The following is a 144,179-nucleotide window of genomic DNA, read 5'->3' as shown; positions in this document are numbered from 1 at the left end:
AATGAGGGTACTGAGTCTTGAAATGGATAGCTCTCCTGTCTGATATGCTGGCATGGCTGAGATATCAGCCCCAAAGCCACTGATAAGGAAATTTCTAATGATAACAACAGCCTTGACATTGATGAAGCCTCCCCATCTGGTGTGGTTAGGAGAGCACTCATGGATAAAGGGTTGTGAAATGTGTTCTGGCTCCTGGCCACCACCATGTTGTGCTAAGCTTTCACTCCTTTTTATACTGCTCTGCCCTCCCCTCACTCCCCTCAGTAAGCCTTGAAATTCCAATCTGCCTCCATGAGCCATAGTGTCTTCTTAAGTAAACTGGACTGCTTTATTAGACAGGGGAAAACACCTTCCCTTTGGATGTGTTCAGGAAGTTGTTATACCGAAAAGAGAGTTTCATAAGCAGTCTCTGTCACATTAATGTCCCCTCAGAGGCCAATGCAGTGTCTAATGGAGTTTCTCAGTACATTTTAAAAGTCAGCAACATTCTTAAATGACTGTGAATGCTCCTTCCGTGGTGCATTAGACATTTTCCTTTATTTCCATTTGTATGCCCTAAATGGGGGTTGGCACACTTAGGCACCCGGGTTGATCTAATAGACTCCATGTACTTCCAAATGTCTTGCTTTTTCAGGGAAATGATTTGCAGATCCAGTGTCCCATTGCCCTGAGAAAGGTACACACCCATTCTGCCATACATATAATTACATTTGAATTGCATTATAAATACATTATAATACCATAATACACTAATTAACTTCCTGGGCACAAATTATGAACTGATATTAAACATGATGGAGAAAAATGCTTTTCATGTCCTCTGGAAGAGGAGGAAATTGAAATGCCCTGGACTCATGTACAGCACTCTTCTTGGTACTAAACATAAGCATAGATTTATCAACAATATAAATGAAAATTTACGGTAGAACTTGCTTACTATCTACATAATGTACACTAAAATATTATCACGAAATTTTAAAGTTGAAGGGAATTGACTGATAAATGAGAAATAATATTTTGGCTAAGGACATAAAAAACCTAATGAAAAGCTTTAAAACCGAGGCCAAAGAGTCTTTATTTCTAATTTGTTTTTATCTAATACAGTATCCTAAATTATTTGTCCATAGAGAAAATTATCATCTTATTTATTTTTATTATGATCAGCAGTACTAGAAATGTTATGCAGACCGACTGAACCTCCAAAAAGTTTTAAAACTTTTCTAAACCAATTATACCTTAAGTATTAATCATCACCACAATATCTGATTTCTTCTGTCACATGATCTAAATTTCTAAATTTTGTTAAAATAGTTTGTGATATGGTGTGTGTGTGTGTGTGTGTGTGTGTGTGTGTGTGTGTGTGTGTACACCCAGAACCAGAGTGATGGACATGTCATTCTGTAAATGTGTCTGTCTTATTGGTTGATAAATAAAACACTGTTGGCCGATAGAGAAGCAAGATAGGTGTGACTAGGAGATAAGGAGGATTCTGGAAAATGCAGTAGGAAGTTGTGATGTGATCCCAGGAGGAAAGAACACATGAGTCTAGCATTCTTGGTAAGATAAGACCTTGTGGAAATATATGTATTAGTAGTTATGGGTTAATACTTAAGACAGAGCTAGCTAATAAGAAGCCCTACCAAGCACTTGGTCTTGACATCTTCACAATAAATATAAACACATGTAAAATGACATAATTATACTTTTATATGTTATAAGTTTCTACATGCCGCACAGTGATCAGAATTAATCACTGATAATTTGTTTTTCCAGATTGATAACCAAAAAAACTGTATGTCTTTTTACTCTCTGTTTTTTGTGTTTAAAACCAATGACCAAAAGCAGCTTACAGAGGAAAAGCTTCATTCCATCTTGTAACTCCAAATCACAGTCTGCCATTGAGGAAGGCCAAGGCAAGAACTCAAGGTAGGAACCTGGAGACAGGAACTAAAGCAGAAACCATAGAGAAATCCTGCCTAGTGATTTGCTTTCCTTGGTTTTCTCAGTTTGCTTTCTTAAAGAACTCATGATCAGGTAGGCGGTACAAGTGGGAAGTGATGGGTAGATATGATCAAGTTATACTGTATACATGCATTCAATTTTCAAAGAATAACATAAAGAAAAAAGGGAATAATATAAAAAGAATCTAGAACTAACTTCCTAGGACTGACACTACCCATAGTGGCTTGCATCAGCCAACATCAATCATTAATCAAGAAAATGCTCCAAAGATTTGTCTACAAGCCAATCAGATGAAGGAATTTTTTTAACTGAGGTTCCCTGGAATGGGATGACATAAACTGTGTCAAGTTGACAAAAACTTACGAGCATGTACAAAGCAGATAGACAACTTTTTATTAACATAATTGCAAGGAGAATATATTTGTACCTACATGTCCTGTCTTCATTAGTAATATAACTTCTACTCATAAAAGATAAGATGTGGTACATGTTTAACTTCAACTTTCCCCTGCCTCTGGGTCACTGATCAAATTGTTTCTTGTCAATAACAATGGAAAAAGATGAGATAGTCCATGCTGGATGTACTGCTACAGGGTTTTGTGGGAGCATCTGCCATTGACTGCACACACATGATCAACAGGTTTCTTCTTTGTGAACACTCAAAACTAGATTCTATGCTTCAACTAGTTCTGACAAACCTAAAATCTGGTTTCAGTGGAGGGAGAGATGGATTAGTGCTTAAGAGCATGTGATGGGTAGAATTCGGATCCTAGCACCCATGTAAAATAGCTGGAGGTGGTTCATGAACCAACCAACTCTAATAGTTGGTGTTGATTAAGACATTACATCTGAGACCTCACAAATAATGTAGTAATGTAATGTCCAATTAAATCCTTATAATGTAACAGACTTACTGTAATGGTTTGAGTATGAATTTTCACCAACAGACTCAAGTGTTGAAAAGTGAACTTAACTGGTGCCATTGTTTTGGGAGATTACAGAACCTTTGGGCACATGGGCATAGGTGGAGAAAGTGGGTTTCTGGGATTGGGTTTATGTCCCTGTCTCATGTCCTGTCTTCTCAGTGCTTCTGCTCATCATCTTTCTGATTGATCGTATCTGAGCAATCAGCTTTACTCTCCTGGTACAGAGCCTCAAGCTACTTGTTCTCCTGTGCCTTCCCCAACATGATGAACTCAAACTATGAGAAAAAATAAAGCTTTTATCCAATGATAAAAGTCACCAATTTGCTACTTATAAAACTTTCTGTTGTTTAATAAGTTGAATACAAGAAATCCATGTGGGTGCCCTTGGCCACCACTGAGTCTGAGTATTGGGCAAAAGCCTGGAGATTTGGATGAACGACAAGACACCTGGTCCTTTTTCTGAGAGAATGTCTCCCACCTTTATTGTGGAGCAACCTTATATACAAACTTACCAAAAAAAAAAAAAAAAAACCAGGTGAAGGGTTCACAACAGGATATTGGTACTAGTGGAATGAGTTCAGGAAAACAGGAGGTACCTGTGGTTATGCTGGAAAATGACTCTTAGAGACCCCTTGGGGGCTGGGTCCCAACAAGTCCATCACTTTTTGCATCCATATCAGATTCCTCCTGACAAGGCTTGCACAATTCCAATGGCAGACTTTGAAATATCAAGAGCATCTTTTTTTATACAGTACCTAAAATTACTGTTTAGGATATTCCTGCATTCTTGCTGTTGCTGTATATGATTAAGTTGACAATGAAGTTAATCACAACCCTTTCTTTTTCTACTTAAAATGAGGCATATTATACTCACATTTTTTCTTAAATTGAGAACAAAATTAATTAGAAAAAAATCTCTTTGTAGAGACTATTCATATCCACTAAGATGATGGGATGTTGCTGAGGGATAATACCATTGCATTGCTAACAAATGAAAGTGTGGTGGGCACAGAGAGTATCTTTGCACCTTTGTTCTGAACATTGCTGGGTTGTTTTGTTTCAGTCAAGTGAAACTGTCTTGTGTGTGCTGCAGTCCTTCATGCACCTGTATAAGGCGAGCCTTGCTGTACCAGTGAGCTTTCTACACATTAAATGACTATAGGTTTATTGTTTCTAGTCCACTTTCTTTTGATACTTCCAATTGAGAACCGTTGCTGTTTTAAAATCTGGCGGATAGTTTTATAAGACAACTTCGTTAATCAGAAGCAGGCTTGTTCACAGTGCATTCCCCCTTCAAAGAGCATCCATCCTTGCCTATGTGGCAAAGTGCTTTCTGTATGATAAATTGGATGGCAATCTACACCCATTTGATTTTTACTTTTATTCTAGTTTTCACTCACTTTTGTTTTTGATGCTCTTATTTCCCTACAGATCTCAAGTGATGTGTCTGCTCAACAGTCACTGTTTCTTCATTTCCTACTGCTGTTCTTTGCACTTACATTTGGCTATAAATCTTTTAGGGCTGTTGTGCAGAAGCCTGTTAGATCCTTTACTATACAATCTATCTTCTCAAAGGCATTCATTCATCTGAGCTTTTACATAGCATACCCATAAAGAGAATCCTTTAGACTCAGAGTCAAGCACATTTTCCCCTAAAACACCATAATCTCTAGTTTTCTTTGTTCACAGATTTAAAATGTATGGTCTTTGTAATACAAAGAATCACAAGTTCCTCTTTCACTGTGTTCATTTAAGTAGCTCATGTTTTCTAATGTCAACTGATTTTTCTTTTCTGGGAGAAAATAATAACTATCTTTTATGAAAACACCAGAGTTACTTATATTATACTAAAGATCTTTTTATTCCATTTTCTGGTAATGGATTGCTGCTGTTTTTTCTGACAAATTGCTATAGCTGGCAATTTATATCAACAAGCCTGCTTTATTGCTGTTGTATTGCATGTATATTTTTTAATTTTTAGAATACCAATCTTTCATGTTTATTTTATTTATTTTTGTATGTTTATGAATCTGTGTGTGTGTGTGTGTGTGTGTGTCCATGTATGTATTTATGTGTGTTCACATGGCTATAAAGGCCAGAAGCAAATCTCAGATATCTTTCCTCACAAATTTACTACCTGTTCTTTTGAGGGAGGGTCTCTCACTGGTATGCAACTCACCAAGTAGGCTAAGATAGCTGATCCAAAAGCCTCAGAAATCTGCCTGTCCTCACCTTCCCCAAAGTGGGATTACAAGTGCACACCATGACACCAATATTTTTACCTGGGATTTGGGGATTAAATACAGGGCACTATGTCTGCAAGTCAAGCACTTTGCCAACTGAGCTATCTCCTTAGGCAAAGCTTTCTCATATACCACATGATTTATGGTAAGTTCCTAATAATTTGCTAAAATAGAAAGAAATAAAAGTAAAGAAAATATTAACCATACAAGTTCTCAATACAACATTGCACCATCAAATAAAAAGAAATAATAATAACACCAGACACTCAAAACATATTTCTGGGATCAGAGTCTTGGAAACTGCACAGTTTTCTGATGTTACCCAAATGTCTACATCTCTCTACAGTGAAATAAAGGCTTATCTAGAAGACTAGACACAGAAATCCTTCTAAACAGAGATGTCTTGTTAAGTTTTTCTTTGTTGCATGACTTCTTACTAATTCAGTGTAGCAAGATACAGAAAGGGTTCGAAATGTCAACAAGCTAAGTCTTAAAGATCAATAAATTTGTGTTTATCCCAAATCATGAAAAAGAGAGCATTTATAGTGGTCTGTCCATTTGGTTGTCCACACATAAGTTCTACTGTCTTCATAGTGATGTATTGAACATCCAGCTTGTACTAGACAACACATATGACTAAAATCCATGCTAACTCTAAATGAGCATTAGTTTATTCTGTCAAATCTCAGAAAGGGTGAGAAATGTGCTCACAGGTTATAGATGGGGGGAAAGGTCAATACTGAATCACTCTAAGATTGTGAACTACTGTTATGAATTCTACTCTAAACTACCTTGTCTACTTAAATCTAAACATTTAGTCTCATGACATGCATAAGCAAGTATTATATGATAGATTTTCCTCCAACATCGTATAATCATTCCAGGACCACCTTGAAATTGAGAAAAATATTGGCTTACTAGCATGGCAATAAAATAAAATTAATTAGACAATGTAATTTAAGTCTCTAGAAAGGATAATGTAATTATCACCACTCCATAATAGAAGGAAAGGGAGAGGTGAGTTGCATACATCTTCTGTGGGATTTCTGCTTCCTCCTTCCTGCCCTTCCCAGATATAAGTGATCTTGGAAAGGCTGAGGTACATAAGAGGTAAGATTAAGTAAAAGTTGGAACCCATGACAGGTCTTCCATGAACTTGTATCATGCTGGTACTTAGTGGTGATACAGGTGTTTTATGGTCAGCCACACTCCTATAATTAACCCCTCTCCCATGTCCCCTTAAGCAAAACCATTAAACTTGTTGGTCCACTGAGCTAGATGAGGGTGGGACCTTTATTTCTGTCTATCATCAGTGTCCTACCTTGGATGAACAGATAGATATTTATTTATTCACATCCACAGGAAAAGTCTCATGACAACAGGACCTGCCTCTTTTCTTCATTGGGGCATTTTCTTTTTTCTGTGCTACTAAAAACACAAATTTGCAGACTTCTCTGTGCCAGTCTTTCTTTACAAATTCTTTGAAAGGTCCTTGAGGTTTTCTGTGAATATAGATGATGTCTAATGATTTACTTTTTAGTGTCAGAAGGAGAGCAGGCATTTTATGCTCTGTGAAGTCAGATTTATCATATGCTGTTGTCCAGGGACCAGCCTTCTTAGCAGTTGGGGGGAAGGGGTTGCCTATAATCAGTCATGTAGTGTGTGGGTGCTCAGCATCCTTTTCGCTGTTGGGTTTGGCCATATTTCCCACAGTTGGATATATATTCATGTCGGCCCAAACCCCGGCAGCAGGCAGTTTGTCTCTTTGATATGTTGCTTGCCTCTAGAAGTCTGACAGTTTTCACTGTGCAGTTTTAATACATACTGATGAGTTTCCTGAGCTACTATGCACTCTCAAAAACCCTTATGTTTCCCAAAGGTGTTTCACCTTATTTACAAGTTATCAGTATGGTGGTCCCTAGGCCACTAGAGACTCTTCAGGATACCAGAAGGGTTTGCAGGACCCCCATCCAAATTCACAAGGCTTCATAGGGAAAACTTTACTTTTGTAGATATGAAAAGGTTAAGATCATGTTAAGCCATTGTAATAATTTGATTGATTCATTAATGATTGGTGAAATCACTAGCTAAGAAGTGTAACATTGATTACTAGATTTAAAAAAATCTCATTAAATTATGGCTACATAAAAGTCATTTATTGATAAAGTTATAAATCTTAGAGGCTGGCAGGAAAATCTGAATGACAGTAGGCAAGTGTGTTCCTTGCAGCTAAGTGGATTCAGTCTCACTGTAAGAGACTAGCAACAGCACATCATGTAGCTGGCTGTTTGGGAAAACCTATTCTAAATCACGTAATTTAGTACAGAGATATCTTGAAAACTTGGAATACATACAAAATAGATTGCTTTCTCCTTATGAATAGGGAACAGAAATTAAAAAATAATACTAACTTGAAATTTCAATCCTAGTCACAGCCTTGTTCTATAGAATATATTATAGGACTCCATCCTAAAAAGAAGCAATTATCTAGGTGTAGAAATTGAACAAGTTCATCCTAGGAAATTATCCACTTTCTGAGTTTTCTAATTAACATAGCTTAATGCTAGAGTTTTCCACTCTTGTGATAAAGTAGGTCAGACAATTGTTTTCCCATCAACTGTTCTGGGTAAACATGAAGCACATCTGGTGTGAATAAGCTATGATTTGCTCTATATGGATACAGATGCTTTCCCACTTGTTATCACATTGAAGTAATAAGACATGTCGAGGACCCATCTTCCATAAAACAGTGTGGAAATGTAGTCATATCTTCAATGACCTAGCAAGGCCCTGACAGTGAGGTCAAGCACCATAACATGACTGTGGCTAGAAGATTGATGGAACCTTATGTTCCCAATGTACAGAGAGTGTGTATCTACTGGCCAAACTTTTATACTTTGGCTTGCCCATTAAGTATGAACCAGACAGGGTGTGTGTCTAAAATCTCTTTTCAGTCTATCCTTCTGAGTATCTGTGCAGATGCTTTTGTTGTTATTGTTGTTGTTCTAAATCTCACTTCCCTGTGGTCTCTCAACCTTTGAAGTGTATTTTTTAGGGATATTATTTTAAACTTATTTACTAAATACATTATGTTACTGACAAATTTCCAGTGGCTGGTCCATTTTCCTAAAGACTTTAGAATTCCAGAGAATTTATCCTCTATTTTTTGTAATTTCTCTGTATTTGTTTAGTAACCAGATTGCTTTTATACCAAACCCCAAGTTTTTAATCCTCTCCTAATTAGATCATCAAATAATTCCTTGTCTATAAGTTCAGGATTGTTGATATTTATGTGAAAGAGCCCAGGGATTACAGATGAATTTCACATTGAGTGGACAGCAAAGAGTTTATCAGGTGAGCAATAGCCCCTTTATTTATATTTCTTATAATTAGATTTTCCATCTTGTGTTTTGTGAAAACAGTTCAAAGAAAATGAGAAAAACAACGGTCAAGATGGTGGAACAGTGTTTCCTAGACATCACTGTGAAATATGGCAACCTGGATGGCACTTCTGAACTTCCCATTACTCCACATCACAGAGTTGCCTCTGGAAGTCTTCAGTGGAACACCAGGATTGTGCTGGATATGAGCCAGCATTCCACATCCGTACCTTTAGCTACCCATCAGCATAACTTAAATTCATACAACACAGATGATGAGACAGGATCATAGGGATGTAATCAAGAAACCAAGTCATTCTACATGCTGAAAGCTTTTTTAGTGAAAAAAGAAATAGTTCATCAGACCTGGATGGGAAGGAAGAACAAACAACATTTATCTCAGTAACATCCATTCATAAAACGGCTGACACGGTGGAAAACACAAGGCAGACCAAATCACATCCATCTCTGAGTTTCTGGGAAACTCTGAGCCATGCCTCTCATGCTTTGGCATGAAGGATATAGCTAAGAAAATGACTTGTTGCCAGCAATGAAGCTTTCCATTTGGAGAAATTATTCTGTTAGACGATAAGACAATGAATGGCTTACTCATCAGGCAGGAAAGATACATTCCCGGCAGCAAATACAAATCAGTGTTTCTTACAAAACCTTGTGCTATGTTGCCAATAGTTTACAATGTGTAGAAATCTAATTACAATAGATGACACATCCTGTCAGCCAGATGTGTTGGAAATAACTGGATTGATGCTTCATCTACCACAGCTGCGTCCTAGATGGATAACAAGTAGACTAACTTTCTGTTTCCTCCCTCATTTAATTCAAGAATATAATTTAACCAGATAACACAGTTGGTCATTTTAAACAAATGTATATTGTGGATATGGAGGGCATTAAACTAAATCCTGTTCGAAAAGCAGTCCTAAAACTGAAATTCCAAAGTTTGGGTGCTGATGGGGGAGGTCCTTCTGTGTATATGTTTGTCTTATTGGTTGATAAATAAAGTACTGTTGGCCAATAGGAAAGCAAGATAGGTGGAACTAAGAGTCAAGGAGGATTCTGGGAAATGTAGTAAAGAGATCCAGGCAGGAAATGACATAGCAGGGATAAAAAGGAAATTGTTCTCTTGCTTTTCCTCTGCCTCTCTGTGGAGTCACCATGTAACCACCAGGAAGACAGGATGCAAGGCTTGTGTCCTCCATAAGATAAGTCTTATGATTATGGTTGATAATTAAGACTGAGCTAGCATATAAGAAATCCTAGACAATTGGCCAACAGCATTTGAAACTAATATAAAACTCTGTGTGTTATTTGGGACCCTAATGTGGCGGGCAGAACTCTGGAGGCTGGTGGAAAGTGCCCACGTGGTGGCAGGGCTCTGGTGACTTCCATAGAAAGACTTATCGTAACAAGGTGCTTCATAACTAGTTAAAAAATGGAAGCTATCTGGGCACTGTGGCACACACTTTTAGTCCCAGCACTCAGAGACAAAGTTAAGCCTGATATACCTAGTGAATTTGAGGCTACCAAGGTTACATAATGACAGCCTCTCAAAAACCTAAAATAAAAGGAATGTAAATGTTAAAATGAATGTAAAATACATTTTACATCATAGATCAGTCTACTACATCTACTAATGTTTTCTTTAATAAGGCAGAAGAACATTGCCTTAGAAGCTTGAAGGTCAGTGTTAGGGCTATCCCAACCCACACACAAAATGATCTTTGGGATCCCTCTGTTACTGCAGAGTACATCCCAGCCCACTGCTTAGTTACTAGTAAACTAATGAATACCCTCTCTCTGTACCATCCAGCTCCTCAAGCAGTGTTCCTCTCCTAATAGCAATAAGGACAGTTTAAGTAATAAAGTTCATTTGTTATTTGCTTTATATGCTTATGTATGAGTTACTGAGATGCTTGCAAATATTTAACCCCCAAGTATTTCTCAACAGCTCTTGGGACTCTACACAAATTCATGTCATTTTTGTTTCAATCTGCTAGTTTTCTATTTACCCCTTAGTGGTGCCACATAAATCTTTACTCCCTGGATCTTTATGCATTTCAGGATGTTCTACCTTATCTCCTACTCCTAATACCTACTGACCTAGGAATGGGCCTGAACATTTGGCCTTGAAAACCGTTCTAATAAATCAGTCTTCATCAGCCTCCACACCCTTTGCCAGGTTGTCTCCATTCATCAAATCCTTAATGATGCCAAACCTCAAATGCAGATACACGGTTGAATTGTGTTTTTACAAGGCATTGAAAAACAAAACCTCATTATTACAGGAAATGAAACTTGGATTAAACTATCATTGCTTGTAACATACTGGCTGGAGCGAGTAGAGACAATGGCTGAGCTTTACCAGTTGAACATAAAACAGCAAAGTAAAGGAAGAAACACTTTTTAAAACTTAGGTCCATGTAGGATGTCTAAACTAACCTGTATCTCAGAGTCTACCATAAAACAGAGGGCCACATCAGTAATTTAAGTGTCTTCAAAACTGTAGAGAAGCCAGTGTTCTAGTTCCAAAACAGAGCTGACACAATTTATTCACAGTATGTATAGTTGCCAATTATTTTTATTAGGTTTCCTGTATTGATAAAATCCCAAAGCATGAGTTCTGCTTCCTATTTTGAAATGGAGGCAGGGAGAAAGACATCTCTGCCATTCAAACTTTGAAAACTTGTTCACAAGTGATTTTAAAGTGAAAGTAAATTGATGTGGTCATAAACTTGATATAGACATTGGTTGTGCCAGTGTAAGTGGAAAAGATAACAAGTTTCTAAAAAAAAAAGTATAATCATACAAGCTGAATCCCTGACACCTGATTGAAACAGTTGCAGTAAACACAGATCTCCAGCATTAATGGGTACTGATTATAGTGGAAATGGTGGTTAGGTGGTACCTATTTGTTTCTATATTTGGACCTCTTTCCTAGACCCTCATCCATAAGTTACTTGTTTCACTCCTTAAGTGGCATTGGGAACAGCACAGTGTCCTGTGGTAATCAGTGGCTCTGCTTACAATATCCTCAGCAGTCCCTTTTGTTCTCAAATAGGAGCACTGACCTACAAACTAATTCCAAAACCATTTATGGCAAGCTAAAAATATTTATGTTCGGGAAGAAATAAATAAGGAATGTTTGATACAGCAAGAGAAGGTCTAATGAGCTCACACACTGAATAAAAGATTGCAAGACCCATCAGAGCAGGTTCAAGATGTACAATTCACAGCTTAGCAAGCACACATCAAGATGAGTGCCACACACAAAGCAAAATAGCAAAGAAATAATCAAAGAGGAGAACTCTAACCTTAAGAATTTGAGTTTGTCATGAGGCTATTAATTATTTTTTTACTAATAGGTAAGAAAGGAAGGCTAACAGGTAACAAAATTTGTTACCACAATACCTGCATATCACAGTAGAAATACATCAGGCTGTAACATGGATCTACATAAATAAATTTAAAATTCCAAAAATGATCCACAGAAAGATATATATGCTTTTTTCCTAGTTAATTTATCTGAAAGATAGCCAAGTAAATATAATAAAAAGCAGAGGTAAAATGAGTGCAGGTGTTTATAAAACAAAATAATATATAGAACGAGGAGAGTAGAGGTATAATGCTCTAAGGGTCTCCACTGCAATAGACTGTTATCACTTGTAGGTAAACTATGAAGAGTTAGAAAGAAGTATTCTAAATGTTAATTACATCTAAACTGGGCAATAGAGGCAACTAATGCACTAAAAGTAGAGATAAGAAAGGATACTATAAAATAGTTAATATATGTAAAAGCAACAAAAGACAGTTGGAATAATGCAGAAATGGAAAGTGGTATATATCATAGAACCATATTAGAAAGAAAATAGAAAATAAATAGATACCACTTCAGTGAAAATGTGTGTTATATTATCCTTAAATCCCAGTGGTAGACCATGAAAACATGCAAGAGACTGATGGGCTGTTTCAGGCTACACACTGACAAGAATGTTGATATACAGTCTTGTGGAATGTTGTGTTGACTCATCACAAGTTAAAGTCCACATATATTCACTTCACAATTCCAGTTCTGAGGTTTGCCTCTACTGACATTCCCACAAGCAGCTAAAATGTTCAGTTCTAAACAGTGTAACGAGGATAAATAAATACCATGGAGCAAAAGCAAATTATGATATATACATAATGGATTTTAAGCAAATACGTTTCCCTCTAGAAAATTCCTATATTTATGTATACTCATAGCTATGCATGTGAATGTACACAAAGTACAAACACACATGGTATCTTAGTTTGTTTAGACATCTATAACAAAAAATTCCATACACTTGGTAAGTTTTAAAGAACAGAAATTTACTTTTGATAGTTCTACAGGCCAATGGTCAGCAGATTTTTGCCCCAGAGAGGCCACATTCTTGTTTTGTTCCCACACAGTAAAGGGGTCAAAGAGCTTCATCAGGGTTCCTTCATAAGGGTCGAAGTCTATTCTAGCCCAATACCATCTCACAGGCTTAAGCTTACTCTGCATTAACTGAGAAGTGAGTTCAACATACAAATTCTGGAAGAACACAGTCAGATCATTAACATATCATATTACACTATAATTTTACATGACTTTTATGATAAAAATGGATATAAAATTAAATGAACTAAATATGTGTTCTCCAATCCTGGAATGTAGATCATTGGATAAATAAGGGAGGCAAACACATACAAATTCTGCTTATGGCACAGCAATCACATTATGCAGTTAAGGTTTTATAGACATATGTCTCACTGTTCTGAAAAGTGTCTTTGTTTAAATTCAACCTCCTCTGGCTTTTGTGTGCATATATATTTTCTGTAAGATATATTAGAGTTTTATGGCTTTTTCCCCTTTGGATCATCTAAGAGGTATTGAAGTCCTATACTTTTCTCTAATAAGCATAACATGTAGAAAAGCATCTCCGCTATTTTTGTATTTCATAAGTGGTTCATTCCTACCAGGTAGCATTTTCTATTGTGGCAAAGGAGTCATGATGAGCTGGTTAGGATATCTAAATACTCACAGATCTTTATCATGTTCCTGGCCTGCCACAGAGTAGAGTTGAGTGATAGATGTCCACACCAGTCCGAGCCCCAGGAGGATTCTATAGCCCAGAGCATCAAATTTTTGTCTTCTGGAGATCTGTTTCTTGAGCTTGACTGAAAGTATGAACTTAGAATAGAAGTGGCTCACCTTCTCGAATATCAACTGAAGATAAACTTAATTACTCTTTCCTATGAAAATGTGCAGGATATCACTATACAATTCATGTCAATTAAAGCAAATTGTGTGCAATATTATTTTAACTATGTCAAGGTATGTTGCTTTTGTTTATGCTGCCTTTGTTTAACTATGTAAAAATGCACCACTGTTTCAGCTTGCCTGCCTAAAGCACGTGATTTGTCTAATGAAAAACTGAATGGTCAATAGCTAGGCAAAGAAGGGATAGGCAGAGCTGGTAAGCAGAGAGAAAAGGGGAGCCAGACAACTGGAGGCCAGACAGAGGGATATGGCAGATGCAGGAAAGCAGGAGAGACAGTACACAGAAAAGGTAAACAAGGCTCAGGGCAACACATAGATTAATAGGAATGGGTTAATTTAAGTTAAAAAATAACTAGCTAGTAACAAGCCTAAGCAAAGCCTGAGATTCAAGAATAATAAGCCTCTGTGACATGATTTGGAGGCTGGTGGTCCAAGAAAGCTTGCAACAGCAAATTCCCACTTTTGATCTGTGAGGGCACCAGAAAGATGAATCAGTGAGTTATCAAACTCTAATCCTTGAATTTTGTCCAATCCACTGTAAGCTGAGTCAGCTGTCTCTTCAAAAAGGTCTCAGTCTCTGTTTGAAAGCCTTCTATTCCCAAACTCACACTTCAAGAGTACCAAACTTCTTTTACAGGCAAATAAAATTCCATTCAATATGGATATTGAGTCAAGCTCATGATATATATATATATATATATATATATATATATATATATATATATCATGTATACATGTACAACATTTTAATTATCCTTTTGTCAGTTGACACATCATGAGTTTTGGAGGAGAAAAATGGAAGTCATAATTACTGTATTAAACAAAGTAACTCAGACTCAGAAAAAATTAGCATGCTTGGAGGTCTCCTATGTGGATCCCAATGTGATGTACACATGTACACAGATGTGCAGGTGAGTGTGGTATATGATAGAAAACTGGAAGAGAGACCATAAAGCAGAAACGGACATGTTGGATAATATGAGAAAGCAGCACGCATGAGACATGACAGTGAATGGAGGTTGTGGAGGGTGGGGAGAAGTGAGAAGGGATAGGGAGATGGATGAGGTGGCATGGAGAGGAGGAGACTCAACAAAACAAATATTGTTTTGCAATACTATCGTGAAAGCTAATCTTGTGTATGCTAATTTTTAAAAGATAACAATTTCAAAGGAGAAAACGAAAAGCAGCAGCATCATGTTGAAATATTTTCATAGCTATCTCTGCCCAGTCTTTTTGTTGTTTACTTTTGAGTTTGAATTTTAATTGCATCTCTCCTTTGTCTTTTCTTACTCCCAGTCTGTTTGAATATACACTAAGAAAAAGATGTTTCAAGAATCTTATATTTTGAAATATGAACATAGCATTTTCTGAAAATTATGAATATCTTCATAAATAAATAAAACAAGAAATGGAAAGTTAATGATTCTTAACCACAAAAATACTACTTACCTACTGTGGTGACTATTTGAGAAAAAAATTAATTCCAGAATGAATATATATCTGGGAGACACAGTATGCTGGACCTTCCTACAGTGGTATCATCCATAATATCACATAAGGACAGTTGAGGAATGAACTTGACATAGGCATTGAGAAGTTATCAGTGTCCTAGAGATATGGCATATGAGTTCTGACTTTTCCTATAGGAGGCTGTGACATAGTATAATCATATGCCCTTCTGAAGGGAAGTGACTGGAAAGTCAGTACCTACAGACTTAGACATCATTTGATTCACTTCAGGCAACTAGAAAAAGGAGTCACTTGATGGACAGTTATGGAAGTGCCCAGTGTATCAGGTATGCAGAAGAAGAACCCCAACAATCAAGGAAGATCTTGTATTTCTATGGAAATAGAAATTACTATGGTTATTGTATTTTTCTTTTATTGAAAATACATCTTTTACACAATATACTCTCATTGTGGGATTCCTTCCCTCTACTTCTCCCAGTCTCTTTCCACCTCCCCTCCCATCCAGATCCACACTCTTTCTGTCTCCCCTTAGAAAACAAACAGGCTTTTAAGGAATGATGATAAATAAAATAAGATAACAATTAGAAAACAAGAATAAAGAGCCAAACAAAAAGAACAAGTAACACATATAAATTCAGAGACACACACATGCATGTACACACAGGAATCCCATAAAACCCCATGGTGGAAGCCATAATGTATACACAAGAGAGATGTAAGGTAGAAAAAATGTCCTGACAACATTCTGAGGCAAAGAACCTACAAAGATGCCATAGTTTTTTCATGTTGACCATCTACTCCTGAGTTTGAGGCCTACACTCAAGAGTAGTTTGTTTCCCCAGTGAGATTCCCTTGGAAAAAAACTAAATTTTCATTAGCAAGTGCCATCAATTACAGATAGCTTCTAGTCTAGGGATAGAATCATGTGTCCACATCTCCCTTTCGCTCTAGGACCCTTTGTTTTAACAGAGAGAATTACTATAAACCAATAGCCATTATGTATCAGAAAATAGAAAATGTTCATCTACTAATACTAGTTAGCATTAATATATGATGCTGAAAAAAGAGAAGCACTGAGGACTGTAGAAGTTGAAACTCCTACTGCTGAGTGAATGAATAGGAGGACTCTGAAAGCTGGGTTCAGGAACTACACTTAACACCCATGAGGCAGGTATGCCATCTGTACTTTTTGAAGGTGTTAAGTACCCCCAGAAGAATGAGTTTAAGGAGCTGGAATGTACTACTAAGAAAGGAACTTCACTCAGCAGGTACTCATAACTCTCAAGATTCAAGTAAGGCTGGTTCTGAAAAAAAAAAACTGCAGCCTGGTATCCTTTGCTACTAGGAATTAAACATGGGGTCTCAGACATTGAAGACCAGTGCTTTGCTGCAGAAACATATCCCCAGGACTAACTTCTAGTTTTTGGAAGAACCAACATTGCCAATATAAAGAAATGAAAAACTTATGATGCACAGGCAGAAGAAAATCAGAAGTCAGGACGTTTCCCTCTGATACTGTAGTCTTTATCCTCAATGCCTTCTGAGAAGAGCAGTGGGGGAGACAAAATGGCAAAAGAAAAGAGGTGATTTGAATAGTGCCAGCTCAGGCTCACAAAACAATGTAGAATTAGACCTTGGAGTTAAATACTCATGAACTAGACCTTTTGAATACTCAAGGGTAACACTCTATAAACAAATGGCCATTCTACACTGCTTATTGTCCATAAAATAACAAAAACAGCATGAACTTGGGTGGGCAGAGAAGTGGGAGAATCTAGAAGGAGTTGGAGGAAGGGAAAGAATATGATCAACATATATTGTATAAAAATAAGTTAAAACATTCTAAAGAGTGTAATGTACTCTTAACTACTGAGTTATCTATGCAGCCCCCAGTTTATATTTTAATATTAATTGCATTCAGATCTTAAATCTTCTCATCTTTAATTCAACAACTCTCTGGCATTTGCATTTTACATAAGATTGCTATAGTAACTACAAGTTCTTTCAAGCCTTGTTTCACTTTTGCTTTGGTCATTTATTCATTGGCAAGATGTAGTCATCAAATACCTTTAAGTGATGGATCATATTGAATGAAGTGTCCATGGAGAATATTGATTTTTCTTGCCTTTATCTAGGATAGTAAATCAGCATTTTAAATTCTCAGGTCAGTTTCCTTTATCTCATTGTTGCTTTGGCTTGGCAGTTTACTACCTTAACAAAAAATCACATATGAAACCACAGTCATTTCTTTTGCTTTTATGTGTATTTTTTTTCTTTTTGACTTTGAAATTCAGCAACTGTATTGTTATGTCTCAATTTCACATACTGTGTGATTGAAAGCATCATGCTGAGTATCACTCACAAATTCTTCCAAAAACAGATGTTTTTAGAAACTGTATATTTATTATCCTCCCAACTAATGTGCTATTATTTCCTAATTTATAATTTTTTCTTAAAAGCAAACCTCTTAATATATTATGCAATTGATTTATGAAGGGATACAATTTTTCATGTTATTTAACTGTGTAAATGTCCGTCTTCTATTACTGTCTATCAAACTCAAACCATTGTGACATTTGTTACTACTAATCCCTGCACTGGAAGTCTTGCCTGATCATAGGATATGACTAGTTCAGGCTACATAATCTGCAATTGCTAAGAGTCTTAGATGAGTTCATCCTTATAGATTCCTGGGAGTTTCCCTTGTACCAGGTTTCTACCTGACTCTGAAATGTCCCCTTTTCTAGTGGGCTCTTTCAGTGCTCTTCCTACCCCCACCTGACCCCTCATGTTTACATCCCCACCTATACCTGCACCCATTCCATCCATGAAGTCTCTTCTATTTCCCATCCCAAGGAAGATCCAAGTGTCCCCTTGACCCTCCTTGATACCTAGCCTCTCCGGGTCTGTGAATTATAGCATGGTTATCCTTTACTTATAGCTAATATCCACTTATAAGTGAGCATAAACCAAGCTTAACAATATTCTGCTGTACTCAGTAGATTGATGCCAGCCCAATTGTGATCTAGAGGCTTCCCCAGTAACTGGGGGAAACAGATTCAGAGACTTATAGTCAAACATTAGGCTAAGCTGAAGTAAACCTGCTGAAGAGTGGAAGGAAGGATTGTAGGAGCCAGAGGTTGTTACAATAAGTCCTTCTGCCAAGCCGCCTAAGTCCTGCTGCCACATGGGCACTTTCCACCAGGCCACCCAAGTTCCACCCACTGCCACGTTGAGGTCACAGGTAAGATACAGAGACTTATATTAGGTACAGATATTGCTTGGCCAATGACTAGGATTTCTCATCTGCTAGCTCAGTCTTAATTATCATAAATCTATATATATTATAAGACTTACTTATTGAGGACACCTCCCGCTGGTGCCCTCTCTTGCCAGTGGATCACATGGTGACTCCAGAGCACAGACCAGGAGGAAGAGCAAGAGAAATGGAACAACTTCCTTCTTGTCCTTGCTTATATATGAATCTGTCTGCTATGTCACTTCCTGCCTGGATCGCAAGACTTCTTTACTACATTTCCCAGAATCCTCCTTGACTCCTACTCCCACCTATCTTGCTTTCCTATTGGCCAACAATACCTTATTTATCAACCAATAAGGCAAACATATACACAGAAGGACCTCCACCATCAAGACGGGGCAGGGGCATCACAGGAAAAACCTACAGAAACAACCAACTTGACCTTATAGCAACTCACAGAGACTGAACCAAAAACCAGGGAGTCTTCAGGGGACTGAATTAGGCAATCTGCATACATGTGACAATTTTTAGCTTGGTCTTCTTGTGGGTCTCCTAACAGTGGAAGTAAGGGCTGTCTCTGACTCTTTTAGTATTTTGGGGACCCTACTCCTCCTACTGGGTCACCTTATACAGCCTTATTTCAAGAGGACGTGCATAGTCTTACTACAAATTGATATACCATAGTTTTGTCAATATCCACAGGTAACCTGCCCTTTTCTGAAGAGAAATTGTGAAGAGTGAAGGAGGGGAAAGACAGAGGCAAGGTGGTGGGAAGGGACTTAGAGGAGAAGAGGAAGGGGAAACTTAGGCCAGGATGATAAATACATACATACATACATACATACATACATACATACATACATACATAAACTCAGTGACATTTAAGTTAAGACTATTTTATGTGAACTGTTTCCAGAAAGATATGAAAAATGTCCACTGGTCTCAGATATGTAATCAACAACAAACCAAAGTAGATTTCAGTAAATGTTGATCAGTGAAACTTGAAACTCTGTGAAAAAAGTTCTTTAAGAAATAATAAATGTCATAATAGTTTGAGTTTGATAAACAGCAATGGAATATGAACACATAACACAGTTGAATAGCAAGAAACAAACCACCAGACTTCAACTTGCTTGGGGAGGTGTGTTTGAGTACACCATGTCATACTCACTGAAAGCTAATTAATACATTATGGCTGAAACTTTTTCTAAGAATTTTACAGTTTAACTTTTAATTTGTACATTGAGTCTACTTTCATTTTACATTTTAGCATAATGTGAGACACATTCCTTTGTACATCTGCCTCTTTGTGCCAACATTATTTATTGAAATCACATTCTTCTTTGATTTTCCCAGAAAGTTTGTCATAAAGTAACTTACCATGAATACAAAAAGTTGTTTCTGGGCCCCAAGTTCTTTTTCATTGATTCTTTCATTTCAGTTCATGGTGACAGCTTTGCAAGAAGTCTGGAAAGCAGGGAGCATGAATTCTTCAGCTTGTTCTGTTTCAAGTCTGTCCTGGCTATTCCAGGTCCTCTGTATTTCTATCTCTAGTATAGACACAATGAGTTTATTGACTTTTCAATTCATCAAAATTAAAAAGATTCAATCTCATTAGGGACATATTGAAACTGTAAATCAGGTTTAGAAGCCTAGTTATCCTAACACTTTCAACTCAATCCTTACACATAGGGTATTTTTTTTAAGATTTTAAAACATTTGTAGTTTTCATTGAAAAAGTCTTACACTTCTCTAGCTTAATTTTTGTAAATTTTTATTGTGTGGAAAAGTTTCCTTATATCTGAGTGTTTTGCTTGTGTGCATGCAGTACCCACAGAGACCAATAAGAGGAAATCAGATACACTGAACTGGAGATACAGAGGTTGAAAGTTGCAACATGGATGCTAGGAATCAAACAAAAGTTCTCTGAAAAAGTCGCAAGTACTCTTAACTACCCAGCCATCTATCCATCCCCCAATAGTTGTTATATTTTATACTATTATAAATGAATTTTTTAACTTTTCTATTTACATATTTATCCTAAGTTCATAGGAACATAAATGCTTGTTGAATACTGATCTTTAGGAGACAGGAACATAATTACTTATTGAATGTTGACATTGTGTATTGCATCCTTGATGAATGTGGCTTTGATTAGCAGAGGTTTATGAAGACTTCAGTATATTTTATATGCAAAGCTATATAACCTGTGAATAGATTTAGTATGACTTTTGCTTTTTAAGTCAAATGCCTTTTTTCTGTTTCTTATCTAGTTCCTATTGACCTTCTAGTCCAATGTCAAACAGGAACAGCAAAAAAAAAAATATTTCTGTGATTTTGTATTTCTTTTTTACTGTAGGCCATGTGTTTTTGTTTCTGTATACAGTCAATGCAACCACCTTTTCTAGAACCATGGAAGTTAGCCTGCAAAACATAAGTTCTCAAGTAATATCCAACGTGAGTCATTTGAGTTGTCCGTGCTAAGTTTGCAGTGTTTTCAGCAATAATAGCCCACCCTCAACACCAAGGGCAACTTAAATAATTTATGTCATTCTGGGAGTTGTAACACGAAAAATAAAATGACCCAAAGACTAATAATGGGTTCAAACTTCAAGGTGAATATCAGAAAAGCAAAGCAGCCAACCACTAGTTTCTTATCACTACCTCAGGCTGAATGGGCTGATCCTGTCTCAAGGAGCTCTCACCAAGCCACAGACTGTAACCTTTCCTCAGTGTGGGCTAAAGAATGAATACTGAAGACCCTGCCTCTATTTTTTTTTTGGCCCGCTGGTGCTGGGATTATACCCCTGTAGTGAGCTCTGTTATTCTATTAGACTGATTCCATCTTGTGTATCCCTGGGTGACCTTGAACTCAGAGAGATACATCTACCTCTTAATCCTGAGTCCTAGGATTACAGGTGTGTACCACAAACTCCTAGCTTCTAGTTGCTGGGATTAAAAGTGTGTATCACCACTGTTTGATCTCTAGAGCTTGAGGCTTACTTTGCTTTCTCCAGGCAAGCTTTAATAAACCATAAATGATATATCACTACAGGGAGTCATTTGAACTACCCTGACCAACACTTGGAAAGACATTTCATGTTTGATACTGGACATTTTGTTAGTCTGTGGTTGTTGTGGGGAACATTGTCCATTCAATAATCTTAACTTTTTAAGACATAAATATAGATTTTAGAGAAAGATAGAAATAGGTTGATAAAATTTTGTGTAATTTAAGTAAATATAAAACAATATGATTCCTTGAGGCTTTGTCAAACAATCTTGATGTTATTTGTCTCTCATCCACCTGTATACTTCAGTATTGACCTTGATTCCTCCTCTGCAGTTGGAGTCCCCTCTCTGTTATTCCCATATTCCATTTCATATCATCTGTATCTTCCTATTCCCCTCTCAAGCCCCCGCATACCTATGATTCCTTACTTGATACTTTCTTGGTTTCTGTGATTACTCAATGCTATTGACTCAATCTGTGGATTTGGAGCTAGGAACTACAGACGATAAAGAATATGCAGACTTTGTCTTTGGGAGATTTGGGCAACCTCACTCAATATAATCTTTACTAGGTCCATTTATTTATCTGCAAATTTTATTACTTCATTTTCCTTATAGCTGAACAATAGTTCATTGTGTATATGTACCACATGTCACTATCCATTCATCTGCTGAAGGACATTTAGATTGTTTTCATTCTCTGGCAATTGTGATTAGGACATGTATGAACATGGTTGAGGAAATACCTGTGGATATGCCAATGTTCATTCGTTGGTCCATATGCAAAGAAGTAGTATAGCTAAGTCATGCAGTGGGTTTATTTCTAATCTTTTGAGGACTCTTCACAATGACTCCTAGAGTGGTTGCACCAATTTGCATTCCCACCAAGAGTGAATAAAAGAGTTCCCCTTTCTAATCAACATTTGTGTCAGAGGTTTCATTGATGTTGGCCATTCTGACGGAGATCAGATGAAATCTCAAAGTTGTTTTAATTTACATTTCCTTAATTGCTAAGGATAATGAACACTTTTGAGATATTTCTTAGCTGGTTTTTTTTTTTTTCTGTTGAGAACTTTCTGTTTAGATTCCTAGATCCACTACCCTCTTTGGAATTGGGTCTGAAACATGGGAAGTGTTTCCTTTGACTTTTATTATTGTAGATATTAGTCCTCTGTCAGATGTATAGCTAGAAAAGATTCGCTGACATTCAGTGGGTTTCTTCATGCAACTGTTTCCTTAGTCATACAGAGCTATCTTGTTTTATGAGGCTCTAGTTTTCAGTGTTGATCTTAATTCCTTGGCAAATGGAGTTCTATTCAGAAAGTCCATTCCTATGCACATACCTTTCTGAATACTGTCTATATTTTCCTCTAACAATTTTAATTTGTTGAGTTTCAAATTGAGGTCTTTGATCCACTTAGATCCAATTTTGTACAAGGTGATACATATCTAATTTAATTCTTATGCATGTAGACATTTTTTCCTAGCATCATTTGTTGAAGATGCTTTCTTCATGGATGCTTTTTGCTTCATTGTTAAATTCAGGTAGCTGAATTAACAAATACTCATGTTTGCATCTGCTATCTTGTTCCATTGGTCTAAATGCCTGTTGGGGGGGTTGGGGTTTTTTTAACCAGTGCCATATTGTTTGTCTTACTATAGCTCCATAACAGATCTTGAAGTCTGGAATACAAATCTCTCTAATATTCTTCTTTCTGCTCAAGATTACTTTGGCTATCTGGGATCTTTTCTGATTCCATGTGAATTTTAGGATGGGTTTTCTCTGTTTCTTTGAAGAATGTTGTGGGTACTTAGATTGGTATTACATTGAATCTATAAAACACTTTTGATAGGATGATCATTTTACACTATTTACTCTATCAATTTGTGACCATGAGGTGTCATTCACCTCCTAGTGTCTTTTTCAATCTCTTTCTTAAGAAATTTGGAAGGTTTCTGTGTAGTGGTCCTTCACCTCCTTTCTTTGGTTTATTCTATGATATTTTATTGTCTTTGATGCTACTGTAAATGGAAGTGTGTTCCTGCTCAGTGTGTTTGCTGTTGATGTACAAAAAGTCTACTAATTTTTGTAAGTTGATGTATATTGCCATGATTTTGTATCTTGCCACTGCTGAAACTACTGGTTGTTTCTAGAAGTTTCCTGGTAGAATTTTTGAGATCTCTTATGTATATTATAATATCTTGTGAAAGCGATTATAACTTAACTTTTCTTTTTTGTGTCTCTTTAGTTTCCTTTTCTTGCCTTATTGCTTCAACTAGTACTTTGAGTACAATATTGAAAATTAGTGGGAATAGTAGGCAGCCCCCTCTTGTTTCTTATTTTAATGTAATTGCTTAGAAGTTTGGGGGTATTGTTCCCGTATATAGCCTTTATTATATTGAGGTATGTTCCATTCATTCCTATTCTCTATAAGACTTTCATCATGAAAGATCTTTGAATTGTGTCAAAGGCACTGTCTGTATCTATTGAAATGATCATGTGACTTTTGTCGTTAATTCCATTTATATGATTTCTTTTATTTATTGTCATGTGTATGTTGAACCAACTCTTAATTTCCAAGATAAAGCCAACTTGATCGTAGTGGATAATCTTCTTGATATGTGCCTATATTTGGTTTTCAAGTGTTTTATTGAGAATTTTTCCATCTATGTTCATCAGGGATATCTGTCTGAGTTTTGTATTCCGTTGTGTCTTTACTTGACCTGGGTATTACATTAATACTTTTCCTAGAGCCAGTGTGGGAATGATCACTCTAGTTTTATTTTTTGAAGAGTATGAATATTGTTTATATTCTTCTTAGAAGTGTATTAGAATTCTGTTGTGAATCAACTTTGGTCTGGATTTTTCCAATATCAAGACTTTTTATTTTTGCTTCAATACCCTCTTTTGTTATGTGACTGTTTAGGTTGTTGGTCTTGTCTTGATTTAAGTTTGATAGTGTGAATGAATCAAGAAGTTCATCCAGCTTTTTCTTGTGGTGCTTCACCAGTGGTCAACTGTGCTAGATGAAATTGAATAGCTCCTTCTTCAGCCATCAGCTGTCAGAAACTCTCTGAAGTGACTGATGAATGCAAACTTCATACTTTGTATGAGAAGTGCACAGCCTCAGAAGGCGCTGCGGATGCTTTTGGTGAAGAATGGGAGAGTTGTATGATCAAAATCAGTGTTGGGAAGGAAAGGACATAAAAGGTTTTCCATGAAGGTGCTTCAACTCAGGGAAAATTGTGTTTGCTGTTGAGTGAAGGGCATTCTTGCTATAGACCAAGGGACTAAAGAAAGGAAGTACATTCTGTTCTCAGATGCACTGTGGATTTCTGAGCTCAGCGATCTCAGCATGGTTACTAATATAGAAGGAGGAGAAGGAGGGGGAGGGAAAGGATATTCCTGCACTGGCTACTACCGTGCCTTGCATGTGTCCGATGTGAGAATCTGGACTTCCTTTAGACTGGGTGAATGCAAGAGATGTGCAACCTGAGTGAGGCCAGATAAAGCTCAGGATGAACTGTTTATTTGGGCCAGGGAAAGATGACTCCCAAACTAGAAGTCATCCGTGCAAAGAGACTTACGAATGAAGAGGATTAATGTCCACAGGTCTGGCAATAGTCTTCTAGATTTGCAGATAGCAGCATGTCAGAGAAAAGGGAGGCAAGTGAAAGAAATGATTTATCCAGGAAAGGAGGCTCACACATAAATCCAGGTAATATATTCTAATAATGTGTCATTGGGTAATGTTTTCATTGAATAAACTTCATGGAATATATTTAATTAAACTAAGAAAGCTGCCATCTTACTATATAGTATAATCCTGTGAGGACCATTACTATGGCACTCTCCATCATTGATCAAAAACCGGTGTCTAGCCCATGACCACATGGCAGCTCATTCATTTCCTAACCTTACTAATGCTTCCACATTTATATGAGTTACAGTTTTATACATTTAAGCACAATGCAGATTTTAATTATTGTTGTGTCCAGTTACCTTTTAAGCAATTAATGAATTACAAAGCAACAGATTAGAATCACTTACAAAGTCTATCTATATAATCATTTTCACTGGTACTCTATTGAGTCTGGTTTCTTTCTAAAGTAGGTTGCTAGTGATGAATTCTGTCTACATTTGTTTGCCTGCAGAAAAAGTATCTCTGCTTCTTTGTTGCCTGAGATTTTCATTTCTGGTCATTTTTTATTTATTTTATTAAATTATTAATATTTTCACATGTACTTTCCCTCTCCCTCTCCCTCCCTCCACCCCCATTCCTTCTACCCCACCTCCAACCTACCCCCCACCCCATCCACCCGCCACTCCCCAGGCAGGGTAGGGCCCCCAACCAGGGCTCCACCAAGTCCACCAAATCTTCCTGTGCTGGGCCTAGGCCCCTCCCCATGTGTTCAGAGACAGAGCGAATCCCTTCAAGTGGGATGGGCTCTCGAAGTCCCTCCCACCCACCAGGGCAAAACGCCAGTCCACCTCCAGAGGCTCCCAGGAGTGCAGGGGCCTCCCCATTGGCATCCATGATCAGGGGGCTGGATTAGTCCTGTACTGTCCTCCCAAAGAGCATCTGGGGTCGATATGCTTTCCCTTTTTCAGGCCAACTGTTTCTGTGGGTTTCTCCAACCAGGTACAGACCCCTTCGTTCTTCATTCCTCCCTCTCTTCAACTGAGTTCCAGATTTCAGCTCAGTGTATTTCTGTGGATGTCTGTCTCTGCTCTCATCAGCCACTGGATGAGGACTCTAGAATAGCATAGAGAGTATTCATCAATCTCATTCTAGGGGAAGGGTTTCTAGGCCAACTTCTCCTCCACTGCCCAGACTGTCAGATCGTGTCATCCTTATAGGTCTCTGGAGATCTTCCTAGTTCCAGATCTCTTCTCGGACCTATAGTGGCTCCCTCTGATATGGTATCTCTCATCCTGCTCTCTCTCCTCTATTCTTCCCCCAACTCAATATATCTGCTCCTCCATTTCTTCTCCTCTACTCTTCATCTTGTGCTCTTATTGTGGCAGCACCCACTCCCCTACCCTCATGCTCTCAATTAGCTCGGGAGTTCATGCCATTTCCCATTCCTGGGGTCCATTTATCCCTTAGAGTCATTCATGATTTCTAGTTTCCTTGGGGTAGAGGATTATAGGCTGGTAAACCTTTGCTCTATGTCTAAAAATCATATATGAGTGAGTACATACCATGTTTGTCTTTTTGTGATTGGGTTACCTCACTCAGGATGGTTTCTTCTAGTTCCATCCATTTGCCTGCGAATTTCAAGATTCCATTGCTTTTTTCTGCTGAGTAGTACTCCATTGTATAAATGTACCACATTTTCTCTTTCCATTCTTCAGTTGAGGGGCATCTAGGTTGTTTCCAGGTTCTGGCTATTACAAACAATGCTGCTATGAACATGGTTGAACATATGTCCTTGTTGTATGGACAAGCAGTATTTGGGTATATACCCAAGAGAGGAATGGCTGGATCTTGAGGTAGATTGATTCCCATTTTTCTGAGCAACCGCCATACTGATTTCCAAAGTGGTCTTACAAGTTCACACTCCCACCAGCAATGGAGGAGTGTTCCTTCTTCTCCACAACCTCTCCAGCATAGGTTGTCATTGGTATTTTTGATTTTAGCCATTCTGACAGGTGTGAGGTGGTATCTCAGAGTTGTTTTGAGTTGCATTTCTCTGATGGCCAAGGATTTTGAGCACTTTCTTAAGTGTCTTTCAGCCATTTCAGATTCCTCTGTTGAAAAATCTCTGTTTAGTTCTGCACCCCACTTTTTAATTTCATTGTATGGTGTTTTGGTGGCTAGCTTCTTGAGCTCCTTGTATATTTTGGAAATCAGTCCTCTGTCAGATGTGGGGCTGGTGAAGGTTTTTTCCCATTCTGTGGATGGTCGTTTTGTCTTACTGACTGTGTCCTTTGCCTTACAGAAGCTTCTCAGTTTCAGGAGGTCCCATTTATTAATTGCAGACCTCAGTGTCTGTGCTTCTGGCGTGATGTTCAGGAATCGTTCTCCTGTGCCAATTTGTTCAAGGGTTGTTCCCACTTTCTCTTCTAAAAGATTCAGTGTGGCTGGGTTTATGGAGAGATCTTTGATCCATTTGCACTTAAGTTTCGTGCATGGTGACAAGTATGGATCTATCTGCAATTTTCTGCATGTTCGAATCCAATTGTGCCAGCACCATTTGTTGAAGATGCTATCTTTTTTCCATTGTATGGATTTAGCACCTTTGTCAAAAATAAGGTGTTCGTAGGTGCGTGGGTTAATATCTGGGTCTTCAATTCGATTCCATTGGTCTATCTGTCTATTCTTGTGCCAATACCAAGCTGTTTTCAGAACTATGGCTCTATAGTAGACCTTGAAGTCAGGGATGGTGATGCCTCCAGAGGATCTTTTATTGTAAAGAGTTGTTTTGGCTATCCTAGGTTTTTTATTTTTCCATATAAAGTTGAGTATTGTTCTTTCAATGTCTGTGAAAAACTGTGTTGGGATTTTGATGGGGATTGCATTAAATCTGTAGATTGCTTTTGGTAGAATTGCCATTTTTACTATGTTAATTCTGCCTATCCAAGAGCACGGGAGATCTTTCCACTTTCTGGTATCTTCTTTAATTTCTTTCTTTAAAGTTTGTTAGGTTGGACCACTGAATTCTGTCCCACCCTCCCCATGGCTATCCAGTGTTTTGCTGTTGATCATTTCTGTTTGGGCTGAGGTTTTGTTCATTTGCTTCTTAGCCAAGTGGTACTGAACTGGCAATCCTCCTTCTTGGGCCTCTCTAGTATGTCATCATGCCTGGTTTGGTCATGGTGACCTGTGATATTTGTTTATTGACAATCATGAGTTCATTGGATTCTTTGTTCTCACTAGATTAAGATTTTTTTTCTCTTTGGAACTAGTAATTTGAGTTTGATATGCCAAGTTATGAATCTATCTAACCCTGTCTACATTTACCAGCATTAGAGATCACTGGGCTTCTTTGATACTAAAACTACACTTAGTGTTTGCTGCTGGACATTATACATTTTAAATAAATTAATGTAGGGGCTCTGGAAATTGGAAACCCCTTACCGATATTACTGTGGTTGTGTTTTACTGAGGTGGTGACTACTGTTTGATTGATAGAGACTTAGTTAACCTATTCTATAATGCTTCTCTTCTTGCTAGTGATACTCACTAAAGCTATTTTCTGATCATCACAGGCATCAGTTAATGTTTGGACACAGCTCTGCTTAGATGCCTTGAACCAGTTATCTTTTCCTCTATCTTTTTCATTCGCCCAGTTATCTATATCAAATTCTGGATAGTTCCTTAAACTTAGCTCTCTTATCATGTGTAAGCTTTAGAGCCTTGTCTAATCTGTTAAGATCACAACTATCCTTTAAATTTCAATTTTGCATTTCAGCAATAGAATTTTGTTGTATATACTGTCTAAATTTACTTTCTGTCTTATCTCAGATATTATTTTGCTGCTATATTTCTCGATGTATTTTATCTTCCTGTGTTTTGTGTCTCTTACATTAAGTAACTTTCTCTAGCAAACATTTCATTTACAGTATTCTAATTCTTTGGATTCTGTGGCATATTGAACTAGAGCTTTTTAATTATCTAGAGCCACAAGATGTTAATATCCAGTGTTATATATCTAGATGCCTCTTCAAAGTAGATAATGCAAATCTCGACAGATTTTTTAGGTAGGGATGATCTAAGCAGAAGAATTTAAAATAGAAAGGTTATGAAAACAATCTGAGTACTTGACCATAGAGAAATATGCATTCATTTGTTGGAATTGAATGCAGCCATTGTTAATAAAATTTTCAAGTAACTTTTGTAACCTAATAAGCTGTTTATAATTTAATATTAAGTGACATTTTAGGATAAATATGGTTTCTATAATTATTTCCAAAAATGAAATTATTTATAGTATTACAAAAACAAAAGAAAGAAAATATTCTTAAAGATGATGACATGAAAATTATTTTAATTATGTTCTTTATAATTTAATACAATTTCTGCATTCAGAATTTATAAAACACCACTCATATTTAAAATGAAATGAATTCAAAATAAAAGAAAACCTCTTGAAGTTTCATATATTTAAGAAGAAGGCAATTAGTCCGCACAGCCCCTCTCTCCAGCCTGGTTGGTATGCTTTCGGGCCCTTTATTCTCTCCAGTGCTGTTGACATATTTGTTTTTGTAGCTGTCAGATTGTCACAATGTTTTCTTTAGAGATGGGGGCTCCGAGGCATCTTCTATCTTTCATATCTCTGAATACAACCCCAGGGGTGAATTCATGATGAATATTTAAGTTTTCAGAAAGGTTGTGAGTAGCTCATCTTCTGGGTCATGACAACTGACAGCCTGTACAATATTCTAACGAGGGTGATGACAAGAGTCTGAACTAGTCACAGTGCAGACTCAGTCTTCTGACATCATTTACATAAATCAATGATATCTGAATGAACTCATCCCAGAATTATTAAAAATAACAACTGGATAATGGGATAATAATTGAGACCAGTCCTGTTTTAAAATTTATATTTGAATAACAACTCTCCATGCTGTCACCGTTCACCTTTCCTCTCTGCTGGTGTTTTAGCACAGTATCACTCATTATCATTCTTTCTTATAGAAACAGTTTTCCCTTTTCATTATACTAATAAAACAATGACTTCTTGTCGGTACGCCAAGTAATTAATCCTCTGCGAGTAGGCCTGCTTTAATTTAAACATGCTAATCTTTTGCACTTTTCAAGTAGGAAATGAGACATCACCTAACAGATAATTAGTTTTTGCAGTTCCACTTTATATCCCACAAATGATGGGGAGAGATTGAATCACATATCAGCCAGAAAACATCCACTCCACAGGCTTCACTGCATGGAAATGTCTGAAGACAGGTAGCATAACAATTGTTTGTCAAAGGAGAACTTAAAATGTTTGTGCTAGAAAGTCAGATGTAGGAAGACATCACAGAGAAAAGAAACGACTTAAGTAGGCCTAAGTGAAGAACAAATTGGAAACACGTTAAAATATTTATTTGTCTAATTGTGTTTTGATTTCCCCTGGGAAGAAACTGAGAGTAAAGCCTGTTGAAGAAGGGATTATTTCCAATGTAAACTTTTTTAGCAAGCTGAGCTCCAGAGCAGTTAAGACAAACCCTGATAATTCCAGAGAGATGAGTTCAACCAACACAGACAGCATTAACAAATCCAGTCTAGAAAGTGCCCAAGGTAAGTAGATTATGAATGGGTTTTAGGAGACCTGTTTGTTCATGGCTAAAAATCAGCCCAATAGAAATGAAGCATTGAAGCTGATAACATTGAGAAGTATCTTGCAATTGTTAGGCTGGGTTAAAAGTCAAGTCCATATAAAATAAATTCTTCTATCAAATCTACTGTATCATAAACAGAAATGGAGACATGGAGTCTCATTATGCAAGTAAGGAAAAAGGACTAATATAAATAAGTTATAACTTTCCATATAAATGCTACAAAAATTGATATGGAAAAAAGTAAATTAAGAAACTGGAAGTTTAATCACAAAGGTAGTCAGCAATAGTCTCAAATATCTATGTACAAAAAAAAATCACAAAATGTGAGAGCAGCCCTAATAGAGAACTCTGAAAATACCACAATGACTAGCATTCACAGTGAACATCTTTAATAATGAGAATACGAAAAAAATAGTAACATGATCGAATGTAAAGGGTGAATCTAAGAACTGTGCCTGTGATATACTTACCATAAAAATATAGTCTTAGTCAAAAAAATATCATACACCAGAAAATTTCAACTGAGGGGTATTCCCCCTTAAAAGATGCAACATTAGGAACAAAGGCAAAATGAGCAATGTTTCAGACCAAAGGAGTCCCAGAAATACAATTACAGCGATCCACAGATTCACACACTTTATCCTAGAGAGTATGTGAACAGCTAAAGTGCATATGTGACACCAAAAACAACCGGCCTGCTTACATTAGGCCAATCCCTATAACTCTATATAGTAGTTAACATATTAGGAAGAGAAAGTATTGAATTATTGTAGCAAGTGGGAAGCAGGTGAATTTAGATCAAGTACAAACAATTACTCCTTGAGACAGACCAATGATGCATAAGGAAACTTGCTACACCTTACTTCAGTACTTCCTTCTCTCAGAGACATCAGAGGCATTGCACATATGGATTTATCTTAAATAGGTGTAAAGACTGTGATACAGTGATCCAAGCATCCATTGAAATCCATCTTTGATTATTTCCATAGCTATGGAAGCAATGATTTTGTTGTTGTTGTTTGAGACAAGGTTTCTCTGTGAAGCTTTGTAGACCAGGATGGCCTCGAACTCACAGATATCTGCCTGCCTCTGCCTTCTGAGTGCTGAGATTAAAGGCATATGCCACCACTGCCCAACAGAAGCAATAATTTAATGAACAAAACTTTTCAAATTTTCAGTGATGAAGACCTCAACAGCAGAAGCTGTGGGTACCAGATATTGTGACTAGAGAAGCAGATACACATGCCAACATGACTACTTTACCCTGCAAATATCCCTATCACTTGACAGCACTACAGTAACCATCACCTATTCTCCAGTATTATGTTTCTTCTCCCTATGTTGTTTAGCTTTTCTAATTCTTTTGTAAATTCTCCCAAAAAGATACTTTGCTAAGATGATAGCAACTGGGCTTCTAGAAAATGGACAGTTAGGGCTGGAGTCTGTTCATTTGAAGTCCACATGCACTGAACCTGTGAAGATAAGCTTTCACATTGCAGGGTAGAGAAACCACTCATCCTTATATCAAAGAAGTTGGGGTGCTGCTAAACAAGGGGGTCTGAAATAGTTAATCTTGTTGCTCTGACCAAAAGAAGTCACCCGAAGAAGGAAGGCTTTCCATAGGCTTCCTGTTTGAGAAGACACGGCCTACCACTGTGGAGAACACATGACTGTAGATAGTTCTACAAGACTAGGGGACATCTGACAGGTACTTTCTCACTTTACCAGCAGAGTAGGAATCAGAAAGAGGGTCATGATCAGGGTTTAGCTATCTAAATCAAGCTCTCTGCAACACACACCAATAGTCTACTTCCTCTAGCAAGGCCCACTTCCCAAAGGTTTCCCAATCTCCCACAACATAGCCAACATCTAGGGAAAAAATGCTCAAACATTTGAGCTCATGGGGAACAATTGTATTCAAATCATACTAAGGCTTTAGGCCTTACATAGAGTCAAGGTCTTAGAGTGTTTAAGTATTTTCAGGTGCAGAGTAAAGGTTATTGCAAAATTGGGCTAAAGATAGAGTTCAGTGGTTAAGCAATTGCTTAGCATGTGTGGAGACTTTGGCTCATTCCCCAATACTGCGCCATAATAACTAAGATTTTTAAAGGTAATGGAAAATCACAACAAATGAAAACAGACATGAGGGCACAGTCACTTCAGAAATGGAATGTTGGTCACTCAGCTACATCAAGAATTCCAATTCACTGAGTGAGGTCTTTGACTAAGAGTTAAGGGACAATGTGGGTAGGACAGTATCCCTGTGCCTTATGCTCAGAAATGAGGCTGCATAGGACTGTGCTTTCCCTGTGCCATATACATATTCACTCCAGTGAATTAACAGACCCTCAGACCCTACATTTTAACTTCTAGATTTCCTTATATCATCCATGTGATTGGTACTTGTTAAACACATTTGAGGGTAAATCAGACTGCATGTACAGCTAATTGCATGCATGCTGAAAAGGATAATTTATGCTTTCAATAAAAATTTAAAGTATTTTCATAAACGCTATAGGAATTCATATTCACTCAGAAATATGTGTCTGTCTGTCTCAATGCTGAGCCCTACCTTTTATCCTAAGATTAACCCAAACTCTTCACTAATTTCATAAGTGAAAGGTTAAAAAATTCTTGTGGCATAAGCCTCTGCTTTAATCATTTCTAAATTTCCTCCCAAATAGAAAGTGTTCAGTAAATACTTTGTTAATTTTAAAATATGAATTAATAGCCTGGTGCAACATTACAATCGTTTTCAAGAGGTCTCAAAACACTGGCAATTATAATGCACCTTCCTTGTGTGTTTGCATTGGTGACTAAATTCTGCATCTCATACACACCATGAAAACAATCATGTTAAGCTGGGAATTGACATTTCAAAAATAAATGTAATCAAGAGAGTGCTTTCTGAACATATCCACTCTGATTTATCATCTTGTAAATATTTTTTCTCCCACTTACATACCCAGAATCCGTGAGATTTCGCACAGTTTCATATATTACTCTTTTTATAAGCCTCCACTGTGTGCTACTGAAATATTCCACTTACAAGTCAAGGGAATTTCAAGGCTACAGATGATGGCACCAAACTTCCACAATTACCCAAGTTCGTAGGCCTGTTTCCTTTCTAAAATGCACCTGCTGTTAGATTTGCCATAGCTTTATGAAGTACTTAGATACTAACCTGAAGTCAACATGTTGAATTGGGGAGAACACTTGATGGCTTGTTTGTGTCAAGGGCATTTGTGACTATCATTGCATCATTTTTTATTTGGAAAATAAAACTTCATTCTCTCAATAAATGCTAGAGAAGTTGAGAAAGACAGCTGACATTGCTCTCTGGCCTCCACATGCATATGCACACATGTGCATGTACACACAAATAAGAACACATAATGCACACACTAAAGGAAAACCTAAAGTTTGTAGTAATCACAATTGTTATTTTCATGTTTCTAATTTTTCTATCTTTAGGAGCTATTAGGAAAATGGGTATTTTGTGAAAAAATGCCATTATGCCCTATACTATGACCCATTATTATCTCCAAGAAGCTATATGATTAACATTTTAGGGAAATAACATCATAAGAATCTGTAGTAAATTGCCCTAGTATCTGATAAAAGAATGGCTGTCCAGGAGGAGGAAGGGACATATTAAGTTCAGCAGCAAAAGTGATTTGAGAAACTTAAAGGGCTCACATGCCCATTGTGATTGGTATGTCACCATTGATCTAGTAAGTCCCAGGGCACCACTCATTCCAACTGATGTATAATTTAAACCATGGTTAGAAACATGCATGCAGAGATAAGAAAGGAGAAGGAGAGAGGGGGAAGGGGAAACCATTAGTCTTATTTGTCATATTCTTCTTTATGGACAAGTAATGCTGTATTTTTTCCTTCATATGTGTCTCCAGTTAGGTATTCAAGATCTTAACCATATTTTGTTTTTATTTTAGGTTTCTCCAGTGCCAGAAAAAATATCTATTCCATTCCATAATCTAACCTGTAATCACTGTGTGGTATCCTAATGTGGCTTCCATTACTCAACAGCCATATTTCCCCTCATCTTAATATATTGTTCTTACTGGCAAGTGTTGTGGTGAACCTAATTTGTTTGCACTTCCATCACTTTTCTCAGAAAGTCACCTATTCACAGGAACTCGGTTCCAGAAACTCCTTCCATGAAAAACAGATCAAAATAATTTTTGCTCTTCTGTTCTTTATTAGTAACTGCCATCACCAACTAAAAAACGCTCCCTTTTAAAACATCCATATGCACCCCAATCTAGATGTTCTTTCTAGACAGAAAGCGTGTTTCTTCCCCTTATTCTTTTGATACACAGAAACAAGGTCATATGGGTTTATATTGATTTATTGATTCCCTCCGCCCAGCAGTAGGTTTAGATTCCAGCCAATCCACCTAGGTTTCATCTTCCCACATGTGCAAATACAGCAAAATCCAGCACAGAGCAGACCACAACAGTGAATTTCCAAGGTAACAAGAGTTACAAGCTATTCTTCAGGCCTGAAAATATGAGATGAGTGAGACAAAATATAATATCCAATGTAAGTGATGAAGTCAAGAGATGTTTTACCTTATGAAAGGGATGCAGGAAAAAGAAGCCTGTAAGGGAGTGTTTTAGTCAATTCAAAATAAAATACATTATTAGAAACCATGTATTTTATAAAACATAATCTTCTACATATATTTCTATGCTTTTATACAGACTAAGGAAGTGACAAAAAAGATTTTTTCTTGTGTTCTTTTTGTTGTTATTTTGCTTTGTTTTAGAAAAAAATGGTCATTTATACCATTTAGACCCAAAGTTTATTGTATTGAACTTTGGACAGTACTTTGGAGTCACAAGGAGGTAACCAGGACCCATTTATTTAGCAGTTCTCTGTAGACTATCTCCTAAATGACAGGCCTCTTTTAACTGTTGAAACCATAGAAGCTGATATTATAGTTAAGATCTCAGAGATCATGGAGATGAAATTCATAGTGACTTATGCTCTAGTATAAAGATAGGCAAGAGGGTGGGGGGAGACAGACAGACAGACAGACAGGCAGGCAGGCAGGTAGGCAGGCAGGCAAGCAGGCAAGCAGAGACAGAGACAGACAGAATTTTAGGTGGTGGCCTGAGTTGGGAGGCCAATAGCCCTTATTGATATGATAAAAAGATATTCAAACATGGTTGACAAGGCCGTAGCAACATTGTAAGCCTACACTAAAAGAAAATGGGTGATACAGAAATTAAATTCCAGAAATCATCATAGAAATTAGGTAATATGGAACAAATGGAGCAAAATGGCTACTGACAATGTTCCTTCTGCTATGGTCTTCCAGCAGACACATGGGTTTGCACAGCTGTTCTCACACCAAACTGTTCACCATGAAGCCAGGAGAAAGACAGCAATATCTTATCTCAGTTCGTTGTTGAACGATGCCTTGAAGAAGGTCCAAAGAAAGAGCTGCCTTTCCACACTTCAGCTACACTGTCCTGTTTGAAGAGAGATGCCTCATAGGTGAGGAGGAGAGAGCTTAAGTCCTGAGACACATAACCAGTTGTGACAAGATGAAATCCAGTGCTGAACAAGACCCCATTCACACCAACCCCAGGTCAGCACTCACAGACTGAGCCCCTAGTGTCACATTAGAATGCTGCCTGCCTGTCTCCACCAGCTCACTGTCCTTCAACCTTAGACTGCAGAAAGAGAGACAAGACTGTCCTACCGGGTACAAAGCATAAAAATTGCCTCAAGAATTAATCATGAATTCAGTACTGTGAGATTCAACACCAGAAAATACCCAACAGGCCACTTAGGCCAGAGCTCACAGAGGGGAGCTCTATACCCACCCAAACAGCACACACATGCCTGTGTACCAGTGGAATAAACTATCATTATGGCCTACATTCTTGGCATCCTGTGGAATGTAGAGAGTAAGGTCAGGGACACCTTACACAAGGCTGCAAAATTAGCATGTAAGAAAAATAAGTTGGCAGTGAGGGAAATGCCCTTTTCATGTCAGAAGGTAAACTCATTCTAGTACCAACATGCACACCCCAGAGTAGAGATGTAAGATGTTACTAGGGCACACAGTCTCTGCTGTAGTCCTGCATCTCTACTCCATTCCTTGTTTGGAGCTAAAAGAACCTGGAACCTGTGGTGGGTGAACTTCCAACCTTATCCAACCCATTTTCACTTGGGGTGGTCACAGGGCAACCATCCTCACACTTCACAAGTACCTGTAGCTGTGAGACTCAAGTGTGATCCAGCTAGTGAGTGCCATAATTGGTAACGAAAATATTGTCTCAGTGGCCAATCCCCAAACTTTAGTTAACAGAACTAGCTCCAGGCCAGTGCACAAAGACAGGGCCTTCAGTCTTTCCTGTACCAGGCAGAGAGTTGAGCTCCAGTGAGACAGTCTCACATTTATGCAACAACTGTGGTGTGGGCCTAGTGCCCCCCAGAGATCATGTAGTTCCTTGCAGGTGTGAGACTTAGACACCATCCAGTTGTGTCCACCCCGGTGATGGGTGACTATGCCAGTTGTGTCCACCCCAGTGTTGGGTGACTATGCCAGCATTACCCAGCACAGCATGAAGCAAGACTCTGTTCGTTGATGGTAAGACAGAGCAGAATATAGAGCAGAGGATTTGACCTTAGATCACAATGCCAGAATAGTGAATCCTAACACTGGACAGATCCTAGAAGTCTCCATTCCCAGACCAATATCCTCAAACAGAACTTCTAGGACAGCCTTGGCATCAGTGACAGAGATATGTGGTCTCAGTCCATTTGATTTCAGTTACTCTGGCATTGACTACAGTAGTTCTGGGCCATGAGTCCACCTCAGCAACAGAGAGTTCATAGCTTTGTGATCCTGGCTCTGTCTTGAGTGCTCAGCTCAGAGGTCACTGGGCTCAATGTATGATATTGGTGTCCACAGGAATAACAAAAACCTGCAGCTGGTCCCTCAACCATGAACCAGGCAGAAACTTACAGCTGACTATAGAGTCCTGTGACTGCTTATGAACCCCAGGGAGAGGAAGGAACTATTCTTTTGAGCTGTTTCCCCAATTCTTATTGGACAGGATACCAACTACAGGTTTAGAAGAATCCTAGGCTTGGATTGCCCTCCAGTGGTGAAAGGTGACAACACACCAACAGGAGACAGACTGACCCTGAAATTGGGTACCACAATGAAAGTGGAGAGAGGAGGTGGGGAGATCCTGCGTCCTGTTTAGAATGTCTGGAAATATGGACACAAACAAACCAAATTAAGACAGGAAATATCTTCAATGCCCAGAAAATATTTCATAGAAAATACCAAAAACTATCAAGAAAGCATGACGTCATTCAAAAGTCAAAATAAGTCTCCAGAAGTGACGAAACCACCACCAATCTGAGTTAACACTTGGATTGAGAGTTTAAAACTTTAAAGGGAACTCAATGAGCTTGAAGAGAAACAGAAGTTTCTAACTCAAAAACTTAACATAGAGAAGAAAGCTATTTAAAAAAGCAAACAGACCTGTAAGCTGAAAATACACTAATAAAATTAAATCCATGAGAGAAGTCACTAGTATGATAGATGAAATAGATGTGAAAAGTAAGGGACTAAAAGATGGGCTATTTGATTATGAAAGGTGAGGTTTGGGGATAAAAATGGATGAAAAAATCTACAGGAACATCAGAAAAGCATAAAAGAGTGGACACTGGGCACTGGCCCTTAAGAGGGCCTGGAGTAGATAGCTTTTCAAACATCCCAATATAGGAAGATTAAATATAGCAAAACAAATTCATCTCAGCTGAGTCTGCTCCGAGATATAAGCAAGATATTGAAGGGTAAATAGAAGATTAGGGGGTACAGAAGAGGAGAAATAACACCTATGGGTGCCTCGAATCTACTGATAATGGGCCTATAGGCAGGACTCATCAGTGCTAGCAGAGAGTGGCATGTGATTTTTACAGCATTAAAGGAAACAAATTTCCAATTGAGAATATTGTACCCAGCAAAGCTATCCTTTAGAATACAGATGCAAAGGCATTGCCAAACAAAACTTAGGAGACAATAAACTGTTGTACAACCATACCTGTTGTATAAACACTAGACAAAATTCTAAAACTGAATGATCCATTAAAGAAAACATTGAAAAATATAAAAAGTCTTAGGCAAGAATAATTATGTAAAGTTAAATGTGTCCTATCATATCTTTAGGATGGAGACTAAACAACAAAACAGTAGTGACTATTAATTATATTAATTAATATAGATGTGTTTAAGATGTCACTATAGAAATATACACAATGAAGCATAGAAAGGTCAAAATGGGGGAGGTGAAAAGGAAGGGTAACACAAAAAGGTAACCACTTCCTTACTTGCTCCTAATAACTATGACAAGTTGCTATTGTTGAAAATTAGCCTGTTAACCCACATGGCATGATAACCTTAGTGTAATAGTGACACACATACATTGGCAGTAACTAGCAGGCTTCTAATTGGACTTAAGATCCAATCAACAAGAGAAAATTCATTCTTGGTACTGAAAACCTAGCCAACTACCAGGGGCTAGGGAAGTCATGGATCTGAAAAGAGAACATGTAACCACCATCTCACTAAACCAACATAATCCCCAACTACACTCTAAATATTCATCTTTAAACCCAAAGGTAGGTGTAGTACTCGCTCCTAATCAAGAAAACTTCTCTTTGCAGTAGACAGACACCATTACATAAAATTACAAACAACCAAAATGCAGTGGTGTGGTGTAAGCCAAAGTAGATACATCTACAAAACACCGCCCCACCTAAGGCTCAAGGATCATTGTGGAAGAGGGGGCAGAAATACTGTGAGAGCTAGGGGATCAAGGAGTTTGCTGGTAGACTGTCTCCTACTGACGTCAGAAGATACACCATAAAGTTTCACCAAATGACTGCCTAAACATGAACTGAACATGGAAAACAACAATAGCCATACCAAAGTTCATAGGGGAAAGACCACAAGGCCTCAACCCTACAAAAAGAACTATAGGCAGATAAAAAATACTGAGAGCAAGAAAACCATTTTCACAAGAGAAGAATACATCAATTGTTTATCTAATACCAAAGCTCAGTCCTGAAACCATACATGCAAGTAACATTATAAATATTGAGCAGGTTATATTAAGTTACACAAATACATATATACACATGACAGCAATTAATGGGAAATGAGTTTGAAAAGAAGCAGGGGACATATGGGGGGATAGAGGGGGGAAAGAAAAGTGAGAAATTATATAATTAAATTATAATCTCAAAAAGGAAATTATAATAAATAAATAAAGCCTGTTAAAAATAGGAGGGTGGAACATGCTTTAATCCCAGCACTATGAAGGCAGAAGCTGGGAAAGTTCTATATTAGAGGCTAGTCAAGTTACATAAAGAGACAATGGCTCAAAAGAACATAGCTTTCTTTAAGAAAAAAAAAAGCCTGCTATGACAGTCTCATTGATGACCAGATATCAAAAATGAATGACAGACAAATCTAAAAATAATCAAGAAATCAAAATACAATAGTTGATGTGGATATATCTCAGTGGTAGAGCAATTGACTATAAAATATATTGCTAGAATAAATAAGCACAAGAAATGATGTAGGAGGGTGTAAAAGAGTGAAAAGAAACTATGAGAAGATTGGAAAATTATTTGCAAGATGGTTGTGGTATGATTCTCACCATAAGTGTTAGTAGATCAAGTTTTCCAACTAAAAGACATAGAGTGGATGAATAGGCTGAAAATCAAAAGCAAGATGTAACTATCTGCTGCGTATAAGAAACTCACTTCATCTTCAGAGACACACATGAACAAAAGTGAAGGGCTGGAATAAAACATTTCATAGAACTGGAACCCAGAAGAAGCAGCCTAGATGAACTCATGTCTCATAAAATTGACTTATGATCAAATGCAGTACAAAGAGATAGAGGAAATAAGCCTACAGAACAATGGAGAGATGACTGAGCAAAACCAAATTGAAATTCTAACTGCATTTAATATTGGAGCATCTAAGTATGTGAAGCCAATATTAATAAACATGAAGAGAAAGGCAAATTAGTTTGTGCAACAACAGTAGGTGACTTTAATACCTCACCTTCAGCAAGGGACATATCATGCAAAGAAAAAAGTCATCAAAGAAACTGCAGAGGTAAAGTGCATTCTCCACCAAAGAACCCCACAGACAGCTGCAGAATATTCTATGTAATAGTTACAGAACATGTCTTCTCATCAGTACATAGAGCATTCTACAGAATAAATTATGTGATCAATGACAGGAAAGTCTCAAAGATTCATATAATGGAAATCAAATCAAGTGTATGTGCTGGAAGCTAAGCAGTAAAACTAAAAGTCTGTAGCCTCCAAAGGGAGGGGAAAAAACTTTTGAAAGCACACAAATAACATGGAAATGCAACAAGCTATTTGATCAAAAGTGTATCAAAGAAGAAGGAAGGGGATTAAAATATTTCCAAGCAAATGAAAATGGATGTAGAGTCTACCAGACTACCAGGAAGCTGAGAAAGTGGTCCCAATGGGGACACATATACTCAGCAGTGCTTGCAAAGAAATCAAAATGATCTCAAATGACAACCCATCACAAGGACAAACGGAACCCAAAATTGCCGGGAAAGTCGGCATGATAACAATCAGAGCAGAAGTTAATGGAATCCGGGTATAAAAGTAATTCTAAAGATCCATGAGATGGAGAGTTGATTGTTCAAGAAGATCAAATTGATAATTGATAAGCCCTCAGCCAAGAGAAGTAAGAAGAAATGGAGAAAACATGCATGAAGTCAGAGAGACCTTGAAAAAGAAAGACCTTGAAACACCACAGAAATGAAGGGAATCCATAAATTACTGTCAATAACTAGATGTCAACAAGTTTTATAGCTTAGAAAACTGAAACAAATTCCTGGACGGACACACCTTTCAAGATCAATCAGGAAGGAACAGCAAACTTCATGAACAAAGAATAAATGGGATTAAATCAGTAACAACAAAATGTCTCCCATCAAAGAACATCAGAGGGCTTCAATCCTGGGTACTACCAAGCATTTCAAAATGAGCTAGGCCCATTTTTTAATTGTGAGGAAAGTCTTGAAAACTACAAAAGCAATATTTCCCTAACACCAAAACCAGAAAAAGACTCAAGGTACTGGAAAGGAGGCATCTGTGATAAATGTAACTACAAAATTCTCAGCAAAATTGCAGCAAATTCAACCAAACAGTAGGCTGGTGGATTTACCATGGTGAGGGGTGACTCACCTCAGGGTTGTAAAAAATGATTCAATGTACAAATCAACAGTAGGATAAAGCTAAATTCTTTCATATAAAAATCTGAAACAGACAAGATTAACCACTTTCATCAGTTCTGTTCCCAGACTTTCAGGAGTCCTACTGAGAAAAAAAAATAGCAAAACAAAGAAACAAAGCAATATGAATCAGCAACAAAGTCAGGTAGTTGTCTTGACATCATATTTGATCCTGTATATGGAAGACATACATATATACATATATACATAACACATACATACATACATGCATACATACATACATACATACATACATACATACATACATACATACAATGCCAAGCATAGTGATGCATACCTGTAAGCCCAGCACGTAGGAGCTGGAGACAGGAGAATTAGCAATTCAGAGTCATCCACAAATACATGTTAATTAGAGGCCAGCCTATACTACATGAACCACTGTCTCAAAACATGCATGCATACACTCAGGCATGAATAAACACACACACAGGTTTTAGTAATCAAAACAACTTTATACAGTCATTAAAAACAGACAGATAAGCCATTGAGGCATAAAAAGCCTGTGAGGTAGAATATAAACCCATCTATAGCTCAAATGACTGTCATTAACAATACTTACTATGAATAGTCTTTATAAAAACTGTATATTTTGTTTTGTTTTTCTCTTACTTCATAGCATTGGACAACTGGACATACACGTGTAGAAGATTAAGATCAGATCCCTTAGTTTTCAGTAAATACAAAAAATAAAAACACAATGTATCAGAACTCACATATAAGATCCAAAACTGTGAAACTCCAGAGAGGAAATGCTTCTTGGCATTGGATTTCTAGGAAAAGGCCCTGAAAAGAATAATCAGCAGAATGAAGACAACCTGCAAAAAGGAGAAAATATTTGCAAATGATACAGCTGACAGAGTTAATACACAGAATCCATACAAAACTCAAAACTCAAAAGTAAAAAAGTAAGCCACTTAAGAATGAGCAACACTTAAACAGACATTACTCAAAAGAAGGTGTATAAACTTCATCAGGAATATGAAGAAACAGTCAACGGTATTGGACATAGGGAAATACAAGTCAATATCACAGTGCAATACCATCTCATTCCTATTTCAGTTGATTATCATTAGAAAAATGAAAGAGTGAGCATGAATGTAAAGGCAGGAGCCTCTGAACACTGTGCCTGGGGAGATGGAGATGTAAATTAGTAGAGCTACTATAGAAAATCCTCAACAAATTACAAAGGCATCTTTGTAGATACACACGGGGGTGGGCCTAGGCCCTATCCCAAAGGATACAATAGACTCTGATGACACCCTATGGAAGGCCTCACCATCCAGGAGGAGCAGAAAGGATATGTGATAGATAGGGTTTTAGTTGGGGCGTGGTGGTAGGGGAGAATGGGTGGGAGAAGGAAACTGGGATTGTCATGTAAAACAATCCTGTTTCTAATTCAAATAAAAAATTTGAAAAAAATTACAAAGGCAATCACAGTGTGATCCAACAATACAACTCCATGTGCAAAAATATTGCCCACTAAAGAGACAACTACACCTCCATGTCAAGAGCAGCATTAGTCACAATAGCCATGAAATGGAAACAAACATGATTTTCATTTTCACCTTGAAAATATTATCATTTTGACAATTTTACACCAGAAAAAAAAGTAAAATATAATTGTCCATTTGGGGATTGATGGAGAATGCAACTCTTTTACAACTTGTTAATGGTTCTGAAGCTTACCAGTTCCTAGTAAGAATATCCCATCCTTAACAAGTGACAGTGACAGGGCTGTAGATGTCATTCTGGGTAGTGGTGAACAGAGTATAGCTCCACAGAGTTGAACATGGGATCCATGAGAAGACCAATCTCACAGCTCCATTCTTGTATTGTTTGTATTATCTGCTGTATAAAATATGCAGCATTTACTCTAAACTGTGATAAATATCAAGCTCATTTGTTCAGTCCTGACTGCCATCTGTGTGGGTAATCCATCATGACTCTACCTTGAGACCTCATATCATCCCATTAGACCCTAACACAACTAGGATCTGTGCAAACCAGGGATCCCTTCTGAACTTCAGGAAGATGTACAAGTACAGAGCTGAACCCTCTCTCCAGACTCTCAGTCTTTATATGCATCTTTGCAAACACACTCATTCTAACACTGCTGCTCCAGGCCTGAAGTTCAGGACGACCTGTGATACTGCTCCCGGGTAGGTCTGAGACTTGTGGTTCCTGGAATGAAGTTCTTGAAAGAGGAAAATGAAGCAAACTATTTCATCTTAAAAATAACAACACACACTGTAAGTCCTGAGTTATAAATCAAACCAAATAGAAGCAAGGAGGAGGGAAAGAAAATCTCTTAAGAACTTAAGGCCTGGGCTGGCTGATAATATGGCCCAGAGAGTAAGGACACTTGCCTCCAAGACTGAAGATCTGAGTTCAATCCTGGGAATTCACAGGGTGGAAAGAGAGAACTGTTGTCCTTCAACCGCCAAATGCATGTAGTATCAGGCAGTGACACATCCCACGAGCAAACACACAGAGAAACACACAAATAACAAATAAATATAATGTAAAATTAATCCTGTCTTACATGTCCAAATACTGGGGAGGCTGAGGCCACTGATTTCCTCCAACTCCAGAGTCTTTGATCAGTCTGGGCAACATAATCAGATTCTTCTCCAAAGAAGAGGAGAGAAAGGAAGGGGAAATAAAGAGAAGGGAAGGGAAGGGAAGGGAAGGGAAGGGAAGGGAAGGGAAGGGAAGGGAAGGGAAGGGAAGGGAAGGGAAGGGAGGAGACAGCATTGAAGAGAAGGGAAGAGGAGCTGAAGGAAACAGTGAAGAAGGGTTCAAATGTATGTATTTTTATTTTTCACTGGAAAAAATGAATAAAGGATTAAGGATGAATTTTCAGGACTAGACTATAGAATTCTAAAGCATGGGCATGGAGAGATGCTTCAGCTATTAAAGGCTAGGCTCACAACTAACCTTCAGCAAAGTGGCAGCATACAAGATTAACTCAAAAAAATCCGTAGCCCTACTATACACCAATGACACATTGGTGGAGAAAGAAATCAGAGAAACATCACCCTTACGATTGTCACTAACAACATAAAATACCTTGGGGTAACACTAACCAAAAATGTGAAAGACCTGTACCATAATAATTTTGAGTCTCTAAAGAAAGAAATTAAAGAAGATACCAGAAAATGGAAAGATCTCCCATGCTCTTGGATAGGTAGGATCAACATAGTAAAAATGGCAATCTTGCCAAAAGCAATCTACAGATTCAATGCAATCCCCATCAAAATCCCAACACAATTCTTCACAGACCTTGAAAGAACAATTCTCAACTTTATATGGAGAAACAAAAGACCCAGGATAGCCAAAACATCCCTATACAATAAAGGAACTTCTGGAGGCATCACCATCCCTGACTTCAAGCTCTATTACAGAGCTATAATCCTAAAAACAGCTTGGTATTGGCACAAAAATAGACTATTAGACCAATGGAATAGAATTGAAAATTCTGATATTACCCCACACACCTATGAACAACTGATTTTTGACAAATAATCCAAATGGAGTGTGCTGGATGTCTCTACAATTTTGTTCAAATGACTGCAGAACCTGGAAAACCTGTTGCTACTATTGATGCATAACATATTGCCATTATTGATATATATATATATATATATGCTAATTGAAACTCAAATATGTGATGAATCCAAGGTGTTTCAGTGAGTGCTCACCTGTGCATGCAAATTTGATTTCATCTTTAGTAAGTAGTAAAGTTATATGCTTGCCAAAAAAAAAATAAGTGACACACTGGAAGACAAATGTCACACAATTTCAATTTTATGTGTAACCTAGAAATGATGAACTCATGGGAACAGAGAGCAGAATTGTGGCTATTAGGCTTCAATGTGGGTCTTTTAACAATGGGGAAATGATTGGTTTAAGGATATAAAACTGCAGTTGACAAGAGGCATGGACTCTGTGAAGTCTTGAGGTCTACTGAGAGCATGATAAATATGGTTGATATCAATATGCTATATTTTAAAAGTTGTGAGATAGTATACTTTAAGTGCTCTCAAAACTAGAGAAAGTAAAAACTCAGTGTGCAAAAGTGGTATGTCAAGAAAACTGTATTTGTACATATAGTTTGAAATCGGTGCAGTGCAGGCTGAGCATCCTTAAAACAATGATCCAAAACATCCTAAAAGTGATGATACTTCAGTTAGACAGATGTTGAAAAGCACAGCCCAGAGCCACTGACCTCTGCATGAAACATAGGTCCTCAAAAGAAAACAGAAGCAGGAATTTTCTCAAACTAAGAAGTTCCAGGTGTTTCTTAATCACTCACTCATGGATAAAGCATATTCATAAGTCAATGTTGCTGTTTGGTTTAATTTTGTTATCAAAACTTAGCAGCTTTGGTAACAAATGAATGATGCTCGCCTGCTTAGTTGTCAACCTTACATTTTCAAGGGACAGTGTTTACCCAACAGCTGTCATTTGAAAATCCTGTAATGTTCTTTTATGAGAGGGAAAGAGCAGTCGTGCACTTTCAACCAAGTCCAAGTCAACCCATTGGACTTGGGCTCAGCTGGAATGAGTTGGAGACAATTGTTCTTACTATATGAATGACAAGTATATGTGCTGTCGATCAATCACGATTACTCTGACAGATTCTGCCTGTACCATACTCTTGATGCCTGTCAGGTGACACTGGAAGCACTTTCTGAGAGGAATGGACCCAGTGTCATTTCCAGGACAGTGACTACAGTGGCTGTGAACACAGAACAGTGGAGCTTTTGCTGCCATAGCTTCCATCTCCACAGTGAAGGAAAACTTTCAGGAATGGCTGGCTAATGTTCCCAAAGATGACCTAAGTGGTCACCTCTAGGCTTTGTTAATGACTGGTATTCTCAGCTAAGATGTATACTATCTGTCTTCCTCCCTAAGCATAGAAATGTAGGTTGGTCAAAGTCAAACAAGTGTCAAAGCCCAAGTCAGCACCAAAACATTCTCTATAATGCATCTATCTGACTAAAAGTCCCCAAGAGTGCCTGGCCTGTCTCTTCTTCCCTCTCTGGTATTTATTAGTACAGTGGTTTAGGTTGTTTTCAGAATGTGGTCTCAAAGTGAGGAAGGCGTTGACAATGCTAGGATTATGTGACCCTTCTAGCAAACACATGAAGACTAATCTTTGAACTATAGAATTTTAGAATGAAAGCAGATTGTCAAGACTCATCCACTCCCATTATTTTACCAAAAAGAAACATGGGCCAAAAAATGCAAGACTTTCCCACATCTGCCTAATCAAACAAAGGAGAGGAGGTGGATTCCTAGTAGCCCCACTGCATCCCTTTTCCATGAGAGGTGATGGTCTGTTACTAAAAGTGTTCATCCATTCATACAAATCTCAGAAAATTTGCAAGCTATAGGTGCCATCCAAACATTTATTTTTTATAGACATGACAACAAGCATTTGATCCCATCTTTCCATTCATTCTTTATCTGCACTGACAGTGCAGTACCTAGCTGACTATAAGTCTTCAGGTCCCAGTAAAATTACCATTTCAGTGATTACAAAGTAACTTTCTCTCAAACATGAGAAAGTTTCTTCTGCACAAATAAATAAATGAACATCAATGCCACCCTGTGTAACAGATGCAGAAATACATTGTCATTGTCTTCCCAGGGAAATTTTTATCTTATTGATACAGAAGGAAAACAAAATTGCTATCTGAAAGCAAATCTAGCTAAAGAATCATTCCTTCCAGAAACAGAACAATTTTTAATAAAAGCATACATACTAACTGCTTGCTCATGGGTTCTCCATATGAAATAGCTCACTAATGCAAATATCAATCTTCATATGATCACTAAGCAGATGGAAATTTTCAAAAAAATCATTATTTTTTAATAATAATGTCAGAAGAAATTAGAAAGGTGTTCTGTTAGCTTCCAGGTGGCTACTTCAGCCAGGGTGCATGCAGTCTCCAGACACAATTGGTAGGCACATGGATCAGGCTTGCGTTCTGACAACACACCCAGGCAAGGGGCATTGTTCACACTCTTTGTGAAATAAGACTTCCCTTGCACCGAACTTCAGGCACAAAATAAGATTTATTGAAACCCCTAATGTCCCCCTGGTGGCTCATGAAGTATGAGGCTCTTGGTTACAGTTCTGTCTCTGCCATTTTGGACAAGACATTTAACTTCGGGTTTATTTTTATTGCTTTTTGAAGTCGCTTTGTCTGTAGCATGGAAAAAATATTGCTAACATTTTTCAAATAATTTTTGTGTGAATAAAATTTGACAATAGTTATGAAAGTACTCTATAACACATAGAACACAAAACTGTCCACTTTGAGCCTCTAAATCCAAATGGAAGAGGTATTAATTGGCAAAACCTACATAAAATAATTCTAATTGGAAGCAGGAGCCCTCCACACATGTCATACCTTTAATTTAACAACACCACCTCTGTGAATTTGCTCTAGGGAAATAACTAGTAGTGTGATAAGAAATGCACACACACGATCCTCAAGAACAAACTATTGATAATAAATGCAAAAGCAAAGAAGCCAGTGGATAAGCCAGTTAACAACATAAATTAACACAGAAAAAGATCGGTTAAATCCAGCTAATCTATTGTTATGTCTTTAAAATTTTATTATACTAAAAAGTGAATATAATAATAAGTGGAGAAGCAGAAAAGAAAACCATGTACATTTAAGGTAATATCACACAAACACTACAGTTATAAGTAGGTATATGAATGATTATGAAAGCTGAGGCAAGGTCTACCTAATCACCCTAGGGACTAGAATTTGGGGTAATTTTCATCTCCTTTGTACTTTTCTGTCTTGCTTTCCACTATTTACTTTCCTTGTTCAAGTTAGAATAATTAAATTGGTAGTGAAAGGCAATGATGATCAAGCCTCCACAGGCATCATCTGCAGGCACACTCAGAACTACCATGAACAGAGGCTAACCAACCACGAGGCCCTGTACCAACTGTTTTTATACACACTGTGGGGTAACTCTTGCAATTTCTATGGTCAGACAGAGAAAAACACATCTCATCTTAAATATTTTGTCCAAAGACATAAACTGTTTAATTGTAAACACATCATTGATACTCTGATCAGTATGATTTCATAGCACATATGTGTAATTGCTATCTCTCCTCAAATACTAAAATATTAAAGTGTAACTAACACATTCCTTTCAATTCCAAAGAATGAAAACAATGTATGGAGGAGATTATATAATCCTTTTCTCCACACCCGGTGGTCATATAGATAAAATATACAAATAACTCACATACTGTATACATCTGTATTTATAAAATAATATGTAAATGCATTCTCTAGTTAGTTCCAATATATAATACAGTATATTATGTGTACTAGATTTAATGTATTGTGCATTTTATAAAGATTATGCTGAATATAGGTACATATTTATACCACACTCTTATGATGGTGTTTGATTATGCTGAATATAGGTACATATTTATACCACACACTATGATGGTGTTTTGTCTTCATATGTATTCTGTAAAATGTAGAAAGGTGTCACAGTTATTACACTGAAAGTATGGATGTTACAATCAGGCAGATAGAAACCTTAAGGCTGACTGTCTCATTTGGGGTAGGGGGTAAGACTGAGTGAGTTGCTTTACCTCACTCTGAAAAGCTTCAGTGATTGTGGTAACAAGAGTTATAAGGCTCGATCTTTATGAGTGCAAATTACTAAATGAAACAATGTTTATTTCAGAAACAAACAGATGCAGCAGTACTGAGAACACTTGTTGAGAACGATTTCTGCATCCCTTTCTGGTTGAAGATTTTCATACCTCTACCCTGCTTCTATTGTGATACATGCACTGTCACGGTCCCATGCAGAGTATTCTGTATCTCCCTACATTGCTCCAAAACTCAGTGGTAACTAGAAAAGGTAGGGTGGGGAATGATAGTATGACCCTATGTGACTGACACCTATTCCATCTCTGAACTGTGGTTTGGGTCTCAAATGATGGACAGTAAGGGGATCAGGTGAAATTATAGTCAAGGCATACAGTCAGTGTTATAAAGAGTTAGTACGAACCTGAGAGCTTATGAGAGGCTGAGAATGCTTCCAGTATTGGTGCTGTAACCTCTGAGAGCTGGAGAAGAACCAGGTGGCATGTGCCACCTCCAAGACTGTTCACTGGAGTTGAAAAGGCAGCTACTAAGCTCAGGTCCATAGCAACCCACTTTTCTCCACCCATTTCTACAGGACCCTTGTGCTGTGGATGTACTGTAAAGTTACCAGATGCCACAGTGGAGAAGCAGAGTCCAAATTCTAAGGCCCATTTTACCAACAAGTCATTTCCATAGCACTACCATGGAGCCATTATTCCAAGGAACCCAGTGCCTTAAAAATGTAGATGAGTGAGTTTAATTATTTAGGGACCAGAAGGAAACAGAGAGAGAGAGAGAGAGAGAGAGAGAGAGAGAGAGAGAGAGAGAGAGAGGATAGAATCACATAACTTGAAGAATGTGTTCTCCATTAGTATATGCTCAAGGTTTGTGATAGGAAGCTCATGTACCTAGCAACATGTGTACCTAGCACAAACGAGTAAATAGTCTATAGAAGTAAGTGCTTTGGGATAAATAAGATTTATCTCTATGAGATTTTTATTTTACTTATTATTTGTGTGTGTGCATGCAGGTATGTGAATGCCACAGTGCACAAGTGAATGTCAAAAGACAAAGTGCAGGAGTTAGACCTTATCTTCCACTAAGGTTTGAATTCAGGTCTCAGTCCTCTGACAGGCATCTTTAGCCATCCAGCTGTCTTATCAGCTCAGGACTTTCTAAGCCATTATTTTCAGGAACATTTTACTAAGTTATGCATATTTTCTGTTTAAATTCTTTAATAGGATGGAGAACATATAAGTAACATACCTCATGTTTTACAGAGAGTAAGTGCGATAAATTATTTGCTCTTAATTCAGAGAGCTCATCCTATGGCTGCAGGGAATGTCCACATCCTCACTCAGTCACATTGCATCTGGTCCTTTGTCTTTGAACTTTCCAACTTTGGTCAGGGACTCACCTAGGGTAATTAAATAAATAAAAGTGTTTACTTATTTTAAATTTTCTTTTATCACCTCCCTATTCGGGCATGAGTTCTGACCAACTCTGGCTTATCTCTTGTTTGTTTTCATCAGTGGTTGGTCTTTCCCAATAACACATCTGCTTCTTTTCTCAAATGAGGGTTTAGCTCCTGAGCACACACAGAACAATCTCAGCAAAAACTTAAGAGGCTGGCTGCACACTCAGTGTGGCTTTTTTTTCCATGTTTACAAACAAACTTGTTCATAGATTCTCAACCACTCTGCAGATGTTTCTAAAAAGTTACATGACTGGCAAATTAAGAGTAAGATTCCAGTGATGAAGAAACAAGAAAATAAACAACCAGGAAGTGAAGGAAAAAGCTTGTAGATTCAAGATAAACACCAGCCAACCACAAGCCAGAGGGTGCCCCGGGGCAGCAAGGCAGGGAGGCCAGAGAGAAGGGGCAGCTAAAGGGAAAGAGAGAGTTCCATGTGCTTGTGGTCGATTAAGAGCCCATGCTCTGACCTCACCTACAGGTGTGGTCAGGCACACCTGTAGCCAGCCCTTAGGAGGTGTGGTTACGGTGTCTCCCTACAAGGAAGTGCATAGTAGAATCGGGAAAGCACAGTTGATGAGCACTGAGCCCTGGGTGAGTCCTGCCCTGTCAAATGCATTAGAAAGCTATTGTGTAAAGAAGCAGCAGCAACAGTGTTAAGCTGGATTTAGTGAGCAGGTGGTTTAGATTTCATCCTCTGAGAGCATCTCCCCGCATGCTGTCATTCTACCCTTACCTACACTCACAAAGAGACAGCTTGTGGCATGGCTCTACCTATCATGCATCTCTTCATACACTGATCACCTACTAAAGTTTAACCCATTTTCAGTTAACAACTATTAACTCAAAACACAGCTCTCATCTCAATGAGAGTAGGATTATTTATTCTGAAGCTAAATATGAGTGATCACAGCCTAGGAAATAGATTCAAGTTATTCCAAATAGCATGTTCCAACATGGAAACAGGAAATTTTTATAACTATGTTTCAAATACATTAGGGGGAACATGGGGTGGAACATCCCACAGCATGGGAAATTATGTATGTGGCTCAGGTTTCAGATGCTACCTGATAACATACTTACCTGTAGGGTTGGTAGAAGCCAGATGTCTATTAATACATCCCAGAAGATCTCGTGTGATAGTTACCATCCAGATGTTACATCAGACATGGAGGTAGGCAATGGATGGCTATTTAGAGGACCAAAACATAAGATAATCAGAGGCCTGCAACATTCCAACTCTCCAAAGCCACGGAGCTCTAATCAGTCAACCAGTCTTGTAAACTCTCACACAGTTGTGGTTTTGTTCCTGAGAACTCACAGTCTGAAAAAGAAAATCTTTTCTAAACACTTATATTTGATATGACTAATTTTATTAATTAACTTGAATTACTTGATACTGGAAAATAATGCAGATCTTGACATTCTAGAGTCAGGAAGCCACAAAGCCATTTAGTTAGCAGGGAAAATGAAGCCCTGCCCAAAAGGGGCAGTCACAAACTTGTGCCCTCAGACACACTGTCATTTATTGCTAAATTATGTCTTGCTGCCTAGGCAAGAGAACTGTTCAAAAACATGGTAAAAAGATTTTATTATTTTTTTGTCTGTGTGTCTTTAATCTTTATATTCAACAGCCTATGATTTCTTTAAAAACAAAACAAAAAAAAAAACAACAGCAAAAACAAACCATGGGAAAAACCATACTGGCATTTATGTTCATTCAGCGGTACTCTGCAAAGAGAAAAAGAACATGTCACTTTCCCCAAAAGATACAGCTACCTGTTTCCACTGCTCAGGTCTCCTTCCTCAGGGCAGGGAGTGGAGCAGAGGGGAGAGGAGGGAAGGAGAGGGGAGAGGTGGGAGTCTAAGGTAGAGCAGCATTGAGGTCTGTCTGTCACTGGCTGACTGCAGCTGCAGTGCACAGCCCAGTAAGAGTGTGGAGCCCACATTCAGCGCTTCACTGGAAGCCTGCAAGTCCTTCCTAGAGTCCATGAACTCAGCAGGAGAACCCAACAGAATCAGAGCTTGAGTTTTTGCTGTGTCCAGATGCAGAGGGTCTGTGCATTCAAAACATGGCTGGTCCACAGGACATGCTGGAAGTATAGAAAAAAATGTTGGTTCTACTGGGCTAAGCCACATATTTCACTAATGCTTTTAACAATCACAGTAAAGCATTCTGAGAAATGCAATAGCATAGGAAACTACTGGTTAAGTAGTTTCTAATAAGAGAAGTTTTGCCCAAAGTGGAAACGATGAAAATAGCAGAGGGGCCCCGGCTTTTAGTTCATGGTCATGGAAGCAGGGGCAGAAGACGAGTAAGAAGAGAAGGGGCATGTTAAGGGTAGTGGGGTGTCGAGAAGGATGTATAGGGATATATGCATATTAAAAATGTCATAGTGAAACTAATTACTTTGTTTTGACAACCAAGTAATAGTAGTATAGTAGTAAACAATGATAGTTTTAAAACAAAACAAGCCTAACATTCCCTAAACACTTTAGCGCCTTCAGTGTGTATGGCTGAGAGTACAACAGGTATGCAGATGAGGTGTTTCTCATTTTCTCAGCCAGTTAAAAAATAACAGCTTAGCCTTTCCAAAAAGAGTGCCTGTCTCGGACTCTTATTAGTTGACTTAAAACAAGAAAGCAATTTACAGTGTTGAAAATAAATGTAGAAAACAATTGTCCTGTCATCACAGCTTGCTCAGCCCATCAGAGCCTTCTGACTGGTATTATGCTGGAAGTGTGCCTTAGATAATATCTGATTAATGTAGTTCTTTTTATTGAAGCACAGAGCGCTGATTATAATATACAGATTTCCAAGCCACCTAGGTAATTACAGGCCTTAACAGCAAACTTGGTGCTTTATCCTCGCCAAAGGAAGTTTCATTATCCCTGTATTATCTTGCACACAGAAAGAATTTCCTGAAGGTGACCTTTTTATAGGTGGTAACCATGGTAACAGATTTCCAGCCGCTAACACTCTGACACTACTGGTGCACTGCAAATGTTGGAGGGATGTTACGGATTGATGTTTTGGGTTGCCCTCGAGAGACACAGCTGCATAAATGCTTACCAATTTGTGAGGAAAATTTTAAAAGAAATTTAAAACCACGGTTTCTGTTCCCTTGTTAATCAGAAAGATGATTTTTTTCCTAAGATCTTGTTAATATACACAGGGACTGTGAGAGTAAAAATAAAAGATTGAAGAGAAAATTTATTCCTTACATTATTTTTAAATAGGACATTCAATGCATCAGGTAGTGAGAGACAAGCACCCCTTTGGGTCGATTCTTTGCTTGAAAGTACTGCTGGAGCCCTGAGGAGCTGTAAAGGGTGAATCTGCTCATCAACAGGCTTGGTGGTGCAATTCTAAGAAACTGTAGCTTCAGCACTTAATTCCAAAAGAATTAGGAAACTTTCTAGGTAAGTAGCAAAGTTGGAAGGCAGATCTGCCAATTCAACCGCATCCAAGACATCAAAAAGGTGAGTTAGGACAAGAAATTTCTAGCTCTCTTGATCCATGAGTGAAGAAAACACATGATAGGGAGATGCTCAGTTTCTGGTTCCCCTTTAATCGGGTTGACTTAAGTGATTTATTTCTTTTTTGTTTTTTTCATTTTTAAAGAATTTTATTTTACATTCCAACAGTAGCTCTCCCTCCTACCACTCTTCCCACCACACTGTCCTCCTCCCACCCTCCTTCACCTCCCCTACCATGTCCCCTAGCCCATCCCCAGTCTACTCCTCATGACTAAGGGCTCCCATGAGGAGTCAACATAGTCTGGCATAAGAGGTTGGGCAGGGCCAACCCCTCTCCCATGCATTAAGACTGAGCATGGAATCCCACAGTGGGGAATGGGCTCCAAAAAGCTAGCTCATGTACTGGGATTATATCGTCCTACTACCAGGGACTCCTCAGCTAGTCCAAACTTCACACTGTCTCCCACCTATAGAGGGCCTAGTTTGGTCCCCTAGAGTCTCCACAGATGTCCGTCTAGAGGTCTAGAGTTCATGAGTTTCCACGAGCTTGGTTCAGCTATCTCTGTAGATTTCTCCATAGTGATCTTGACCTCCCTTGCTCAGATGTTCCTTCTCCCTCTCTTTACCTGGATTCCCAGAGTTTGGCCTGGTGCTTGTTAGTGGATCTCTGTGCCTGTTTCCATCTATTACTGAATGAAGGCTCTATGATAATAGTTGAGGTATTCACCAATCTGATTACAGGAGTAGGTAGGCCAGTTTAGGCATCCTCTCTACTATTGCTAAGAGTGTTTTAATATCCAAGTTCATTTCTAGCCCCACATTATACGAAACAAGTCATTTCTTCTGCATGAATCATTCACTAATAATGCTGTGCATTTCAGGCACAATCAGATTTTCTCTTAATGCCATTGTTTCTCCACTTCTGATACTTCTGTCCCTTGTTTGGGGTGTTATTTCTTCTAAGCTCTATTTATGTTAATCTATTTATTTGCATATTTTCATCATTTCTGCCCTTAATGAAAAACACAAAAATACATGTGCACACTCTAATTTGTGAAGTGTTTCCTTGAAGGCAATATGGCCTATTTGAAGATACCTTTTCAAGTTTTAATAACCTCAAATTTCAGAAAGAAGAAACCACAATTCGTAGAAACTTGGCACCAGCAGAACAGAGGGGGGGAAGTGTAATCTAAGAAACAAAAGAATTCAAGAAAATTGATGAACTTCTAGGAAACATAACAGAGAAGATAAAATGTGGTTGATCAGTCAGATGTCATGTTAGATCCCAGAGATATCAAAAGGACAGCAAGTAAATACAGATGTCAATGTCACCACAGAAAGTTGACATCTTAGGCACCACAGACCATATAATAAGAAGTGCAAATTACCCCACTTAGTCAATGTGAAGAAGTATCTGTTATCTCCCCTGTAACAATTAAGAAATTTTAGTTTATGATTTTAAGATTTTATACAGTAAGAGTTTAGTTTTTACATAGCATTAAATAAGCTGCCAAATATATAGTGACATTTGTAATGACAGTAGCCTAACAAAAAGAAAAACACAAGACTCATTCTGAAATGCAAATTAGGAGTCATTGTACCTTTCCTGGAGAGAGAAAGGTCCTAAAACAATGTGTACAGCTTCTTTTTCCTCTCCATTTTTTATTTAAATTAGAAACAAGATTGTTTTACATGTCACTCCCAGTTCCCTCTCCCTCCCCCCCACCCACCCACATCCCCTCCCAACTAACACCCTACCTATCCCATAGTCTTTCTACTCCCCAGGGAGGGTGAGACCTTCCACAGGGGGGTCTTCAAAGTCTGTCATATTCTTTGGGATAGGGCCTAGGCCAAACCCTTTGTGACTAGACTCAGGGAGTATCCCTCCATGTGGGATGGGCTCCTAAAGTCCATTCCCATGCTAACAATAAGTACTGATCCACTACAAGAGAACCCATAGATTTCTGAGGTCTCCTCACTGACACCAACATTCAAGGGGTCTGGATCAGTCCCATGCTGGTTTCCCAGCTATCAGTCTGGGAACCAAGAGTTACCCCTTGTTCAGGTCAGCAGTTTCTGTGGGTTTAACCAGCCTGGTCTTGACCATTTTGTTCATCACTCCACCTGCTCTCCAACTGGATTCCAGTTCAGTTCAGTGTTTAGCTGTGGCTGTCTGTTTCTACTTCCACCAGCTGCTGGATGAAGGGTAAAAGATGGTAAATAAGTGAGTCATCAATCTCATTATCAGGGGATGGCATTTAAGGTAGCCTCTCCTCTGTTGCTTAGATTGTTAGTTGGTGTCATCCTTGTAGATCTTCAGAAATTTCCCTAATGCCTGATTTCCCTTTAAACCTATAATGGCTCCCTCTAATATGGTATCTCTTATCTTGCTTTCCTCTATTCTTCCCACAACTCAACCTTCCTGCTCCCTCATGTCCTCCTCACCCCCCTTCTCCCCATCTCATTCTACTAGCTCCCTCCCTCCTCCCCATGCTCCCAATTTGCTCAGGAGATCTTGTCCCTTTCCCCCTCTCCAGGGGACCATGTATGTCTCTCTTAGAATCCTCCTTGTTTCCTAGCTTCTCTGGCAGTGTGGACTATAGGCTAGGAATCCTTTATTCTATCTCTAAACTCCATATATGAGTGAATAAATACATGTTTGTCTTTTTGTGACTGTGTTACCTTGCTCAGAATGGTTTCTTCTAGTTCCATTCATTTGCCTGCTACTTTCAAGATTCCATTTTTTTTCTGCTGAGTAGTACTCCATTGTGTAAATGTACCACATTTTCTCTATCCATTCTTCAGTTAAGGAGCATCTAGGTTATTTCCAGGTTCTGGCTATTACAAATAATGCTGCTATGAACATAGTTGAACAGATGTCCTTGTTGTAGGAATGTGCTTCTTTTGGGTATATGCCTAAGAGTAGAATTGCTGGATCTTGTGGTAGACTGATTCTCATTTTCCTGAGCATTTGCCATATGGATTTCGAAAGTGGTTGTACAAGTTGGCACTCCCACCAACAATGGAGTAGTGTTCCCCTTTCTCCACAACCTCTCCAGTATAAATTGTCATTGGTGTTTTTGATTTTAGCCATTCTGACAGGTGTAAGATGGTATCTCAGAGTTGTTTTGATTTGCATTTCCCTGATGGCTAAGGATGTTGAATACTTTCTTACCTGTCTTTTAGCCATTTTAGATTCCTCTATTGAGAATTGTCTATTTAGTTCTGTACCCCACTTTTTAATTGGATTATTTGGTGTTGTGGAGACTAGTTTCTTGTGTTCTTTGTAAATTTTGGAGATCATCCCTCTGTCAGATATGGGGTTGGTGAAGATCTTTCCCAGTCTGTGGGCTGTCATTTTGTCTTGTTGTCTGTGTCCGTTGCCTTACAGAAGTTTCTCAATTTCAGGAGGTCCCATTTAATAATTGTGGATCTCAGTGTCTGTGCTACTGTTGTAATGCTTGGGAAGCGATCTCCTGTACCGATTAATTCAAGGGTATTTCCCACTTTATCTTCTAATAGGTTCAGTGTGGCTGGATTTATTTTGAGGTCTTTGATCCATTTGGAATTAAGTTTTGTGTATGGTGATAGACATGTATCTATCTGCAGTCTTCTACATGCCAGCATCCAGTTATGCCAGCACCATTTGTTGAAGATGCTTTATTTATTCCATTGTATAGCTTTCGCTTCTTTGTCAAAACGCCAGCCATTCATAGGTGTGTGGGTTAATATCGGGGTTTTCAACTCCATTCCATTGGTCTACCTATATATTTTGTGTCAATACCAATCTGTTTTCAAGACGATAGCTCTATAATAAAGCTTGAAATCAGGAATGGTGATGCCTCCAGAAGTTCCTTTATTTTACAGAGTTTTTTGGTCTATCCTGAGTCTTTTGTTTTTCCATATAAAGTTGAGAATTGTTCTTTCAAGGTCTGTGAAGAATTGTGCTGGGATTTTGATGGGGATTGTGTTGAATCTGTAGATTGTTTCTGGCAAGATTGCCATTTTTACTATGTTGATCCTACCTATCCAAGACCATGGGGGATCCTTCCATTTTCTGGTATCTTCTTTAATTTCTTTCTTTAAAGACTTAAAATTCTTATGATACAGGTCTTTCACTTTTTTGGTTAGCATTACCCCGAGGTATTTTATGTTGTTTGTGGCAATTGTAAAGGGTGATGTTTCTCTGATTTCTTTCTCAGCACATCTATCATCCATATATAGCAGGACTACTGATTTTTTTTTAGTTAATCTTGTATCCTGCCACTCTGCTGAAGGTGTTTATCAGCTGTAGGATAGAGTTTTTTGGGTCACTTATGTAGACTACCATATCATCTGTAAACAGTGAAAGCTTAATTTCTTCCTTTCCAATTTGTATCCCCTTGATCTCCTTTTGCTGTCTTATTGCTCTAGCTAGAATTTCAAGGACAATATTGAAGAGGTATGGAGAGAGTGGACAGCCTTGTCTTGTTCCTGATTTTAAAGGAATAGCTTTGAGTTTCTCTCCATTTAGTTTGATGTTGGCTGTTGGCTTACTGTATATTGTTTTATTATGTTCAGGTATGTTCCTCTTATTCCTGATCTCTCCAGGACCTTTATCATGAAGGCATGTTGAATTTTGTCAAAGGATTTTTCAGCATTTAATGAGATGATCATGTGGTTTTCTTCTTCAGTTGGTTTATATGGTGGATTACATTGACAGATTTTCTACTGTTTAACCAACCCTGCATCCCAGGAATGAAGCCTACTTGATCATGGTGGATGATTTTTCTGATATGTTTGTGGATTTGGTTTGCCAATATTTTATTGAGTATTTTTGCATCTATGTCCATGAGGGATATTGGTCTGCAATTCTCTTTCTTAGTTGTGTCTTTGTGTGGCTTGGGTACCAAGGTAATTATAGCCTCAAAAAATGAGTTTGGCAATGAACCTTCTGCTTCTATTGTGTACAACAATTTGAGGAGTATTGATATTAGCTCTTCTTTGAATTTCTGGTAGAATTCTGCTCTGAACCCATCTGGCCCTGGGATTTTTTTGGTTGGAGATTTTTGATGACTACTTCTATTTCATTAGGGGTTATAGGTCTATTTAAGTTGCTTATCTGTTCTTGATTTAATTTTGGTAAGTGAAATCTGTCCAGAAAATTGTCCATTTTCTTTAGATTTTCAAATTTTGAGGAATATAGGTTTTCGAAGCATGACCTGATGATTCTCTGGATTCCCTCTGTGTCTGTTGTTATGTCCCCCTTTTCATTCCTGATTTTATTAATTTGCATGTCCACTCTCTGCTGTTTGGTAAGTTTTGATAAAGGTTTGTCTATCTTGTTGATTTTCTTGAAGAACCAACTCTTCATTATATTGATTCTTTGTATTGTTCTCCTAGTAGCCTACCTTAAATGCCCTTCCCTGATTATGACCTTGATGACTGACTTATATGTCATCCTATAGCCTTCATCCAGCAGCTAGTAGAAGTAGAAGCAGAAACCCATAACTAATCACCGAACTGAACTGGAACCCAGATGCAGAGAAGGACCAGTGAAGAGCACAGCAGTCCAGACTAGGCTGGTGCAACCCACAGAAACAGCTGACCTGAGCATCAGAGAACTCTTGCTCCCCAAACTGAGAGCAGGAATACCAGCATGGAACTGATCCAGACCCCAGGAACATGGTTTTCTGTGAGGAAACCTCAGAAATCTACAGGACCTCCTGTAGAAGTTCAGTGCTTATCCCTAGCATAGGTGTGGACTTTGGGAGCCCGTTCCACATAGAGGAATACTCCCTGAGCCAAGACACATGGGGTTGGGCCTAGGCCCTATCCCAAAGGATACAATAGACACTGATGACACACTATGGAAGGCCTCACCATCCAGGGGAAGCAGAAAGGATATGTGATAGGTAGAGTTTTAGTTGGGGGCGGGGGCAGTAGGGGAGGATGGGTCGGAGAAGGGATCTTTGATTGTCATGTAAAATCCTATTTCTAATTCAAATAAAAAAGTTGGAAAAATTAAAAAATAAACCATTTAACTAAACCATAAAAAAGAAATTCTTTTGTCAGATATGTCTCAAGTATGACTAGAAAATCAGACCCAAGCTATATAATTTTCTTAAGTAATTTCAGGACACTTAATAAGGCAATGTGAAAACAATGTACCTATCAATTAAATCAGACCCTAGAAGTACACATTGAAAATTATCAATTCATAATTTTTGAAGATGTATAATTTTACATAGGCACACTGAAATATATGTTTCTTGATAATATTGTGGTTGATAGAGCATTATACATGCTTATACAATCATAAATGCATTAAAAATATAAATAATTTATGTTAAATTCAGGAAGTATGAACTAAAATAGACTGCTCTGAATACTGAGTAGTCTTTAAGATTGCCTCCAGATGCAAAACTATTTTTAATTTAATGTTTGTTATTTCACCATTTTTAGAGGAATTACTCACATATGTACTTATGGAAATAATATTTACACTTATTTACTTTATTTGCTTTATAAAAATACCATAACACTTTCACTTTCCCTCTCAACATTGTATGTTCAATTGTCTTTATTTGTGAAAGTAGTTTTTTTCCATCCACATTTGTTATATTTTATGTCTGTACCTTAAGTTTTTAATTTTTCTGTTAATAAATGTTGAAAATGTTCCCAGGTTTTTTTTTCTTATAAATCATCCTGCTTGAGTGACCTCCTGCTTTTCCTCTGGTGCATATAATGAAACTCTCAAAAGAGAACTTTTCTGAGTGTAAGAGCCAGAGGGGATGGAGGACACCAAGAAAACAAGACCCTCTAAAGCAACTGAGCAAAGCTCAGATGAACTCACAGAGACTGAGGCAGCAAGCACAGGGCCTGCAAGGGTCTACACTGGCCCTCTGCATATATATTATGGCTTCCTCTGTAGTGTTTTATGGGATTCCCGAATGTGCAAACAAGACTGTTTTCTTGTGCCTTCTTTTGAGCTATTTTCATTTTGTTTCTATTGTCCAAATCTGCTGTGTTTTTATTTATCTCATTATATTTTTATTATGTCTTAGAAGCCTGTTTTGTTTACTAATGAAAGACAGAAAGCGAGTGGATCTGGATGAGAGGGTAAGTGAAAAACATCTGGGAGGTTTGATGGTGGGGAAACTGTAATCAGGCTATATTATTTGGAAAAATCTATTTTCAATAAATGGGAAAAATTAAAAGAAAACTTTTCAGGTATGTGTAGTTTGCCAGGGAGATCTTGATAAAGAAGAATGAGTCTTCATTCTATGAGTCACTAAAGACATTAAATAAGAAGAAACTCTTCAGTTCATTCTTTCATTTCCTTGGTTTGTTAGGTTTTGTTTATTTTGTTTTGTTTATTTTTTGGTTTTGCCTTTATTTCATTTTAAGAAAAGCTCTCGTAATGGAACTGAAGCTAGTCTTGAACACATGATGGTTTAGCCTGTACCTCCTTGGTTCTTGTCTGACAAGGGTAGACCACCACATCCAGTTCTTCCATTCTCTTTTCTCCCTTCATTCCTTTCTTCCTTTATTTCTTTCTTTTCTTTCTTTCTTTCTTTCTTTTTTCTAATAGGGTATTTCTCTATGACAAAATCAGAAAAAAATGTTATAAAAATTATAAACCAATGTTCTTCATGAATATAGTCACAAAAATATTTACTAAAAACAGAATAAGCAGAATTCAACAACTCACAGATATCAATATATACCATGACTAAGTGGGATTTATCCCAAGGTTGTAAAACTGTGATTTAATGTTTGAAAAAATATACTAATGAAATTCACTATAGTTAAAAAAAAGTGGAGGCATTAGTGGCACACACCTTTCATCTCAGCACTGGGGAGGCAGAGGCAGGCGGATCTCTGTGAGTTCGAGGCCAGCCTGGTCTCCAGAGTGAGTGCCAGGATAGGCTCCAAAGCTACACAGAGAAACCCTGTCTGGAAAAACCAAAAAAAAGTGGAGGAAATCTTGTGAAATCTGTCAATACTCAAAAGTCATTATCAAAGTTAAACATCTATACTTGGATTTTAGAAAAAGTACTCACAAAAATGAAATAGCAGGTAACTCTCTCAGTGTATGTGGTGGTTTGAATAAGTATGGTCCCCATAGACGCATGTGTTTGAATGCTTGCCCTATAGGGAGGTGGCACTATTAGGAGGTGTGGCCTTGTTGGAGTAGGCGAAACCTTGTTAGAGGAAGTATATCACTGTTGGAGCAGGGTAAGATGTCATATACACTCAAGCGAGGCCCCATGACACAATTCACTTTCTGTTGCCTGTGGATCAAGATGCCGAAGTCTCAGTTACCTCTCCAGCCCCATGTCTGCCTGCATGCTGCCATGCTTCCTGCCATGATGACAATGGACTAAACCTCTAAGCTGTATGCCAGGCCCCATTAAATGTTTTCCTTTATAAGAGTCGCTATGATCACAGTGTCTCTTCATAGCAATAGAAACTCTAAGACAGTCTAATAAAGATTAATTTCCTCTAAAGTGGAAAAGCTGAATGTTTTCCTACAAGACTAAAGCAGGGCAAGACTGTTCATTTTCACTCTTATTTAACCATGCTGGAAACTCTGGCTAGTGAAGAAGACATAAAGAAAAAACAAAAATGACACAAATGCAAAAGAATAAGGCTAGCCTAATCTCAAATGGCATTGTTACCAGTACAGAAGTCACCAAGAAATTCAACAAAAACTTCATAGAATTGGTAAGTTCTGAGAGATCACAGGATATAAAATAAACATATAAAAATTATATTCTAATATGCTAGAAATAAATGTGTGAGTGGGAAGAAAATTAAAAATACAATGTTCTTTGCAATCATTCAAAACTAATACCAAAATCAATTAGTATGCTAACAACTACACAACACTATTGGAAAATTCTTAATCTTTACCAATACAGACACACTGTGTTCAAGCTCTGGAAGATCCAACATGGAAAGGATATCAGTCCTTTTCCAAACTTATATATAATTTTGATGAAATTCTTCTCAAACTATCAGTAACTTTTGTAGCACTAGAAAAATTATTAAAACTTATGAGGAAAAGAAGCAAAAGAATAACTAAAACAATTTTGAAGAGGAAAAAGTAGAATCTGTCTATCCTATTAAAAGGTTTGTTTTATATATACACTAGTATTTAAAAAAATACTTCTGGGTAGAGGCATAAATTGAGAGACCAGCAGGGTTGAACAGAAGATTCCTGGTAAAATCACCAAAATATGTACCATTAATTCTTAGCAAATACACAAAATCAATTTAAGGAAGAAAATGTAGCTTTCCAACAACAATAAAAAAGCACTTTACAATATTTGTATGTCCATATCCAGCAACAATAATAATAATAACAATAACAATAAATGTCACCCAAGTCTCACAATACACACACAAAAGTTAATTCAAATTAGGTCAAAAACCAGATGTGAAATTACAAATATTTTAGAAAAGAGGTACAGCAAAGTCTTTACAGTGTAGAACGAGGAGCAATCTCTTAGACGTCACAAATATCACAAATATAATCTGCCAACAGAAAACTGACAAATTGCACTTTGAAACAAAGGACACATTTTTTTTCTTTGATAAAGACATGTCAAGGAAGTTGAAAACAAGACAGGGGAAAATATCTGTGGACTATACATATAACAAAAAATTTACAGTATCTGCAGTGTGTCTGCAAAGAACTTTCAAAATCAACACTTGTAATTTTTGGCAAGATACAAGAAAAAGCACTTCCTAAAAAACTTTGTCAGAAGGAAACTGCACACACTGAGGGACACCCAGCATCCTTATTCTTTATGTGTATACACAGCAAAACTGTAACTAGCAGAAATGAAGGATAATACCAACAACAGTGGTTGGTAAAGACACAGGGAAACCCAGTGTTAGTGGGAATATAAAATGTACAACCAAGCAATTGCACCCTAGGGCATGAATGCCAGATAGATGAAGATTTTACTACAAAAACCTAGACAACAGTGCGGAAACCTCAGAAGTCTACGGGACCTCCTGTAGTAGTTTAGTACTTATCCCTAGCATAGATGTGGACTTTGGAAGCCCATTCCACATAAAGGAATACTCCTTGAGCCAAGACACAGTGGGGGTAGGCCTAGGCCCTAACCCAAAGGCTATGATAGAATCTGATGACACCCTATGGAAGGCCTCACCATCCAGGGAGCGCAGAAAGGATATGTGATAGGTAGGGTTTTTAGATGGGGGGTTAGTAGGGGAGGACGGGAAGGAGAAGGGAACTGGGATTGTCATGTAAAACAATCTTGTTTCAAATTCAAATTTAAAATATCTGAAAAAAAATCCTGGACAAGCATGTTTATATCAGCTTTGGTGTAAAAGCTTCATTCTAAAAATGCCCCCAGATTGCCTTCAGTAGGTGCATCAGTGAATGAACAAGCCATGATACATCTCTGCCACAGGGTAATATTCAGCAAGAAAAAGAAATTATCCATATGTGTATTAATAGCTACCTGGATTGGTCTCTCAAGAACTGTAATGAGTGCACAAAAACCAAGTCTAAAATTTTGAACTCTACATGATCCCCAAATCATTTCCAATTGGATGAAACACGCCTGAGCAAGTACCCCCACTACTGTCACCTTTGTGAAGACCAGTCAGGCTTCACTTTCTTTCCAGAACCCTAGAAACTTCCCTTCAGGTAGACCTAATAATCTAAACATGACAGAGGAGGAAGTATGGAATACACTTGAATTCAAAAGTCACAGGAAAAGATTATCTCAATAAGATGCCAATGGCACAAACATTAAGACCAACAATTAATAAAACTAAAGAGTGAAGAGGCAGGACACAGAAGGTAAAAAATTATTTACTGCTATATGTTTGATTAAAGGGTTAGTATTAGACTATACAAAGAACTCAATAAAAGTATCAAGAAAATAACCCAATTAAAAATGAGGCATGGAACTAAACAGAGAGTTATAAAAATTTCCAACACCATTAGCCATCAGGGAAATGCAAATTAAAGCTACTTTGAGATTTCTTCTTACTCCAGTCAAAATAGCTAACAAAAAAATTAAAAATAAAACACCAATAAGAAATGCTGGCGTGGGTGTGGCAAAAGAACACTTGCACCATGATACAAACCTAGTACATGAGCTAGCTTGTTGGAGCCTATTTCCTATGGTAGGATGTCATGTCCAGCCTTAATGCATGGGAGAGGGGCTTGGCCCTACACCAATCTATTTTGGCAGACTTTCTTGACCCCTCATGGAAGCCCTTACCTGTGAGGAGGAGTAGACTGGGGATGGGCTGGGTGGAGCGTTTAGGAGGGTGTGGGAGGAGGGGTGGGATGGAGAACTCTAGTTGGAATGTAAAATGAAATTTAAGAGAATAAATAAATGAGTAGAAAAAGAAAATAAATTTTTCAAGTAAATGGATGGAGTCATAAATATTTATGAGGAGTCAGGTGACCCAGAGACAGAAGGACAAATGTCCTATGTTTTCTTTCATTTGTGTATCATTAAAGCCTCAGATATGTGTGCTTAGTGTGGAACATCCATAGAAATCAGGAAATTACTAAGGGGCATGGAGAGCATCTTTCAAGGAAGGGTACACAGAACACAGTAGTATAAAGGGCTAAAGGGGAGCAATGGAACAGAAAGGGCTAAATTGATGCAAGAGTGGGAGGAACAAAGGAAAGAATAAAGGGAAAGGTAAATAATACTAAAGACCTTTGAAAAATAATGGAAACCTACTATTGTAGAAGCTTCCTAATGTGTCTGTGTGTGTGTGTGTGTGTGTGTGTATATATATATATATATATATATATATTATATATATATATATATATATGAGAGACAGAGAGAGAGAAAAAATAGTTACTTTATAGTGTGACAAAATAATGCTTCTACTAAAACCCAGAGATTAACAAATAAAAGCCCTGTTCCAATATTGCTTATTTGGAATTACTTCATTAAGAATAGTTGGCCACCAAGGTCCCATAGACCAAAAACATTACAGGCTGTTGTTAATGTTTCTAGTTACCCTCCAGAAATCAACAGTCAAGACCCTGTTTCTGTAGAAATGGCACACTTAAGTCATAGAACATGGAGAAATTGAGCTGGTACCAATCTGGGAAAACTCATCCCTACTGGCTACATTTTATAGTACTTAAAGGGAAAGGTGCTATGTATATACTACCAGAAGGAAAACATAATCATCAGTCTTACCCCACCCTGAACCCTGTAAGCTACAATAATAACTGGCCCAGCAACATATGCCCACTTGGACAGTAGTGATATGAACTCCATGGGAATAACAAATCACTTGCAGACTGAATTTAAGTCCTACTCTACAATATGAAACCCATACCTGGCACCACTATCTGGCCAAGAACCTGTGACTAGAAAGGGTCAGAGGCCATAGTCAAGAACTCACCACTATTATGTTGCTAAATGGACATGGGACTAAATCAACTCCTAATGATTTATTATACTACCACCTAGATTAATGCATATCTTAGCCATCATCCGAAAAGCTTCTATTTGTAGTATTTCTATTAACACGGAGACCCACAATGGGCCAAGATACAGAAAATAAGACACTATAAAATAAATGCTCATGTCTACATGGAACACATATACCATACGTTTCCTTTCCAAGGCTCAGGGATCATTATAGAAGAGATGCTAAAAGATTCCAAGAGCCAGAAGCCATGGGTAACTACAAGGAAACAGGATGTTATGGACACAACAGGGCAGCTGCACATATGAACTCATAGTGGTTGTGACAGCATGTACATGACCTGAGCAAACCCAAGCCAGACCAAATCCCAGCATGGAGAGTGGAGTAGGTACACAATTACACCCCTGACCTTGGAGCTACTGGTACATTATAACTGCTAGAAGAGGGTGAGACAGTTTTCTCTAAGAGGATAGCCCCTGGTAAATTGACCATGCTTCAGTGGAAGACTACAGATTCAAGAATATTTGAACAGCACAAACTGGTCTTGATGTGGAGAGTATGGGAGGACACAATGTTGGGCAGACGGGGAAAAGAGATGGAAAAGTTGGTGAGCAGGGAGTGGATATGATCAAAATACATAGTCCAAAATTCTCAAATAACTAATAACAAAATTTACAGATATATAAAATGGCAACATATTCAAGTCAGCCACTGGCTAAGAAGAAAGTAAACGTTAAGTGCAAATATTTCACTGACTTGAAAATAACCAGGAGTTTGCATAGCTTTGAAGCTGTTTGAATACTCCCCCAAAAGGGAGTTATTCACTGTTGCCCACATTTGGATTTTCCTCCAAATACTCTGTAGTCTTTCTAGAATCGCAACTCAATTTAAAATATCAGAGTTCAGTTCCTAGCACCCATGGCAAGTGGCTCACAACTTCCTGTAATTTTAGCTCCAAGGAATTTGATGCCCTCTTCTGGTCTCCACAAGCACCTACATACACATGAATTAAAAATAAAATAAATATTTTTATTTTAAATTTTCATTATTTTATGTGTATGGATATGAAAATAAGACACTACAAAATAAATGCATGTATGTCTGCATACCGCGTGTGTGTGTGTGTGTGTGTGTGTGTGTGTGTGTGTGTGTGTGTGTGTGTGTGTGTGTGTGTTTGATGCATGCAGAGGCCAGAAGGCATCAGATTCTCTCTTAAATAGAGTTTCAAATGGTAATGAGCTGCCATGTGGATGCTAAGAACTGAATTCAACTCTGGTCTCTGGAAGAGCAGCAAGTGCTCTCCACCACTGATCCATCTCTCCAGCCTCAAAATAAAGCATTTTTTAAAAAATTATTCTTCGCTCATATATTACAACCTGACCACAGTTCCCACTCCCTCCTCTCCCCGTTTGCCCTCCCCATCTCCACTCTCCCCATCTCCACTCTCCCACAGATCCACTGGCCTTCTGTCTCCCTTCAGAAAAGAGCAGGCCTTCCAGGGACATCAAACTGCATAACAAGCTACAATAAAACCAGGTACATAACATCACATCAAGGCTGGACGAGGCAACCCATTTGGAGGAAAAGGGTTCTGTAAGTAGGCAAAAGAATCAGCAATTGCCCCTGCTCCCACTGTTAGGAATCCTACAAGAACACCAAGCCACTCACCCATGACATAAGCAGATGACCTAGGTCAGACCCCCTACAGGCTCCCTGATCTTTGCTAGCACCCTGGAGTTCCAGTCAATTGATTCTGTGGGCCATGTTTCCTTGGTGTTCCTGACCCCTCTGGTTCCTCCTATCCATCTTCCCAAATAAACACTTTTAAATGACCTTTAAAACAATGTTATCTCCTTTCTCCTACTTGGTTAAATGGAATATTTCAACCATCAGCAAATCTAATATTTAAACTCTCTGAAAGGTAATCTTGTTTTATGTTGGAGGCCAGGTGGGAAGCTTCTCAAGTCATAGGATGCTGTCTCATTACAGAACTGTCCGAACCCCCCTCATCGGTTTATCCTTCATTATCTGTTGTTACATTCCTTCTAACAACTCAGTGAGAAACATTTATCCTTCTAACACCTCAGTGAGAAACATTTATCTGGGCTCATTTGTCTGCTCCTAGGAAAATTTTAAGCAGACAAATAGGGCTTCATAAATAGGTCTAAGTAAACTCAGCATTCCATCTTCAATCCCTACCCACCATCTCCTCTTTGGCAAGCCCATTAGCTTATTATTTTTCACAAAAGCTGAAAGCACATTATGGAGAGGCCTACTGTCAGTCAAGCATCACCCTTGCATTTTGACTTAGTGGGTCTAAGAGTTACCATAGTTACTAATTAACTCCCAGTCCTGAATACATTAGACTCTGTAGAAGAGAGACTGTTTACATTATGTAAAATGCTTTTGTTCTAAATAAATTAATAGGATATGCTAAATGTGTTAAATCATGTTGCAAAATAGCATTAACTCATCTCTCAAAAAGCCCATTATTGAAATTTTTTAATCTAAGCCTGTGAATTAACAGAGTTTTCACATCCACCTTTGATCATCACCTTACCCCATAACAGAAAAACCATGCTCTCCCTCCTGCTTGCTTTTGAAACATGTCACATTATTGCATTTATTTTTTAATCTATCTTTTCCAAATCAAAACTCATATTCCTACACAATCAAATAACCAAGCACTTACAGATAAATATATTTAAATATAAATCATATTTTCTAAATTACTTTCTGAGATAATTTCAAAACTTACTTAAAAGTCACACACTGCTATTTTCTTCTATAAAATGAATTGTGCTTCTAATTATATAGTATTAGAGACAAAGCTAAGAAATCAATAAACTGTCTTTTTCTAATTTCCATATAATTAAGCTTTATATCAAATCATTCGAAGTATAAGATTAATGAGTATTTTGAATTTTATGTTGCTTGCCATTTTAAATGTTCTAGCAACAGCACAAAAATGATTGCAAAAAATAAAAAAGAGAATTTGGATTACCTCTGATCTTTATGAGTTATTTCATTTTAGCAAATTAAAACATCTTAATAATCAACACATAACCGGATGAGAAGGAAATAATTAATTTTATAATGATCTTTATCTATGCTCTTATTCAATTTTGTTTGTTAAGCCACCAAAGTAATCATATTTTATATTATGAATATTTTATAAATCAGAAAAAATGTTCCAAATACAAGCACCTTACAGAAAGAATCCCACGTCCATCTCTGAGTAGTATAAATTTCACACATGAAACACTGAGACAAATGAGAAGTATTTAATAGATAGCCAGGGATGTTTCACACTGACTCAGGAACTGTAAAAGCACAATGGCACCGTCATTATTGTCTTTTCTATTACATTTGTGCCTGTCTGTTGTTGTGTTTCACCTGCCCATTAAGCTAGAAATAAAAACAGCATTTCTATTTGATCACCACTCATGGTTCTCTAGAGGTATATATTCACATGCATGTATGTGCAGTATATACATACACACCCCTCATAAATGCCTTAAACTTATTTTCCCTTAAGTTTTCTTCATTTCTTGCTCCAACTGGCTTAGTTTCCTCTTATGCTCCCACTTATTACCCCTCATAAGATAGCTTCTTAATTTCCCTCCCATAATCATCTTCTGTGAGCTCATTGTCCCTGTTACCATTTGGTCTGTTTGTAAACTAGAATCATATACCTTTTATCATTCCTCTACTGAGACCCTTCCATTCATTAATGCATTTGCTACAGATACCTAGTGTGTTTGTGCTGTGCTTATATACCTGCTGAAAATACAACAAATATGACCACATGAACACACCCGCACACGCACACGAGCACGAACACACGTCCTCTTGGAACAAGGAGAGAGCATCTGTTTTCCCACAGAGTCCCTCTGTGCCCAGCATCACTACACTACAGAACATTATGCAGGATCCCATGGCCTCAGGGCCCCAGCATCCAACCACACCTGAGCAGTAAGGAATTAATAAGCTTTGAGATGACATGAAAAGTCAATCTATGTAGCTAAATAGCAAAGTCATAAATGAAAAAGGTAAGTGATAGCAAACAAGGTCATAGATTAGAAGATACTGGAATTTGAAGAAAAGAAATAACATTGCCCCATGAAAGGGGACCTTTCCTGAACCAGGGCATACCACTTTATCAGGAGAAAGTCTTGTGAGAAACTCTGATCCACAAAACAAAGACGAAATGTTTTGGTGAAATGTTTACCAATTCCCAAGCTTTCTGTCACCCATCTCTGCTCCTACTGCTGCTCTGACCACTCAGAGGAGAGCCACACCCTGATCTGTGCTATAGTGTCTGGTCTTCCTTACCTTGCCTCTTTGTCTGGACAATCCAGCATTTTGCGTTCAGCCTCTCATCCACTGAGTACCCAAAGATCCTGTTTCCCTCCAAGATTCCCTCTAATGAAAGTGTCCTTGGTCACTTCCTGTTCTTCAAATTCAAGTAAGTGAAATTTGGGCCACTCCTTCTATATACTCATGTTCTCAGACTTACAGACTGAATTTTCAAATATGCAAAATAACTCGGAATTTGTAACACTGTGGGAAGTTGGTACTTGTGCATGGTGGTGGGAGCTTACATTGGTGCAACATCATTGGGCTGACAAGTAGTGATGTTTCACAAAAAGAAATCATTAATTAAAAAATATTATCAGTGTAGATTGAAATATATGTATATATAAGAATATTAAGTTCCTACTAATAACACTGAAATTAGAAACAATGTAAATAATCAGTTATGTAGGAAACTTGAATAATGATACAATGGGAAATGAGTAAACCAGACGATACTCAATTGTATGAAGAAAGTATCAGTTTCATAACATTAAGCTAACAAGGAAGGATATAAAATAATGAACAACTTTTCTTTTAGCTATTAAAATATGCTTGTTAAGATAGAAAATTAAGCTTTGTCAAAATGCCACAGTGGTTATCTCTAAAGAACAAGGTTGTAGAAGATTGTACTATTTTCTATGGCTACATTATTGAATAACCAGGTATTTGATAATAAAAGAAATGTATCTACCTACCAATTAGCAGATAGTTTAGGTGAATAATCCACCTACTCATTTGTCCATCCATGCATTATTGGAAAAGCTCACAGAATAGTTTTGATGTGACATAGTCTTCGTAATCCTTATTTCTTTCCCAGATCACTGAAATGAATGGTGCCATGATCCTAAATCCTGGCTTATGGGCCAGAGAAAAAGCATCTGTACATAGGACCCCTTCAGAAATTAGACACCTAATAAGAGAAGTGCGGGCTCTCCTAAGAGGAAGCATGATGCAGTGTCTTTGAGAGCTTTCTCCACCATAGAAGTGCTAGGATAACTGCTAATGACCTTCAAAAGCTAAGATATTCATTCCATCCAGGTCACCCTGACATTTTACTTATTACTGAAAAATCCATTTGCAAAGAGCCACAGAAAAACCACACAACACTTTGATAAATTCTATCTGAGGTGGCTTTTCCTTTACTCATGTAAACCCCCCCCCCCTCTCTCTCTCTCTCTCTCTCTCTCTCTCTCTCTCTCTCTCTCTCTCTGCCTCTCACTTTCTCTTACCCTATTCTTTAAAGGAACTTTATTAAGTACAAGTTGACATACTTGGTTATACAATGTCTCTTGAGTGTGGATCTTTTGTTAGAAATAGCTCCATCGTTGAGCTAAAACATAAGGACAATGGTCCCTTCCCAAGAAGGGAGAATTAGACAAATTATTGAATTACAGAAATTTATTTTAAAAAGTAAGTGGAATTTGTTTTGTCTTCCTGTGAAGGCATTTCACTGAAAACCATGGCACAGTCACCATGAAGGACTACCAAAAAGGTCACAGTGTCACACAGCATCCTTCTACAGAAATGCCTGAGGAGGCATTTTTAAAGAACTGGACTTTAGTCATGTGGATACAAAGAGAGCAGACAGAAGTTCTAACTCCTGAGGACTGAGGACAGTCCTCTAAATGAAACTGTTTTTCCTTTCCTTGAGATTGTGAGTAACTTCCTGTAATTCATACCCTAAAACAGAGATCTTGGGAGAAAATGTGCGGCAACATGCCTATAACTTGGGGCCAAAAAGCAGCAGCAAAATTCTAATAATAAAAAAAATTAAGTGACCTAAAACAGTTTCATCATTCTTTTAATTTTTTATTATTCATTTTCAATATACTTTTAAAATTAAAATATAATTATATCACTTCCCCCTTCCCTTTACTCCCTCCAGCCCCTGCCATGTACACTCCCTCAAACCTCTCCTATTGCCCCCCACACAAACTGATGGCCTCTTTTCCTTTGAATATTATTACTACACTCACATACACAGATTAGATAGATAGATAGATAGATAGATAGATAGATAGATAGATAGATAGACAGATAGATAGATATGCACAATAACAAGTGGTCAACCCTGGAACCATGTGCACACAAACAACAAAAACAGACTCCAAAGATTATTTTACATATTTGTGCATCAATCTCTAATTATTTCACTGGCTGAGCAAGTTTTAAATAAAATTCTTTAGTCATCCTACCAAGATGAGTAACATCCCGGTTTTGATGTCTTGTGAAGGCCCTGAGATCTTAAAAACTGGTGAAAATGGCTTTTAGTTTTTACCTTTCAAGACATTACTTGGTTGTGTGAGCATCACTTCTGCAGCACCAATCTGCAGGGTCTATGCCCAGATATCCACACAGTTCTTCCCTGGCCACAGTCAACAGATCTCACGATTCTTCAGCCTGATTTTCAAACTGAAGTGGTCAGACTCAAGATTAACACTCCAGAAATGAAGCCAGAGTCAGCTTCCATGAAAGCAGACAGGGCCCTAGGGGTAGAACATGGCTCATTTCCCCCTGCCTGCTGTGCTTCTGAAGAAACTAGCCCAGAGCTTTGGTGAAACTAAAATGACATTATTGCTGTGTCCTTGATCTTCCAGGAAAGGAGCACAAGGACACAGTGAGAAACAACACAGAAACATATTCAGAAGCAGAGGTTATGCTGGCTTGCTGTGTGGCTTAAGGGCACACAATCACCTTCTCTGTTATTTTTTTCCCTGGACATGAAAGAGACCATGTAATGCAATGCTTTTCAAACTCAATAGGAAACTCTGTCTAATCGCACATCCCATTCTGTGAAGCCCTTTGAGGTCTTTCACTGGGCAAATCTATACTAAACACAATGTGTTCCGAAGAGCAAGCAGCCTCCTGGCGGTCTACTGGGAAGGTGCATAAAGGAAGTGTGTGCTTTTCTTTTATGTGAATGTTCTATGAACTGAGGCTTTTAAAAGAAACAAAGGAAATACTTTGGCAGTGAGAAAAATCAGGGGTAAAAGCATTGGGCTCCATTTTCATAACCACAAATGGTACATGAACAGAACCACAGGTACCAAAGAAGAACAAAGCAAAGCAAAGGGATCAGTCACTGGATAGTTCCAGAGTCCCTCAGGTGGGAACAGCTCCACGGGCAAAAGCTTCTTTCTTCACTCACATACATACACACAATTAAGGTTTCTCCTTCTGCATATTCTACATCTCACATTTTCTCCTAGAGATATCTTCATGTGGCTATTAAACATATGTCCAGTATCATAGGCTTGCGTAGATCAGATACAGACTTTTCCAATATATGTCAACCATTTATCTTCCAGAACCCGTAGCAGACATTACTAAACAATCAAGAGAAAGTTTGGTCAGCCAGCAGCAATCTAGGACCTAGGAAAGTGCCAAGATGAAACCCACTTTCCACTCCTATTGTAACTAAAATGGTACTGGGTTTTAAGTTGGAGGACCTGAGTGAGTTCTCCTGCTGATAGCTTTACACTTCACAAGCCACACTATCTTCACTATGTCTCAGAATTTGCTGAAAGGGGTGGGGGCAGGGTAGGAAGGGTGACAAATAGGTAACCAGGGTGGATCCTGCCAGCTGTAGTGACACGTGATTCTGAAATAGAAGGATGTTTTTCAGGTCACTGTTTCAGTTTCTTTTCTGTTGTTGGGATAAAATACCAGTGAAGGGATGTGGGAGGTGACAACAAGGACAAGGGAGACAGTGTTTATTTTGGCTTCCAGTTCCAGAGAGAAAAAGTCCTTCGTGGTGGCAGGAAAAATATGGCAGCAGGAGAAGGAAGCTGGCTAACAAAATTGTACCTGGAACAGTGTTCTCTGCTGAGTTCTACGTGGTGTTCCATTTGGCCCTCAGAACAACTGAGTGATGACACACTTACAAATCCAATTCTACTGAGGAAGAAAGTAGACAAAATACTGTTTGATTTAACTGTACAAAATTCAAGCCAAGTCCTCCTTGGCACCCTTTGCTCTCAAGCACTACTCCCTGCTCTACCTGTCAGCAAGGGACTGCTTTGTGACATCTAGTCCTGAGGCAGGAGAGTGAGGCAGGAATGAGCATCCTTGACATATAAAACTTTCAAATGAGATCAAGCTAATAGCAAGAAAGAGCATCAGTCCAAACTAAGATATCTGGGTGAAAAGATTGCTTCCAGAAGTCTTGTTAGTGTGTGACAGAAAGGGGGTCGAGAAGATCCCAGCAAGGAAAATGAAGGCAAGAGAAACTGAGTCAGGATAGCATCTTACTGCATGTATGAACACATACCACGAAGTTGTCACCAGTTAATGTTGAAGTACCAGGGGCAGCAAGATGACAAGCCTGGTGAGCTGAGGTTGATGCCCATATCCCAGAGTAAAAATACAAACTCCTAGAAGTTATACTCTGCTTTCCATATGCATGCTGTTGAGCACAGTCACTGGGACACACACACACACACACAAACACACACACACACACACACACATACACACACACACACACACAGAGCCTTAATTATTAATGCATTAATTAAAGATATGTCTTCAAGTTCAGACACCAGAACAAAGAGAAACATTGTCTCCCCTGCTCTCGTTCTCTCCCCCTTTTCTTTCTTCTTGCCTTTACCCCATTCTATTTCCTTTCTCTTCCCTCTCTCCACACTCTCTTCTCTCCTTCTCTTTCTGATCCTCTCCCCTCCCTTCCCTTCCTTCCTCCTTCCCTCACTTACAATATTATTTGCCTTTATTTCTCATTGACTGGCCCAGCTGAAGGACATTCAATGAGGGAGCTTGGGTGATTACTGGAAATGATGCTCTCTGGGACACAGCACAGCACACCAAGAGGCACACAGACACACGGCCTCCCAGAGGCTCAGGGATAACTGCTGTTCCTTTATACTGAGATTAATGTTGTAGTTGAAGGTCCAAAATTACCCTGAGGTTATTCAAATACAAAATCACTATGCCATGTTTGGCCTTTAAAAATCACTACATCCTCCTGTCTATACAGTATCTGTCCCCTTAGAGAGAGTCTGGTGTTAGCCTGAGGTGATAGGTTGGTATTATGTCAAAAAGACCAGAAACCTGTGTATAGCAGAAGGAAATGAGAAATGGAATGAAAATGTCAGATTCGTCTCCAAGCTGTGTCCTTTCCAATACTGCTGCCCATGGTCACCAAGCCATGTCCTTTGTACTACTGTTTCCCATGGTCACCAGGCTGTGTACTTTCCAATACTGCTGCCCATGGTCAACAGGCTGTGTTCTTCCTATTACTACTGTCTCTGGTTTCCAGGTGCATCCTCTCTATTGCTGATGTATGAAGTCTTCATATTTTCCATGAAGATAGTGTAAACTCTTCCATTTTTTATATTTCACAAATTTCTGAAGTCTAGGTCTCCAAAAGTGTTGCAGGACATAATGATACAAATATAGCAGAACAGCAGACTATGCACAAATAAGGACTTATGGGGAAAAGTGTGGGTTGAAGGCTAGGATAGGGATGAACTGTGTGTTGAGCAGACAAAACAAAATGAGTGATATTTATCAATGTGGATGTGATCAAATATGAATCTCTTGATATGATGAGAGACAAAGTTAGATTTAAAAAAAAACTCTGACCGAAGAAAGTTTTAAAAACCCATTCTTCAAGGATTTGAGTTAATTAATATCAGTTTCCATTTTCGAGAGAATAAAATCGAGTTCAAATCAGTGTTTATTTTAACTCTACAGTTTTAGCATTTCCAGTTAACAGAAGCAATCAATCAGTCCCAGGATGGGAAATCAATTAAACAGTGTGTTTCTATAATATTCTCAATAGTGGAGATAAAGAAAAAATAACGTCACTTTATTTGAAATAGGAAATTTCTTTAATCTTGAGAATGGTTTCAAGTTCACTGTTCACTAGGAAGTGGAAAACACGGTGCACAAAGCAACAAAACTGTGAATAAACAAAGGGAAGTGAGCTGCTATTTGTGATATTACTTACTTCATTAGTCTAACACCTCAGGGGAAACACTAAGAGCCTGGTATTAAATTACACATGCCAATTTTGGTGTTTTCTATAATCCATTAGGCTTTCTTCAATAGAAAATTAATTATGTTGCCATTCCATAATTCTCTCCTGAAACATTTACACAGGTGTCAAGGATGCATTTGACACAATTCAAACCCCATAATGCCTTTAAATAAAACACTTTAAACTGTGACTGGCAAACAGAGGGAATCACTACAGATCAAAATGCATATAAACAGGAACAGCAACTTTTGAGAAACTAAACATTGAATCTACCTGGGGAATGTGCTTATACAACTTTTCCAAGCTGGGGTCATTGCTGCTGTCATCCTCTGGATTTAGATTCACCTGTAGATGTTGGGATGTTTTCAAAGAGATCTCTGAGAGAAAACTGGAGCATCCTTACTCTGCGGTCCCATTAAAAATTCTTCAGCAATGTAATTAAGTGTTCTGGCATCTCATGCTCATATATGGTAATTTTACAACAGATGACTGAGTATAACACAAAAGTTTTATGTTGCCTTAGTTTTTGTATTTTTGAGACAGAGTCTCATATATCCTAGACTTTCCTCAAAGTTGTTATGTTAGTTGAGGGAGACCTTGAACTTCCAGTCCTCCTGCCTCCTCCTCCTCCTAAATGCCCTGATTATAGGCATGCATCACCATAGCCAGTGGATGTAGTGCTAGGATACAAAGCTAGTGTTTTGTTCATGCTATGTAAACATTCTACTAACCAGGCTATACCCCAGCTTCTAATATATCAATAATTAATTTTCAAATTACCATACAAAATCCTATGTCATTCCTTTCAGATTTATAGTAGTATATAAATCCCTGGATTCTTTTCCAAGGCAAGACTATTAAGGGGAAGAATTCTCAGCAGTTGTTAGCTCCCCTATAAAATTTAATTTTGAAATGCTGGTTTTTTTTTTCCTGTTGCAATATCTCTGGCATGTTTCCCAATTGCATTGTGATAGCCTCCATGGGTCTTTTCCATTTCCACAAGCTTTAAAGAAGAATTTAGACTTTTCTTTTAAAAAATGCAGTTTTTGCTTTCTACCTTGAGCCCTGTGGAATAATTTTGAAAAGTGGTGAGAAGAAAAGCAGCATCCTGCACAGAGTGAACACAACACCAGCATCCGTGGACTTCACTTTAGGAGCATGGAATAATGTCCCAAAGTGCTGAGAAAAAAGAGGACACTCGGCACAGAGCAGAGAACACAGCACCAGCATCCACAAAGCATCCGTGGACTGTGCCTTATTAGCACACCCCTTGAAAATTCAAAGTGTGCCCCTGGAAAATAATGAAGGAAATGGAGACTCAGAATGTGTGCCTTGACACCACCCTCCTCTACAGCACTGTCTAGGCACAAGAGATAGCAAAATTACCATGTAAATCTGCATGAACTGTCCTGAAATCAATAGTGATGAAAATATACCCCCCATTTTTATGGTGTATGTCAGTTAACACTTTGAAAATCTTTCAGATATTAATATAGAAGAAAACCAACCACTGACTGTCAACTGAAGTTATGAGATGGCCCCTTCCCCAAAATTCATGAAGCATAATATTACATTAAAAGGCTTAAAGATAGAAATGCCATATGGTGTGACATATGGTCCATTCTACAGGAAGCTTGGGTTCCAAGAGATTAATGTCTGTCCGTAAGTCAATGGGGTTGTACTGGAAAGAGCAGAATAACAACCCCTGCCTTCTTGGCGACAAGACATGAAATCCTGGCAAGGTGGAGCTCAATTCAGAGGAATAGTGGGTGCTAAGCAACTCTGCTTCATTGTATCAAGGAGAAACTCAGAAGTAAAGATCCAGAACTACATGATGATCAGCTAGATTTCCTAGGCCAAACCCAGCAGGAACTGTTTTAGCGTGTTTCTTCCTAGGTGCCTGGAAATCCAAAGATCTGCTTTTATTTGGGAATGAGGAGATGGCTCAATTGGTGAAGTGCTTGCCTTTCAAGGAGGACACAACTTGAATACCCACAACCCCCCTACACACAAAAATCTAGGAATGGTATCATGTGCTTGTAATCTGGGTCCTGGGTCAAGGAAAGATGCATACTCTGGAACCCCTGGCCAACCAGTGTAGACTAATCACTGAACTCCAGGCCAATAAGAGGAATGATACCCAAGACGGTCCTCTCATCTTCATACACACACACACACACACACACACACACACACACACACCGTGTCTGCTATTAGTCAATTTCATTGCTTTCTAAATCTAAGATTACTAAATGTACAGTATAAGACTTTTAGATTTTGTGTCTCAGTACCTGAAGCTTATCTTGACTAATGAACTGGACCTCCCTGCTTAACTAGCTGCATGATGACTATAGAAAGTGCTGCCTGTTACACAAATTTCGTTTTTAATAATTACTCTATTGTACCCAAGCAGAGGAAAAGGCTTTGTCAGTTGTGGATTAGGAACAGGTTAGATGTCCGCAAACCTCAATCAAAATAGGTAGAGACAGTGACCAACAATAACTGCTTTTAACAATTGTTGACATTTAAAATATGTTTAACATTGGAAATTTTGTTTTTAAAAATTGGTACCAATGTTTAACTTTCCACTCAAGGCCACACACCCAACAAAGATGGGGAAATTTCACAAAAATCTTCAGCTATAGATTTTGTTCAAGACAAAACTGAAAAGCACTCCAAAAAATGAAGAAAAAAATCCAGGAAGATTTCAAAATACTTTTCAGTGCCTAAATCAAGGCTTGCTGCTCATCGTGACTCAGCATCTGTTTTAGTCATCATCCTGTCTTCATGTTATTCATCAATCAGTTATTCAATGAATCAATTTACACTAAACACCAGGCAACATATATAGTTTCTGTGTTTTCCTAATTCCAGGTAGGTACAGTTATAAAGAGAAAATTGAACCTGTGAGGAACCAAGACCATTTCAGATGGTTTTTGCAGAGCTGCCTACCAGTAACAGAGCAGGAACAATTTCTTTGCAGACCATGGGAAATGATTTATGAATGACGCTAGCAGAAAAAGCAGGGCTGGTCTCCAATTAATCAAATTCCAAAGTACCTTAACAAAGGATGGCATTCTGGTCATTGGAAGCTCATTAGCTGAAGATAACCCCCACTTTTCAAATAGCCTTTAAAGATACTATGTAATGAAAATAATCTATCAGCTATGAAGTGATGAGTACAAGCTTCTAATGAGCAGCAAACCCAGTAGTATATGTAATAAATAAAGTCTTCCCTGAATTTGCATTAATTTGTGAAGAAATTACAATATATTTGTAAAATAAGAGATGACTTCCTATGAAAGGTTCTGAAACAAAGGAGCTGGTTTCCTAGTGACATTCACATCATCATTGATCTAAGAAGCATTGTTTTCTTTTGTTAAAAAATAAAAACCTAATCTGAGGAGGTGGAGTGACCTTAGTCAGCAAAGCATCTGTCACTCATGCATGAAGACCTGAGTTCAGGTACCCAAGCCCACATTAAAAAAAAAAAAAAAATCAAGCACAATGATATGTGTCTGTTACCCCAGCCCTGTGGAATACAGAGGCAATCACATCCCTGAAGCTCATTGTCAAGCCAGCATAGCTGAATCAATGATCTTTAGGTTGGATAAATAATAATAATAATAATAATAATAATAATAATAATAATAGGAAGAAGATAATAATAATGAAGTATATACTATCAAGACACCTAACTTCTACATCTACATGTATAAACATGCATGCGTACATACACACACACACACACACACACACACACACACACACACACACACACCTATACTAGCAAATATTAACACCATACACCAAGAAAAAATAATTTTACTTTTTGAGAACACAGATAGTCATTTTGATGCATTGTGCTAGTCTTTAAGAAGGCTAAGCTATGCCATAATTTAGAAAGGTAGGGGGTCTAATTTGTCAGTGATGTCAGCAAATGGAGTGTTACTGGGCAGCTGATAACAGATCTACCCATGTTGTAAGTTGGCCACCCACATCTCATCTGGTCAGTCAGTACTAAACACTTCCAGCATGTTCACTTTCTGTTGTTGAATTCCTATGTAATGAATTGGTATCATCATCATCTTAAATAGCCCAAAGCACACCACTGGAGCCAATAATAGCAGCTTTCAAAGACTACAGAAATGAACTAGATCGTAGACCATTCCTGAACAATAATCATATCTTTTGTGCTAGATTCTGTTATAATTAAACAATTCCCCACCAGCATCACATTGAGATACTCTGCTCTTTTACACACAGTCCGCCAAAGGCTTATATTAAACATGCAGTAATGAGACAGCTCTGCCCTCCTAATGTCATAGTTACTTTAATATGTCAGATAAGATGAGCCCATTATGATAACATTTCATCTCGAACTTCTGCACAGAATTCATAATGTTCTATACACATTACCTTAACTTATTCCCATACTCTTTTAGAAAGCTAAGTACAGTTGACAGCACAGAGATATACATCAAATGAAGGGGAAAGTCTGAACTGCTTCATGATGTTTCTTTATTACCTGCATCTTTTCTATGAGGAAAGGAGTTGGACCAGGGCAGATAAAGTTAGAGTTCCACAGTTGTTGCTGGTAGACCAGATGATCTCAAATCTGGGGACCAGGGTAAAGTTTTGGTATTTCAGTTTTGACATTTGCATATAAAATAACACTAGTTTCACAAGGCTTATATAAGTTAACCATTTCATTGCTTGTGAAGTGTTATAATGTCCATTTAATGAAATTTCTTTTTTAAGATTTATTTATTTTTATGTGTTTTGGTATTTTGACTGCATGCATGTCTGTGTGAGGATTCCAGAACCCCTGGAACTAGAGTAACAGAGAGAACATAGAGGTTCTCTCTATGTAGAGGTAGCTTTGATAAACCATCATAGTGAATTACTAGTATAAATTACTGGACATCTATGAATATGTATATATAAATGAAGATCTGTATACATAAATGAAAATCAGTGAACAAATATTCACAAACATTTTTGCTTGCTTCTGTTTCTATGCACTGGTTTTGAGATGTCTGGAACAGAGTCAGTGATAAGAAATTTTAGTGTTGAATTAGTGCTATATATTCATTGGATAGAGCAATTCACTAAGAGAACTGTTAGTTTGTTTGTTTGTTTGTTTGTTTGTCTGTTTGTGACATGGGGCTCACAATGTAGCCTAGCCCAATCTGGAAGTGCTAAGAAGCCCAAATTATCCTTGAATTTGTGATCATCCTGTCTCTGCCTTCCAAGTGCTTGGGACTACAGACATTATCCAGGGCATTTGGCTACTGTGTGAACTTTAAGTAGCTAGTTCTTGAGTCACACTTGATAGGCTGATTGTAACCACTGTAGTGGGACTGGGAGAACATTCTACTGAAGATCCCTGGCACTTCTAATTGCTAGATTCAAAAGTAACAGTGATGACTGAAATTTGTTAAGCTTTACTGAGTATATACTATGCTATGATCTAGATAGTCCATAATATTTTACAAATGATAGCACGGCTAACTGACTTCAACCCTATGAAACTAGTGTTATTTTATAACACTCAATATCCAGATGTGGAAACTGAGGAAGAGAGAGGCAAAGTAGTAGGTCTAACATTATAAAACTTAAAAGAGGATATATGGATTTAGCCCCAGGTACTGTGACTACAGACTCTGCTAAGCTGTGTACTGCCACTACTACTTCACTGCCTCAACCACCTCAGGATGGAGGATGCTCTTTTTCCAAGCAGGTTTACCAGGTTGGTGTTTGTTAATCTTGGAAAAGTTGTCAAGGTCACTGAGATTTTACCACAGCTTCTGTGAAGCCTGCAGCAATTGTGAAAGACCCTGGGGGTTTCCTAAGGAAGCTGTCTATTTCAGTCATCAATGCAGACAAAGTTAGCCTGATGACTAAGTTTAAACTTATTGCTTTTCACCTTTTCCCTGTGTTCCCACCTATGGATGTTTCTGTTGGCAATTCAGGATGCATCAGTGCCTATGATATAGCGGTAAAGACAATCTTTTCCTTCTGGTGGATACATGTTAGAAATCAGGAGAATTATAGGACCATTTAAAAATAAAACTTTAAGATCCATAAATAAAATCGTAGATGTCCTCATGTTCTTTAATTTATTTTGAGTTTTTGTTTGTTTGTTTGTTTGTTTGTTTTTGATACAGAGTTTCTCTGTGTAGCCCTGGCTGTCCTTGAACTCACTCTGTAGACCAGGCTAGCCTCGAACTCACAGATATCTGCCAGTATTAAAGACATGTATCACCACTGCCTGACTAATTATTTTTGTTTTTAAGACAAAATCTGGATGGCCTTGAACCTGTTATGTTTTAAGATGACTTTGAACTTCTGACTCCCCTGCCTTTACATTCAATCATTTAATTCTTATGAGTAAGAAATACCTTGGACACTCATCATAAGTATTGACAGAAATGACCTAAATATAATACCCCTGGGAGCCATTAATTCACCAAGGCTCATTGTTTCTATGGAGAGGTCCTGCCATTCTTCTGAATAGCATGTGCTTTCATTAAACTGCATGTGGTTCAGATGTTTTAAGCATGGGAAACTCCATCAACAGTGATGTATTAACTACACTCAGTTAAGTTTTTAAACAGAAAAGCATTAAAGCAAGAATGGACCCTGTCAGAAACAGGACTTTACACTACCAGATGTAGGAACAGGGTCTGGCCATATTTCTTCCTCCGCACGGGACTTCTTGTCACTCACAATCCCAGGCGGCATTTGCACCATAAATTGCTCTCTTGAAAAGTAATAACACAGAAAACAAACACGATTTCATTTTGACCTAAAATCTATTGGGGACTTTCAGAAGGTTAGATGGTGTAGCCTGCAGTAGACAAGATAAGAAATACCTCAATAAGGATGCTTTCAAAGCACTGCTTCCTTGTTGGCTGGGATTATATCTAATAGCATCTAAAACCATTTTAGCAAATTCTTCTAACACAGACACAAGCAGATGCACAAAGACAGAGGACCTCCTTTTTTAACATTTTTAGATAAATGCAATAATTAGAGACCTTATCAGGTCTAGTTACTCTTTCTGCAATGCTAATGAGAAGAGAAAAGGCTAGGCTATGATAGCCTTGCCTCTATCATGTCCTTTACTGACCACCCAAATGACCCTTGCTGAGTGATTCATCTCCCCTCAGTGGAGCTCTTGGTAATTCTTATGTGTGATGTACAAAATGCAGAAAGGATTAAATTTGATAATGTGAAATTGGCTGATTTGGTCCTTAATTCACAGCAGGTATTTTGGTGAACATACAGGTTTTTTAAAATCCCCTTTACCTATGCATAAGTATTATCCACATCCAAGTGTTGATTCTCACTGAGTGCATTCCCCCTTCTTGCATTTCAGAAGGAATAATATAGCACATTTTTGCAACACCTATTATATCCTGTAATCCTTTCTTAACTACAGACTTCAAATCACAAGCTCTTTCTCTAATATGAACATGGAAAGTTCTGAGAGAGATGATCATTCCTGCTGAGTCCAGAACTCATCAAAAGCCTGGAGATTCATATGCAATCACCGAGACTGTTTCTATTTTGTTGTAAAAAGGAAGAAGTAAGATGAAAAATAGAGAAGATGCAGGAAGAAGCAGAGAGGGGACAAATATTCACAGAAGAAAAATGCCAAAGGAGAGCAAGTTACTTGATATGTATTTAAAGAAAGAAATGATTACTCCATCTTTTAAACAAAAAGGTTATTGCTATTCAACATTGTTTCAGACAAACTACACACACACACACCCCTACCTCACTATATATGTTCCAAAACATCCCACACATCAACTAGACAGAAAGGATCTCAGGTCTTCAGCATGTTCCAGAAGTAGAAAACTCTGCACACATGAAAGCAAAATATCTGTGAGGAGGACATGATGCAAGCCAGGCTCATGGGGAGCCAGAAGGCATGAGTCAAACTCATGAGAGAAGATGAAAAGATGCAGTGGAACTTGAAGTCACCCTCAGAAGAGGTCTTTACCCTACATAAAAAAATAATGAAGAGGCCCAAATCAAAGCTGAGGCTTCAAAGAAGGAACATGGATGCTCGGGAGCCAGTGGCCTTGAAAGGGACAGAAAAGAGATGTCTTTAAGAATCTGGAGTCTAGATAGAAAGGAGGCAGAGGCAGGCAGGCAGATCTCTGTGAGTTCAAGGGCAGCCAGGTCTAAAATTACATTTTATTTTTAATTGATGTACAAAACACAAAACTTTGACACTAGTACCATGCACATACTTCAATACCTGTACACATTGCACAAAGTTTAAGTCAGAATAAACATACTTATCTCTTCAAATGTGCACCATTCCTTTATGAGCAAAAACTTCCAAACAGTCCACACAACCTTGTGAAAGCTGCAGCACATCATTGTTGTCTACATTCAGCCACTGTGCAAGAGCAGGCCAGAGCTCCTCACCTCCAGCTGCTCCCATTGGTCAGCCTTTTCCACAACATTTTCCCTGAGCAGAAGGATCTTTGGGACTCCTGCACATCTCCTCCATCAAGCTCCCAAAGTCACAGCCCTGCATAATCTTGGACAGCAGACAACAAACCCAGAGACACCTCCTAAAAACCCACCCCACATACCAAAAAATCTACCACAGAAAGGGGGAAAGAAAAACTAAACCACAACACTGCAAGCTAATTATGCATATTTTCAGACAATCATGACAGGATAAAGGAAAATATGACAAGGAAAACAAAAAACTCAAATGAAAAGACAATAAGCTAACAGAAAGGAAACAAGGGCTGTCTACACCTAGGAAAGATATGAAAGAGTCCTTACAAAACATAAACAGGTACGTAGGTACTATGCAAGTTGAACAGCTAACTTGGTTGGCCATGTCACAGTGTACATGCTTTTGTGTATAGATGTACATATATGTTGCACATGATAAACCTATCCAAATTTTCTCGGGAATTAAATAAATGATGAGAGTGACGAAAATGTCACTTTTATTCGAAAGGAAATGTATGGCTATCGGATACATAATGTTGAAAGTACTGGTTTGCATGTCTGAAGTCAAGCATAGATATGGTGTCCTCTTCTCTCTGTACATTGAGTGCCATGTGGACTATTACTTTATAAAAAAAAATAGAACAAAGAGAAAGTTATAAAAAGCACCATAAATGACTGTTTGCATAATTTTAAAATAAATGATACCTTCCTAACTATAACTGTAAAGAGAAAAGATTAGTAGAGTTACCTGTATACAAAAATAACATTGGTCTCCTGGAAAGTCATGAGTCAAACTAAAAGAGGAACTACGGGCTGGAAGGATGTGTGCAAGCTGCATACACACAATTCTTACAGATATCACATCGTACCACACACTGTTATGTATAGGGTATCCTGAGTGAATAAAAAATAGGAAAACTGTTTTCAAAACCAAAATAAAAGATATAAGGAAATATTCAACACCATCAGCCAGCAAATATATGCAAACTAACATAAGGAGACAGGATTTTTACCTAAATAATCAGTGAAGCTTCATGTGTGAAAGTGAAGACTGTTAGAGACATGCAACCCGATACACTAAATTACATGGCAAATTCATTTGCAGCCAAGCAATATCATACATGAAACACTTTCAGACTTTCACATAATATATAATGTGAACAACATATATATTTATGAAAACTCTGGAGAGGGGGGTTATAGGACACAGGTTCTATGATGCAATACAGGGGAAAGGAGGCCTGCCTGGAGGAGGACCATGCACACGGAAAGTCGGAGAGATAAACACTAAGGGACATTTGAAAAAGTCATAGGGAAACCTAAACTTATAAACTTTCTTCCCATTTCATTATTAGTGAAATCACAGACTCGGAAACACATTAAATAGCCTATGCCTGAAACCCTGTCTCTCACAAATGAGAAGAGTCGGAGACAGAATGTCTGGCTTCCACTCTAGTGACAGCTCTGTCCTTCCATTACAAATAGCTATTGACTAGCACAAAATGCATACAAATATATTTCTTATGTACAAAGAATAATTTTAGGCCATGTTTTCTATTTGTCCTTTCTAGTGGAGTTTCTTCACACGTATTCACATTGAGTTTCATCACCTTGTGCATTAGTTTGCCAGAGCTGCCAAAACAGAGGACAGCAAACTGTGTGGGTCAGCTGTGAGCCTGCATGTAAGGTGTTACCCATGGCAATTTCTAATGAGACCAGTCCCTTCAGTTAGGAAATGCTACACTCTGTGTGTCTGTGATCTGATGGGTTTTTCTTACAAGGACACTAGTGACACTGGGTTCTAGTCCAGCCTAGTGGGTACATTAACTTAATCATAGCTTTAAAGACCCTATCATCAAATACTGTACTATCCCAGTGATCTGGGAATGGGGTCGTCAAAACATGAATTGGGTAAGAAGTTCAAATTCAGTCCCTAATACCCTCTTGAAAGGCAACTCCTTAGAGCTCCTTAACAAGCACCCACAGTAAGTCTGTCAGTGTTCAAACCAGAGAGGATCCCCGTGACTCTAAGGACTCCAGGTATGTGGGAAGATTGAGAATAGGCAAATAGGCATAGAGGTGGTTTGCCTTTCCCAAAGTCCATGTGTTGATAGAGTCATTGCAAGCTTCTAGCACTATTGTGACATAGTGAAAGCTGTAGGAGGTGGAGCCTGGTAGAAAAGAGTTAAACCATTTGAGGTGTGTTCAGAGGGGATCGATGATTCCTCCTCCTCCTCCTCCTCCTCCTCCTCCTCCTCCTCCTCCTCCTCCTCCTCCTCCTCCTCCTGCTGCCTGCTGCTGCTGTCCTCCTCCTCTCTCTCTCTCTCTCTCTCTCTCTCTCTCTCTCTCTCTCTCTCTCTCTCTCCTCTCTCTCTGTGCTTTCTGACTCCTAGAGATGAGCAGCTTTCTTCTACCACATGCTTCCTACCATTATATTGTGTCTTGTTGCATTCTCAGACAGAAATGAGCAGCCATGGCCTGAAACCTCTGAAACCATGAGCCAAAAATATATCTCTCTTCCTTTCAAAAGGACCTTTTCAGGTATTACATCACAGTGCTACAAAGCTGATGTGCACAGTGATCATACCAAGGGTACTAAGATTTGAACAGAGCACACCTAGTATGCAGCAAGTACAAGCAGGACCACTCAGAGAAGTCTAGGAGAAATTTGTTATGGTTTTCTTTCCTGGCTGGTCAAATTCATGGGAGATAATTTGGAGAAGATGACTGAGCTTAGCCACAAGGAGTTGGCTCACCTTATCTGTATGCATCAACTCATTGAAAATGTCTTTGAGCAAGGTGTGTTCATGAAGTAATCACAAGAGAAAGTGGAGGAGAGCTACAAAGACTGTGGACTGTAATTGGTTGTGTCTCAACTGTTTTCCCAAGAATTAGGGAGATACTGAGAGACTCTCAAGCACAGGTAGTAAGTGAGTATTTGAGTGGGAAGAAGACAAGCTGAGCAAGGAAGCAGTTAAGAGATGAGGAGAGTCAGGGCTAAGTCGGTAGCACTGCAATATCACCTCTGATGACACTTCTGGATCCATCCAAAACACCATCCAACTTACAAGTGTGTACACCAATAAGGGATGCATTAACCATATCTTCTGTTGTATTTTTTTCCTTTGTGTGTGTGTGTGTGTGTGTGTGTGTGTGTGTGTGTGTGTGTGTGTGTGTGATAGTAATGCATACTGAGAAAAATTAAATTTGTTCATGTAACAATGTCAGGAGAAACAATGAGTCCATGTAATCAGACTTAAAATACAAGTGCTATGCATGGGGCTTCACAGCCCTCCATACTTAATACCACCCTTTGTGAAGGCTTAATTTATATAAATGCAATGATGTGTATTGATTCACTACAAGCAAAGGAAACAAATAATTATTTAGCAGCAACAAATCTAATAGCACTTCATTTTCTCCAAGTCAGAATAAAAACAGAAATGACCTTTTCAAAGTTTAATATTAACAGCCTAACCTCAAATTACATAGACATTTTCATGTGGAAATTATGACATAATTAAAATAACCTCCTTAATCTCTTAGATTGTTTTGAGCACTATACATACATATTCACACTACACATATGTTGCAAAACATACCACATACATCACAAAAGGAAACTTAATTGTTTTTAAAACACCATCAGAAAGCAGAGGCCTCAGCTATAGTAATTGTTTAGAAACATCAAGGGTTATGTATTAGTTAACCTTCTCAATTCTCTAGCCAAATACCTGACAGAAGCAATCTAAGGGAGGAAGGATTTGCTTTAGTTGGTGATTTCAGAGGGTTTCAGTCCACCATGGCAGGGACAGCTTGATGAAGTATCTCACACCAGGGCAAACAGAAAGCAAAGCAGCACCTTAGCATGAAGGAGCCAGAGAAAGATCTAGTCACCAAAGTCATGCCTCTAGTGACCCCAGCAGAGAAGAACCCAAGCACAATAGGCCAGGGGAGCATAAATCCCCCAAGGACATGTGCTTAGTAACCCATGTCCTCCAAGTAGGACCCACATTCCACATTTCTGCTACATCCTACTGGTCTACTTACACTTTAAACCTACCAGTGGATTAAACCAGTCATTAAGACAGAGCCCTCAAGATCAATCTAATGGTCTGGAAATGCCATCACAAACATACCCAGAGGTGTGCTTTATAAATCTCATGCAGATTTTGCAACACAATCCAGATTAGCGACCTCACAGAATAAGTGCATTCCCTGTGATGCTATTTCAATTGCTTGCTATTAAATACTCTGTCACAAATATTTAAAATGTCTTTCATTTCTTGTGACAGCAATTAGCATTTCTATTTAAATTACCCTCTTTAAGTTAGTTTAATCTAATAAATCAATAAATGATGTAGTCACTGGAGCTCTATTTCAATCAGTAACTGCATGTGACACCTAATTACATCAGCCTGGGATTTATTTTCTTCCCATCACTTTATTCTTAGACATTTAAAATATCAACTACCATCTCACAATGCTCCATCTAAACACTTGCTTATGGAGGAAAGCCATCTTACAAACCCAGCAGCAGTAAGAGAATGCACGCACCTTTATTGAATAATATTCTAGTACATTCAGGAACAGGTTTCCAAAGGATTCTGGAATAGTATAGTCTGCCTTTCAGTATATACCTCTATCCAGAATTGGGTTAGATCTGATATGCAATACTTGACCGATTAACACAGTCTTTAAACAAGTCTTCATATGAAAATAGTTGTTAAGTTAGCTGTTCTCCCAGAACTGAAGGTGGACTTGTGGTCCACATCTATCTTATTATTCCCATGGATAGTATTCAGCTAGTAGGTCATTAAAATTATTTACTACCACTCCTTAACTTTCTATTTCCTTTCTTTCTGATGTTGATCCCACAGAATTGAGGTCACCAATGGCAGTGTTCAATTTCTAATTGCCATCTGAAACCCTACTTTCCCATCATGCATTACTGATTGAAAAGCAAACTAACAAACATAAATGTTCTACATATCTCAGATCAACTGGAAGTCAAAGGACAATGTTTACTTAGAAAACAATTTGCATCTCTATAAAAAGCTATAAACAGCAAGCTATTTATAGAACCTGCCAATTTGGGAACTCCTGGGACTTCCATGTTTCCCTGAAAAGTTCTGAGTAAGAAAAATAGATGGAGGCAAATGACAAATAGCAGGTGACCAGATTGTAAATCAGGTTAATCTGCACTCAGCATGACTACATGTTGTAGAGATAAATTTAGCAACTGCTCCGTCTTAGTTTTCTATCTCTCCTGGACTAATACCACCATATAATGACTTAGAAAGCACAAAATTATTATCTCACATCATAGTTAAGATGTATTAAGTGGTTCTACTGATTCGAATGAAATGGCCCCCAGAGTCTCTTATATTTAAATACTTGGTCCCCAGTAGGTAGGACTGTTTGGGGAGGACTAATAAATGTCACCTTGTTGAAGGAGATGTACCACTGGGACTGGGCGTTGAGCGTGCATGCCAGTCCCAGTGAGCTTTCTCTCTGCCTTGTTCTGGTAGTCTCAAAATGTGAGCTCCCAGGCACTGCTCCAGTGCTGTGATTGACAGCCTTCTCCCCTGTTCCCTACCATGATGGTCAAGGACTCTAACCCTGTAAACTGTAAAGCCCCAATAAACTTTCTTCTGTAAGTTGCCCTGGTCATGGTGTTTTATCACCGAAATGAAAGCAACTAAGCTGGCTGTCATTCAGGTGCACACAATCAAGATGACATTGAGCAGAGAGAATGGGCCACTTCTCCCTTAAGGGTTTTTGACTAAGAGTAAAGCACTATTAAGTGTTGTTGAAAACTGAGCACTAATAGTGTTACATCACTATTAGTGTTCTTGATAGCACTCTATTGTAAGCACTTTTTTAGTGTTTATTTTCTTTTTAAATAAGCAAGATATGGTGGACAGGAGTGATTTGACTTCCTAATGGGAAGCTAATGGACTCTTCCTGAAGAAAGTAGAGCTGTGAGCTAACTAGCCCTTCCTTGACAGTTAGATATACTGACCTCTTGATTGCTTTGAACACAACTCAGACTCCTTGAATAAGACATGCTGGAACCAATGCTGCTTGCTGCCATAGGCAACTACAGCTCCAAAAGGCACCATCCTGCTATGACTGTTGCAAAGGGTTTATGCTAATCTTTCTTTTTGCAGCCACAAAACCTGGTCTACTCTTATGTAGAAAAATGACCCTTATTTTTCACCCATGTCCTAGGGGAAGTACTTCCTCCAGTGGCCCACAGGAACACAAGGATTGATACAGATCCTAACCTTTCATTTGCATGAATATCTGTGCCATTTAGGATACAAATGCCTTTACCATAGTCCCCATTCTGGCTATCACACAGCTCAGGTTACTATTCAAGTCAGCCATGAAATAATCTCTTGGCTCATGAAAAGGCCGTCTTGTGTCTTCTTTTCTTGTCGGCTTTCAATAATTTTCATTAATGGAACAGGCTGATCTAGTATAATTTTCATTAATGGAACAGGCTGATCTAGTAACGGGAGGTAACAGAAGCAGCATGGAAAAAGCAGCAAAAGTAGTGACAGGGTAACTAAAGAGGTCCAGAGGGCAGCTGGGGCAACAACAGCAAGGAGCAGAGCCAGCAGGACAGAAGGGGTGGGGGGAACCACTGAGAAACAGGACCTCAAAAACACAGGCATCTGTGAAAAGTCAAAGATGAGAAAGTGGAGGCTTGGTTTGCTAGAAGTGTTTCAGGAACCTCCAAGCCTTAAGAACCAAATATCTTTACTTGTAGAAGCTGAGGTCCCTATCATCCAAGTCTCATCCAAGAGATGCAATGCTAACAGTCACTGCTTCTTCTTGTTACTCATTGCTGCCTGAAGCTGAGATTACAAAAGTTACCAAGTACTTGAGATGAAGATAGTTGTTAGAGCTGAAAGAATGCATGGAGCCATAAGGCCAGGCCTCTAATTCCATGCAGGGAACTGTATCAAATGTCACAGTTAAGATAAGTCAGGCATCCAAGCTCAGGGACAGCTTCCAAATACAGGTCAGGAAGACAATAGGAGGCCCCGAGTGGGGGAAGAGAGTCCTCCATTTTGCACTCAGCTCAGAGAGCTGTCTGAACATGGTGGACTGAAACCTTAAGCAACAGGATCTTCCTACATCATGGAACCAAAACCATCTACAGTTGTTGCTGAATTTCCTTCCCTGGGACAGATGTGACTTCATCCTCCTAAGGTCCCAACAGCAAGCCAAAGTACGACTCTACCACTTTTCACCCTGAAGAACAAACAGATTCAATATGTTTCTTATGGAGAATGTGTGAGGGATCAATGATTGGATTGGAAGTGACCCCAAAGCAACAACATTGGAAAGTTTCCAGCCTGTATGAATGCTGATTTCCACATAGCTGTATAGAAGGATACCTCATCTCTGGCCTATATACTCTAGCCACTCCCTGAGTCTGAGGCTACCTTAGGACAACACTGCACAAAAAGAGCTTGAAGGGGTAGCTGGATACTCAGGTGAGGGTTCAGTGGCTTGCCATTTTTATAGGAGGAGGAAATTCAACAATGCACAGCCCAATCCTGAAGAACTTCTGCAAGTAGGCACAGCTGATCTCATAAAGGTGGTGGCACCATTTTCAGAGGATAGCCTACTACAATTGCAGGTGTTTCCACAGTATTAAGATCTACTGTTAGAATTTTACTCATTAAGTTCAGGCATCTACAGTATCTGTCACATCCTGACCACCCACAGGGGTGTAGGGGAAGCTGTAGCCACGCCTTCTTATGGAAAAGCCTTACTTACAGAGCGAACCAGCCAGCCGGTGGTAGTCTGTACTGCAAGAAGCAAAGAGAAAACGAAACCGAAAACGCAGTCCCCCCTACTCACTCTGACCACGCCCTCACAAGCCCTCAGGTACTCCTGTAGCCAGCCCCTAAGAAGGCGTGGCTACAGCTTCCCCTACACAGGGGTAAAATCTGGGACTGTGAAAACCCAGTTGAGGAAACTAGTAATGTCAAATCACTTCCCTCAATAACACTTCAGAATTGAATGACACAAAGACATGTGTGGCTCCTATAATGTCACTTTTTTAATTTTAGTTGATTGGTTCATTTAACATCAAGCCTTATATTTTAAATTGTTTTTATTTTTATGTATGTGTACATATACATATGTATATGTCTTTATGAGTGTATGTCACGCATGTGCACTGCCTGAATTGACCAGAAGATGGCGTTGGATCCCCATTGTGCTGATATACAGGTGCTGGGGAACAAACTCAGGTCTTCTGCAAAAACAAAGTCCTTCTCCCACACCTCCATTTTCACACTACAGTGGGCCTACTTAACTTTTAATTCTCATTCTCTGCTCTCATTCATTTGCCAAGTCGTCATATAAAAATTTTGTAGTCAATAATCCAACATGTGTTCTTTTATCTACGGGAGGGATTTTTTTCCCTAGCTTAATAATGAGGAATAGCATTGGCACTGGCCAGGAAGGTGTTGAGAACAGCTTTCCTTAGAAAATACTGGCAGACAGCAGGTTTGTCTGAACTTGCCTACAGTTCTAATTATGTTTTGCTACAGATGTACAGTATAAAAATCTCTCTAGGCTGTTCCAAGTCAAAACCCAAGATGGATGAAATCCCAAATAGGAAAGAGGCACATGGCAGAGCCGTCGTGTCCACAGATATTCACAAAGCATTTCTATGAGAATCTGACCCTGGTAAAAACTCTTCCCCTCATGAAGGAGTGGGTATGGCTGCAGTATGGCATCCCCTCTGCTCCTGGCAGACACAGGGTACTTGATGCTTTGGGGGTGGAATGTAGCTTTTCTTCTGGAGTCCCTCCTCACTGGAAACTCCAGAGAAGATCTCTTGGCTACAGTGATGATGTTTCCTCTACAGAGGTTAAAAACACGCCTATCTCAGGACTTCAGTAGCCAACCCTAGACTCCTGGCATTGAAGTTTCTCTCTCCCCATTTATTTTCTTAGAAGATAACTCTTTGAAATGATTCTAAGCCCCTCCCACTGATAAGTCCCTTAAATTCATAGGAAAATTCACCTATCCCTCGTTTTATCATCAATGGAAGCACAGACTTCACTCTTGTTGCCTCAAGTCCAAATTCCTGGAAAAATATCAAGACCCCTCCATGATCCACTTCAAACTTATCTCACTTGCACAGGATGAAAGGAAAATCAAAAAGCAACCCTACAGAAGAACACTGAAAATGTCTGGCTATTCCAGCCATAGACCGTATCTGCATTTTTCCATCTTTTTCTTCTATTTATTACTAAGTACATGTAAGATTGATGTTACTTCTGTGACATTAATGCTATTTTAGAATACAGAATTACATGACTGAAAAGTCTAGATTCTTGCAAAGAATTACCTAGAAGTTCTCTATGACCATGCTCTCAGGATTCTGCATGAATGGGCAATGTATTTCCAGCTGTTAGAAAAGTTAGTCTATTAGTCTGTGCTTTTCATTTCTGTAACAAAATTCCTGAAGCTGGGCACTTCATAAATAAAAGATGCTTATTTAGCTCACAACATTTCTGGAGGCTCAAGGCCATGCTACCAACATCCGTTCAGCTCTGGTAAAGGACCTTACACTGTGAAAGACTTTTCTGGAGGGACACAACACAAACAGGTTGTTTACTCATACCAGATAGGGAGCTCACAGAAGACCAAAGTAACAATTGCCCAAAAGTCCAATTCAGTGAATCAACCAATATGGAAAGGAGTTACTTACAGATTACTTATGGATATTTCAAAGTCAGCTTTATTAGTGAAAAGTCCACTCCCAGCGCAGGTGTGAGAAAGCAGCAACCCTGGAGCTCTCTCAACATCTTGCAGGCAGCTTGACAGATTCCAGTAATCTCCCCTCTCTGCAACTTGGCTGGTCAGAGGTCAGTCCTTGTCCCTCAGTGCCCCTCAATGTCCCCAATGTTCCCCCCCCCTTGCACTGAGTATTTTACTCACTGTATAAAGTTGTAGAGGGAATTGTTAGAATCTTGCAAATTTCCACTTTTCTAGATGTAACTTTTTTGTTTACTACCTGAGTCTGTTGAGCTTCTCCCTCTTCCAGAAGGATGTATCAATTCAGAGGACACTGGTATACAATAGAACTCATGGTAGATAGCATCACAGTGGCAGGAAATAGTACAAGACAGAGACATCACAAGGTGAAACAAGAGACCCAAGAAATACTGGGGTACCAGGAGAACTGCATTAATTCCTTACAAGAACCTTCTAACAACCTTCTGCTAATCTCCCTCTCTCAAAAGTCCCATACCTTCACCACACCACTATGTTGAATATCAAGTGCCCAACAAGTGACCCCTTGGTGAACAAAACATATCCAAACTAATACCAAGAACAAGAGGAATGTTGTAAAAAAAACATTAAATACATGACTGGAGATTATTATTCAGGCAGAAGAACAACTGGGAGTGGAGGTTACCAGATAATGGCCATGGAGGTATTGGTCATGGAGATGAAAGCATGCAGATGATGATTATAGAATTGAAGAATAGCTATAACCTTCATAATCTTCAATTCAATGAAGGTGATGGTTATGAAAGTGATGGCTATGAAGGTATTATGAAGGTGGTGATTATGATGGTGATGGTCATGAAGATGACGGTTATCAAGGTGTTGGTTATGAAGGTGTCAGTTGTGAAGGTGATAGTCATGAATGTGTTGGTTATGAATGTAATGCTTATGAAATTTCTTATTTTTAAAGTGATGGCTATGGAGGTGTTAGTAATGAATGTGTTGGTTATAGAGGTAATGGCTATGAAAGTGATATCTTTGAAGTCGGTGCTTATAATGTGATGGTTATTAATGTGTTAACTATAAAGGTGGTAGCTATGAAGGTGATGGTTACTAATGTATTGGCTATAAAGTTGATAGCTATGAAGGTGATTGTTATGGAGGTGATGGCTGTGAAGGTATTGGTTGTGAAGGTGATTGTTTGAGCCTTGCAATGAGAAAGAAATTGGCACAAAAATTATTACCATACCTCAGACACACACTCTGTACCTCCTGAGCTTTATTTTTTGTCAAGTGGATATACAAAGAATATTCTGCATGTATGATGCATCTTTATATGCATTCTGTACTACAAACATGCCACTAAAATCCCTAGTCCCATAACAAAAATAAGGAGAAAGACAATAAGGGGGACAAAACAAGAAATTTAAATTGTTGTCTGGTTGAAACAGTTGACAATTCCAGATCTCAAAGAATGAGGAGGAATTTTCAAAAGATTTGAATGACAAGGCCCTGCTGAGAGTTTTAGTAGAATGGAAAATGATCCAGTCTCCTAGAACACAGATCCAGAGTAAGACCTTACCATTAGATTCTGGATAGGCCAATGCACCCATCATTTAGTTCAGAAAGACATGAAATGTTTCCGTAAAGCATACAGAACTACGTTGTACAAGGTCCTTTTAGTAGAGTCATGAACACATGTAACTGGCTGGGCTTGAAGAGATAAGGATCAAACACTTTTTTGTAATTGTACTGTCAAGGAAGCCACATGACTCAACATACAAGGTTTTGATTGTCTAAACCAAGCTTGCCCTGTTTGTAGGCAGGCTATAAGTGCTTTCTCCAATCCTGAGAAAGAGCATGTGCTTCCACCATCAAAGGAACTGAAGGACAAGAACCAACCAGGGGGACACAGAGGACAGACACTAAGTCAATGACTTTCACCCAGAGAGGGTGTCATGGTTTGACTAAAGGAATTTCCTATGATGAGTTAAAAAACCTTTATGACAACTGCCAAGGGGCAGGCTGACATTGTCACATCATTCAGTGTTATGTGTGCCCTGTTCTGGTTTCTTTCCCATTGTGGTGATAAAATATCCTGACAAGGCAATTCAGAAGAAAAAGGGGTATATTTTGCTTGCAATTCCATGTTACAATCCATAATAGCCCAGAAGCCAGTGAAGGACTTTAAAGCATCATTTCCATAGCCAAGAGCAGAGTCCAAATAAACGCATGATTCTTTGCTTGCTTGCTTACTATTCAGCTTACTTTATCCAGGCTTATATAGTTCAGGGCTCAGCCCATAAAATGATGCTGCCCACAATTGGCTGGGCCATCCCAATAATTAAGGTAATCAAAACAATACTGTACAGGTGTGGTAACAGGCCAACCTGATCTAGGCAATCCCTTGGTTGAGCTTTCTTCCCAGTGATCTAGATTGTAGCAGGTTGACATGTAAAACTAACCATCATATTCTCTCATTCTTCCTACTCAAATGTAACATATCTATTGCATTTTCTGTTCCCATTTTATCACTATATGTCGGAAACTAAAGATAATATATCATAACTAATTTCTGCAGTAATACTATGAGGCCAGAGGAGGTTACAATTTCATCCAAGTATTTTAGAATTCTAAATACATAAAATACATGAGACACAGGGTTATATGTCTTAGAAGCCAGGCCAGTGTGTAACATAGTGGGAGGAATTGGGAAAATAATAATTTGTGAATACATGGGTATATTGGGGCAAATCCAAGATTATATTTTCTTCAGTCTAGTGTTATCCCACCTGAGCATTTCTGGCTACCTAAAGCTAGTTTTCTTAATGAATGAACACTTTATAATTCTCCAGACAGTTAATTCATGGCTGTTAAGAAACATGATTTAGTTAGACCCAACAGAACATGAGCAAAATTGCTAAATTAATTGTAGTTTGGGTTCCTGTAAGGTCTGTCATGGTCCTCTGTGGTCTCTCTTCCTATTGATGGCCAGGTGATAATTAGAATGGGCATATAAAAATGGACTCATCCTGGATCCCACTTAGAAGGGATCATCTGAACAGAAATATCAGCACTGGGCTCTGTGGGGTGGGAAATAAATTCTGTGCTACAAACTCACTGAGATTTGTGGGCTTTCAAACTCAGGCTAATACATAACTTGGTACAAAACTGAAACACATAATTGTCCCCAGCTACAAGGAGAATGAAACATGCAAGCAAAGCTCTTCAGAGAAATTCTGATTTAAGTCCTTATATTTGTAATTACTGACTGCATAGTATTTACATCACCTCTTATATCCCTCTAGTGATGGTCCTCCTTTTGTTTCTGATATTGACCTTCTGTGACTCCCTCTTTTATCTTGGTCAGGCTAGCTAGGAGATAATCAATTTTATTGATCTTTTCAAAGAGCCCATTGTTGCTTTTGTCAATTCTTAATATCATTCTTCTGTCCTCGGTTGCATTTATTTCTGCTCTAACATTTATTATTTTTTTCTGCTTGAATTCAGCTTAAATTGCTGCCATTTCTCTCCTTTCCTGGGAGGAAAGCTTAAGTTATTGATTTTCTGTATCTTTCTTCTCCAATGTATGCATTTCAGGATTAGAAACATCTATGTAAGCATTTGATTTAAATATACACACTTTTGTAAAGATCTCTTTTCTGTCTTGCAGCCTGTTTATACACATTTTACTTTGTTTTGAGATATTTATGGCCCAGAGTTTGGTCTAACTCAGTCACTGGTGGCAACTTCCACACATTTTTTCTAATTTTTCATCTGCCATTTTCTTGGAGCTGTTGAACTCATCCTCTACAGTGGGGAGTGTGCCTGCTTCTCCTTAGACCCTTTGATGCCATGTGCATTAGCATCCCTGTACTTTTTCATAGACTCAATGTCTCTACAATTTTGTTATCAGCAACTTGTTTTCAGGTGATTTCCCTCATTCTGAGGTCAACTTGACCTAATTAATGGAGTTATTCAAGCTTCCTTTGTTTCACATAGGCATAGTAAATATTTTCAAAATTAGTTCCATATTTACAGCCTATAGCACGTCTATTATTGTTATTTCTAACCTTGCTTTTTTGTTTATAGGCCAGTAGCATGGTAATAACTGTGCTGCTCATGGTGGCAGCAGTGCTGTAGTTCAAGTGCCTTAACCCAGGGTCTTGAGCATAGTAGGCAAGCACTGCACCTCTGAGCTGCATTCCCAGACCTGTCTTTCTTTTTTTTTAATTTAGAGAATACTTTATTACTTTTTGTAATCAAACCCACATAGATAAGACCTTACATATTTAATACAGTATGTTACCCCTGTACAAATGGGAAAAAATTAAGTACAACATTTCTAGACTATATGGCTGTTAATTTCTGTACTATGCCAACTCAACACGGTAAACTGGGATACTTTTTTCCAAAGTTGACAGCACAGCTAAAGTTTCCAAAAATTCAAATTATATATATATATATATATATATATATATATATATATACCAATAATAGCAATAGGTTATGCATCAATAGCAGCAACAGCTTTTCCAGGTTCTGCAGTCATTTGAACAAAATTATAGAGACATCCAGCACCCTGCATTTAAAAAAACAAAAAACAAAAAGTGAAAAACAAAATCCCAGAAAACGTTACTCTTGTGGTTCCTGGCACCCTTTTTTTAAAAAATTAGCTTCTTAATCATCATCTGGAAGGAAACCATTCTGAGCAACATCATTAAAAACAGCTCTGATAAAGCATGGTCACTACTATGTATCATAAAGCAGGTCCACATATGAGTGAGTACATATCATGTTTGTCTTTTTGTGATTGGGTTACCTCACTCAGAATGGTTTCTTCGAGTTCCATCCATTTTCCTGCAAATTTCAAGATTCCATTGTTTTTTTCTGCTGAGTAGTACTCCATTGTGTAAATGTACCACAATTTCTCTATCCATTCTTCGGTTGAGGGGCATCTAGGCTGCTTCCAGTTTCTGGCTATTACAAATAATGCTGCTATGAACATGGTTGAACAGATGTCCTTGTTATATGAATGTGCTTCTTTTGGGTATATGCCTAGGAGTGGAATTGCTGGATCTGGGGTAGACTCATTCCCATTTTCTTGAGGAGTCGCCATAAAGATTTCCAAAGTGGCTGTACAAGTTGGCACTCCCACCAGCTGTGGAGGAGTGTTCCTCTTGCTCTGCATCCTCTCCAGCATAAACTGGCATTGGTATTTTTGACTTTAGCCATTCTGACAGGAGTAAGGTGGTATCTCAGAGTTGTTTTGCTTTGCATTTCCCTGATGGCTAAGGATGTTGAATACTTTCTTATGTGTCTTTCAGCCATTTTAGATTCCTCTATTGAGAATTGTCTATTTAGTTCTGTACCCCACTTTTTAATTGGATTGTTTGGTGTTTTCAAGAATAGCTTCTTGAGTTCTTTGTATATTTTGGAGATCAGCCCTCTGTCAGATGTAGGGTTGGTGAATACCTTTTCCCAGTCTGTGGGCTATCATTTTGTCTTGCTGACTATGTCCTTTGCCTTACAGAAGCTTTTCAGTTTCAGGAGGCCCCATTTATTAATTGTTGATCTCAGTGTCTGTGCTACTGGTGTTATGTTCAGGAGGCTGTCTCCTGTACTGATCAATTCAAGGGTATTTCCCACTTTATCTTCTAGTAGGTTCAGTGTGGCTGGGTTTGTGTTGAGGTCTTTGATTCATTTTGACTTAAGTTTTGTGCAGGGCAAAAGGCTTGGGTCTATCTGTAGTCTTCTACATGTTTGCATCCAGTTATGCCAGCACCACTTGTTGAAGATGTTCTCTTTACTCCAGCGTATAAATTTGGATTGTTTGTCAAAACTCGTAGGGTTAATATCAGGATTTTCATTTCTATTCCATTGGTCTACCTCTCTATTTTTGTGACAATACCAAGCTGTTTTCAGGACTATAGCTCTGTAATAGAGCTTAAAGTTAAGGATGGTGATGCCTCCAGAAGTTCCTCTATTGTACAGGGTTGTTTTGGCTATCCTGGGTCTTTTGTTTCTCCATATAAAGTTGAGAATTGTTCTTTCAAGGTCTGTGAAGAATTGTGTTGGGATTTTGATGAGGATTGCATTGAATCTGTAGATTGCTTTGGGTAAGATTGCCATTTTTACTATGTTGATCCTATCTATCCAAGAGCATGGGAGATCTTTCCATTTTCGGGTATTTTCTTTAATTTCTTTCTTTAGAGACTCAAAATTATTACAGTACAGGTCTTTCACTTTTTTGGTTAGTTTTACTCCAAGGTGTTTTATGTTGTTTGTGGCAATTGTAAAGGGTGATGTTTCTCTGATTTCTTTCTCTGAGCATTTATCCTCTGTATATAGTAGGGCTACTGATTTTTTTTTTTTTGAGTTAATCTTGTATCCTGCCACTTTGCTGAAGGTGTTTATCAGCTGTAGGAGTTCCCTGGTTGAGTTTTTCGGGTCACTTATGTAGACTATCATATCATCTGCAAATAGTGAGAGTTTGACTTCTTCCTTTCCCATTTGTATTCCCTTGATCTCCTTTTGTTGTCTTATTGCTCTAGTTAGAACTTCAAGGACAATATTGAAGAGGTATGGAGAGAGTGGACAGCCTTGTCTAGTTCCTGATTTTAGAGGAATTGCATTGAGTTTCTCACCATTTAATATGATGTTTGCTGTTGGCTTGCTGTACATTACTTTTATTATGTTGAGGTATTTTCCTGTTATCCCTGATTTCTCCAGGACCTTTATCATGAAGGGATGTTGGATTTTGTCAAAGGCTTTTTTGGCATCTAGTGAGATGATCCTGTGATTTTTTTTCCTCAGTCTGTTTATATAGTGGATTACATTGATGGATTTTTGTATGTTAAACCATCCTTGTATCCCTGGGATGAAGCCTACTTGAACAGGATGGATGATTTCTCTGCTGTGTTCTTGGATTTGATTTGCTAATATTTTATTGATAATTTTTGCATCAATGTTCATGAGGGATATTGGTCTGTAGTTCTCTTTCTTAGTTGTGTCTTTGTGTGGCTTGGGTATCAAGGTTATAGAAGCCTCATTTGGTAATGACCCTTCTGCTTCTATTGTGTGGGAAACTTTGAGGAGAATTGGTATTAGCTGTACTTTGAATTTCTGGTATAATTCTGCATTGAAGCCATCTAGCCCTGGGCTTTTTTTGGTTGGGAAACTTCTAATGACTGCTTCAATTTCATTAGAGGTTATAGGTCTATATAAGTTGCTTATCTGTTTTTGATTTAATTTTGGTAAGTGAAATCTGTCCAGAAAATTGTCCATTTCCTTTAGATTTTCAAATTTTGAGGAACATAGGTGTTTGGGCGTGCCAGGTCCTGCTGGGCCAGCAGTTGGAGGCAGAACTATCACCGGGCCTTGGTATGTCGGATCCAACGTGGAACTCTGTCCAGCACACAGGTCCCTTGTGTCAGATGACTCTGAGCAGGGACGATGAACAGGAGCCGTAAACAGCTCCTGGCCTACCTGGGCCGGTTCCGGTTCGTCGTTGCTGCTCAGAGTCACCTGATGCAAGCAACCTGTATGCCAAACCGAGTTCTGAGGCGGCGGGTTCCAAACAGTGAACACCCCAGAGGCAGCGCGGCCTCCATCCGCCAGCCCAGGTAGGCAAAGACGACGAAGAACAGGAACCAGAAACAGTTCCTGTCCTACCTGGACCGGGGATGGAGGCCAGGCTGCCTCTGGGTGTTCGGTGTTCGGAACCCGCTGCCGCCGAACTCGGTCCCCAGACCTGTCTTTCAACTGAAGTACTTGTAGCATTTTGAATATTTATTAATTTATTCAGGTTATTATCCACAGTGATTATAATTTCTTTCCGTTTAATGCATTTGTTCTTTGTACTGCAACAAAAATAATGTTCTTCCTAAGACATTTTATATTTTGTTGCTAGACTTCTATTTCTGTGTATATCATTTTCTGCTGAGATTTATTATACATATTCCCCCATTCATTATATTCATATTTTTCTTTATGCCTTTTGGGAACATACACATTCAAAGTTCTACAGCACTTCTGACAGTACTCATGTGTTTTATGTGACAGCTTTTTATTACAGGTTTTATTATCTCCCTTTGCATCTCATGTGTTTTCTTATATTTTAGATATTGTTAACTACATGCCCCAGATTACACTATTGTCTTCTTGATGAAGTATTCAGACAGGGAGATGAATTACCTGTGTGTAAGCAGATGTTTCTTTCCCATTTGCCTGTTCTCAAACACCCACAACCACTTCCCAGATAATTGACACAGAGCCTTAATATTATTTATAGTAACTACATATGCTCAGCCAATAGCTCAGGCTTATTACTAACTAGCTCTTACATCTTAAATTAACCCATATTCCTTATTTATGATCTACCACATGGCAGTACCCTTATTAGCAAGGTATTGTTCATCCCCTGCTCCCTTTGTGTCTGGCTGGCAACTCATGACTTGGCCCTTCTCCTTCCCAGCATTCTCAGTTTTGCTCTCCAACCTAACTTTATTCTGTTCAGCTATTGTCAGTCAGCTTGTTTATTAAACCAATCACAGTGACAAATCTTCACAGTGTACAAATGGATTATTCCACAGCATTCCCCCTTTATCTAATTAAAAAGGAATATTTAACTTTACCATAGTAAGATTATATACAGCAAAACAAGTTATTAAGAAAGAAGTGCATTTACAATATCTAGTCTATTTGTGTTTGGCAAAATTAGAGAAAATACTCAATTATCTATCTTATCTTTATGAATGCAAACATTTGTACCTAACTGATCTTTCATCATAACTAAAGAAAACTATAACCATAACTAATCTTCAACTCCATCAAAGACCCCAGAAGGGTAAAAGTTACCTAATGACAGAGACATCTGGCTATCTTCATAGTCACCCAAAGTTCCTCTGTAATGTTCAGGCATCCAGCTTTGGCCTATAGGTCTAGCATATCTGACAGACTTTCCTGTAAAGCAGCGAATTTTTAAGGATTGTCCTACCTTGTCTTGGCAAAGTTCAGCAGTCACCTTTCTTGTGTCCTGCTAGTCCAGTTTGGGCAATAACTATCAGCAATTCAGACAAACACAGTTTCTTTGCTCACATGGTTAGCTTATAAAGAAGTAAACTCCATATGGAGTTTCTTCAATGCCTATCATCTTGTTTAAAGTAGATTGGTGCTGCCAACAGCAGACATATCTCGCTGTCATGAAAAGTTTTAGGTTATTAAACATATTAAATGCAATATTCTATACTTCTTTGAAGTGTTTGCAGACCATCAATCTATTTGAAATATATCTCTGCATGACTTTGAAAACATATCTAGCATAAGTTTGACTAATATAGATGACTATTGATCTGTATTTCTTAATTATACATTATTTTTTAAATGAGTTGCATAAATGTAGTATCTTAAACAAGAATAGAAATATGCATATAGTGCAACAAAATTAACTTTAAATTTGTGTCAATAAACCAAAATCTATACCAATGTGAAATATGTAAGATTAATAGTTGTTTTTTGGATTAAAGCAGATTCAACATTCTACCTTTTATCCTAGCATTTCTATATCTCCCCTTTTTCTTTTCATAACAAGATCCCTGAATCTAATCTTGTTTGTTTAGCTTTTTTCCTCACCATTATCCATAGCAATTAGTAACTAACTCCCCTAAAGCATGACAAACATTCATATTTTGGTTTTGGGAATGTAGTGTATTCCTCTAGAATACTCCCTATTGATTGGGGCCACTGATCATCTTTGGGAGACCCTGAGAAAATTTAGGATTACGGTCAAGCTCTGACTGGAATATTCTGTGAGGCTAGATCATCTCAGCCAGCAGCCTTGAGGTTGTTCTGTATGCAGAACTCAGAGGAAACTGCAACAGTGATGTTCTGAAACATTGGATCATCTGGGACATTTATTCCCATTGGAGATTTTTGCAGGGGGTCTTCCTTGATCAAACCTGATTTTTCTTATCTGCTGAGATTTCTTGTACATATTCACCCATTCAATATGTTCATCTTTTTGGGGGGAACATACGCAGTCACGGTTCTGCAGCACTTCTGACAGTACTCGTGTTTTATATGACAGCTTTTTATTACAGGTTTTATTATCTCCCTTTGCATCTCATCTATTTTCTTATATTTCAGATATTGCCAAATACAAGCCCTAGATTACACTATTGTCTTCTTGATAAAGAATTCAAACAGGGAGATGAATTAACTGTCTTTTTTATCATTCTGTAAGTTTTGCTCTTATTATTAGATGAGATGTCTGCTTTAGTTTTTCTTAGGAGCTATATTATAACTACAATGCAAACATAAATAACTTAAAATAGTAATTTCAGGCTGGAAACATGGCTCAGTGGTTAATGGCTGTTCTTTCAGACAACTCAGATTCAAATCCCAACACCTACATGGTAGCACACAACCATTTGTAACTCAAGTTCTAGGAGAGCCAATTTCCTCTTCTGGCCTTCCAGAGTAACAGGTACTCATTCAGTACAGACATACATGAAGGCAAAACACCTACATATATAAAAATGATTCTTATGTTTCTGCATTGCATGTTTTGACAAAAGAATTTTCAAAAATGTATAATAGAAACAAACATGAACTAAATGTGGTATGCTACTTTTCCTACTGGTGACACATTAACAGTGATGAAAATGTAGGTGCTATACCCACATTTCCTTATGTAGCCACATTCTCATGGCTCTAGTTCACAAATGAGAAAACCAAGGTTTTTAGAAATTAAACACCTTCACAATGGACTTTAGTGGCTTCTCAAAAATAAAACAACCCTCCAAGAGGCATACGATACTCATGGTTTTCCACCAACTCATACCAAAACATTCCTTTATCCAGAAGAATAATCAGCAAACAAGCAAAACTCATCAGTAATCCAGCTGATTATATTTAAATTAGATTTCTTAATCTTGAAGTGCCATTTCTTGATATTGAATGAAAATAAGTTTTACTAAGGATGTTACAATATATATATTTAAACTAATAAAGACTATTGCCCTTAAATATCAGTATTCCTCCAAATCTTTAATGGTTTCCAAATCTCTTAAATGGTCTTTTGAATTCCTTTCCTAAACAGAACAGCGAACATGACTCACAAGTTAATTAGAATAAAAATTAGCCATGTATGATACTTCACATACCACACAGTAAACAGACAAGCATCCCCTTGCCTGCAGGCAAATGTGTCACTCAAATAATGGCTTTAATTGTCATTGGAAGGACTAGGAGTGTATTCTAATGACAAATTTCTTCAAAATAGCAAATCAGATTTAGATCAGTTCACTTGGCCAAAAGGAAAAATGGATCATTCACCTTGCTGCTTCCAGCTCTCTGCCCTCAATACTGCTGCAGCCTGAGGAATTTTTCTTAGAAAATGCACAGCATATTTGAGAAGCACACAGGACATCAAAGAGTACATCAATAAAACCAAGCCTCAGTGGGGCTGTGGAAGCCTCTGAGGCTTGCATATTTATTTAATATTTCATCTGCTACCAACTGAAGACAATGTTCTAAGAAAAAGTAATTTTATCCAAGACTTAAAAAGATACTGACAGAACCCCCACCTGAAAATGCATCCCAGAATCTCAGTCATTACCAACACTTAGCTGCTTGGCATAGTGGTGAAAATTATCGAAATGATTTCATAAATATTTTATTCCCCAGATAACAGATTTCAATGTTTTAAGAAAAGCTGTTTTCTCAGAAGAAAATGCAGGAGCCAGTGAAAGGCTCCCTGATACAACAAAGGAACCACATGGATGTCTGATTTTAATATCAAGTCCATTTTCTCCATTTTAACCAATTAAATCCAGTTTGTGGTGTTATTAAATGATGTGGTTTTTTTCCTAGAGAAACTGCTGATCCAGAAGAAAACATGTTGCAAAAGTAGCTGCACAGTTCAAAGGCAATAAAAGAACAAAAATGGTGGTTTGTCAGGCCACTCCTGGAGCTTTATAAAAAGATAGCAGAAAAGTATTTTTTATAATTCTGGAGGCTGAGCAATCCAAAGTCAAGGTATTAGGAGATCCAGTGAAGCCTCCCTGTCAACTCCCAGAATGAAGCCCTGGTACCCCCTACACAAGGAGAGCTATATATCGTCCTCATGTGGGGAAAGAGTGAATGGGTACCCTTGTATCAAGACACTCATCTCATCCATGAGGGCAGATTCCTCATGTCCCAGTAATCTCTAAGGGCTAAACCTCTTGGAACTGTCTTGATGATTAAACTCCAATGCATGAGTTTTGAAGGAACACAAGTTGAACTGCAACAGCTCAGAATCAGTGACACAAGAGAAGTAACTGCAAGGGATGCTCACACCTCTTGCCAAGATACTCAGACTCCCCTATTTAAAAGGAAGCCCAAGAGGGAAGTGTTAAGAAGGACTTGATATGCCACTGGGGACAATGAAGATGGTGGTCCAGAAACTCCTCAGAGTCTTGGGCAAAGCCCAGCTAGCCAAGGCCATAGTTTTGTCTTTATGAGCCTCTAAGCAGAGAATCCAAATTCCAGTAAAATGTCACTTGAGCAACAACTTTTTTCTCTTCTACCTCCTTCTCCTTTCCCCCTCCCATGCCCTCTGACTCTCTCCTTTCCCCTCCTTATCCTCTCTTACTTCCTCTTTCCTCTTTGGCATCTCCTATGTAGGGTATAAGATGATTTTTGCAATCTTGCCAGTTGTTCTGCAAAAAGAAGACTCAAGAGCTACATGTACTCAAGAGCTGGGTAGAGATAGATTCATCCATCAAGAACAGGAGCGGCCAGCAGCTTCCATATAAACTAGACCAGTTGGAGCATGTGCTCCCAGATGGTGATCTTTCTCTAAGCCACTAGGTCAATAAGATTGGTGCCCACCAGTGGCCTTCCCAGGAGAGGCTCTTCCTGGTTGCCCCGACTACCCCAGTTATTTCAGGAGCAGAGACTTCCCAAAACCCTGTCTCCCAGCAGGAAATACAACCAGAGCCCTGCTCCCCACAATAGTAATTCTGATCTCCAGACCTGTATACTAACAATACATGTTATTTAAAACCACTATGCTTGTAATCTTCTGTGATAAAGCAATAGAAAATTAATAGTTCTACATAAATAAGTATTTGACATATTTGTGTATATTTCTTATATATATATATGTATATATATATGTATATATATATGTATATATATAGATAATAAACATATGGTTGTATATTAACATGTAGATTATAATACATTACATATTATTATAGATAACATACTATATATTACCATATGTTGTTGCTAAGTCTCTGAACATACTCAAAGACCAAAAATTACCATATCCACTGGAGACTGTTTAAGTGTTTCAGTGATTAAGAGCACTGGCTGCTCTTTCATAGGACCAGAGTTTAAATCCCATTACCCATATGGAGGCCCACAACTGTCTCTAACTCCAGTTCCAAGAGATACAGCACTCTCTTTTGTCCTTTTAGAGCACCAGGCACACCATGGTGCACAGAATGCATGCATACAGACAAATATCTATAAACATAAAAATAAATCAATAAATAAAAATGAAAGATTAACATATCCTTTTATGGGCAGCCTTCAACATGGGAGAAGACAGAATCTAATAAACTAAGGAAACTAGAGGGAATCAAGAGAGCAGAATAGGAGAGATAAACTCCTCAACAACTAATATTAATAAAATGATACAGAGAAGAGAAATTGAAAACTACCAGTAATTTGTTTTTTTAGAAATCCTGAAAAAAGTCAGTCAATAGACCCAGGTAGGATATTTGGAAATATAGTGGAGCTGTCTTTAGGAATGAGAACAGCCACAGTAACAATATGATGAAATGAATATTAGTATAATGAAAATAGTACAATAATTAGTATAATAAAAATGGTACAATAGTAATTAGTATAATAAAAATAATATCTTCTGTTGAGAATCTATCTGCCAACATGTACACAGAAGACAGGTGTCAGTCATTCCAAACAACTTCCCAAATCAAAACCCATAGACATTAATCAGCTCAAGAGTGTCTATCAGGAGCCTGCACAGTAATTCACAATGTAACCATCTTCAGCTCTGTGTGCTCATGTGCTCTTTCAAAAGTCCACCAACCTTGACTTTCTTTCCTTCAAGAATATTCTCAGACTCTGATTGTGATTTCTGCTGGCCTTCTCAGAAAGGTGTCAGAACAGACCACCGCCTGAGCTGAAGACTTGCCTTTCTCTAATTACTACTCCAACTGCCTTATGAACTTCATCCCATTTTTATGTAACATTTGATTGAATATTTACAACTTAAAATTTTCTTATTCTCTGTCACCTGCAAGAGTTTATTGTACAATCCAACGACTGCACATTTAATACCTTAAGAGGTTCCATTTCTTGAGTTCATAAATATTTAGCTGCATAGAGTTATTACCAAAGAAACATTAAAACACAGATGACTGATGCTGACTGGAGAGAGTGCCAATGGTTAAAAGCAAGTACCGCATTCTCAGAGGACTGAAGGTTAGTTCGCCGCACTCTTATCAGATGGCTCCCAACAGCCTGAAATTCCAGCTCCAGGCTATCCGATGCCCTCTGATGGCCTCAGTGGACATCGGCATACATGGGGTGCACATAGAAACATGCATGTACAGACATCCCATCCCATTCCCATCCCCCCAAGCAGACCACAGTCTATGGCTTTCTGCTCCCAAGGGAGTGGAGAATATGTTGTGTACAGGCAAAGTGGTGAGAGTCTGTCACGTGACATATGGGCGTCAAGGGTTGCTCTCACCCCCATGTCTAGAAGGCAGTGTTCATTTCTGATAAAGTAGAGAAGTGAGCCTGCAGGCTTGTTCTGTGGCCTGGCTCTCTCAGGAACACTTCTAAACCCGCCTCACAGCATCTTTCTACTCAGAAGACAGGGAATGATTCATGAAGCGAGCTTCAGGTTTTGTGTGTTCCTCTTTGCCTTTCACATTCTGAAAGTGTACTCTTTCACAGAGAATAGAACACGGGGCCATCTTTCAGCTATGCAGTGCAGAGAGAGCCAGGGGATGTGGCTTTCAGAACTCTGTGTACCAGCAGCTTACAAATAACAAAGAAAATAAGGACAAAAGCTGAAAAAAAGAGAGAGAACCTTTGCAACCCAAGAATCTGAGGCAAAAATTGCTGCTCCCCCTGGAATGTTAATGAACTGGTTTTATCACTGACCCCCTCAAGAATGTCAAGTTCCACATTTATATGGAAATGTACAGAACAAGCATACTTGTCAGCAGAGGCTTGCTGCACTGATGCTGCTTTCATTCTCTCTTCTCGCCCCGCCCCCCTTTTCTCTTTCTCTTTTTCATCCTCTTCTTTCTTTCTGCCTCTCTCCATTTTATAACATGTACTTATGTATGTGTGTGCATATATTCATATATATATAGTCATGTGTTACTTAAGAACATGGATACGTTTTTGAGAAACACGTCCTTGTAGTTTTGGTGTACAAACATCACACAATAGTCTTACACAAACTAAGATGGCTACAACTTCACAAGACAATATAATCCTATGAGGCCACCACTGTATATGTCCTCTATTATAATATATACATAGTCATGCATAATGTGTATAAATGTGTGTAAGTAGAGAGAATTGTTTTTCTCCACAGAGATAGTCCTTGAGATAAAGTAGGTAGTGAGAATTAAAGTAAAGCAAAACTATAAAATGGTTCAGACAGATCTATTAAGATTAAGATAGCATCAGACCTGAAGAATTAAAATATATTATCTCTGGTGAGATAGCTCAGTGGGGAGAAGTTTTTGATCACAGGCCTGATGACCTGAGAGTTCGATCACCAGGGGCCACAACGTGACAGAAAAGAACTAACTCCAAATAATTGTCCTCTAATCTCTACTGTGTGCATGTGTGCCTCTGTGTGTGTGTGTGTGTGTGTGTGTGTGTGTGTGTGTGTGTGTGTGTGTGCCCCAGCTAGGTCAATCATGGGGTTAATACCATTATAAAAGACACCAGAGAGTGCTACATAATAAAAAAGAGTTCAAGGGAGACACTGGATCCACTCCTACCATCTCTTTGAAACTCTCAGCCCCCAGAACTGAGAGGAGCACATTTCTATTATTTCAAAGCCCCATCCTGTATTATCCTGTTACTGGTATATGAATGGAGAGAGACACCAAAATTCAGTTTGGGGGTGGAGTACATTTCTAGTTATTTACTTATTTGTTCATTTTACATCCAGACAGCAGTTTCCCCTCCCTCCTCTCCTCCCATTCCATTCCCACCTTCCCTCCACCCCTGCCCAGTTTTCACCAGTTACTGGTTGAAGGCTCTCTTGTGACAATTGGGGTAGTCACCCAATCTGATCACAGGCCAGCTCAGTCTACATATCCACTATTGCTGGAGTCTTAGCTTGAGTCATCCTTGTAGATTCCTAGGAGTTTCCCTTGTAACAGGTTTCTACCTGACCCTGAAATGGTCCCCCTTTCAGTCATTTCTTCCAGTGCTCTCCACCTCCATTCATCCCCCAACCTTATCCCTCAAGTTCCCATTCCCACCCACAAGATCTCTTCTATTTCTGCTTTCCAGGGAGATCCATGTGTTCCCTCTCCCCGCCTTAGCCCTCCTTGTTACCTAGCCTCTCTGGGTCTGTGAATTATCCTTTACAGATAATATCCACTTATGAGTGAGTATTATCATGTTTGTCTTTCTGGGTCTGGGTTACCTAAGATGATTTGTTTTCTATTTCCATCCATTTGCCTTCAAATTTCCAGATGACATTGTTTTTAACAACTGAGTAATATCCGTTGTGTAAATGTGCCACATTTTCTGTATCCATTCTTCAGTTGAGGGTCATTTACATAGTTTCAAGGTTCTGGTTATTATAAATAAAGCTTCTATGAACACAGTCGCAAATGTCCTTTGGTATGATTGAGCATCCTTTGGGTATATGACCAGGAGTGGTATAGCTGGGTCATGAGGTACATTGAGTCCCAATTTTCTAAGAAAATCCCATATTGATTTTCAGAGTGGCTGTACAAGTTTTCACTCCTACCAGCAATGGAAGAGTGTTCCCCTGTTCACCAAAGTGGACAACAGAGAGAATTTAGAATAAAAAAAAAAAAAACAAGTTTAAGATGGGCCTACCTTGGAAACCAAGAGCTAGAGAGACTGAAGACACTCACAGAAGATTTCTCGGGATGTAGGTAGACAACAGACAGAGAAGGTCCTTATCTTAGAGTCTTGAGTGCAATGCCAAGGCTGAGCTCAGAAGTATATAGCTTCAATGTTCTTTCCAGTGCTCATCTTGTTCTACACACTTTTCAGCCACCTCCTCCCTCAAGGTTCTGTTGGGTTGAAGTAGTACTTATACCAAGGCACAGGGAATCATTTTCTCTCATGGTGCTGTCATGCATAAGTTGACTGTGCTCAAGTAAATAGCCTCTTATCTGAACTCACACAAGCATAAGCATCCCTAATGAATTCAGAGAGTCACCAAAAAGACATAAAGTCTCCCTCTCTCTCGCTCTCTCTCTCTCTCTCTCTCTATCTATCTATCTATCTATCTATCTATCTCTATCTCTATCTCTCCTCTCTCACTCGCTCACTCTTGCTCTCTCTCTCTCTCTCTCTCTCTCGCTCGCTCGCTCTGTCTCTCTCTCCTTTCCTCCCTCCCTTCCTCTCCCTCCTCTGTGTGTGTGCACATGCATGCATGCCATGGCACACAGGTTGAGGTCAGAAGACAACTTGTGAGTGTCAGTTCTCTTCTTGTGTTGTATAGGTCCAAGAAATGAAACTTAGGTCATTAAGCTTGGCAACAAGCACATTTCCCCCATGTGAGCCAACTCACCAGCTCCCCCAAAGTAAGTTTTAGTTCCATTTACCTTTTCCAAAAGTTTCCCTTTGAACTGCCATTGCTTCCACATAGTACAAAATGTACTGTATTTTTTTTTAATTTTGTTCTAGCAAAAAAGACAAGTCCATAACTGAGATGGAAAACAAGTGAAGAAATAATTAAGTTCATAGGTTTCAGGATAATACTAAAGGCTCTGTTGAAAAAAATCTAAGGATTAAAATTCAGCCAAATTGAGAACTGCATGTTCCTTCCATATAATAATGTACTACAGCCAGACAGAGAATGCAAGAACCATCCCAATGCTGGACTTAATCTCCATTAGTTACTAAGGACAATAGTCTATGACATCACACGCTATTGATTACAACTAATGTAAGTGTGAACTATCTTTGTCTAGTACAAAAGACAATCCTGAAGATTAAGGTTTCATACCTTGAAAGTTATTATCTAGTTTGGATCCCTTCTTAGCAAACTCTCCTCAGCATAGTTTTCCTGAGGGATCCAGTAACCACTTTCCTTCTCATTGTCTCTTACGCCAGGCTAATCGCTTCCTCTGCAATTAATTAAATAACTTTGACTCAGGCTTACATTTTTGTGAATATAAGGATATAATTATTTTACTGCACATAGACATTCAATAGTGCTTCTCTTTAAAAATCTCGGCTATCTCACAACTTTTCAACTTATACAGATATCAGCATTATGTGAGCCATAGTTACATAGGGAACTAAAATACAGAACAGACAATATAAATAGGCAAATATACAAGAAAGAGAACATGGCAAGGTATGGTTTACCTGACAGAACTGGTGTATCCTTAAAGTCCTCTATGGAATGCTGGGGTGTGTATGACTCATTCATTCTGATAACCCAGATGACAGTTTTGGTTGATGCTCTGTGATCCCAGATGATGGTCTTGGTTGATAATCTGAGATCACAAATGATGATATTTGTTGATGTTTTATAATCCCAGAAAATGCTATTGGTTGATGCTCTGTGACTCTAGATGATGGTATTGCTTGGTGTTCTATGGGAAAGTTAGTGAAAACCCTTATAGGCAGCAGTTGTCTCTTCTTGTGAGAGAAAACCCTGGCATTTGCAGAATGGAAGATGCTCATTGTATTCAACTTTCCACAATTTGGTCTTTTAAGAAGTAGTATGTTCCCAGGGGCTAAGCTTTGTTGTCTGTTGCTGACAGGTTCAGCAATCAGAGGCAGAAGAAGCTAAGTCATTTTATAAAGTTCAAGCATAGGATAGGCTTCCATATGCTCTTATAGACACTTGATAAATGCATTTTTTCTGGCCAGAACTGGGATAGCCAACGGCAAGAACTATTTGATACCAACTAGATGTGTGGTTTCCAAGTATCTATCTGACTTATGGTACCTATTCCATGTGTGGTTTCTGATGTAATGGAGCTCTTCTCTGTAGGTATCACAGGTCCTGCTCAAACCTTAATCTCAAACTTCCACTCTCCAGAACAGTGAGACAATGAATTCTTGCTGTTACCCCACTCATCTTGTTTGGTATTTATTGCAAAATCTCCAAGAAACTAATGCAAGTGTGCCTACTGTAGTAGCTATACAAAAGATTCAGATTGAAAATTCCCAGTTCTGACATGTGCCCCTTGGCTAAAATTATTGCTAAATTATAATATCTGCCTTATTTTTAATCTTATTCAAAAATTTTTATTACAGTGTGTGTGTGTGTGTGTGTGTGTGTGTGTGTGTGTGTGTGTGTGTGTGTGTGTGTGTGTTTTCACACATCCACAGCACTTACATGGAGCCAGGAGTCAGTGTTCTCCTTCCAAACTGGCCCAAACTCCAGTCATCAGGCTCAGCCTCAAGCACCTTTATTGAGCCTTTCTGCTGGCCTCTGGCTGCCATTTTTAAATGACTGTAATGGAAGAGGCAAACATATAATAAACAAAAGCTGATCCCCTTCTTTTGAACTATTTCCCCATCTCTTTTCCTGTCTCCTTCTGTGTATGGCACCCTGTGAGGTTCATTAGGGTTGCTCACAGGAACATGGATGAGTGTTTCTTTACAGGAGCATTGGAGTCTTGGTTACAGCACTGTACATGTTTGTCCCTCATGCTGCAGTCATCAATTGCCTTTCTATCCTCAGGGAAGGACCAGACCACACAATCCCCTCCCTCCATAAATGAACAAAGTGTTGAAGGGCACAACCTTGTGAAGGCCTTGTGTTATAATTACAGCTAATGAAAGTTCCAGAGTCATAACTAGAAGACAGCCCTCAACTCTGTCGCCACTTCCACAGCTCTTCTTTTGGTCGTTCTAAGGAAGCGTTTCCTATCTCAGAAAAACTCAGTCTCCATTAGGTACAAGCTGCAATGCTTACAACCAGAGATACATAAGAAGGAGGATTGGGTATTTAAATAAATATTATATTTAAAGGAAGGAACATAAAAATTAAGTCTTTTATAGAATTTTAAGATAATAAAACATCATAGAACTTTGATCAAAAAAGACAGTGTAGATATAGTTTCTTCACGCTGAGATTGGGTTTAAATATGAAATAGTTCATTTTCAGAAGCTTAAAGAACTCCTTTTTGACAATTGTACAATTTTATGTAAAGGAGAATCCTGGGTAGAGTTGTACACTACAGCTTTTTTTTTTTTCATTGAGCCGAGTTAAACACAAAGAAGAATTTTGGCAGAAAAAAAAAGAGTTTCAGTAAAAAATAAGTAAAAGATGGTCCTAAAGATTTAAATCATGTTACAAAAGCAAATTTTATTTTATACTAGTCATGAAGATGGAAAGTTAAGTCTCAAATGATGGGTGGTGTCCGAAGATACAAGGCCAGCCACAGAGCTGGAGAACCCTAACGGAAACACATGAGCAATAAAAATGAACAGGGGAGCCAGGCATTGGTGGTGCATGCCTTTAATCCCAGCACTCGGGAGGCAGAAGCAGGCGGATCTCTGTGAGTTTGAGGCCAGCCTGGTCTCCAGAGCAAGCACCAGGATAGGCTCCAAAGCTACACAGAGAAACCCTGTCTCAGAAAAAAAAAATACGGAACAGGGTACCCTCTCAAGCTTCTCACTTTCCTGATCACCAGAACCTCACACATTTGCCCTTGTAGCCCAGAAGCCCAAAGGACCTTCACATAACTTAGTTTGTATCAAGCAATAGTCCCAACAGGAAACCAGGAGGGAAAGACTGGCTAGGGAGCAACAAAAGTTTCCATCCACAAAAAGAAATAACTAGATAGTTGTCAACCAGTCACTTCCTTTCTGTGTGTAGAAAGACACTGGCTAAAGAAATAATAAGAGCATGACCTACCTAAAGAGGAACATAAGCAGATTCATTCAGGCTAACTCCATTCTTTATAAAGAAACAGAGTGATATCAATGATATAAGATAGAAGATAGATAGATAGATAGATAGATAGATAGATAGATAGATAGATAGATAGATAACAGTGTGATAGCTCTTGCCTAAAATCGCAGCTCTTGGGAGGCAGAGAAGAGATAATTAAGAGATCAAGGCCAGTCTCAGCTACAACTACAGCTACACAGCAAATTCACTGTTAGCCTGGACTCTATAACATCTTATATCACAAAATTAATAAAAAGAGGGAGAGAAAAATAAAAATTAAATTGCAGACAATTTACAGCCAAAGATAGATAAAGAGGGAAATATAAAGAAAATGGGAGTGAAAGACACAGCAGGAGAGAAAAGAAGAGAGTAGGGAAGGAAAGGTGAGGAGTGGAGAGAGAATGTACAAAAGTGAAAAGAAGAAAGATAAGTCTCTAAGGGAAGAGCTAAGCATGTGATTTCATCTTCTCATTCACAGTGAAGGAGAGAGGAAGGTCACGTGGCTAAGAATGTAATATCTTGAGGGCTAAAGTGAAATATTAAAAGATTTTCCCACTGCAAATAAGGCAATTAAAACTATTCAATTTGACAAAGTACTGGGCCCAGTTGAATTCTTCCATAATTCGGGAGGAAAAGAAGGTAGCAAGGGAAATACGAAGCCGTTGGCAAAACTCTTTGATAGCTCAATAAGAAAAGAATAAAGGAGTGATCACATTTGAGCCGCTAATAAGCCTTCTTAGGTTTGTCTAGAAAAAAAAGAAAATCATTAAAAGAACACGTTTTCCCAACTTCAATTATTAAACACGGGAATAGGGATTCTTCGAAGAGAAGCAAGAGGTCTGAATTAGGAACTGAAATTTTATTTCTATTCAGATTTCAGGAAGGCACTTCATTGCTGAAGCAAACCATCCAAGGAAAAGAAAAACTCACTAGTAGCTGAAACATCCCCAAGTGGACATGGATTTCACAGGCCAATGAAGATTAACCAGTCATCATTAATACTCTGCTTAAAAACACTGCCTCATAGTCGTGGATACAAGTAGACATTTTCCAGAGTGTGGTGAAAACTTTGTTTTTCTATAATGCACGTGTGTGTGTGTGTGTGTGTGTGTGTGTGTGTGTGTGTGTGTATGTGTGTGTGTGATTGTATGTATATATTACATGTGCTAGTACCCTCACATAGATGTAAACCAGAAGATAGCCTCAGCTGTCATCTTCAGGAACACTGTCCATCTCCTTGGAGAAAAGGTCTCCTGCTGGACTAGAACTGATCAATTAGGCTAGACTGACCGGCCAGTGAACTCCAGAGAACCTCCTGTCTCCACCTCCTTCATACTGGGATTATAAGAGGATACCAAATCACCATGCCAGGCTTTTAAAATCTGGGTTCTGGACTGAATTTAGGTCCTTAAGGTTGCAAGACAACATTTGCCAACTGAAACACCTCCTCAAACCTTGACTATATCTGGAATGAACTATAATCCAGAAATGGAGGACACAATTGTGATCCAGATATTGAGGCAAGAAGACAACATGCCTTTAATCCAGACCTTGAGGCTGGAATGCACACCTTTAATCTGGGCCACACCTTCTGCTAGAAGCCTATATAAGAACAACAGAAATGACCAGAAACCCACAATGATGACTCCCAACTAAAAATCTAAGCAGTAGTGGAGAGGCTACCTTAAATGCCCTTTCCCTATAATGATATTGATGACTACCTTAAATGCCATCCTAGAGTCTTCATCCAGTAGCTGATGGGAGCAGAAGCAGAGATTCTTGGCTAAGCACTGAGCAGAACTCCTGGAATCCAGTTGTAGAGAGGGAGAAGTGATGAGCAAAGGAGTCAAGACCATGCTGGGCAAACCCACAGAAACAGCTGACCTGAGCAAGTGGGAGCTCATGGACCACAGGCAGACAGCTGGGAAATCAACATAAGACCAAACCAGGCCCCCTGAACATAGGTGACAGATAGGAGGCCTGGGCAGACTATGGGGCCTCTTGTGGTGAAACCACTATTTATTCCTAGTGCAGGAACAGAATTTGGGAGCCCATTCCCCCATAGAGGGATACTCTCTCAGCCTAGATGCATGAGGGAGGGCCTAGGCCCTGCCCCAAATGATGTGACTTTTATGATTTCCCCCATGGAAGGCCTCACTCTCCTTGGGGAGAGGAGAGGGGGGAACCACGGGGAGTCGTGGGGGGGGGTCATGGGAGGGAGAGGGAACTGGGATTGGTATGTAAAATAAGATTGTTTCTAATTTAAATAAAAATAACTCAAAAAAGGACAATGGAAGAAGGAAGGGTTGTTCTTTGCCTGCTTACGCTCACCTCAGTCAGCCCATCCATTAGTTCTTCTGGACACGCTGAGACACACAGCCTCATGGGACTGAGGTACTAGATTCTTGGACTTTCACTTCATAAATAGTAGCCATTGTTGGACTGCAGCTTGTAAGTCATTCCAAATAAGAGAGACAGAATAGGAGAGAGAGATTCATTTGTTATGATAAATCTTTCTGCCAAAAGCCACCGAGCCCCACTGCTAGGTGTGTTTTTTACGCCGCCTGCCTGAGTTAGGGCCCAAATGAATACACAGAAACTTGTATTAGGTTCAAAGCTGCTTGGCCAATGACTAGGATTTCTCATCTGTTAGCTCAGTCTTATTTATCATAAACCTATATATTTTATAAGACTTATCTTATTGGACGCCTTCCGTTGGTGTTCTCCTTTGCCAGTGGATCACATCTCAGCACAGGAGGATGCGAAGGTGGAAAAGGACTCTTCCTGTTTCTCCTTGCTTAAATATGAATCTCCTTGCTATGTCACTTCCAGCCTGGATCACCACTTCTCTACTACATTTCCCAGAATCCTCTTTGGCTCCTAGTCCTGTCTAACTTGCTGTTTCATTGGCCAAACAGAACTTTATTCAACAATCAATAAGATAAACATACACAGAAGTACTTCCCCCATCATTCAGTCCATAATTTCTGTGACTCTAGAGAACCCTATCTAATACACCTAGAAGCTGACTCTCCTCATAGATAATCCCCCACCCATGGCCTTACTCTCTGTTCTCTGTGTCTGTCTTCAGGAACCTGTCAATCTCTTTGATGCCAAAACTGCCAATGAATCCAACCAGGCACTTAGAACAAAGCAGTACTTCCTATACATTCTTTCCAAGTAATCTACCTTTATTTTTCTTCTTCCAGGTGACTTTGCATCACTCAGCCCTTAGGTATGCATCTTCTGCAACATCCTCATAGGAAAAAGAACCAGGTCTGCATGATCAGCTGTTCTGTTCCATTAATGGTGAAAACATGGGTAACATAAAATCAGAAACCAGAGCAAACAGCAAGGTTAACTTAAAGAAATACAGAACTAACTATACTAGATGATGAAATGAAGCTGGACTATTCAAGAAACATGTGTTCAGTGGTCCCACACTTCAGAGCAGCACTATCTGCTAAATGATGCCATTTCCCAAGAGCCAGCAGTAGTAGCCTATTTTAGAAAGAACGAACGTGCATTCAAAATATGCCTGGAAATCTTCTGCTCTGAGAATCTGTGGCTCTTGGTTTCCGTTTGCAAAGTCAAGGTCAGGCACTCAGTATACACAATTACTACTACATCATCCACTTCAACCAATTCCACAAGTAACAATCAGAGAGAAAGACTGATACTTCTTGAAGCCAAGTTTAAATTTCTCTTTTCCTTTCAAATCATAGAAATGTCATTTGAGGGCTGGGGGTGTTGCTCAGTGTGGAAAGCACTTGCCATGCAACCGTTAAGTGTCTTGGCTCAGATCCCCGGAGCCTACTCTATAGATGTGGTAGCAAATGTCCTTAATCCCAGTACTTCTAATGTCAGATGGGAGCTGAAACTAGAATACTCCCCAGAGGATGAATTGCCATCTGCCTTAGCATACACAGAGACAAACAATAGACCTTGTCGCAAAGGAGTTGGAAAGTAAGGAACAACATCCAAGTTGTCCTCTGACATACTCATGCATGCTGTGGCATGTGTGTACTTGTAGTTGCACACATATCATACACACACACACACACACACACACACACACACACACACACACACACTAACACATCAGAGGGGGGTGTTATATGAAATCATGGGCTTGTGCTATAGTTACTTGCCCAGGATTTGTGAGACCAAATAAACATCAAGGTCTCTCATTAACGCATGGCTAGCAAGAGACAACAGAGTCCAGGATACAGAGTAAGTTGTAAGCTTGTGTTCTCAGGATCCAGGGCAGCAAGAGAGCCATCTGCACAGGCTTTCCTTGTGAAGCAGCCTGTCTTAATGACCTATATGGTATACTGGGCAATTGGGCTGAAGAGTGTCCTGTTTCTAGGAGGAACTGGAACAAAGACCAGACTATACCAGCCAGCTCCTCCTTGTAGGCACTTGAATCACATTTTGGTCATTCTTAAGGGGGTACAAATGAGATATAGATATAACAGGATCTCAGGCCACCCTGAGAACTGTTCCTAAGAGAGTATTCCTAATGCCTGTACATGTTTATTATCAAGAACTATTCAAGGAGGCTAGTTTGTAACAGTTCTTGGCAACATGTCTCTCTACTGTTACTTTTATACATACATAATTTATGTCTAAATTGACTCCAGTAGTAAGTTAAGTAGTGCTTTATGAATTTGGTTCAGGCAAGAAAAGAGCTATTGAAATCTTCTGATACTAATTTGTGATACAATAACCAGTTGTCTCAAAACCTCAAGAATATCAATGGTTTATTTCTTATGGACACTATGTCTCTAAATGGTTGTTGGCTCCAGAGCAAGGGATCTCCACACAATAACTTAAAGATCTGAGACAATCTTTGAGGATATATACGTGTGTGTGTGTGTGTGTGTGTGTGTGTGTGTGTGTGTGTGTGTGTGTGTGTGTAATATACTACGAATTTACAATGAGATAATGGAAACTTGTAATTTTCAGTAGGAAATATTTCAATATGAGAACACTATAAACTTGTTTAAAATCAGCTTTCTTGAATGTTGAACTACAATAATAAAACTTATAGAAACTACTGAAATAGGTTAAATATTCATTTTCCCCTTTCCAGAGATAAAGTATTTACAATTGAAGGCTTACTGCTCATGGCCTTAGAATTCTGCCAGCATTGATTTGACCATTTTGGCTTCTGACCTTAGCGCATTAACACTGTAAATCTAGTAAGACAAGAACAACTAAGGTGAATTACAATGAAGCCACACCAGGAAGAGAAACAAACACACCAGATGGTCCTCCTCACCTAGCTTCATCCTCATCCTCATCCTCTTCAAAAACAATCCTACTGGCTGGAAGTATCCATGTCTTCCTCTCAGAATAAATCCCAGGTTACATCCACTAAATTTTTAGGAAAATACTGTATTTGCTACTGGCTACTGCTGGACTAGTCAGCAGCAGTCATGCAAGACAATCTAGTAACTCCTCTTTAAGATATATATTCCTTCCATCATTTCTTATGCTCTAGAGGACTAATGCAAGGCTATGATGTGCTCTGGGTTCACTGTTATGACTATTCTTCTCACAGAACCTCATTTAATGTTTAAGCAGCACTGTCAAGCACTGTTCTCCTGATGAACATCTTAAGCTCAGAGTGGATTTAGAGGTCATTGATGGTCCAAAGGCCCTCTGATCTGGACAAGGCCAGTCAGACTCCTGGGTACAAGCTCATTCCATTATGTTTAACATGGAGCAGCTATTGTCCTTAAAGCACAGTGGGAATCTGAAGACTGCAGACCAAGAATCCTTATGTATGCTGTTCTTGTATGGGGTTTGTTTGGTACGAGTCAACAGCCTCATGAAGGAGGCACACTGTGTCTGTGTCTGACTGAGGCCAGTAACTTCCTAAACTCAGAAGACACATGTCAGGGTGAAATACACAGGTCCTCCTCCTATCTCACACTGTGAACCTGCTCAACAAGTATTATAAAGAATGTAAATTTATTACTCACCATGCTGGTGCCACAACAGACCAGATTAGTTCTGGCTGATTCATCTTGGGGTCCCTCTGTGGTCGAGGGATGCCACCTTCTTGCTGTGTCCTGTGTGGAAGAAATTTCCGGGAACTATCTTTTGGGTTTCTGTTTATTCCATCCAGTAAAAGTACCACCCCTGTAACCTAGTCACCTCCCACTTTGAGGGTTAGGATTTCAACATGAATTTGGGTAACATAGCCATTAAAGATGAGAATTTCTTTTTTTCTATTATTATTATATTATTATTATTATTATTATTATTATTTTCCATTCATTTATTTAGCTCATAAATAAAGTCATGCACAATTATGATACACAATATAGTATGTTCACAATGGCTGGCTAAATTAAACCAATTAACATGTTATATCACATATACTTATCATTTTTGTTTTGAGAACACTTAAAGTATACTATCTCACAACTTTTAAAATATAGCATATTGTTATCAACCATATTTATCACGCTCTCAGTAGACCTCAAGACTTCTCAGAGTCCATGCCTCTTGTCCAACTGCAGTTTTATATAAAGATGAGAATTTCTTTGAACTGTGACAGACAAGTTATTCTTCCCAACAGATCATTTTGATAAGTTAAATAATGGCATTCATTAATAAGACATTTGCACAACTTAAGTGTCATCATAAATAGGCATCAAAACATACCACCCAACTGTGCCCATTTGACCACAGCCTGTGGCCTTTTGGTTTCTGTTTTGGAAGTTGTTTAACCAGTTGAGTTGGTAAAGAGAGCCTGGTATGGGCTAATAAAGCCAGAAACAAAATAAGACTCTGCTTCCCACCCTGAGTGCTCCTGATGAGTAGTCCAATGAGACTTGGTGAGTTATAGCAACAGACAAGTCAAATGTTCTTTAATTTTTTATTTATTTACTACAATTGACAGTGACTGGATCCAATCCATGTAGTCCATAATTATGACTAGGAAGAAAATTAAACTCTAAATTTCATAAACTTGCTTAGTGTCCTGCTGTCATGACATGAGGGGTGTACGGCTGCAAATGGAACTCTTGTCCTCCAGTAAATAAGGTAACTGTTCAAACAGTATCCAGAGTTAACCCTAATGCAAAGGTACTGTGAGGGCGAGAGACACAGTCCCATGAGAACACAATATAGCAACATCAACTTGATCTTCATCGTTCATAATTCTTGATTTTAGCATACAACTCTTATACTCTCATATGAAAATCCCTCAAGCACACACATACATACACACCCTTAATAGTGTGGCATACAATACAGAGTGAGTAAAAATGGTAAATTCCTGACTTTTGGAAACTTACATATGTCTGAGCAGAACTCAAGATGGCTCTGAAGTGCTCAACAGGCACCTGTTGCCATCAGATCATTTGGAGCAGTTGTGCAGCCAGCTGTGCTTCTTTTTCAGAGCAGGTGTGCAGCCAGCTGTGCTTCGCTTTTCTGGATCCCTGATGCTATGGTAAGAAGTGGAGTAGTCAAAAGGAAAGTTGCTGCCTTAGCCTTCTTGAAGGTGCTGTGCAGCAGAGAAAATGACACAAAGTTGTTGGAGTTGATGCTCCCAAGGAAACACAGCTCTAGCTCTGGAAAATAGACCATGACAAAAGCCAGGCAAGAGATATGTTCCTCACTCAATAAACAAGGACAATTTGACATTACAGAAACACAATGATCTCCTATTTGCCATTGCTGCTTCAGCAATAGGTACCCTGAAAGGGAAAGGCACTGGCAGAAATTCTCACAAAAAGAACATGATTGGAAATATTACTAATAGGACAGAGAAGGAGTGGGGTCCCAGCCCCAAGCAGGAAACCTGGAGTTAACTGGATTTATTCTGAGCATGTCCACATAATCCAGAACCACTCACTTTTTCTTTCTCTTCCCGAAAAGCAGCCTGTGCCACCAACAGCACCACCAACAGCCCCCAACCTTTAGATCTCAAGATGACTTTACAGTAACAAATTATTGAAGGCCCCCAAAGAGTTTTGGTCTATATGTACATCAATTTACATTTAGCTCAGAATGTAAAATATCTTAAAAACTACATAATAATTATTTCACAGTGGCTCAGACTGAACAGATAACTCAGCAATCAAGAGTGCTTTTGCTCTTCCATGAGACTTGAGTTTGATCCCCAATAGCCATGCAGATGGCTTACAATCCTCCATTCCTAGGTTCCAGGGCCCTTCTCTGACCCTTTCAGGTACTCACATACAGGTGCATACATACATATATGCACCATATATACATACATAAAAATAAAAGGAAATTCAAAAATACAAAACTAGCATATCCATTAGGCATGATTAAAAAGCATATTTATAAACATTAGCTGTGCTTTGTGCTTCCAAATCTCTTTACTGTCTATTGAAACCAAAAGAGTTGGATTCTCATGTGGTTCCTCACCCAATAGCCATGGGAGATTTCAAGACCCCAGAGGTACCAAAATCTGTGAAGCTCGGGTCTCTAAAAATGCTTTAGTGTTGATATCTGCATATTGACTGTACATCCTCCTGTATACTGGAAATCACCTCTAGCTCCTTATAAAACCTAAAAGAGCATAACTTGAATAGGCAGTTGCTATATTGTATGTTTAGGAGAAGAGGCAAGAAAAACAGTCTTCTCGACTCAAATAGAGACGTTTTTCTACTATTTTTGTTTCTTTTTGAGACAGCATCTCACTCTGGAGCCAAGGATGCAATTCCCTTGCCTCAGGCTACCTATCATGCTCAGCTTTTGACTATATTTTCCATCCACATTTAACTGAGTCTACAAATGTAGAGCTCACAAACACAAAGGCAGTCGTGCCAGCTCCCACCATCAGTTGGGTGTAATCCTGAGTGCCTTGTAGCCTTTGGAAACTTCATGTTTGCTCAAGAGACAATGAGAATCATAACAAAAATGATGCTGTGGTACTTTCATGTTAGTTTTTTAAAGCAATTTGACCTCATGGACTTCCTAAAGAGTGGTTGTAACTGGCAGGTGCTCCTTTTACCTCACACTGAGAGGGGCAGTTGAAGAGCAGGTGAGTCTACTTTTCTCAGTAACTCACTCAATCCAATAACACTTCAGCTAAATTTTTAAAAGAAACAACATTAAAACATGTTCTAAACATGTTGAGTTGTCCTGAGGAACCTTTGCCAAAGCTTCAGTTCACTTTCTATCTAATGGGCCAAAACCATCTTCCATATTGGACTGTTATGAGGACAAGAACAGGGCTCTCCTCCTACAAATCAGACAGCTTTAATATTAATGCCGAAGGCCCAAGTGAGGTCTGGCTGAAAGGGAGATTCTAATACTCATTGCTTGTTCTCATGCTGTCCTCTGTCACAGGGCAACCAGCAGATGCTACCTGTGGTGGTGGTATTCTCTCTGTCACAAAAAAAAGGAAGTGCCACAAGACTTAATTATGTTCAAGATAAGAGTTTGGACATAGGAGCTGTGCACCCCAGCACTGTCATCACCATGCTACAATTGTCTATCACTTAACAACCCCTGGTATACATGGTGTGTAGCTGCACAGAAGATGGACAATTGTTCATGGAACCCTGAGCAGGCTGCATTACTAGTGGAAATAGAAACAAATCTACCAGGACCAGCTGAATCTGCTATACTGTCTATATGCATCAATCTTGTCTCATGGGAGTACCCATTTCTTAGTGGGGAGTGAGGAGTGACTAGGTATCAGAAGTTGTACCTGGAAGTTAAGAGGCTTTATCTGTGCTATGACTAATGGCACTAGGTGGTGCTTGTATCCTGTGTTATTTCCTGAGACATAAATCAATGAGAAATGCCAAACTATGAGTTTGGAGCCCTGGAGATTGCCCGGTGGGGAAAGCACTTGTCAAGCAAGTATGAGGACCTGAGGAAGAATTCTCAGAAGCCAGCTATAGACACATGTGGTAGGGTGCATCTTTAACCCCACCATGCTTATATGGAGACAAGAGGAGGACATCCCTAGTGCTATCCTGACACACGCAGTGGTAAACAGGATACCCTGTTTCAAACAAGGAAGCTTGCAATACCCAACATGTACCTCTAACCTGTGACACGTGTAACCATCTGACACACATGAACTTGTACTTGTACGTGTCTCATCCCAAAAAACTTATGGGAGATAGCACAGACACACCATGCCCAACGTTTTTATCCATAGTTTTTCTTCCATGTGTCATATATTGTTATGTAACTACATATGCAAAAAACCAAATAGACCTGAAAATTAAACACTAGAGGCAAAGAGAATAAAATAAGAAAAAGAATAGACAAGAAGAAACAACCCTCATACTGTGACTATGACACACACTGTGACTATGACAACACTCAAGGTAATTGACTCAGTGTCAGTGTTGGAGTCTACTAGAGTGCCAGCTTTCTAGCTTGCTCACAGCTATACATAGCAACTTAGGCTGAGTGAAGATTAGAACACAGGTCACAAAGAGCTGAGGCTGGTAATTATTTAGGACAGCAGGTGGTGCAGATGAGTTTTCTTTTCATTACAAAATCAATTAAAATTATTTCCATAGGTTCTTTTTTCTAAATTATTCCAGTTGGATTTTCTCATGGGATCCATTTTCCCATACTTTTTTTCCAAGTAGCTTGCATAGCTTGTAAAAGCAAAAGAAACCATAAGTAAATATTTTAGATCTTGAATGTTATAAAATCTTAGGTTCACGCAGAACAGAAGGGCCTATAGATGGAAGTTTTTGTTCCTCCCGGTCCTGAAGCCATTTAGTCCAAGTAAACACACTGAGGCCTATATGAATTAGAAACTGTTTGGCCAATGGCTCAGGCTTCTTACTGGCTAGCTCTCTCTTAATCATTAACTCATAACTATTAATCTAAGTATTTCCATGTGGTCTTGGCTTCCCCAGAGAATGCCCAAACCTGTTACTCGTTCAGTGACTACATGGTGTCTCCCTGGTGGCTCACTCTCTTCCTCTTCTCCCCAGAATTCTACTCTCCTGGTAGCCCTGCCTATACTTCCTGTCTAGCTACTGGCCAACCAGTGTTTTATTCATCAACCAATAAGAGAAACATATATATAGGACATTGCCCCATCCAGGGCCCTTTAATATAGACCACCAGGCCATAAAGTAACTCCAGAAAACAGTCTGTTATGTACATAATAGAGGCAAAATAGAAGTTTCCAAAATAGACTTTTAATTTACACTCTTAAAAACAGAACATGAGAAATTGCAGAAAAAGTTCATTTTTTTCTATCACCATTAAAAGGTTATATCTAGTAAGGGGGAAAGGTGAATAGCCAAGGCAATGCTGGACTGCTCACCCTGGTCATGAGAACAGGGGAGAACCACCACAACTGCTGGGGCCCAAATCCAGGTCATGACTTGGCCCTCCCCAACATCCACCCAGTCTATGATCTGCTGGAGCAAGTGAAGGAACCTGATCCACAGATCCAAAGCTGCAGGATCTCCATAGCACAGGGAAACAACAGGATATCCAGGAAGAGTCCTAGTGAAGCCCATCATCTATAGTATAGTAGAAACCAGAGGCCTTGAACCAGGCCAATGACTCTTTGCAATGAACCCTTGCAAGTAAAGATACATGGACAAAGAGACTCACTGTGTCACACTGCAGTTTCTATAGTGGCATTTTTAATTTCCCCTTTTTAATTTTTTCCTTAAATTTTGTTTTATGAGGGGGATCACAGGGGTGGAGGATGAATGTAAAGAGTCAGGGAAATGAATGGGATCAAAATACAGGCTATAAAAGATATATAGGATAAATAAAAAGGAAAGGGGAGTTGTATCTACTGTTTTCTCAGAGCCATATTGTCTAGAGTTTAATTCTATAAACAATCTGTATTTTCTTTCTATTGCTGTGATGAAACACTAACCAAAACAATCTTGGGGGAGAAAAGAGTTTATTTGGTTTATATTTCCCTGCCACAACTCATCATAGACTTAACCATATGGCAATATAATGCTAAAAATTCCTCAACCAAAGTTCTGTCTTCCAAGGTGACTCTAGTTTGTGTTATTTTCACCACCCAATACATAACTCAGTGATTAATTTCAATTTTTATAATACCCAAGAGTGTTGACCTTCTCAGGACAATGATATTCTGATGTATAGTACCAGGATCTGTCATATGTTTTACTTAGCTTAACAAAAATACTTTTGAGTTCATTTTGTGAGGTCATCTTTACACTGATAGAAAAGTCAAATAAGAGGAAAAATTACTGGCAAATATTTCTGATGAAGGGAGATGAAAAGCTCCTCAACATAGCACCCAAAATAAACATGACCTGAACAATATAATTAGAGATTAAAAGAGAGTTGTTTCAGCAGATACTAATGAAATCCATAGGATTGTTACAGAATTCTTGAGAAACCTGTATTTGATAAGTTGAGAAAAAACTAGGATAACCTAATATATTGTTAGGCATATATTATTACCAAAATTAAACCCAGAAGACATAAAAGCTTAACCAGATCATCAATGAGCAATGAAATTAAGGCAGCAATGATGAATATCTAATTTAAACAAACCCAAGGGCTGTGTACTTTGCTGCTAAATTCTATCAGAACTTTAAGAAATAACTGACACCAAAGGGCCTTAAGTTACTCCATAAACAGGATATCATCAAACTCATTTTATGAAGCCAATGTTACATGAAAAAAACAAAATCACAGGCCAATTATCATGATAAACATGGGTGCAAATTTCCTCAACAAAATATTTACAAATCAAATTCCAAACATATTTTAAAAGCTCATATATCATGAAAATTTAGCTTTAATAAATTCTGGGAAATTGCTGAGAATAGATTTTAATTAGTCTCAAAATAAAATAGAAGTATGTAAGGCAGTGTGCATACTAATTACCTTAACATTGTCATTCTATATTTTATATATATTATAAAACATCATGCTGTACATAATTGCTACTACATAATTTTATTTATCAATAAACAAATCCTGAAACAGTTCAGTAAGAGAAGAGGACACTGAAGGCCTAGGTCCCTAATCAAACATTTAAATCTCTTATATCTCCTCAGCAAATGTAAGTCAGATTCAGACACTTAGCACAGGACACAGTCACAGACCCAGACTTGCCCAATTCAGCTTGGATCCTTGTGTTGAAAATGTGGTCCTCAGATTAATAGCATCAGCCTCCCAGAGCAGCATGTTTACAATAGAAACTCTGAGTGTCCAGTCCCAGATCTACTAGTCACATGGTCATTTAGCCAGATCCTTGTGCCAATAAAATGACTATCCCCTTCACTGGGGTATCAATGTGAAACTAACAATCTCTGCACAAGGACAGGCAAAGATGCCACATTTTACTGATTGTAGAACTTGCTCACATCCAGAACCCAGAGGCATCTCATAGTCAAGGCATAAGAACCTACAAGATGATGACCCATTCACGCCTCAGCCATATGTCTACCTCCCACTTGGACTTTATATTTGTATGATGAAAGACCAGACGTTAGCAGGACAGCAGACAAAAACACCTTTAATAAAATGTTTTTGAAATTGTTGACAAGATTAATAGAAATATAAACTGGTATTTTTATCCACATGAAACAGTTGCCAAGAACCCCAGAGGTTGACTAAACCCATGTATGGTACTGAATGCTATACCTTGTACATACATGCCTATCACACAGTTTCATTTATAAAGTATATATAGTAGCAGTTACTAGGAAATGTTTTTAATAGTAACTAATAATACCATTATTAAAGAAGTAGAGTATAATGAAAACTATGTGAATGGGCTTTCTCTGTTCATGCCCTTTGTATGATGAGCCTATGCGCTGACAGTGTAATAGTTAATATTGTTGACAACTTTGAATTGTGACACAGTTGAGAAATCAAACATAAAGAAAAGGCAGATGCAGTGCCCAAGAATCCAAGAGCTTTTAACTACATATTTTCCTCCAAATTCCTCCAGAAGTTACCCCCTTGTTTCTGCTCACCCCCAAAAGACTTGTCTTGGGAAAGAAAGGCTTAGTGTCATTCTTGCTTTATTCCACAATGAGGTAAAGTAGAGAATAGTATTTGGTACATTAAGTCTACCTGGTAGAAAGATGTGCATCAAACCAAATGTGTACCATCCGTTCAAATAGTTTTTTCCCAGTAGAAAACATGGGGGGGGGGCTGATTGAGAAAATGTATATGCTCTAATAAAACAAAGGATTGTGAATCAGTTATGTGTATCTGTGTACTATATGTGTGTGTATGTACTATGTATATCTGCATTCTACATGTATGTTTGTATATGTGTGTAGGTGTGTAGGGGTTTGAGTGTGTGTGTGTGTGTGTGTGTGTGTGTGTGTGTGTGTGTTTGTGTGTGTAGGAAAGAGTGAGGAAGACATCCTACTCTAACAGCCATCTGTGGTGCTTATGAAATCCTAAGTTAGTGATGGAGAGTTGAAGAATATGATAGATACTACAATTCTATATTGAGTATTAGTGATGTTATTTGTTTTACTTTTCACAATTATTACTTTATTAGTACTGACTCAGTTAAGATATAGAAGAAAAAGGAGTAGGAAAGTGGTGCGTAAGCCTCAGTAAGTACACATTTAACTCCTAAGCTCTCTCCTCACTCCTGCACTGGCAAAGACTCCAAGAGAGCAAGAGGTCCCAGCTAGACAGTGATGGTACTCCCATGGGCAAGTCAAGCATAGGTCACATCCCTGACTGTCTGCTAGACTAATTCAAAGACTCAACAAAACCTTTTGCTCTTTGGTAGAGCTTTCCTGTCAGAAGCTAGAGTCCAATAGGTCTACCCTAAAGAGCAATTTCTCAGCAACCAGCTTGACCAGAGTGTGAAAATGCAGAAATCCACAGACTCTGGTGCAGGAAGATAAATATGGGAGTCTTGGAGAGAAGCCAAGGGCCAGGACACAGCAGGCCGGAGATCAAGAGCAGTTGGAAGGTCAGTCTCTTTCTTTAGAAGTGATTTCTCAAAACAAGACCTGTGCTTGGAGAAAGGATTGTTTGGAGTGAGTATCTTCACACCTGACTTGAATTGCATTCAGAAATAAAGAGCTTCAATAGAGAACAGATTCCACCAAAGAGATAAAGAAACTCTTACAGATCAAAAAATAGGAGACCTAACTATCAGAATCTGCTCATGGAGAAGTCAGGATGGTCTAAGCAATGTTTTTCCAAACTTAAAAATCTATAGTAAATAATTACAGCTTAGATAAAACAATGCATTGAAATCAGCACAACGCATTGTACTTAGACAGATAATAGCACTATTACCCATTTGACTCTAGTCCAAACTTGCCTAAGGGTCAACATCCACTTGTACAATTGGAGTGGCCACACTCAGTGATTCCCAAGGCCACATCTGGACCTTAATTTTCTCCTGCTGCAAATGTTTCTGACTTCATTTGCTCTTCAGCTGCACCTTCACAAAGGCTCACGTCTCTGTGAAGCAGAAAATAATGGAGGCAGCCCCTGAAACACTGTCCTCCTGGCTCTCATTGAAACCAGGACAGTAACAAGTATCGACTTCCTAAGTGGTCCCCTGGGTCCCTCTAAATCTCCTTTTACCATCTGTCTCTCCCAGCTTGTCCCAGTTCAAGCAAATTTCCAAGACCCAAATGTTAGGATCTTATATTGAAGTATTCAGTTGAATCCCACATTCTATTGATTGATAAGTCCTAGAAAAGTCAAAGGCCACCTCATATATTTTGAGTCTGAGGTGGTGGAATGAAATAATTTTAAGCCAAATTTCTGAGGTTTGAGAATATTCAAGCTAAAACATGCTGCCAGAACTAGACCTATAGGGAAAAGTAAACTAGATCACGAAGTAATAACCCAAGGATAACGGCAGACACTTTCGGAAGTTACAATCAGACAATGGGATGTGTCCCCCAAGTGGTACCCCAGTTCTATCCTGTCTCTTCCACCATGACTCTTATTGCCTGTTTTTGTTTGTCACATTTTTCCTCCTAAAATTTAAAACATATTTCTTCTTTTTTCATGAAAAACTTTTATTATCAAATATATTTTGAATATTCTTACATCTTAAATTTTATAGCCACTAAAGCTGGGTAGAAACTGGTTCAATGTCTTCATTCATTCAGCACATTCATTCACTCATTTAGTGGGTAATTCATGGCGCCTTTTTGTGGCAGATACCATTTGTTCTAGTTAGATACAGAGTAAGGTGTTCAGAAGAAAGGGCACATGTGAGTTTTTATAGCACTTTGCTCCTAACATGCTGTTTGATATCATTACTAAACAGGGCCTGTGAGATATCTCAGTAAGAGTGCTTATCTCCAAGCCTGACAATCTCAGTTCAATCTCTGGAACCTACATTGTGGAAGGAGAGAAGCACCTCCCACAAGTTTCCCTCTGATCTCCACACATACATTATAGCAAATGAGCACTCACACACATGCTCAAATAAATAGATAATAAATGCAAGAAAATGAAGATAAGTTATACATACTTACTTCATAGAAGAATGACTTTCACTCATTGTGTTTCAGAACTAATAGCTGTGTTGGTGCCACCCTCCTATAGATTCTATCCTCATACAGTAGGAAAAAGAAAATAAACACCACCTGAAACACAAGCTAGAATGTTACACTTGTTAAACTTTCTCACCCAATTGTGAAATGTCAGACATATGATATCCTTAAGCATCTAAAATGGTGAAAGAAACTTAAGAGTTTGGGGAACACAGGGTGGGTTTGAGTGGTGCCTATAAACAGCTCTTCCTGGACAATTTTCCTTCAAAATGAGAAGAGTCCCATTGGTTCCAATAGTTAAATATTCCTAGTCAGTAGCAGGAAACTTCAAACACCAGAGAATCTCCCACAGCTGTGCAACGAAAGGTTTGGGACCCAATCTGCCAGATGTTAATCCTCTCTAGGTTTCCATGCAATCAGACCCCAGTTAACAGCTTCACAACATTAAAACTCAGTATTCCGCGTCTACTGCAACATCCTCTAACCAGACACAGTTTCTATCCAACATTCAAGAGGGGACCAGTGAGCACCCAGGCACATGGAGGGATACAATGTATTCAGATCTATCTGAAAATGGAAAGGATATTTCCCCATTATCTATTGCCATTGGTATATTTTAGTGAAATTACTGATAACAACTTTTCATTAAAAGGAAACATGTCAGAGTCGCTCAGCGGAGCAGTTAATGCTGAGACAATTATAAATGTACAAAAGCTGGATTAGATAGTGCAGCATCCCGGGGCCTGCTCTATAAACTCTCCTTCCAAAGAGCCAACTAAATAAATAGAGGCAATGGATTCACCATCTGTGGAAGAAATTGCTTTTAAAAAAACATATGGAAAGAATCTGAATACAGGGACCTCATATTTTAAATGTGTACACAAATGACTTAGTGTGGCAAGCAAGATCCACGGATTACATTAAACTGGAGGCAGGAGATACAGCTCAGCAAGTTATCACAGTACCCAATATCAGATGGCCACAGAGGGTTTATATTATTATGTACTTGTGTGAGCTCAGAAGATAGAAAATGTAGATAAGTAAATAAATGTTAAATACTGCTCCTGGTGAACAAGAAACATTGAAAGTGAATTTGAGATCAGGATAGGAACCAAACACAGATTAGATGTATCATACCAAAGACTGAAGGAATGTTTCAGAGAGCCCTAGAAAGAGGAAGAAGCCTGATGTACCACCAGCAACAAGGCACAGTCCTCTGTCTAATTAATCTATGACCTGGGGTATCATAGCTGGTATACTATTACTTTTGGTGTTTCACTAACTTGTATTAAATATATATATTTAATGCAATGCCTCCTCTTCATGGCAATAAAAAGTAATTAGGACAAAGACTTTCAATACATACATATATATATATATATATATATATAATTATAAAGGGTTTCATTTTGACACTTCATGCATGTGTGCTATATATCTTGATCATATTCCTTTCAATACATCTCTTGTCCCTTATAGTCCTATTGGTCACTTCTTCTTCTCTATTAGTCCCCTTCTACTTTCATGTCCTTGTATGTTTGTGACCTATGCATTTTATTAGGATTGCTTACAGGAACATACATAAGAGGTCATTTGTAGGAACATTGATACCTTAACTGTGACTATACAACTGAAACTAATGTCTCTCCCTTCCCCAGCAACCATTAACTGCCTGTAGAGCCTGTCGGGTGGTGATCCTCATGTATCTCAGACAGGCTTAGAATCCACTATGTATTGAAAGTCTTTGTCCTAATTACTTTTTATTGCCATGAAGAGGAGGCATTGTGATCCAGGGAACTTATAGAATGAGTTTGTTGGAGTTTACAGTTCCAGAGGTTAGAGTTCATGACCATCTTGGCAGGGAGAATGACAACAAGCATGCATGTCATGGTGCTGGGCAGTATCTGAAAGCTACTACTTTATCATCAAGGAAGAGGTAGATATAGCTAACTGGGAATGGCATAAATTTTTGAAATCACAATGCCCATCCTCAGCTCCCAAGCAAACACATCCTCCAATAAGGCTGTACCTCCTAATCCTTCCTAAACAGTTTACAAGCTGAAGACCAAGTATTCAAACATAAGATCCTATAGGGGCCATTCTCATTCACCACATGGCAGTCTTGATCCTCCCATCCTCCTGACCCCATCTCTTGAGTACTGGGACTATATGTGTGCTCTACCATACCTTGTTAATGTGCTCAATGGCTGAATTTCGGGCTTCAGGAGTGCTATACAAGCACTCTACCACTTTCATCAACATCCCTAGCTGGAATTCTATGATTTTTTGAAGACTGGATTTCACACTGCACTCCTGTCTGGCCTGGAACTCACTCTGTAGACCAAACTGACTTCAAACTCATAGAGATCATCCTACCTTGCTTCCGGAGTTCTGAGATTAAAGGCATGCATGCACCACCATAGCCATCCTCTAGCTGGCATATTTTAAAGGAATGGTGATGATGCTGAATTTAATTAGTTTTACTATGTTTTGATCCACCTAGTCAACCATGTACAAGCATCTTCAACTCACTGTGGTAAATTGATTCTTTCCTCACACCTCCCAGGAGCAGTTTCTATCAGCTTCATAACTAATGATCGTAAGTAACTTTGTTCATGCCAAAGATCCTCTCCTCTTCCTATGATAGCTCAAACATATTTCTGTACCTGAGATGCTGGGTACCCAACATATATTAACATATATATGTGTGTGTGTGTGTGTGTGTGTGTGTGTGTGTGTGTGTGTGTGTGTGTGTTGGTTGGTTGGTTGCATGGATGCTTGAGTCTTCTGTGATACACTGACTTCCCTAATTCAATTCCTGCTTAAATAAATTATCTTTAAAAACAGGCAGTCTTGGGCTTGGTAAAATGATTCAATGGTAAAGTCCCTGTCATGTAATTATGTGGACTTGAGTTTTTAATCCCCACACAGCAGAGCACATCAGTCATCCTCCAAGAGGAAGATGAAGACAGGAGAACCCCTGGAAACTAACGGCTAGCCTGATATACACAGTGGTAAAAAGCAAGGTGGATGGTGAGGACCAGACCCTGAAGTTGTCCTCTGACATGGAAACATGCACACACACACACCCACACACACACACACACACACACACACACACACACACACACACACACACACACACACACACACACACACACACAACACACACACACACACACCACACACACACACACACACACAACACACACACACACACACACACACACCACACACACACACACACACACACACACACACACACACACACACACACACAACACACACACACAACACACACACACACACATACACACACACACACACACACACACACACACACACACAAACACACACACACACACACACAAACACACACACACACAAAGACACACATATGCTTTTTTCAACTTCAAATTACACTTTCTGTTGAAACCTACAAGTAAAGGGACTTATCTGCTAAATGCAAGAAAGGAAAATAGACCTTTAATAGCCTGGGTTTAGTTTTTACCAAATGCCTTAGAATTTAAAACCATTTAAAATCCACTTCTCTGGAGTCCCTGATGGAAGACAGGATTTATTGCTGTCAAGATCTTTTCACAGTCATCATTTCAACCTTCACACCATGCCTTTAAATTCAATGTTGTGGTTGACACATAAATGGTTGGTGAACAATTTTATACATGAGATTTCCACTGAGTCTCCAAAGATTTAAATAACTTGTGTAAAATCAAATAACCATTGGCCTCAGCTTCAGATACAACCAAAACAGAAAGAAGCTGCCATGGCCCTGCCACCACCCTACAGTAGCTAATCTCACTTCTGCCACTATTAAAAATGTATTGAGACAACTTTTAAAAGTGTTTATTTGGCTCACAGTTTTGTAGGTTTCATTGCAAACTTTTGTGTCCATTGCTTTTAGAAGTGTGTTATGGCGGGAACATGTGCTACAACCACTCCATTCACAAGTCTGGATCAAATTGAGGAGAGAGTCAGGACCCCACCCCAGGGCAGCTGTCATAGACCTGAGAACCTGCTGCTAGGTCTACGTCATTTATTTTTTGGTACAAGGTCTTACATATCTTAGGGTAGCCTAGAATTCACTATGTGCCTGAGGGTGACCTTGAACTTCCTTTCTGCCTCCAAAGTCCTAGCACTACATGCATGTGCCACCAAAAGTGGTAATTGGATCTCTTAATGGTTTCACCACTTCCCAATGACACCATGATTCAGAGCAAGACTTTGGAAGTTGTTTAATATTCATAGTACAGAAACACCCTTCTGCTCTCTGCACCATAGATTTGTACCTTGGAGTACTTGTTAAAGCCCCAAGTCCTAAAGTCAGACCCTGCATGTGGATTCCAGCATCCTTATTTATTATTTGGGCAACTTCAGACAAGTTGCCTATGTTTTTGAGTGCTTAGTTCCCACATCTGTATAATAGCGATAACCACAATACCCACTTTTTATTGTTATTTTACATATAAAATTTTACTAGACATTTAAAATAATTTATATGGAGTCAGTACTCCATAAAATCAAGCCAGTGAGTATTCGAAACTCTTCAAGATGGGCTAAAGGAGGTCTAAACTACATATTTTTAACATCTTTAAAATAGATAAGGTTCAATAAAAGAATTTAATAGGAAAATAAAAGCTGTTATAAAAATGCAGAACCTAGCTATATAGCCACTATTATTCTTTTTATAAACAATACAACAATATTGGTTATTAAGTCAATGATAACCAAGCTACAATCCATACGACCACGGATATTAGGTATAAAGTAAGGGACTATGTGGTATACATATGTCTCATTAGGCAAGGAAAAGAGGATAGATGTTTATAGCTAGAGGGGGCTGGAAGGCTGGAATTGGAAGACAAAGTGGGGAGGAAAAGAAGAGAGGGGGATGAGGGAGGGAGTACAGGGAGAGACAACTAAAATTAAAGGCCATTTGAGGGGTATTATAGAAACCTAATATAGTAAATTCTTTCTAAAATATATACATATATGATGGTGGTCTAATGAATTGCCAAATACTAGGGGAAGCAGAGTCCCAGATGACCATCTCTTGTCAAAACTGAAGATTGAAGTACCAGGATTGGGTTACTAGATCTAATTGAGTTTTGGGCAAAGGAGTCGCATGGGAATTCTCAAATCACCCAGGCTGTTGCCAAGACTATAGGTTGTGCTCCACAAACTGATAGCAAGGCCCTATTGCTGAAGACAACACCTACACAACTCATTGAACATGGAAATATCCAGCTGGTACATAGAGCTTTCAACTCTGTGTTCTTGTGTCTTTGCTACCTGAAGGCACTCTGCATACCAGCAAAAGAGGAACATAAACACTAAGCCAGCCGCAAATCCTTTGATCTACAATGGCATCCTGCCTGCAAGATATAGTTGGGCAATGGTGGCACAAAGCTTGTGGGAGTAACCAACCAATGTTTGTTTTTACTTAAGGCCCACTCCATGAGATGGAACCCATACATGACATTGCTTAGGTGACTATGAACCAAAGACTAGATAGCCCAGGGACCCAGAGGAAAACCAAATACTACTGTTTTAAAAAAAAAAAAAAAAAAAAAAAAAAAAAAAAAAAAAAAAAGTCAACTCCTGTACTCATAGATCAACGCCTTGCTTAGCCATTATCAGATAATCTTCCTTCTGCAGGAGGAACAAATACAAAACACAGAAATCCACAGCCAGACATTATGAAGAGAGAGACAGACCTTGTCTTCATTAAACCCCTCCCCTCAAGGCTCAGAGTACCCTGTAGAAGAAGAGGTAGGTAGAAAGAGCATAAGAGACAGAGAGTACAGAAGACACCAAGAAAACAAGCTCCTCTAAATCAACAGGAAGGCCACACATATGAACTCCCAGAGATGGAAGCAGCACACACAGGGCCTGCACAAGTCTGTTCCCGATGGGCTCCTAAGAACCGAAAAGGACAAGTGGACACATCTCCTCATACCTAACCCAGAAGCAATATCCAATTGATAGCCACTTGAAAATCAAAATTTAGTTTTCTCCAAGAGAGTATCACTGGAGAAACAAGCCTCTCTTAAGAGTAGGCCCCATGCCCAGCAGTAGATGGCCAACACAAAACAAACTCAAAGGTGTCTTTAAAGATTTATTGTCTCATAATGTTAAGTCAGGGCATGTTTGTTTGCCTCCTACATTGCAGGTTTTCCTGTATGATGGCTTCCAGTTTTGAATTTCTTGCATGTATGAAAATGTGTGTTTCTGGGTCTATCTGCATTTCTTGGGTGTTTTCTTTGGTTCTTTTTCTTATATGGTTGTTTTTGTCACATTGCAAATTGTTTGTTTCTGATTTATCTTATTTTATTTATTATTATTATTATTATTGTTATTATTATTATTATTATTATTATTTTAGAGGCACTCATATTTACATACCCATTCCCCCCATTCCCTCACCCTCCCATCCTCCCATGTTCCCACCAACCCCCAACTCTTCCACAGGGATAGTGAGGCCCTCCACCAGGGACCTTCAAAGTCCATCATATCACTTGGGGGAGGGCCTAGGCCCTCCTTGCTATATCTAGGCTGCAATAGTATCCCTCCATAGGAAATGGGCTCCCAAAGTCCATTTGTGCTCTAGGGATAAAGACTGGCTCCACTGTTAGAGGTCCCAAAGACTGTCTTGGCCTCCTAGCTGTCACCCACATTCAGAGGGTTCAGTCCAATGCTGTTTCCCCAGCTTTATGACTAGGGTCTCCATGCTCTCAGTAGGTCAGGTCAACTGCTTCTGTGGGTTTCTCCAACACAGTCTTGGCTCCTTTGCTTATCCCTCCTCCCTCTCCACAACTGGATTCCAGAAGAATGGTTCAGTGCTTAGTTGTGGGTGCCTGTTTCTGCCTAGAACAACTACTGGATGAAGGCTCTAGGAATGGTAACCAAAGTAGACATCAATCTCATTATAGGGGAAGGGCATCAATGGCATCTTCTCCTGGGCATCACCGCCTAGATTCCTGTTATCCCTGATCTCTCCAAAACCTTTTATTATGAAGGGGTGTTCAATTTTGTCAAAAGCTTTTTCAGCATCTAGTGAGATGATCATGTGGGTTTTCTTTTTAACTTTGTTTATATGGTGGATTACATTGATGGATTTTTGTATGTTGAACCATACAATGGAAAAAAGAAAGCATTTTCAACAATTGGTGCTGGCATAACTGGACTCTAGCATGTAGAAGACTGCAGATAGATCCATATCTATCACCATGCACAAAACTTAAGTCCAAATGGATCAAATACTTCAACATTAAACCAGCCACACTGAACCTCTTAGAAGAGAAAGTGGGAAGTACCCTTGAATGAATTGGTACAGGAGAGCACTTCCTCAACATAATGCCAATAGCACAGACACTGAGAGAGATCAACAATTAATAAATGGGACCTCCTGAAACTGAGAAGCTTCTGTAAGGCAAAGGACACAGCAAGACAAAATGCCAGCCCACAGAATGTGGAAAGATATTCACCAACCCCATATCTGACAGAGGGCTGATCACTAAAATATACAAAGAACTCCAAAACACCAAACACTGCAATTAAAAAGTGGAGTGCAGAACTAAATAGAGAATTCTCAACAGAGGAATCTAAAATGGATGAAAGACACTTAAGAAAGTACTCAACATCCTTAGCCATCAGGGAAATGCAACTCAAAGAACTCTGAGATACCATCTTACTCCTGTCGGAATGGCTAAAATCAATAATACCAATGACAGTCTATTCTGGAGAGGATCTGGAGAAAGAGGAACACTCCTCCATTGCTGGTAGGAGTGCAAACTTGTACAACCACTTTGAAAATCAGTATGGTGGTTCCTCAGGAAAATGGGTATCTTATGGTATTTTATTATTATTCCTTAGATGCCCGTTTGTTTTCTAAGTAGAGACAGAGAGGGAGTGGATCCAGATGGAAGGGAAGCATTGAGGGACTGGGAAGAGTGAGGAAACTGTAAACAGAATATACTGTATGAAAAAAATCTATTTTCAAAAAAAGAAAAGAAAAAAATATTTTAAAAATACACATGCAAAAATATCTCTTACACATATAGTGTCTGTGCAAGTAACAACTGTACTTTTATCTTTGAAACTCATAAATATCCTCTGTCATTGCTATTCAGTCACAAAGGAAGAGAACTAGAAGAGGACAAATGCTATTTTGCATTATTATAAAAAGGTAAAATAATGTCTTAAATCACAAAGATATTTTTAAATTACAAAAGACCCCCCAAAAAAATATCCTTTTCTCCTGAACTCTTCAAATAATAAAAAGATTGCCTCTCAGACAGACAAGCCAAAGTAGTCAGAATAATTAAGACACATGAGTGTAAAGAGTTAGGAAAAAAGCCTGGCTTCTAGATAATAGAACTGTGAGGAGAGGGGAACTGGGACAGGGGAAGGGGTGGGACCTTCTGAGGAATTAGAACCAACCCTAAGACATACATGCAGAAGGCAGAGGGCACTCTGCCACTGAAAGCACTCTGCTGTTAGAGGAAAGGGTGCCTTGCCACAGTTCTGAAATTTAGTCAGTAATTAAGAATTAATAACTTCCAGGAAGGTGACTTTGACATATTCCTTGTCTTCCTCAGAAAAAAAAACCTGCCTTCATAGCTTCCAAATTTTCTACCCAAGGCTGTGTTCATTCTCAGAGACAGATCTGAGCCTTGAAAGTTACATCAATTACATGAGCACTCTCTCTCTCTCTCTCTCTCTCTCTCTCTCTCTCTCTCTCTCTCTCTCTCTCTCTCTCTCTGTCTCTGTCTGTCTGTCTGTCTGTCTCTCTCTCTCTCTCTCTCTCTCTCTCTCTCTCTCTCTCTCTCTCTGTCTGTCTGTCTGTCTGTCTGTCTTGCAAGCAAGCCACATGAGCAGAAATCCTGCAGTCACCCAGTAACTCCTCATGTCACCAGAGAACACAAAAATCTCAAGGAATGGAGGACATACGAGGACATACCTTGGCAGATGAAAAGAAGTGATAACTGCAAGCTATAGGAGTTTTATGACTGGGGAGCATAAATAAAAACCAAAAGAAATAGACCCAAGAAAATATTTTACACATTAAAAGAAGTCTATAATTGCCTTCCATGCAAGACTGTCAAAAGCAAAACCAGGACCATTTACAAAGCAATTAGGTGTTATCCTGGGGAAAACATAGCATTAAAAGGAAGATTACAGACAATGGTTCAAAGCATTTTTCTTGTGCCCTGTAGGGCCCTTAGCTTGAAATGTGCAATTGAAGAATTGACCTAAGAGGGGTATCTGATGAGGTTCACTCCTGGAACTGCTGATGGCAACTTCATTACAACCCATCTCCACTGCTTATTGAAGACCCACTGTGCCCCCAAACATAACTGGATGTTTTCCCCCATAAGAATTCGAGCATCACTGTCAGTCATTGACAAGGGACAAATAGAGGACAAAAGCATTTCATAGAAACCTCAAGGACAAGCAAACTAAGTGGAGGGGAGTTGATTGCAAATATGAAGAAATGGGTGGTGAAGGAAGAAGAGAAGTAAACCAGGAGGCCTCTCCCTGACAGCATTCACCTGGCAGCCAGCTTCTTTGTTCTCCCCTGGGAGATTTTTATTTTTTAGACAAAGGTTCTTAGGTATGAGTGATTGCTTTCAAGTATTTACTGCTTTGCTCACCTGGGACTTCTCACCTAGATCTCCAACCATGAATTGCATCCTATAATGAGGATGCCGTTTCTTGTTCTTACTCCCTGGAGACTGTTCATTCCTTTGCCTTGAATTGCTTTTTCTCACCCTTTGCTTTGTGTTTGTGACAAGTCACCATTGCTGCTGTATCTCATGCTCCCATGTTCCAAACATGGGACCAAAACAATGTTCTCTCGGTTTCCATCTTTATAAGGAAATTACTAACTCCAGCTTTTGGGATGGGTAGGATATTGTTTTAAGTTGAAGGTACCAGTGTGCACAGAAACTGAAGCCATGCAATAGTAGAAAGTAAGTATCACACTGGATTACCATTGGGAAGAGCCAAGTGTAAAAGGAAATCAAACGATATACCATACAAGTGTGGGTGGATATAGATGTATTGCTCAATAAATAAGACTTTTATGGAACAATAATGAATATTAAGTATAGTCTTAGATCTCAATACCAAAAGCTTTACCAGCTATTTGGTCTACAACTTACTAGTTTCTTAAAGCTCCAGTGTTCCCATTTCTAAAATGGGCAGGGTAAAAATATACAGTGATATAATTAGGTTAGATAATCTGAACATTTTAGCCTATGCAAAACATACTATTATGAAGTCAACTAGATTGACTTAGTGGTTCATGACTGTAGTCTAAGAACTTGGGACACTGAAGCAGGAGGATTGCCAGGAATTTCAGGTCAGCCTGGACTATGAAGTAAGAAATCATAGAATAAATGAGAAGAAAACTAAGTCTCACATTGGTTAAGGGATATCTTTTGTTTTGTTTTGTTTTGTTTTGTTTTGTTTGTTTTTCAAGACAGGTTTTCTTTGTGTAGCTTTGGAGCCTATCCTGGCAATCGCTCTGGAGACCAGGCTGACCTCAAACTCACAGAGATCCACCTGCCTCTGCCTCCCGAGTGCTGGGATTAAAGGCGTGCGTCACCAATGCCCTGCGGTTAAGGGATATCTTTAAA

The 144,179-nt window shown here is 38.6% G+C and overlaps 2 long non-coding RNA genes across 3 annotated transcripts; both read left to right on the top strand.

Moving 5' to 3' along the window:
• The first annotated feature begins 28,084 nt into the window (after window positions 1–28,084).
• Window positions 28,085–36,761, top strand: LOC103162212. The gene is made up of 2 exons (XR_003484116.2): window positions 28,085–35,412; window positions 36,194–36,761. It is a non-coding gene; the product is annotated as an uncharacterized LOC103162212 (long non-coding RNA).
• Window positions 36,762–46,191: 9,430 nt separating this feature from the next.
• Window positions 46,192–118,813, top strand: LOC100760401. 2 transcript variants are annotated; one of them, XR_004769365.1, is made up of 3 exons: window positions 46,192–54,818; window positions 61,862–61,916; window positions 117,920–118,813. It is a non-coding gene; the product is annotated as an uncharacterized LOC100760401 (long non-coding RNA). The 2 variants fall into 2 exon arrangements; XR_003484117.2 differs by lacking the exon at window positions 117,920–118,813 and adding an exon at window positions 73,052–73,382.
• The last annotated feature ends 25,366 nt before the right edge of the window (window positions 118,814–144,179 follow it).

Source organism: Cricetulus griseus, chromosome 3 (genome assembly GCF_003668045.3).
Source record: "Cricetulus griseus strain 17A/GY chromosome 3, alternate assembly CriGri-PICRH-1.0, whole genome shotgun sequence".
Lineage (NCBI taxonomy): Eukaryota > Metazoa > Chordata > Mammalia > Rodentia > Cricetidae > Cricetulus > Cricetulus griseus.
This window is presented reverse-complemented; position numbering and strand designations above follow the sequence as displayed.